At 47.2% G+C, this 144,179-nt stretch overlaps 1 protein-coding gene and 1 long non-coding RNA gene across 4 annotated transcripts; one reads left to right on the top strand and one right to left on the bottom strand.

Moving 5' to 3' along the window:
- The first annotated feature begins 8,024 nt into the window (after positions 1-8,024).
- LOC123403102 lies at positions 8,025-9,172 on the top strand. Its single transcript, XR_006611401.1, has 2 exons — positions 8,025-8,186; positions 8,938-9,172. It is a non-coding gene; the product is annotated as an uncharacterized LOC123403102 (long non-coding RNA).
- A 24,745-nt stretch (positions 9,173-33,917) lies between these two features.
- Positions 33,918-111,296, bottom strand: LOC123404263. Of its 3 annotated transcripts, XR_006611708.1 has the most exons (15): positions 110,939-111,296; positions 98,077-98,186; positions 83,525-83,587; positions 83,258-83,438; positions 83,053-83,157; positions 82,855-82,985; positions 82,165-82,726; positions 64,732-64,797; positions 51,137-51,213; positions 50,259-50,540; positions 47,512-47,824; positions 47,280-47,429; positions 35,051-35,350; positions 34,817-34,907; positions 34,265-34,340 (listed from the first exon to the last, which is right to left on the bottom strand). XR_006611708.1 is itself a non-coding variant. In XM_045098185.1 (14 exons), exons 1-14 carry the CDS (start codon positions 111,221-111,223, stop codon positions 34,152-34,154), a joined length of 3,048 nt encoding a protein of 1,015 aa, XP_044954120.1. In that variant the 5' UTR covers positions 111,224-111,296; the 3' UTR covers positions 33,918-34,151. The 3 variants fall into 3 exon arrangements, 2 of the variants coding, with proteins under 2 accessions (XP_044954120.1, XP_044954121.1); XM_045098185.1 differs by having other exon boundaries at positions 33,918-34,340; positions 34,817-35,350; XM_045098186.1 differs by having other exon boundaries at positions 33,918-34,340; positions 34,817-35,350; positions 83,258-83,406; positions 83,568-83,587.
- Between the last annotated feature and the right edge of the window lie 32,883 nt (positions 111,297-144,179).

The following is a 144,179-nucleotide window of genomic DNA, read 5'->3' as shown; positions in this document are numbered from 1 at the left end:
CAAGACCAGCACCTAAAGAGACCCTGATCTGGACTTTTTTGGCCCCTAATACAATTTATTTGATGCCTTTAACATTCTGTCAAACACATTGAGTGCATGGACAGAATTGGCTTGATTTTTAGTTTGCCTTATGGGATTGTTCCAACACCTAGACCAACATGTCCCTCAGCTCCCAATTGCCATCTAACCTAGACCTGTGTAGTCTCACAAGCGTTGCACGCCTCTAGCATGCACTGGCAATTTGTTGAACATCTATCGTGCATGTCTAGAACACATCCGAAGCGCGTGCTTTGCACGTGCTAGTCAGAGCATCGCCGCGCCCACCTGCCATGCACCCCTGACCCTCCCAAAGTGGCAGCCTCAGCCTTCATCACACTAGCACTGCTGGCCCTCTTTGTTGAACATCTGAACTGCCTTGTAGTTGTGTTAGACATAACGCGGACATCGTTTGCCTCGGCGATGGATGAACCGCCCAAACCATCATGGCTCACCAGCTCGCCCCTGCGACCAGTACCCATTCATCCTCTAGCTCAGCCTCTAGCCAGAACCCCTTCGACCGCCTTCTGCAATCATCGCGTCACCCTGTAGCATGAGAAGTATTTGGTCGGCGATCTTATCACCAGCCACCTCGGAACCGACCCTCTCGGCTATATAAGGGAACCCCCAAGCACTTCTAGCCATCACAACCACCTCTGCATAATCATAGGAAGCTCCCCTCTGCTCCAATTCGCTCGGAGCCGCCTCCTTCCCCACCTCTGGTAGCTTCGGCCGCCGCCGCCATTTGGCTAAATTCGAAGCTTTCAAGCCGTCCTGATGCCACCTTCTTCGTTAGCTACCTACCCGAGCCATGTCCATTCCATTCCACTGATCAATTCCATCTTAAACCCAATGGTGGTGCAGAACCCCTCTCCACTGAAACTCCCCTCCGCCATGGATGAAGGGGCTCGCCCTTGAGCTCCGTTGCACTCCTAACATCCTCAAATGGATGCAGCATCTCATCCCTAGCATGTGCATGTCCAGAGCGCACCGATTGGTGCCCTGTGTCACCTGGAATCATCGTCGTACTTGTGCCCTGCTCTCTGTCAATGCGCGCGCTTGCGGAGGGAGATGAACCCGGCAGGTGGTCCCCACCTGTTGGTGAGCTAGCCCACTCTGCTGTTGGCGCACAACGTCGAGTGTGTTTTCCCTTCAGAGCAGCGTATTGTACGAAGTGTACTTTCTTTGGCAGAAGGCTGCTTGTGCATCGGGTACATTTCCCCTTTGCTGAAAGCGTACTCTTAGCCGAAATGTTTTCCTTTTCTAATTTATTTATAAACAGAAGTTTGACCCAACCTTGACTGCGCATATCTTTTTAAATACAACCCCAAATGAGTTTATTCTTTCCAATACTTATTCAATTTTCCTCTAGTTTATTTTAAGACTTATTTCAAAAAAATCAAACAACCTTTTAGTATTGTTTTGAATTGTATATTGATTTGAGTATTTTTTAAATAGGAATTGGAGGGAAGATTAAAAACTTCCAAAAAGCTTTGAAGTGCACCCTACCTTTCTACATACTCAAGGCAAGCATTGTAAACTTTGGTATAATATTAGTTGTGTGTTGTTTGCTAGGACAAACAAACATTATCATTAGACTAAAGCGGAGTGACATTATTTCATGTGATGATATGACCATGCTTATAATTAAATGAGGAGGATTTACCCCTGTTGCAAGTGAGATGCATGTGACATTAGTCACTACCTCATGCCACATATGCCTACCGGATGGGATCTGGGAGAAGTGTGTGTCTTGGGAAGACACAACCTTGGAATTGAAATCTCGTGGGACGAGGATGATCAGTGAGGCATGATGGGGTATGATAGGTGGTGATCATGTCTGGTATTGTGAAACATACTTGTTGCCCTGATCATGGAGGAATAATATAAACCTCCTGAGTCGACCGTAGATCGAGTCTTGGTCGAGTAACCCCCCTTACTTGCTTCGTACTACCACTTGTCCCTGTCAATGGCAGGGTACGGTCAAGTAAGTCGTTAACCCCTTTCTTGGCACACACCATACAGGAGAGGCCATAGTGAAAGATACCACTGGCCCCTGGTAGGCATGTCACTTTGTCCGGGGGCATGGGAGTTTTTGGTCTGGGACCGAGAGGGGGGCACTCCCTTGTAGCGCGCGGTATGAAATTTGATCCCATGCTTTGAAGATTTGGAATTTTCTCCCACTAAGAGTCTTGCCTAGCGAATGCAATGGGGGATTCCCAGGCCTCCAGCGGCTGGTGTGTGCATGTTAGGTATGTTTGTTTTCAACTCAAAGACTGTAATCGGAGTTAGTTGACATCTCGGGTTGACTAAAGAAATCCGATACTCGTGGGTAAAGAGTACACCCTCTGTAGAGTTGTATATCTATTCGTATAGCCGTGTCCGCGGTTAAGGACTACACTCTAGGATAGGTCAAGTGTCGGTCTGAGTGTCGGTGTTTGGAGGAAGTTAACTTAAGCATGAGGATAATCATGAAACCAGGTGGATGATTATGATTATTATTTTTACCATGGATATATGAATGTTGAATATCCCTCGAACGGTTCTAACTCCTGAATATTCTTTGGTTACCATTTCTTATAAGCCCCGTATGTGGTGTCGTTTAGACGCCCGATTGTGACGAATGTTATTATTACTATATAAGCCCTTTATGTGGTGTCACTCAGACGCCCTACTGTGCCATGTATTTCATTAGTTCACATCAGCCCTTTCTACAGTGTCACCCAGACGCCCGACTGGGGCATGCATATTTAATTATCTCATATAAGCCCTTTCTACGGTGTCGCTCAAACGCCCGCATGAGGCATGCTTTACACCTTTATCCTTTCGAGGCGTTGCTCTAGACACCCGATCGAAGGATTACCAATCGATGTTCCATTTAATTTTCTTTCATTGATTGCTTATTAAATTCTCGATATGGATAAATTACCTGCTTATTTGCACTTAAGAATTTAATTTATGACTAACAGAATATCGTTGAATTATTTCAAGTGCATAATAATCACCTGCTAATTTATGTATGTTTTCATGATGTTTGCGAGTACATTCAAAGTACTCACTGGCTTGTCCCTGGCTATTGTCTTGGCCAGATTGCGTGTTCGGAGAGGAGCGTCCCGACGATAGCCCCAGAACCTAGGCCCCGAAGATAGGAACCATGTGAGATAGGAATTATCCAGGTCAGCTATTCCTATGGGATGGAGTCCCAGATGCTGGAGATCCCCGAATCGCTTCCGTCAGCAACCACTAGAAACCTTTTTGTTGTACTCCATAGGCCTTCATGGTCTTGTACTTCAAATCTTGTAATTGCTTGGATATTTGTATCAAGGAGTTCTGCACCAGCTAACATTATTCCTGGGGCTGGCTTGCACAAGGGTCATTTTGATGGGAAAATTAAAATCCCAAAAAATGGCCCTGGTCCTTGATGCACCGCTTAGTGGGCCACCCCCTCCATTGTCGTGTGTGGATGTTGGGAGTGTCTCGCACACATGTTCTGATGACTACTCGATAGTTTAGTATGCCATGCTTTACGGCTTGGAACAGGGGCTCCAAAATGTTTTAGCACCATGAAGCATATGATATGTTCCAAGAGCTGAAATTGGTATTTCAGGATCACGCCGTGTCGAGGGGTATGAGACCTCCGACAAGTTCTTTAGCTGCAATATGGATGAGAACATATGAGTCAGTAAGCATGTGCTCATAATGTGTGGGTGATACACAAAGTTGTCACAATCGTGACTCAAGTCTTAGAATCTTACGATCTTACGATCCGAACTAACCCCTCCGATTGTATGATTTTGCTCATAGAATCTAAGCTTCTATGATCCTAAAAGTTATGATTCTACAACTCGCAATCCTAGCAACGAAGCTCCGATCCGATTCAGAATCGCGATTCTAGCAACTTTGGTGCTACATTCACTTGAATCAAGTGAAATTTAATTCTCCACATAAAACGGTGATTGACAGAGTTCTCCAGTCATCGCCACCAAGCTACAAGAGCTTTGTGATGAACTATAATGTGCAAGGGATCGATAATACGACCCATGTGCTATTTGTGATGATTTACATTGTGGAGGTAGAAATCAAGAAGGAGCATCAAGTGTTCATGGTTAATAAGACCACCATATTTAAGAAGGGAAAGGGAAAGAAGGGAAACTTCAAGAATGGCAAGCCAGCTATCGCTCTAGTGAAGAAACTAAAGGTTGGACCAAAACTCGACACTGAGTGCTTCTAATGCAGGGGCAATTGGCACTCAAAGCGGAACTACCCCAAATACTTGGCATATAAGAAGTCTATCAACGTCAATAAAAGTATATTTGATATACATGTTATTGATGTATACCTCGCTAGTGCTCGTAGTAGTGCCTGGGTATTTGATACCAGTTAATTTGCTGATATTAGTAACTCAAAACAGGGGTTGCAGAATAAACGAGACTAACTAAGGATGAGGTGACGATGCGCGTTGGAAGTGTCTCAAAGGTTAATGTGATCACCATCGGCACTCTCTCTCTACCTAAATAAATGTTATTTGGTGCATGTGTTAAGCATGAAAAATATATGTGGATCTTGTCTATTGTGAGACTATTATTCATTTAAGAGAATAATGGTTGTTCTTTTTACCTGAATAATATCGTTTATCATCAGGCACCCAATGTGAATGGTTTATTATATCTCGATCGTAGTGATACAAATGTTCATAGTATTAATGCGAGAAGATGCAAAGTTAATTATGATATTACCACATGCTTGTGGCACTGCTTCGTAGGTCATATTGGTGTAAAATGCATGAAGAAACTCCATGCTAATGGATATTTGGACCCATTCATTTTGAATCGCTTGAGACATGTGAACCATGCTTCATGGGCAAGATGACTAAGACCCTGTTTTCTGGTATGATGGAGCGTGCAACTGACTTATTGGAAATAATACATATTGATGTATGCATCCCAATGAGTGTTGAAGCACGCGGTGGGTATCATTATTATCTTACCTTCACAGATGATTTGAGTAGATACGCATACATTTACACTACAAGAAAAGTGCTCGTTTATGACAAAAAATATTGACGGTGGTTCAATTGGTCACAGATCAATGACCATAATTCTGAATTTGGTCATGAAGACCGTGGGAGGGTGCAAACCCTATAACATTATAACTATTTGTGCCTACAAGGTCATTGTTCTATTGCGCAAATAGGTCATTAGCTATGTAGTCATGTTTATGATCTTATTCTAGCCCTTCACGGCCAAACTATACGGTCATAATCATATAGGTGGAGGAAACTGGACAACACCTCAACGATTTTGTCGAGGTGTCGTATCTACATGTCAATTTTGCCTATGTGTCAACCATACTTATAGGTGGGACCCATGTGTCATCCAAACCCACTTTTCTAGTTGATCAATGGACCTACTATCATGTGAGTCCTAAATGGTTGTGGAACCCATGTGTCATATGGACCTAGCATGCGTGTTAATCGGGCGATCCATTGTCGTGTGCATGTTAACATGTCAGACCCACAGGTGGGACGCATTGTAACATGTGGGTGCCAATATATTATTTTCATTTGTGAGTGCTAGAGAGCGGATTTTTTTACATCTATGAATGCAAACATATTATATAAATACATAACAATCAAAAAATGAAGATTACCATTTTCCTATCATAAATATCTAAAAATATAATAAAGTGCTAAAATAATAAATGCACGTGTCCATGTTAATTTCATAACTTTAAACCTTATTTAGATTTTGTAAAATAAAAAATCACTATTTTTAGAAACATTATTTAGGAAACAATATTTAATAAACATTAATTAAGAGACATTATTAGAAACAATCCACGTGCCTAAAAAGTAAGTTCTATTTTTAGAAACATTATTTAAGATACATGTAGTTCACATTTGAATTATGTCAAATAAATTGATAAACTTAATAAAACACGTGAAATAATATTTGGGTATGAAGTAGTCGAAGACACTGGCCTAAAGGGATCCTTTCCCTTCAATAATAGTATACGACAATGTAAAAATATCTAATTTTTACAAGAACATTATTATAATGTAGTGCCTTTTATGTAGAAAAATGAAGCACTTATAGAAAGAATGGCTTTTGCCTCTCGGAGCGTGTGCTCTTGCTTGAATAGTAAACAAAAAAGATAATAAATATTTTCAGAAACTGAAAAAACAAATTGTAGATGTCCGTGTTGTGTCACAATCATCCTTGATTTTTTTCATGCGAAACGGAGAAACGGTGTTTCGTCGGTGAAAAAAGCAAACTTACGTTGGCATTTTTGTGTAACATTTTGGTTTTTTTTCGTAGGCCAAAATATTTAACCTTTTTTCCTAAAAATTTGTATGTACCATTTGGACGTGAAAAAGAACACACTGAATTTCTGTTGGACTATTTTTATATTTCAAAAAAAATATTTTTTGCATGCAGGAGCACTCGCTCCTTGGAGCACCAACGGATTGCCGCATTTATAGTCAGGTACAATGATGGTTTCTTCTCTCGTTTAGCCACACGACCACCTACGGTAAAATCTTTTTGTTTGTTTTGAATATTATCAATGATACTGTATTCCACTTTATGTGATTGATATTTTTAATCTTGCCAACTTTTCTAAAAATGCCAAAATTTTAATTTAATAAAGTGTTTCAAACAACAACATTATATCAAAATAATGCTAAAAATATATATACAACTACACACAATCTTATGGACCAAAATTTTCTAAACACAAGATCTAGCCGCACTTGAGAAGCCTAGTAAGACCAATAGATATAAAAACCCTCTGTCAAATAAACCCTAGTTCCTAGCCCCGCCGCCAGCCTCCACCTCGCCCACCAGACCGACGCCCCTCCACGCCCACCAGATCGATGCCCCTCCACGCTCCCTCGTCGTCGTTCCTCGTCCTCTTCCGTTCGCCTCGGCTGGTCCCGACATCAGCGAGAAGGGCCGCAACATTGGCGGATCTGGCAACGGCGCCACGGTCGCTGCTCCCGTTCGATGTGGGAGGCATCGGCATCGGATTTTGCCCCTCCCCGCTTGTCAAAGCTAGTCGTTGGCATCCCGCTTCACGGTCGAAATCCCTTGTCTTGTCCCCTCCGTGCCCATGACACACATCATCCTCCCCGCCTCCGCCATGATGACCACCGACTACTTCGCCCCCATTGCTGCTATGAAGAGGGGCGCCTTCATCGTCTTCCTCGTCGTTCGATCCATCATCCAGGCCCTCAGGTTTGTCTCGTCTGCCCTTGCAGGCGAGAGCGCGTTCTTTTTCTGCTCAGGAGATCTTAGATCACGTCATGATCTTTTATTTGTTTCAGTATCGTAGGAACCTGGGGTAGCCATCGTACATGGAGACAGTGGACTGGAGAAACTTGCAGGACCATGTGTGTAGTAACTGCAAGATCGGCCCTTAATGGTATTCCCCACGAGTTCTTCCTGGGCCTATTCTTCTTTCTGCAACTTCGAGTTCTACCGGTTTAGGGCTTTACATCTTTCCTATGGTAATTTAGGGCATTTAGAAGTAATGGGCAGTTGTGGACGAATAATATTATGGAAATGCTTGGATTTCGTTTTTAGCTGACCATGTTAACTTTCGATAAATTTGGAGCTATAATTGAGTGTGTATCCATGCCTTTGGGGAGTATGAAATCATATGGCTTCTATCATGTAGTGCATTTCTATATTATCTTGTGCATAATACCTGGCTACACAAGATCATAGTTAAACTCCTGTTATTAATTTTCTGTATCATTAGCATGTACGGCATCATATCAAATAGGAGTATATGTTAGCTTAAGTTGGAAATCATCTACTCCCTCCGTTCCTAAATATAAGACCTTGTAGGGATTGCACTATGGACTACATACGGATGTATATAGACATATTTTAAAGTGTAGATTCATTCATTTTGCTCTGTATGTAGTCTATAGTAAAATCTCTACAAGGTCTTATATTTAGGAACGGAGGGAGTAGACTGTTGTACAAATAACATATCATTCTGACAAAATCTGGTCTTCATAATTTCAGTTATGTCACCTGGTACGTAATACACGAGGTGCACACATGTTGGTCTAGACTGGAACCTGACGACAGTGGTGAGGAGAACAAGCTCGCCGACGGTGTCTCCACCATCCAGTCAAAATTGTACGTTCCGGCCTTGCCCCTACACCTACATTCATGATTGCTTGTGGGTTGGTGAGTCCATTTGTCTCCCATGTTTTCTTCCTACTCTATGGTGCCCGTCGATTGTCCGTGGCTTTGTGATGAGTTTATTGTGATGGTCTATAGACATGCCCTTGTGTTGTCCTAGAAATTATACATCGAAGGGAAGTAGCCAGACTAGTAATTGTAGTGTCTACGCACTGGCACCAGCAAACTGTTTATGTACCTAATGCTCTTTCTGGCCATATGTTTATAGTAGATGACTTTAGCTAGTATGTAATGTTGTAGCATATGATTTGTTAAATATCTAAACAAATCATGCAAAATATAACAAGCCATTGGTAGTGCGAAACTAATATGTTGTCATCTTTAAGCTCTTACATATGTAAATTACGACCATGTAGAGATGTCCTAAATTCTTTGGCAACATATATCAACAAATGGATAGTGTTTAGGGGGTGAGCATTTAGAAATATTATCAGTTGTTATTCTTCTTTGCTTCTAGTCTAGAATGAATGGCTTTTTCTCACTACTTTACCTTCTTCATAGAACTTATTTCTTGTAATTAAAAAGTAACATGTATATGAAGCATTCCCATTGCCATAGAACACATCACTTGCTATTTTGTTTTGTGGAGTTAGTTTATTTTTGATAAGCAATCGAATTCTTTTATTTCCATTCCCTTTTGTTCTATTGTCTTCTCAATTCTCATGTGTGATCCTTTCAACTCTAGGTTGATATGTTGATGGGAAGAAGTTGGAAACAGAAGACTATGAAGCCATCAATTATGCTTTGTAGATTCTTTCAGCTCCAGGTTGATATGTTGCATGGAGGAAGTTGGAAGCACAAGACTATGAAGCCATCAATTATGCTTTGTTTTCCTGATTACGTGTTTCTCTTACTCTTTGTGTATATCATGTTACTGTTTTAGTTTTGTTTGTTTAATGAAAATTAGAAAAGTATTTGAACTTTTTTGTTGTGCACTTGATTAGTGCAGATTTTTCTATGCACTTGGCCTGGAATGTGGCGTGTAGGCTATCAAATGTTTTTATGTGATATTATTGAAATGAAAACCACGCTTGCCAAAGCCTCATACGAGATAAAACTATGTAACTTTGGTATATAAACGAGGATAATAACTAATTAGTAGAAAAAAATATATAATAATACTAGAAGGCCCATGGCCTGATAAATAACTGAACACCGGCCCAATACAACTTTGGCCGAGTAATTTGTACAAAACAATACTGGGTTGAACTAATGGGCTTGACCCATTTATCCTATGTGGTGTCCACGTCACCGGTTTGCCATGTCACACCAGCCCAGTCATTTCATGTCCTGCGTGGATCAAATAAATTGCTAATGACCATAATTTTGGTCACTGCATGTTGCTGACCAATTTAAAAGAAGGTCAAGTTTTTCCGTTCTTGACGGCCAACTGTTGACGTATTGAATTTGGTCAAAAAATGTCATAACTTGAAAGTAATGACCATTCTACGACCAAAATAGGGGGTCAAGAATCAATGTTTTTCTTGTAGTGTTACTTGATGAAACATATATCAAAAAATTTGATAAGTTTAAACAATTTTAGAGTGAAGTTAAAGATCATCGTGACAAGAAGATAAAATTTCTACGATATGATCATGGAGGTGAACATTTGAGTTATGAGTTTGATATGCAAGACAATGTGGAAAAAATTTCACAACTCACACCACCTGGAACACCATAGTGTAATGGTGTGTCTGAATGTCGTAACCATACTCTATTGGATATGGTGCATTCTATGATGTCTCTTATCGATTTGCCACTATCGTTTTGGGGTTATGCATTAAGGACAGCCACATTCTCTTTAAATAGGGAACCATCTAAATCCGTTGAGATGACACCGCATGAATTATGATTTCGCGAGAAACCTAACTGTCGTTTCTTAGAGTTTGAAAATGCAACACTTATCTTTGATAATCTTGAACACAAAGCGGAAAAGTGCATCTTCATAAGATTCCCTAAAGAAATAATTGGGTATACCTTCTATCACATATCCGAACACAAGGTCTTTGTTGCCAAGAATGCATCCTTTCGAGAGAAGTAGGTTCTCTCGAAATAAGTGAGTGGGAGGAAAGTAGAACTTGATAAGGTTATCGAACATTCACTTGAATTGGAAAGTAGTGTAGCGCATAAAGGTGTTCATGTATTGCGTATACCAATTAAATAAGAAGCTAATGATGATGATCATGAAACTTTGGATCAAGTTACTACCGAACCTTGTAGGCCGATAAGGACACGTACTTCCCCAAGTGGTACTCTTGGAAGTCATGTTGTCACACAATGATGAATCTATGAACTATGAGGAAGCGGTGATGGGCCCGGATTCTGACAAATGGCTAGAGGCCATGTAGTTCGAGATAGGATCCATGCACGATAACCAAGTATGGACTTTGGTAGACTTGTCCGATGACCGGTAGGCCATTGAGGATAAACGGATCTTTAAGAAGACACAAGCTCGTAGTAATATCACTATATATAATGCTCCACTTCTCGTAAATATGTTTCCGGCAAGTTCAGGGAGTTGACTGTGATGAGACTTTCTCACCCATAATGATGATAAAGTTTGTTGGGGTTATGTTAGTAGTTATTGCATTTTATGATTATGAAATCTAGCAAACGGATGTCAAAACAGTGTTTCCTTGACGATTTCCTTAAGGAAAGGTTGTATTTGATACAACTGAAAAGTTTTGTCGATCATAAGGATGCTAAAAGGTATGTAAGATCTAGCGGTCCTTCTATGGAGTGGTTAAAGCATCTCAGAGTTGGAATATACGCTTTGATGAGGTGATCAAAGCTTTTTGGTTTATAAAAAGTTTATGAAGAAACTTGTATTTACAAGAAAGTGAGTGGGAGCACTATAGCATTTCCAATAAGTATATGTGGATGACATATTGTTGATTGGAAATGATGTATAATTTTGGGAAAGCATAAAGGGTTCTTTGAAAGCAATCTTTCAAATGAATGCCTGGATAAAGATGCTTGCATATTGAGCATAAAGATCTTCGAGATATATCAAGAAGCCTGATAAGTCTTTCGCAGAGCACATACCCTGACAAGATTTTGAAAGAGTTAAAAATGGATCAGTTCAAAAGGTATTCTTGCCTGTATTGTAAGGTATGAAGTTGAGTAAGACTCAAAGCTCGACCACGGCAGAAGAAAGAGAAAGGATGAAGGTCGTCCCCTATGCCTTAGATGTACGCTCTATAGTGTATGTCATGATGTGTACCCCACCTAATGTGTGCCTTGCCATGAGTCTGCCAATGGGGTACAAGAGTGATCCAGGAGTGGATCACTAGACAGCGGTCAAAATTATCCTTAGTAACTAGAGGACTAAGGATATGTTTCTCGATTATGGAGATGATACAGAGTTTGTGGTAAAGGGTTACGCCAATGCAAGCTTTGACGCCAATCCGTATGAATTTGAGTAGCAAACCAGATATGTATACTGGATTAGTCATTTGGAATAGCTCCAAGCGGAACGTGGTAGCATCATCTACAATATGACATATGGATTTGCAAATTCCACATGGATCTGAATGTTGCAGAACCGTTTACTAAAACCTCTCTCACAAGAAAAAACATGATCAAACCCGAGAACCCATTGGGTGTGAATAACATGGCGATGTGAACTAGATTACTGACTCTAGTGCAAGTGGGAGACTGTTGGAAATATGCCCTACGGGAAATAATAAAGTGGTTGTTATCATATTTCCTTGTTCATGATAATTTTTTATTATCCATGCTAGAATTGTATTGACCAGAAACTTAGATACATGTGTCGATACATAAACAACACCATGTCCATATTGAGCCTCTACTAGACTAGCTCGTTGATCAAAGATGGGTAAGGTTTCCTAACCATAGACATGAATTGTCATTTGATAATGGGATCACATCATTAGGAGAATGATGTGATGGACAAGACCCAATGGTAAGCACAACATTTGATCATATCACTTAGTTCGTTGCTATTGCTTTCTTTGTGTCAAGTACCTGTTCATAAGACCATGAGATCATGCAACTCCCTAACACTGGAGGAATGACTTTTGTGTATCAAACATCACTTTGTAACTGGGTGAGCATAAAGGTACTCTACAGGTATCTCTGAGGGTGATTATTGGTTGGCATGGATCAAGACTGGGATTTGTTACTTCGTTTGATGGAGAGGTATCTTTGTGCCCTCTTGATAATACAACATCACAAGAATCTTGCAAAAAATGTGACCAAGGAGTTACTCACGGAATCTTGAATTATAGAATGAGTAAAGAGACTTGTTGGTAATGAGATTGGACAAGGTATGGAGATATCGACGATCGTATCTCGGGCAAGTAACATACCAGTAGACAAAGGGAACTGCATACGAGATTGAAAGAATCCTTGACACTATGGTTCGATTGATAAAATCGTGGTATATGTACGAACCAATATGGGCATTTAGGTCCCACTATTGGTTATTAACTGGAGAGCTATCTCAGTCATGTCTACATGATTCTCGAACATGTAGGGTCTGCATGCTTAACATTCGGTGACGCTAGAGTAGTATTGGGATATTCATGTTGGTGACCGAATGTTGTTCAGAGTCCTGGATAAGATCCCAGACATCACGAGGATCTTTGGAATGGTCCGGAGGTAAATATTCAAATATGGGAAGTCCTATTTTGGTCATCGAGAAAGCTTCACGCATCACCGGTAATGTACCAGGGTGCCGAAAGGGTTCTGGAGGTACACCCGGGGTCCACTTCAAATAGTCTGGGATTAGGGGTCCTTGGGCCGTCTACCTATTCTCACGGGTCGGGCTCTCTAGGATGTTCAACCATCAGCAGAAGTGTTGGATTCGGGATGGACACTTCCGAAGACTTGGAGTGTAGTTCAAGAAGATGTAGCAATCGGCATATTCCTTGTGTGTTGTAACCGATCTTGTGTAAACCCATACACCCCTAGCGTCTATATAAGCCTGGGGGTCGTAGCTCATAAGACACATCAATCTCATTACGATTAGGGTTTAGACCACAACATCGATCTCGCGGTAGATCAACTCTGTACTCTGTACAACTCCACCAATAACAACAAGAGCAGGACGTAGGGTTTTACCTTCATTAACAGGTCCCGAACCTGGGTAAAACACTGTCTCCATCATCTCTTGTTACCCATCGACCTTAGATCCACAGTTCGGACGCCCTACTCGAGATTGGTCGGTTTTGACACTACCATTGTTGCTTTCATTGAGAGCTTCGCTGTGAGGTCGCAAAAAGGTTCGATGGCTCGCTTGGTCACCAGCCACAGCGTCAAGTCCGAAGATATCTTCGTCTCCGGCCAATCCTTTGTTTTCAACAGTACCACCTTGCACTTCAAGGCCACTCATCATCAGATCGATGGGGTCACCCCGGGTCAGGAATTTAAGTTCGGCGAATTGGAATTTGTTGCCAACACCCGGGGCGACCTGCTCCTTTCTGAGGTTCCGGCTATGGCCGAGAACCTTGAAAATCCGAAGCTTTAACTTTGGGCCCTATTCTAGACTTCGAGTCCAGAATAGATTTTAATCTTGATTCGGCCTCGAGCCAAGATACGGATATGGAATTCGGAGGTAGGAGGATCACCCTGTCCGAACTCACGTACTATCTCGAAACCACAAAATACAGTTCCGTCATGGCTCCAAGCGCTAGTCCGGCAAATCTCTCCTGGTCGAATGAGACAAAGACCCAAGCCCAAACCGATGACTATTCAGACGAGCAGGCCCCGACCCAGGACCTTTCTGGTCCTGGAACTAGGTGCAGGCAACTTTATTCCCCACCCACCACCCACTTCGTCGCCATCATCAAAGAGCTAACTGATTTTTTAGACTTCTCTTCTAAAGAAGTCGAAGATATGCGAGATCTAACTGAATTTTTTAGACTTATCTTCTGAAGAAGACGAAGATATGCGAGATCGATGTTATTCAGTAGCCTATGATGTCTACTCAATCTCCAGACCCTCCCATAACGGGATGATGGACCGCCACCTCCACATATGATGTCTACATGGTGGACACCCTGAGAGACGAAGGTGATATGGGTTAAAGCGATGAGGACACCCCAGTCGAAAACAACGGTGACGAACCCGTCAAACGCTGTCGCCAACCCTAAATCTCGTAAGGTCAAGGAAAGCAATGCATGCATAGGGGAAAACCCAAATCTCGAGGATACGAAAAATCTCATTGAATCCCCAAAGCCTTTAGACCCCACATACGACCCCGGCATACCAGGATACATGGATATAGATCAGCCTGAAGATCTCGGCGACTCCAAAGACAACAACTACGTCCCTTTGATCGAGGAGGATGAGAGCCTCGGAGCAAAAGATTTTATTGTCCCCAATGATCCATTGTATGAGGAAGTGTTCAGGCAAAAACTCATTGCCACTACTCGAAACCTGAAGCTAAGGCAGAGACAACTCAAAGCCAAACAAGACTCCATCAATGAAAGATGGACCAAAGTTTGGCTACTCAAGAAGGATACGAGCGGGAGCGACAGGGGCAAAACAAGAGTTACCCACGTCGACGCCTCTTACGAGAATTCGAAGATGAGGCCTTAGAGCCTGCCCCACCTAGATTCGCACAAGATGATCAACCAGGCCGTCATCCTCGAGGATCGGACAAGCAAAAGGAACCAGTTCAACCCAAAGGCCGATATAATCTGCGGCAGAAATGTAAGTCTAAAGCAGAGCAAACCAGATCCATTGACGGATTCAGAAGTCAAACTCCGGCAAGACAAAATAGATACCAAGATCGCCTTAACCAGAATGATGGAGTTCCGGATACGCATCGCAGTAGAACCTCGACCGATATCCAGCATGACACATCTTGGATAAGGGGAATCGCTGACCCAATGTGCTTCATAGATGAGGTAATGCAACATCAGTTCCCTGAAGGGTTTAAACTATAAATATTGAACAGTACGACGGGACGACAGATCTGGCTGTCTGGATTGAGCATTTCCTCCTTCATATTCACATGGACCACATAGATTATCTTCACGCCATCAAATACCTACCACTCAAACTCAAAGGCCCAGCTAGGCACTGGTCAACAACCTCCCAGGAAACTCCATCGGGAGTTCGGAGGATCTTGAAGATGCCTTTCGAGACAACTTTCATGGCACTTATGTTCGGCCTCCTCAGTCTGATGACTTAAGCCACATAATCCAGCAGCCCGATGAATCATCCCGACAATTCTAGAACATATTCCTCATGAAGAAAATTCAAATTGTTGACTGTTCAGATGTTGAGGCATTAGATTCCTTCCGCAAAAATATACGGGATGAATGGCTCGCCCGGACACTTGGATAGGAAAGGCCGAGGACGATGGACGCCCTCATAGGGGGCCTATGTAGCTTCTTCGAGGTAACGGGAGCTAGATCTCCCTCGGCATCTTCAGACGCGGCTATTTTTTTTTTTGGTTTGGGTGGAGTCACTTACCTCCAGGCGGGAGGGAGCCATTATTTCTTCACACTTAGTGTTCGGGGAACCCTTCAACCGAAGATCCTCCCGGATCTTTTTCTTCCCTTTCTTTTATTCCTTCTTCTCCCTCGAAGTCGTATACGGCTTCTCGGCCAGCATGGCTGTCAGCAGAGGGATCATGACATCCTCGGGTAAAGGTGTCGGACAGTTAACCCGCTCGGATTTATTCAGCCAGATCTGCTGGTATTCAGGGAGGAAGGGGTGAATGCCTTGTTAAAAAAGTAAGGGATAAAATGTAAGAACACAGTAAAAGCATTACCGGTCCCACGGGATTGAGGTGGGAAAGGCCTTTGTCTTAATTCTCGTCAAGCCCAGTCTTTTGCGACTTGAACAGTGCCTTCCACAGCTTCTTGGGTGTAGTATAGAAAAAGCTCTGCACAGGACCAACTACACTATCTGGATTCTCCGGATAATATTCCCACATCAGGACAGGGCGGTGCTGGCAGGGGAGAAGGCCGCGATGCAGCACGACCTGGACCACGTTGGTGAGGTTTATTTTCTTCATTAGATCGGAGATCCTCTTCGTGAGCTCCTTCGCCGCCACGGCCTCCCCCTAATATAAGGCATTTTTCGTCGAGGACACGAGACGTGTAGGGGGGCATATCTAAATGAAGGAGGAGATGCCTCGCCTGTATTATGTGGCTCGGTGATGTAGAACCACTCCTTCTACCATGACTTGATGGTGTCGATGAATGTACCCTTCGGCCATGTGGCCCCGCTGAGCTTGTCGATCATCGCCCCTCGGCAGTGAGCCTACTCGCCATTAACAACATTGGGCTTGACATTAAGAACCTTCAGCCACGGGCATAAGTGGAGTTGGACCCGCAAGAAGGCCTCCGGACCATCATGAAAGCGGAAAGATAGGTGATGGAGTTTGGGGGAGATTGTGGAAGTCAAGCCCATAGTAAAACATGATCCCCCGAAGAAATGGGTGAAGGGGAAAATGTAAGCCTCTAATGAAATGAGGGACGGCAACTACACTTTCCCCATCTCCAGGAGTGGGGATAACCTGGTCCTTCTCAGGGGCGTGGTGGGATATGTTCTTTGGAAGATAGCCGCAGCTCTTCAGCTCCAAAATGTCATTTTCAGTGATAGAGGAGACCTCCCACTTTCCCTTGGAACCGGTGCTGGCCATTGCCGGACTGGTAAGCGGATTCAAAAGCTCGGGAGGATAAGGAGAGATGAGGCCCTGGAGCTTTGGGAGCAAGGAATAGTGATGGTGAGTGAGATCTGAGGTGCGTGAGGAGGCCAAGGTGACAGTTTCTACCTTTTAAAACTCGCGAGAATATTGAAGGCCCCGTAGATGCACTATAAACTCCGCCACTTCCCAATAAAATCGTGATTATGGGTGTGTGGGATAAGCCCAAACCATAAACCATATCCCTGGAGAAGGGGCACTGTCTCCATGATGGAACGTAACAGTAAAACAATCTCGAACCGCTTGTTCGAAAAAAGGGTCCTCGCCAACCGCGGCCTTTCGAATTAGGAAAGATGTTGTTCATTGTTAAATGGTTGGACTCAGGATTATATATATATATATATATATGTGTGTGTGTGTGTGTGTGTGTGTGTGTGTGTGTGTGTGTGTGTGTGTGTGTGTTTATAGTAGAAGGAGTCATCGGTAGCCGAGCTATCTTCTCTTAAAGGAAAAAAGAGGAACTCGCCTTCTTGCTTGTGAAGGGAGGACTCCTCCTTCTCCTACTTCTCAAACAACAGCGCCAGAAATTGACACGTTGATGGAGACTTGCTTGCGTTGGTTTTTCCCTTCAAGAGGAAAGGGTGATGCAGCACAGGAGCACTAAGTATTTCCCTCAGTTTGAGAACCAAGGTATCAATCCAGTATGAGAATCTCGTCAAGTACAGAGTACCTACGCAAGCACAAAAGAGCTTGCACCCAACGCTATAAAGGGGTTGTCAATCCCTTCAAGATTGATTGCAAAATGAGATCTGAAGGCGGAAAGTGCAACGAAGTAAAAATGTAAGGATGAAAATATGGTGTCAAGTAGACCCGCGAGCCATAGTGTTCACTAGAGGCTTCTCTCAAAATAGCAAATATTACGGTGGGTGAACAAATTACTATCGAGCAATTGATAGAACCGCGCGAAGTCATGACGATATCTAAGGCAATGATCATACATATAGGCATCACGTCCAAGACGAGTAGATCGATACTTTCTGCATCTACTACTATTACTCCACACATCGACCGCTATCCAGCATGCATCTAGTGTATTGAGTTCATGACGAACACAGTAACGCCTTAAGCAAGATGACATGATGTAGAGGGATAAACTCAAACCAATGATGAAAACCCCATCTTTTTACCCTTGATGGCAACAACATGATGCGTGCCTCGCTACCCCTTCTGTCACTGGGTGAGGTCACCGCACGGTATGAACCCAAAACCAAGCACTTCTCCCATTGCAAGAATCATAGATCAAGTTGGCCAAACAAAACCCACAACTCGAAGAGAATTACAAGGATATGAAATCATGCATATAAGAGATCAGAAGAAACTCAAATAAGATTCATAGATAATCTGATCATAAGTCCACAATTCATCGGATCTCGACAAACACACCGCAAAAGAAGATTACATCGGATAGATCTCCATGAAGATCATGGAGAACTTTGTATTGAAGATCCAAGAGAGAGAAGAAGCCATCTAGCTACTAGCTATGGACCTATAGGTCTATGGTGAACTACTCACGCATCATCGGAGAGGTCATGGTGCTGATGAAGAAGCCCTTCATATCCGAATCCCCCCTCCGGCAGGGCACCAGAACGTGCCCCAGATGGGATCTTGCGGAGACAGAAGCTTGCGGCGGCGCAAAAGTGTTTTCGTAGCTCCCGTGATTTTTTCTCGGATTTTAGGGAATTTATAGGCGAAGGAGCTAGGGCAGGGGAGGCCCAGGGAGCCCACAAGCCTGGGAGGCGCGGCCCCCCTGGCCACGCCAAGGGGTCTTGTGGCCACCCCCGGGACTCCCTGCCTTGGTTCCCAAGCTTTCTGCATATCTTCTGTTCTGGAAAAAATCTTTTTGGAATTTTTATTCCGTTTGGAATCCGTTTAAAATCCTCCTCTGAAAAGGTCAAAACACAAAAAAAAAATAGGAACTCGCACTTGGCGCTGAGTTAATAAGTTAGTCCCAAAAAAGATATAAAAGGCATACAAAACATCCAAAGTTTGACAAGATAATAGCATGAAGCCACAAAAAATAATAGATGCGTTGGAGACGTATCAAGCATCCCCAAGCTTAACTCTTGCTCGTCCTCGAGTAGGGAAGTGATAAAGACTGAATTTTTGATGTGGAATGCTACCTTGAATAGTTGTCCTTTGTAACTTCTTTCATGTGACATGAATGTTCAGATCCGTAAGATTCAAAACAATAGTTTGCTATTGACATGAAAACAATAATACTTCAAGCAAACTAGCAAGGTAATCATGAACTTTCGAAATAACAAGGTCAAAGAGAGTTATCCCTACAAAATCATATAGTCTCGCTATGCTCCATAATCCCCACACAACTAATTTAAATCATGCACAACCCCGGTATTGGCCAAGTAATTGTTTTCGCACTCTTACTTTCTCAAACCTTTTTCAACTACCACGTAATACATGAGCGTGAGCCATGGATACAACATTATAGGTGGAATAGAGTGTGGTGGTGGTTCTGAGACAAAAAAGAAGGAGATGGTCACATTGACTCGGCGTATCAAAGGGTTATGTAGATGCCCATTAATAGATATCAATGTGAATGAGTAGGGATTTCCATACAAAGGATGCACTAGAGCTATAAGTATGTGAAAGCTCAAAAGGAGAACTAGTGGGTGTGCATCATTGGAATATACAAGCCAAGTCATATAATAAAGATTCCCACTAGCATATGGTGGTGACGAAACGAGAGGCTCTCAATCATGAAGAACATGGTGCTATTATGAAGCACAAGTGTGGAAAAAGATAGTAGCATTGTCCCTTCTCTCTTTTTCTCTCTTTTTTTTGTTTGGGCTCTTTGGCCTCTTTTTTCTCTTTTTTTGTTTGGGATCTTTGGCCTCTTTTTTTGATTTCCTCACATGGGACAATGCTCTAATAATGATGATCATCACACTTTTATTTACTCACAGCTCAAAGCTTAGAATGATGATGACTTTATAGGAAATGTCTCCGGCAGTGTACCGGGGTGTGCAACGATCTAGCTTGGCGTATGACATTGAAACATCTCGCTAGCTATCTTACGATCATGCAATGGCAATATGAGAATGACGGCACAAGTCATGAGATGTAACTGTGGGAGTTGCATGGCAATATATCTCGGAATGGCTATGCAAATGCCATAGTAGGTAGGTATGGTGGCTGTTTTGAGGAAGGCATATGGTGGGTTTGTGCACCGGCGAAAATTGCGCGGTACTAGAGAGGCTAGCAATGGTGGAAGGTGGAAGTGCATCTATACCATGGACTCACATTAGTCATGAAGAACTCACATACTTATTGCGAAATTTTTTATTAGTAATCGAAACAAAGTGCTAAACGCATACTCCTAGGGGAAGGGTTGGTAGTTGTAAACCATCGCGCAATCCCGACCGCAACACAAAGGATGACAATCAATAGATCAATTATGCTCCGACTTCCTAACATAGCGGTTCACTATACGTGCATGTTACGGGAATCACTAACTTCAACACAAGTATTTCTAGATTCACAACACCCTACTAACATAACTCTTAATATTACCAAATCCACGTCTCAAAACTAATTGAGAGGAATCAAATTTCTCTTTCTACTCAACGCACAAGAAGATGGAAGTTTTTGTGTCCTCTTTGGGTACCTATCACCTTTGGGACTACTTTCATAGCACAAACCAACTACCAAGTCACGCACCGCCGTGCTCTAAAAGATCTAAGTGAAGCACATAGAGCAAAATGGTCTAGCTCAAAAGATAGAAGTGAAGCACAATGAGCATTCTAGCAAAATAACGATGAGTGCATGTCTCTCTCAAAAGGTGTGCGGCAAGGATGATTGTGACACAACAAAAAGAAAAGACTCCTAAGATACAAGACGCTCCAAGCAAGACACATATCACGTGGTGAATAAAAATATAGCTCCACGTAATGTTACCGATGGATTGAAGACGAAAGAGGGGATGCCTTCCCGGGGCATCCCCGAGCTTAGGCTTTTTGGTATCCTTGAATTTGTCTTGGTATGCCTTGGGCATCCCCAAGCTTGAGCTCTTTCCACTCCTTATCCCTTTGTCCATGAGAACATCACCAAAACTTGAAAACTTCACAACACAAAACTTAAATAGAAACTCGTGATACCATTAGCACAAGAAAAAAAACTACCACCTCTTTAGGTACTGTAGCAATCTTGATTTCTATTTATATTGGTGTTAGATTACTGTATTCTCACTTTTCCATGGCTAGTACCCCCAATACTATCCATAGTTTCATCAAAACAAGCAACCAACTCAACAAAAACAGAATCTGTCAAAAACAGTACAGTCTATAGGAATCTCTATACTTCTTATACTTCTGGTACCTCAAAAATTCTGAAAACTTACGAATGCGTGGGAAAAAGGCATATCAACCAGCAGCAAAAAGAATCAACTCAGGATCTCTTTCAAAATAAAAATGAAAAATAATCTCGTGAGCGAATAGTTTCAGTCTTTTCCAGCAGGATCAAATAACCATCACCAAGACTAGTCATAAAGGTTTTGCTTGGCTCAAACACATGTCTTTTGTGTTTCTTTTCGTGTTTGAGCCAAGCAAAACCTTTATGACTAGTCTTGGTGATCGTTGTTTGATCCTCCTGGAAAAAGACAGAAAATTTTCGATCACGAGATTATTTTTCATTTTTATTCAGAAAGTGATTTTGAGTTGATTCTTTTTTCTTCTGGTTGATATGCCTTTTTCCCAGGCAGTGGTAAGTTTTCAGAATTTTTGAGGTACCAAAAGTATACGAAGTATACAAATTGCTACAGACTGGTCTGTTTTTGACAGATTCTGTTTTTGTTGAGTTGGTTGCTTGTTTTGATGAAACTATGGATAGTATCGGGGGGTACTAGCCATGGAAAAGTGAGAATACAGTAATCTAACACCAATATAAATAGAAATCAAGATTGCTACAGTACCTAATGAGGTGGTAGTTTGTTTTCTTGTGCTAATGATATCACGAGTTTCTATTTAAGTTTTGTGTTGTGAAGTTTTCAAGTTTTGGGTGATGTTCTCATGGACAAAGGGATAAAGAGTGGAAACAGCTCAAGCTTGGGGATGCCCAAGGCATCCCAAGCAAAATTCAAGGATACCAAAAAGTCTAAGCTTGGGGATGCCCCGGGAAGGCATCCCCTCTTTCGTCTTCAATCCATCGGTAACATTACTTGGAGCTATATTTTTATTCACCACATGATATGTGTCTTGCTTGGAGCGTCTTGTATCGTCGGAGTCTTTTATTTTTGTTGTGTCACAATCATCCTTGCTGCACACCTTTTGAGAGATACATGCACTCATCATGATTTTTGCTCGAATGCTCATCGTGCTTCACTTATATCTTTTGAGCTAGACCATTTTTCTATATGTGCTTCACTTAGATCTTTTAGAGCACGGCGGTGCGTGACTTGGTAGTTGGTTTGTGCTATGAAAGTAGTCCCAAAGGTGATAGGTACCCAAAGAGGATACAAAAACTTCCATCTTCTTGTGTGTTGAGTAGAAAGAGAAATTTGATTCCTCTCAATTAGTTTTGAGACTTGAATTTGGTAATATTAAGAGTTATGTTAGTAGGGTGTTGTGAATCTAGAAATACTTGTGTTGAAGTTAGTGATTCCCATAACATGCATGTATGGTGAACCGCTATGTTAGGAAGTCGGAGCATAATTGATCTATTGATTTTCATCCTTTGTGTTGCGGTCGGGATCACGCGATGGTTTACACCGACCAACCCTTCCCCTAGGAGTATGCGTTTAGCACTTGTTTCGATTACTAATAAAAACTTTCGCAATAAGTATGTGAGTTCTTCATGACTAATGTGAGTCCATGGTATAGATGCACTTCACCTTCCACCATTGCTAGCCTCTCTAGTACCGCACAATTTTCGCCGGTGCACAAACCCACCATATGCCTTCCTTAAAACAGCCACCATACCTACCTACTATGGCATTTTCATAGCCATTCCGAGATATATTGCCATGCAACTCCCACCGTTTCGTCTCATGACTTGTGTCGTCACTCTCATATTGCCATTGCATGATCGTAAGATAGCTAGCGAGATGTTTCAATGTCATACGCCAAGCTAGATCGTTGCACATCCCGGTACACATTCGAAGGCATTTCCTATAGAGTCATCATCATTCTAAGCTTTGAGTTGTGACTAAATAAAAGTGTGATGATCATCATTATTAGAGCATTGTCCCATGTGAGGAAATAAAATAAAAAGAGGCCAAAGAGCCCAAACAAAAAAAGGGGGAAAAAGGAGGCCAAAGAGCCCAAACAAAAAAGAGAGAGAAGGGACAATGCTACTATCTTTTTCCAAACTTGTGCTTCATAATAGCACCATGTTCTTCATGATTCAGAGCCTCTCGTTTTGTCACCAACATATGCTAGTGGGAATCTTTATTATATAACTTGGCTTGTATATTCCAGTGATGGGCTTCCCCAAATTGGCCTAGGTCTTTGTGAGCAAGCAAGTTGGATGCACACCCACTAGTTCTCCTTTTGAGCTTTCACATACTTATAGCTCTACTGCATCCTTTGTATGGCAATCACTACTCATTCACATTGATATCTCTTAATGGGCATCTCCATAACCATTTGATACGCCGAGTCAATGTGACCATCCCCTCCTTTTTTGTCTCACAACCACCACCACACTCTATTCCACCTATAGCGATATATCCATGGCTCGCGCTCATGTATTGCGTGATAGTTGAAAAAGGTTTGAGAAAGTAAGAGTGTGAAAACAATTACCTGGCCAATACTGGGATTGTGCATGATTTAAATTAGTTGTGTGGGGATGATGGAGCATAGCCAGACTATATGATTTTGTAGGGATAACTCTCTTTGGCCTTGTTATTTCGAAAGTTCATGATTGCCTTGCTAGTTTGCTTGAAGTATTACTGTTTTCATGTCAATAGAAAACTATTGTTTTGAATCTTACGGACCTGAACATTCATTTCACATGAAAGAAGTGCTTGGCCAACTTGATCTATGATTCTTGCAACGGGAGAAGTGCTTGGTTTTGGGTTCATACCGTGCGGTGACCTCACCCGGTGACAGAAGGGATAGTGAGGCACGCATCATGTTGTTGCCATCAAGGATAAAAAGATGGGGTTTTCATCATTGGTTTGAGTTTATCCCTCTACATCATGTCATCTTTCTTAAGGCGTTACTCTTTTTGTCATGAACTCAATACACTAGATGCATGTTGGATAGCGGTCGATGTGTGGAGTAATAGTAGTAGATGCAGAAAGTATCGGTCTACTTGTCTCGGACGTGATGCCTATATGTATGATCATTGCCTTAGATATCGTCATGACTTTGCGCGGTTCTATCAATTGCTCGACAGTAATTTTTTCACCCACCGTATTATTTGCTATTTTGAGAGAAGCCTCTAGTGAACACTATGGCCCCCGGGTCTACTTGAGACCTTATTTTCAGCCTTACACTTTTACTTCGTTGCACTTTCCGCCTTCAGTTCTCACTTTGCAATCAATCTTGAAGGAATTGACAACCCCTTTATAGCGTTGGGTGCAAGCTCTTTTGTGTTTGCGCAGGTACTCTGGACTTGACGAGATTCTCCTACTGGATTGATACCTTGGTTCTCAAACTGAGGGAAATACTTATTGCTCCTGTGCTGCATCGCCCTTTCCTTTTCAAGGGAAAAACCAACGCAAGCAAGTCTCCGTCAACGTGTCAATTTCTGGCGCTGTTGTTTGAGAAGTAGCACCCAACCCTTCCCCTTGCCTCCTATATATAGTAGAGGTGAGGCAAGGGTTGTACACAATCATTCCTATGCCCTGGCGGCAACCCTCTCCCTCCCGTTACTCCATTTTCTCCTCACATCGTATCTACGGTAGCGCTTGATGAAAACCTGTCGGGATTTCTCCACCACCATCGCCACCATGCCATCGTCCTGGTTAAGATCCCATCTACTTCTCCTCCCTCGCTTGCTGGATCAATAAGGAGGAGACGTCATCGAGCCGCACGTGTGCTGAAGGTGGAGGCGTCGTCCGTTTGCCACTAGATGAGATTAGATTATGATTGGATTGTGAAGAGTATGACTACATCAACCGTGTTATATACGCTTCCACTTAATGGTATACGAGGGTACGTAGACACACTTTCTCCTCTCGTTGCTATGCATCTTCATATATGGATCTTGGGTGTTCGTAGAAATTTTTTCGTGTCCCATGCAATGTTCCCCAACAAAAAGTGCCCATGTACTTCACTTATATCTTTTGAGAATAACGATACATACATTTTATAGAAGCAAATTGCACTATGTTTCTTAACTTATATATTTTTGAGAGCTGAATAGGTAGTGGTAATTTGCATGAGTTATATGTTTGGTCAAAGAACAATAGTTATACAAGAGTGGTATAATAAAAACTTTCATGCCGATCACTAAATAGGTTGTGTCTGATAAACGATATTAAGGTTATAATATTAAGGCTTACTATTTAAAAATCTTGGTCTAGTAAAAATATTGATCTTAAGGTTTATGATGTCTCATTCAATAAACTGCTCATCATGATATGGCCGAATCAGGGGCGCGCGATGGTTAACTCCTCCCAACCTCCCTCATTGGGGCATGCGAGTAATACTTTGCTTCAAGGGCTTCTTAATAAATACTTGAGTTCTTTATGACTAATGTGAGTTTGTGGACTATAAGCACTTCCACCTATCCATAGTTTGCTTTCCTCTTCGGTACCGTCCATTGCCCGTTGTTGCCTCGAGACTTGGTGCAAACTTCACACGTGCATCTAAACCCCGTGATATGATACACTCTATCACACATAAGCCTTATTATACCCTTCCTCAAAATAGCCACCATACCTACCTATTATGGCATTTTCATAGCCATTCGAGATATATCGACATGCAACTTCAGTTGTTGTTGTTCCTTACATGACTTGAGCATTCATTGTCATTTTGCTTTGCATGACATATAGAGATGACATGATATTTTGTGGCAAAGCAATTGTTCTTCATTTTTATACATGTTATGCTAGATCATTGCACATTTTGGTACATGAGAGAAGCATTCATGTGTAGTCATCACATTGTTCATATACCGAGTTGCAAGTAAAATCAAGTGTGATTCATTATTATGGTGGGCCCCTACCTGTGAGCATAAAAAAGAGGCCAAAAATAGCCCAACATAAAAAACAGATAACAAAATGAAAAGATCAAAAAGAAAAAATGCGGAAAATGAGAGGGGGCACAATACTATCCTTTTCCACACTTGTGCTTCAAAGTTGCACCATGTGAGTTTGCATATACTTCATGGTTGTGCTAGTGGGATCTTTACATTACATAACTTGGCTTCTATATTCTCGTAACGAGCTTCCTTAAATGCTCGAGGCCTTCATGAGAAAGCAACTTGAATGCACACCCACTTAGTTGCATTTGAAGAGATTTAATACACTTATAGATCTAGTGCATTTGTTGCATGGAAACCACTACTACTCACATTGACATAAACCGTAAGGCCTCTCGGTTGCCTAACTATCAGTCGTGTTGATTTGAGACGTTCTACACTTTTTGTTTTCTTATAAACACCAATCATCATTCTCTTTTCCATTTAAAGTTTTAAGTCCATGGCTCACAGTCATGTATTGTAACGCCCCGGACACACCCGCCGACGGCCGTTACTCCTGGCAGGATCTAGACTGGCCCCACATATCAATACTAGTCTTTTCTGTGCACTTTGCCCTCGCTCATGCGCACCCGGGATCAATTTCCCGGTCGGTCACCCATCCTAGAACTACTCCAAGACGAGCATGCTTAACCTAGGAGTTCTGTTCGAATGGGCTCCTGAAAAAGAAGAAAATCCTTATTGATATGAGTAGTCTATCATCGAGGCTATCACATACACCACCACTCATAGGAACTGATGTCCTCGTCGGGCCACAAGAATGTTCCCTCTTGGCACAAACGTCTATGCGTCCAGTACAGTACATGTGTCATGACGTGTGCCATGACGGGTCACAAACGTCATGAACAACATGACTGCACATCTGTCCGCAAACATCCGTGTAACCACGGGGGTCGGCTCTGATACCAACTTGTAACGCCCCGGACACACCCGACAGCGGTCGTTACTCCTAGCGGGATCTAGACTGGTCCCACATATTAATACTAGTCTTTTCTGCGCACTTTGTCCTCACTCATGTGCACCCAGGATCAACTTCCTGGTCGGTCACCCATCCTAGAACTACTCCAAGCCGAGCACACTTAACGTGGGAGTTCTGTTCAAATGGGCTCCCAGAAAAGAAGGAATTCCTTATTGATATGAGTAGTCTATCATCCATGCTATCACATGTATTGAGTGAAGTTGAAAAGGTTGAATCGAGAAAAAGTATGATACAGTTGCTTGACTTGGCACCGGGGTGTTCATGATTTATACTCTATGTTAGGAAGACTAATCTATGCCATCCTTACATGCTTAAATGTTTAGGAATAACATTCTTTAGCTTCATTTATTTTGAAAAGAGATTGATTAATTTCCAGAATTCTTGCATATTATCATTTTGATATTTAACAATTCATTTGCTTACCTATATTCATAGCATAAAGAATTATATGATTAATACATGTTAGGTAGAATTTCACATCAAAAATTATGTTTTATCATTTGCCTACTCGAGGACAAGTAGGAATTATTAAACTTCGGGATGTCGATAGGTCTGCAATGTATGTATAATTTTTGATTATTTTATGCTATTATATTATCAATTGAAAGGATGTGGATGTCGCCTAGAGGGGGGTGAATAGGCGCTTTAAAATAATTATGGTTTAGGCTTGAACAAATGCGGAATAAAACTAACGATTAATTTGTCAAGCACAAAACCTAAAACAACTAGGCTCAACTATGTGCACCAACAACTTATGCTAAGCAAGATAAACAACTAAGTGATAGCAAGATGTATGACAAGAAACAATATGGCTATCACAAAGTAAAGTGCATAAGTAAAGGGTTCGGGTAAGAGATAACCGAGGCATGCGGAGACGATGATGTATCCCGAAGTTAACACCCTTGCGGATGCTAATCTCCGTTGGAGCGGTGTGGAGGCACAATGCTCCCCAAGATGCCACTAAGGCCACCGTAATCTCCTCACGCCCTCGAACAATGCAAGATGTCGTGATTTCACTAAGGGACCCTTAAGGGCGGTCACCGAACTCGTACAAACAAGGTTGGGGCTATCTCCACAACTTAATTGGAGGCTCCCAACAACACCACGAAGCTTCACCACAATGGCATATGGCTTCGAGGTGACCACAAATGCTCGGGGCAATCTCCACAACTTAATTGGAGACCCCACTGCTTGCCCGGAGCTTTCACCACAATGATTGAACTCCGAGGCACCACCAAGCTTCTAGGGGTACCAAGTACCCAAGGGTAATAAGCTTCTCAACTTCTCACTTCCACATATCATCGTGGAGAACTCAAACCGATGCACCAAATGCAATGGCAAGGGCACACGGAGTGCCCAAGTCCTTCTCTCCCAAATCCCACCAAAGCAACTAATGCTAGGGAGGAAAATGAGAGGAAGAACGAAGAAGAACACAAAGAACTCCAAGATCTAGACCCAAGGGGTTCCCCTCACTTAGAGGAGAAAGTGATTGGTGGAAATGTGGATCTCGATCTCCTCTCTCTTTTCCCTCAAGAACTAGCAAGAATCATTGAAGGGATTGAGAGTTAGCAAGTTCTAAGAAGGTCAACAATGGGGGGCAAACTCGAGCTTCACGGATAAGGTTCAATGGGGAAGAAAACCCCCATTTATAGGTAGGGAAATCCAACCGTTATGCTTCACAGCCCGCACAGAGCGGTACTACCGCTCATGGGAGCGGTACTACCGGTCGATAGGTTCACTAGCCATGCTGAGGCAAAAAGGATGAGCAAATAAAGTCCGATGGAGCGGTACTGCCGCTCGGTAGTTTTACCAACCATGCTGAGGCAAAAAGGATGCACAAATAAAGTCCGACGGAGCGGTACTACCGCTCGCCACAGAATCTGCTTAACTTTCGCATACGGACTCCGAATTCAACGAAACCAAGTTTGTTAGAAAGCTAAAGACATGGGATAACACAATCTTGATACAAATATAAATAAGAAGCAAGTGAGAAAAGGCCCATATGAAAATGGTGAGAACCCTTCCTCGAATAAGACCGGCAAAAACTCCCAACATCGAAAACATCATAGAAGATGCATATGGACTCCGTTTTCAATGAACTCGAGCTTGTCATGACGATGAACATAAGATCTAAAACTAACAAAGAGAAACACCAAACAAGAACCAAGAAGTATGATGCAAGGATGCAAATGGTTTGAGGTCTCAATGAACGATATGATCAAGCTACTCACTTGAGAGCCCCCTTGACAGTACGACAATCTATCCTAAAACAGAAAACCTATCAAGGGCAAACCTATACCTTGCACCTCGTCCTCTTGAGCTGGAAGACGATGATCTTGGCTTCCTCAAGATTGACCACCTTTCTTGATTGCGTTGGCTTGATGAAGGCTAGTTGATTGCTCCCCCATACACACTATGGGTGAGCCACTCTGCAGCATATCTTCACAAGTCCATTACCACCACAATGGACGGCAAGCTTCAAGCATGATATCTTTGTGATGATCCACTTGAACTTGCACACCGCAATCTTGATGACGATCACCACTTGACGTCATCCTCCATGGGTTGTATGAGATCTTCCTCTTGACGCAAGCCATGGAAACACACCTAACCCCACATAGAACTCTCAAGAAGACCACGGGTTAGTACACAAACACGTAATGGACAATGCTTACCATACCATGGGATCACTTGATCCCTCTCGGTGCATCTTGTACGCTTTGTGTGTTGATCATCTTTGATTTACTCTTTGTCTGACGATCTTGATCAACCTTGTGTCTCTACGACCATTCTTTGGATAATACCTTGAATACCACCTTGGTCAACATATAAACTCCTTGAACCCAACAGATGGACTTCAAGAAGTGCATATGGACAAATCCTATAAATATAACTAAGGCAACCATTAGTCCATAGGGATTGTCATAAATTACCAAAACCACATATGGAGAAATAAGCTCTAACATCAATCTTGTATGCTTTATATATAATTTTATATTGTTTTCATGGACTAACTTATTAATTTAGTTCCTAGTGTGAGTTCTTGTTTTCTGCGTATTTTTGGTTTTCTAGGAAATCCATACCAACGAAGTCCAAATGCAATGAAACTTTTTGACGTTTTTCCTCAATAAAAAGAGACCATGTGAGCTTTGGGGGAAGACCATACGAGCCACGAGGTAGCCACATGGCAGGGGGCATGCCCTGGTCCTTGTAGACCCCGTCGAGCTACATTTGACCTAAAACCAACGTTATAAATTCCCATATATCTAGAAACTCTCAGAGGGAGACCCGAAACAATTTTATCACCACCACAATCCTATGTTCTTCCAAGGCCCCGTTTGGAGCCCTGTTCTAGCAACCTACCATACGGACAATCATCGAGGAGGCTATTTTCATCAACCTTGTTGCGTCCATAATGGTGTGTGAGTAGTTCCTACAGGACCTTTGGGTCCATAGAAATAGCTTGATGGATCTCTCTCTCTCGCTCCCTCCCTCCCTCCCTCCTTCTCTCTCCATCTCCATCTCTCTCTATCTCTCTCTCCCTCCCTCCCCTCCCTCCCTCCCTCCCTCCATCTCTCTCTCCCTCCCTCCATCCCTCTCCCCCTCTCCCTCTCCCTCTCCCTCCCTATCCCTCCCTCTCCCCCTCTCTCCCTCTCTCTCTCTCCCTCTCTCTACCCCTCTCCCCCCTCTACCCTCTCCCCCTCTCTCTCCCTCTCTCCCCCACTCCCTTCCTCTCTCCCACCCTCTCTCCCTCCCCATCCCTCCCTCCCCCTCCCTCCGTCCTCTCTCTCTCTCTTTTGATCTTCAATACAATGATCTCTTCACAGACCTATTCTTGTGGTGCATCTGTTGGGATCCGATGAATTGTTGGTTTATGATCAAATTGTTCATTGAAAGTAATACAATCTTTTAAGTCTATTATGTGTAATTTGATAGATATATATACGTTCTGATCTGTGTGATTTTTTTGGCCAAGTTAATGAGTAGATCATGAGAGGGAGTGGTGCCTAATAGTGGGTTCAATATTGCGGCGTCCTTACTCTATGACAGGAGGCGTTGCAAGGCACATATTGTATTGTTGCTACTAAGGATAAAACGACGGGGTTAAAACATATTATTTGATCTTAATTTGTCTACATTATGTCGTCATGATTAAAGTGTTGCTTTGTTTATTATGGTATTAATACTTCAAGATGCATGTTTGATAGCGGTCTTGGGTGGATTAATAGTAGTAGATGCAGTTGGACGGCGGTCTTGGGTGGATTAATACCCACCATTATTATGCTTATGAGAGATGCTCTAGTGAACACTATGGCCCATGGGTCCAATTTTCCTATTAAATACCAAAAATACAAATTGCTTGCTATTTTCATTTAGCTTTTATTTATATACCTATCACTAGCAGATTTAATCCTTGCAATACGAGGGAACAAAGGTATTGGCAACCTTCTTTCCTTCATCGGGTGCGAGCATTTGCTATATGTGTGTGTGCAGGTAATATTAATGTTATGTGTGTCGTGTATCCTATTCGTTCGATAACCTTGGTTCGTAACTTAGAGAAATACTATACTTCTACATCATTCCCTCTTAGGGGGAAACCTAATACCTACACCAAGTAGCAACAAGGTATTGAAGATCCAAAGACAAAGAGAGAGGGAGAGAGAGAGAGAGAGAGAGATTTAGCTACTACTATGGACCCTTAGGTCCTTAAGGAACTACTCACACATTGTCATGGAGACGGCAAGGTTGATGAAGAGACCTTCGACAATGGCTTCCCCTTCGATAGAACTCTGAAATATTGATTTAAATTGGATCTCTTCATAATAGAGGTTTCCGACGACGATAAAATTCTTCTCGAACCATGACATATAGTTTCCCTACTTATAGTTATTTATGACGGTGGAATTGGACTAAGGCGATTCCCGTGGGCCCCACATGGAAAGGTGGTGTGGGCATCCCCTGGGCGTGCCACGTATCCATCTCATTGCCTCGTGGCCCGTCTCAATGTCTCCGAAAGCTTCAAGTGTTTATTGTTAGCCGAAAAAATCATGTTAAACCGGCAACGTATTTTGACCTCCATAGATATAGATTTCCTACAAAACCAAAAACAAGCAGAAAACATAAACTAAATCGATAGGTTAGTCCATGAAAATAATATAAGTTGACATAAAAATTATATAAAAATGATAATATAGTATCATGAAATTTAAAAAAATAGATACATTTGAAACGTATCAGGTATGCATGCCACTTTGTTTACGTTGTCGTTGCACACCTCTCATTTGTCTGCTGCCTAGGTACAATCTCCCTTGCGGATGTCACCCATGGGGGTCACCTCGCCCGACAAGTGTTTGATGAAATGTATGTTGTAATCTTTTTATAGTTTTCATCCCTTCTTTAAAACAATGGATACCAACATGGAGTACATGTACAAGCACTACACTGATTCATCCATCGAGCAGGGTCGTGCAGATGAAATGATGATGATGCAGATGCTCCTTGCAGAGGCGGAGCATGTGGAAAAGCATCTTTGGAAGAGCATGTTTTCAATTTCAAGGGAACGATTAAGTGTCAACGAGTGCTGAAATGGAACAAGGTGCGAGGACTTTCAACACTTATGGGCGACTACTTTGTCCTTGTTGCCCTATTCACTCAAAAAAAATATGGCGCTTCACATGCGAAAAATGTGTTCTATTGCCTCTACAGTGTCATCTGGTCCTACGATGACTACCTCATCTTGACGAAGGATCTCGTAGTAAGAATTGGATTCTCTGATTGCCAAAAGTACACTAATACATTATGTTTGCATATGGCGCGAACGATACCTTCGGATGTTTGAGAGCATATGCAGAGACGCCATGATCATATTTGCTACTCGGGTGGTCGAGAAGTTTGGACCTCACTACTTGAGAGAACCAACTATCACAGACATCGAAAGGCCCATGGCACTCTCGAAAGCATGAGGGTAGCTAGGGATGCTCAGATCTCTTACTTGCATGCACTCGAGATGCAAGAACAACCCAAAAGCTCTACAAGGTATCAGGGTCATGTTAAGAAGCCCACCATCATGCTTGAAGAAGTTGCATCACATAACATCGGGATTTGACACACTTTCTTTGGCATGTTCGGGTCTCACAATGACATCAATGTGTTGCAGCGATCTCCATTCGCTACTAGGTTGACTGAAGGTTAAGCTCCTCCGTGTAACTATATTGTCAATGGTTATGAGTACAATATAAGCTACTATATGATTGATCATATCTATCCTCTATGGACAGCCTTTGTCAAGACCATTTTTTGAGAGTGATGATCAAAAAATGCCCACTTTGCCCAAAAGGAACTATGAAGGACACTAAGAGAATGTTTGGAGTGCCCCAAGCTTATTTGTGGACCTACCTTTGTCAAGCTTCTTTTTTCTTCCCCTCTTCATCTCCATCAATCACATGTATTTGACCGTACAACTCGGGAAAGATTGTAGGTGGTATGGTTCTGTGTATGCATAAATGGTGGCCCAAACTGGACACGCACGATAATTGTTTGAAATCAAAATTTTCCAATCCTGGTTGTATTTGCTCTTACACTAGAGTACGGATTTCTCGAGGCTCAGCTCAAGCTCAATATTTTGAAGATATCAAAAATCATATCTAGAAGTTCCAAAAAAATTGAAAAAAAATCCATGAAAACATATATGTATTCTGTAGGAACGTGTGGAATTTCGTCGGAAAATGTTGTGATTGATAGGTTATAGAAAAAAGACAAAATTCTGGCCCAATAACAAAAATTAAAGGCCCGATTAAAAATGTGTATTTGTATTTTTTCTGTACGCCACATATAAAGGTATGTTGCTATGAAATTTTGCACATAGATAGTATACATGTGCATGTGTGTTCACAAATAAATTTGGAATTTTTCGTGCTCCGGAAAATAAGAATTTGAAAACAAGCTCACTTGAGCTCGGGCTCTGTTGGCATTTTCCGCATACACTGGTGTTATCTGTTAGGCGTTGTTCAATAACAAGTGCATGAAATACAGACTATACGTTAATAAAACAACCGAATTAAATGCATCACGGCTTCCGTAGGGTTGATGCAGCTCCCATTATTATAGCCATTACAAACCCCAGGCCTGCACCAAGTGATGCACCTACCGCAGCAGCTGTGACAGATCCATCTCTTTTTCGTGGGTTCTGCTTTGCTTGACGAGACACCGCCTTTTCTCTTGCAAGATCCAGAGACAATTTCTCACGAGCAAACTCCTATTCAAGCATGCAACGTTCAGAGTTACAACCAGTAAGATATATACATAATGCACTCCATAATGAGGCGATGATCCTTGCTGCATATGAACACATATCGTCGAAAGCTACTCTCATATTGGATTTTCATCCTATGGCATGGTGGAAATGCTTCATGTGGTCAAATCAGGCCAATGTGCTATTGGATTTTAAAGGAACAGCTTATTTGCTGCCAGATAAATTTAAAAAGCTCGAACCTTGAGACACGTAAGATTCATTTGGTACTCCCCTGATTCATGCTACTTGTCTTAAATTTGTCTAGATACGGATGTATACGAATACATCCGTATCTAGACAAATTTAAGACAAGTAATATGGATCGGAGGAGTATTGCACTCACCTCACTATCAAGCCTGATAATTTCTGCCTTGTTCATATGGAATTATGTTTGTTCCCCCATTTCGCCTAAACATAAATATGCAACAAAAGAGACGTACCTCAAAAGCTGGTTCTTCATTACTCGCAATTACTTGATGTAGATGCTGTTGAAGGGCATCAACACCCTCCACGTGCATAACAATGTCCTTCCTATGAAATGGTGACAGCGCAAAGTTTACTGGGTGAAAAGCGGCTCCGCCCAAAGAATCCTCCTCCAAATCGCCACTGGTAGAACTGATGGGACACAGACTATTTGTAGCACTTGGCATTAGAAATGGAGAAGAGTTGATAACCTTAGTGTTATCGGGAGAAGCTTTATATGCTTCCATAGCTGAACTGATTAATGTGTTCTGTTCATGCGCGCTGACAGCAAATTTGTTGGTTATGGCAAGAATCCAGGGAACACCAAGAACCTTGGCTTCATCCAAAAGAAGTGAAAGAGCTGGCTGAGGTTCAGAAGAGTTGGACTGGTAATACTGCGGAATACGATGTGCTAGGTTATGCACAACAATGATTAGATCAGTCTTCCTGCTGAGATCATGTATTCCTAACTGCAATTCTTTTTTGAAGCGCCTAACTTCTAAAGGTAGGTCCTGTTAGAACAAAAATTCATAATGGTTTAATTATGTACACTCTGGGGTTCAATAATCACGTCGTAGAAGACATAAAACCACTAGGATACCTACTACAACTCTCCATATATCAATCATGATAGAACTCACTGGCTAAGAGCTAGAGAGAAATTTCAACAAGATGATCCTATTTACATGAAAGTTGATTTGGTGATTGCTCTTACAAAACATAAACCAGAGGCCGCGAAGAGAGAAATTTCAACAAGATGGAACACAACTACAACAAATCTGTCAAGTGGTAGAAATTAGTACAACATGGAACAATTGTTTTACATAGGATAGAATAATGTACTTTTCCCTTGCATAATACAACCAAATTTTCTTTTTATGATAATAATCCCAACCAGTTGCATGTTTCACTGTTTCAGAACCAAGTATTACACGTAAAGCAAAATAGTTCTAACTTCAAAACAATTACTGATGTGTTAAGCTTCATGCACTAGCCAACGCAACCAAAAGTTAACCCCCCCCCCCCCCCCCAGACTATACTAAAAAATGCTACAAGTGGTATCAAAGTCCTCCATTAATGAATCCTTGGTAAGCTGACACATTACTGCCCAAGGAGGGTATGGATGGGCCCCTATTTCACCGGTTAGCCTCATGGGCTAGTCCACACCTGCGTGAGAAAATCCCATGGCCCCGCTGCCGCGTCACCACACAGTCACACACTGTTGGCCCCAGATGGCAGTATCTGCGGCTAGCCTCTAGGTCTGCGTAAATTGTTTCAGGAATTATGATTCAAATAGTATTGAAGTATAAATTCCAGAAAGTCATATAAACTTCTCTATAAGTCATATTTAATTCTCTTTAAATCAGAATATGGCAAATAATATGTCTATTTTGATAAATAACTGTGTAGAATTCAAATATGCCATCTGCATTCATGTTTGAGCATTTTAAATTCATATATTCATTTAAATAACATCAATGAATATTTTACATTGATCAACAAGACCCTCAAGTATGGAGTGGTAGACGTCGAGACGTGGGGACCGGATTATTCTGGTCAAGCTGGTAGTTATAGAGGACATGATTAGAAGTGTACCGACTGGTGAGAGGCTCTTCATAGGAGGAAATCTCAATAGCCATGTGGGCTAATCTAACACGGGTTTTGAAGGGATGCATGGCAGCTTTGGCTATGGCATCACGAATCAAGGAGAAGATGTCTTAAGCTTTGCGCTAGCCTACGACATGATCGTAGCTAACACCCTCTTTAAGGAGAGAGAATCACATCTAGTGACTTTTAGATGTGCCATCTTCGGCCTTCTTCCACGGCGACGGTGACGATATGGTTGAGCATGGGATTTTCCCTTCGACCACGGCGGCATTTGGAGAAGAGTTGAGCGACTTATGCCACCATATTGAGAGTGAGAGTGAGTTTACCACCAGCCCCATGTATGATGTTGTTAGGAAAGCAACTTGTATTCCCATGAGGCCATAGGCCGATATATATACATGTACAGGTGATGGACTATATGCAGGAAAACCCCTTATATATTGGGATAAATACAAAAGGGTACATGACTTGTATTATAACTCTAACCCCCCCCCCCCCCCCTCAAACTCATGGTGGATGAACAACATTGAGTTTGGAGAGATAAAAGCCATGTTGTGCTCTAGTCTGGGCCTTCGTCAGGAAATCCGCCAAGTGTAACTCGGAAGGCACATACTGAAGAGCAACAACCTGATCCTGCACAGCAGCGCGCACATAGAAAGCATCAACACCAATATGCTTGGTGAGCTCATGCTTCACAGGATCACGCGCAATGCTAATAGCACCTGTACTGTCAGATAAGAGCAGAGTCGGTGTAGTGACAGAAACACCAAAATCCTTAAGTAACCACCGTAACCAAGTCACCTCTGCCGTCAAAAGAGCCATCGCTCGCAACTCAGCCTCTGCACTCGAACGGGAAACTGCAATCTGTTTCTTCGTCTTCCAGGCAATGAGAGAACCACCAAGAAAAACACAGTAAGCAGAAAGTGAACGGCGATCTGAAGGATCACTAGCCCACGTAGCATCCTAATAGGCATGAAGCTGTAAAGAACTGGAGCGAGGAAAGAATAAACGGTGAGAGATTGTGCCCCGAAGATATCGGAGAACACGGAGGAGATGACTATAGTGAACCGATGTGGGAGTAGAGACAAACTGACTCAGAATATGAACCGGATAAGAAATATCCGGACGAGTGACAGCTAGATAAACAAGACTGCCAACAAGATGACGATAGCGCGTCGGGTCAGGCAGGGGATCACCATCAGTAGCAGAGAGGTGAACATTGAGCTCCATAGGAGTCTCAACAATGCGCTCATCAGTAAGAGCAGCACGAGCAAGAAGATCCTGGATATACTTTTCCTGGGATATAAAAAAGCCATCAGAGGTAGAAGAGACTTCAATCCCAAGAAAGTAGCGAAGAGGTCCAAGATCAGACATAAGGAACTGCTCACTAAGACGAGCCTTGACAAAGGCAATATACTCAGGGTCATCCCCAGTGATGACCATGTCATCAACATAAAGAAGAAGAAGAGTCCGACCACGAGGAGAAAGGTGAATAAACAATGTTGGATCATGAACACTGGGTGAAAAACCAGCGGCAGTCACCACAGAGGCAAAACGCTCAAACCAGGCTCGGGGGGCTTGCTTAAGGCCATAGAGAGAGCGACGAAGACGGCATACCATGCCATCAGGAACAGAATACCCAGGTGGAGGCTGCATGTACACCTCCTCACGCAGCTCACCATTAAGAAAAGCATTCTTAACATCAAGCTGAGAGATAGACCAGTGGCGTGTAGAGGCCACGGCAAGAAGTGTACGAACAGTGGTCATATGAGCCACAGGAGCAAAAGTCTCGTCATAATCACGACCATGCTCCTGCTGAAAACCACGAGCCACAAGACGAGCTTTGTGACGCTCAAGAGAATCATCGGAGCGAGTCTTTACCTTGTAGACCCACTTACAAGTGATGGGACGGACTCCAGGAGGAAGGGAAACAAGATCCCACGTACCTGTGCGTTCAAGAGCAGCAATCTCCTCAGCCATCGCAAACTGCCATTCAGGATGAACAACAGCCCGATGATAAGTAGTCGGCTCAAGAACAGCAGCTCCAGCGGTGGAAAATCCTAAGCGATCAACAGGCGGACGAGGACGAGAACGCAAGCCATAAGTAGGCTGAGACGAGGATGACGACACATCCAGAGAGGCATCCACAGAACGTGAACGACGAGTGTAACACTGAGGAAAAGATGGAACAATGGAAGGAGGAATCGCTAAAGTAGAATCGGAGAGTGGCGACGAAGAAGTCACCGGAGATGAAGATGTAGAATCCGGTGACATGCTAGACGAGGAGACCGTGGAAGCTGGTGGCGACAAATCGACTGGAGGTGGAGAAGCAGACGGAGCGGAATGAGTAGGCAAAGGCTCGACGAGTGTGATAGGCGTGTCAGGAAAAGTGAGAAAAGAGATATCCTCCACTGAAAAAGTCGAGGAAGATGGGCGTGGGTAGAAGGGACGAGACTCATCAAAAGTCACATCCCGAGAGATACGTATCCGACGACCGATAGGATCCCAACAACGATAGCCCTTATGCTCATCACTATAGCCTAAGAAGACACACTCAACAGACTGAGCGGTCAGTTTGGTGCGTTCGCGGGGGGCAAGAAGAACATAGCAAACACAACCAAACAAGCGAAGCGTCGAATAATCGGGAGACCGATCAAAAAGACGCTCGAAAGGAACACCACCCTGTAGAGCAGCGGAAGGCTGGAAATTGATGAGATAGGTGGAGGTGGAGACGGCCTCAGCCCAAAAATGAGGCGGGAGAGAGGCAGCAATCATCAATGCACGAGCCGTCTCAAGAAGATGACGATGCTTGCGCTCAGCCACACCATTCTGAGCGTGAGCACCAGGACAAGAGAATTGAGAAAGAGTCCCTTGCTCAGTAAGAACACAACGCAACATCTTAGAGATATACTCGCCAGCGGAGTCAGCACGGAACACACGAATGGGAGAAGAGAACTGAGTATGAACCATGGCAGCAAAACGCTTATAAATGGACAACACCTCACTACGAGAAGTCATGAAATAAAGCCATGTGTAACGAGAGAAGTCATCTATGAAAATAATATAGTATTTATGACCCCCTTTCGAAGCGAAGGGAGCCGGACCCCATACATCGGAATGAACTAAATCAAAAGGACGCTTAGACACTGACTCACTATGTGGATATGGTAACTGAATCTGCTTGACAAGACGACAACCCTGACACTCTAAAGAGGCATCTCCTGAGACAGACCCCAGAAGACCTCGACGAACTAACGACGACAAACGAGAACCACACAGATGACCAAGTCGATGATGCCACTGCTGGAAGGAACCAGTAGCCGATGCGACCAAAGCGGAAGAACTGGCGATAGAGTGTGCAGCGGAAGGAACATGAAGCCAGTCCAACTCCCAAAGACCCTCAGAATCACGGCGGCGAGGACCAGCCCCAACCAGAGTGTGCGTGCGATGGTCCTGGACAGAACAAGAGTCAGGGTCAAGGATGACACGACAACCAGAATCAGCAAGTTGACCAGCGGAAAACAAATTCATGGTGAGTCGGGGAACATGAGCAACATTAGGAACAGAATAAGGAGTGGTAAGAGTGCCTCTACTAACGACAGGAAGGGGAGTACCATCAGCGGTGAGGACATGAACAGGAGAATCAAGTGATCGAAGAGAGGACAGAGTGGAAGAATTAGAAGTCATATGGAAGGAAGCTCCAGAGTCCAGAACCCATGGGGATGTACCTGACTGTGTAGAAGGTGGTTGCTCAGTGCGGGAAGCCTCAGTCACAGAACCAGCAGTACCCGTCGAGGAAGAACCCGAAGCAGCGAGCAGACGCTTAAGTCTCAGAATATCCTGCTCAGTCAAAGCGATGGCTGAAGTTGTCGAGGTCTCTGTAGATGATGAGCGCGCCTTGCGCAAGTGTTTCTTCTTCGTGTAGCAGTTGGACTCAATATGACCATCATTGTTGCAGTAGCCACAATGTGGACGGGGGCGACCTGAGCCTCCAGAAGGTGTGGGCAAGAGCGGCGGAGCACTCGAGCGAGAAGGGGTCGGTGCAGCAGATGGCTTAGAAGGAGCCCGAGCAGCGAACACCGAAGGAACCTCTAGCAAACCAGCACCACGTAAACGAGTCTCCTCGGCACGAATCTCAGAAAGCGCCTCCATGAGAGAGATACGGCCACGAGCAAACAACTGAGCACGCCGGGGCTCAAACTCCTTACGAAGCCGAGACAGGAACTCGTAGACGCGATGGAACTCCAAATCGGCCTGGACAGCCTGGCAACAGGGGCAAGTACGACAACCAGCACTGCGGAGAGAATCAAGCTAGCGCCAGATGGCAGAACTCTGTGCATAGAAGTCATCAACAGTAGAGTCACCCTGCTGAAGAGCATGCTCCTGACGGACCATAGAGAGGTATAAGGCATCACCCGAGGGCTCATAGCGCTGACGAAGGCGAGTCCACATCTCAAACACAGTAGGAAGGCCCAAAAACTCAGAGGCAAACTGAGGCAGAACACTAGCAGTGAGAACAACTGCAGCACGAGCATCATCACCAAGCCACTGGGTGTAAGTAGACAGAGCACCATGATACGTCTGAAGAGCCTCCTCATAAGCCAAAGCCTTCTCATCATAAGCACGGAGATCGGCCTCATCAGCAAGCTTAGCCGCATCCTTTGCGGCCTGAGAAGCATCCGCAGGAAGAGCCGGTGGGGTCGGCGGAGTGGGAGCCACGGGAGGAACCGGACATGGCGGACAACAGACCTCGCCAGAAAGAAAACCCCATAGGCGGATGCCACGCATGTGAATGCGCATGAATCCAATGAACTCGGTGTAGTTAGTGCCATCAAAGATCACCGGACAACGAGGAACAGCAACGTAGCCGGATGTAGCAGACATTTTTTCTTCTTTTTTTTTTGAGAATCAGCAGTAGCAAGCGGAGCCGGATCCAATCGAGAGCAGCGTTGGCTGGCGCTGCAACTGAATCAGAGGATTGGAGCGGCGGCTTGTGAAGAAAACATAGCTGGCGGGCGCTGCAAGTAGAACAGCGCTGTGGATCGGTGGATTGGAACGGGATGGCTGCAGCGGCTGATGGGTGCATCGTCTACCTCGATCCGGCGGCTGGGGCAGGGCCCTGTCGATCTGGGAGAGCAGGAGCACGGCCTACGATGGGAGATCGATCTGGAGCGACGCGACGACCACGAACCCGGGATTCGAACGGGATTGGTGCGGCGGCTGACGGGCCTGTAACTGCCTCGATCTGGAAGAAGCACCTGTCGATCTGGAAGAAGCAGAACCGGATAGAACTCCTCCACAGCGACACGAGGCGAGCAGAACGAGAGGTGGGGGAGATGAGATCGGAAAGAGCACGAGTTGCGCGTGCGGAAAAAGAACCTAGGGCTCTAATACCATGTTAGGAATAAGCAACTTGTATTCCCATGAGGCCATAGGCCAGTATATATACATGTACAGGTGATGGACTATATGCAGGAAACCCCTTATATATTGGGATAAATACAAAAGGGTACATGACTTATATTATAACTCTAACAACTGGGAGGTTTTAAGGGTTTTATTTTGCCATAAAACCGGGTGGGATAATTGGCTGCGACAAAATAAGGCATGGATCAACAACAACAACAAAGCCTTTAGTCCCAAACAAGTTGGGGTAGGCTAGAGGTGAAACCCATAAGATCTCGCGACCAATTCATGCTTCTGGCACATGGATAGCAGGCTTCCACGCACCCCTGTCCATGGCTAGTTCATTGGTGATGCTCTAATCCTTTAGATCTCTCTTTACGGACTCTTCCCATGTCAAGTTCGGTCTACCCCGACCTCTCTTGCCATTATCAGCATGCTTTAGCCATCCGCTATGCACTGGGGCTTCTGGAGGCCTACGCTGAATATGCCCAAACCATCTCAGACGATGTTGGACAAGCTTCTCTTCAATTGGCGCTACCCCAACTCTATCTCGTATATCATCATTCCGGATTCGATCCTTCCTTGTGTGGCCACACATCCATCTCAACATGCGCATCTCCGCCACACCTAGCTGTTGCACATATCGCCTTTTAGTCGGCCAACACTCAGCGCCATACAACATAACAGGCCGAACTGCCGTCCTATAGAGCTTGCCTTTTAGCTTTTGTGGCACCCTCTTGTCACAGAGAATGCTAGAAGCTTGGGGCCACTTCATCCATCCGGCTTTAATTCGATGGTTCACATCTTCATCGATATCCCCATCCTTGTGCAACATTGACCCCAAATAATGGAAGGTGTCCTTCTGAGGTACCACCTGCCTATCAAGGCTAACATCCCCCTCGTCCTCGTGCTTAGTAGTACTGAAAGCGCACCTCATGTACTGAGTCTTAGTCCTACTAAGTGTAAAACCTTTCGATTCCAAGATTTGCCTCCATAACTCCAACTTCCTGTTGACCCCCGTCCGACTATCATCGACTAGAACCACATCGTCCGCAAAGAGCATACACCATGGGATATCTCCTTGTATATCCCTTGTGATCTGATCCATCACCAAGGCAAAAAGATAAGGGCTCAAAGCTGACCCCTGATGCAGTCCTATCTCAATCTGGAAGTCATCAGTGTCACCATTACTTGTCGAACACTTGTCACAACATTATCGTACATGTCCTTGATGAGGGTAATGTACTTTGCTGGGACTTTGTGTTTCTCCAAGGCCCACCACATAACATTCCGCGGTATCTTATCATAGGCCCTCTCCAAGTCAATGAACACCATATGCAAGTCCTTTTGCTCCCTATATCTCTCCATAAGTTGTCGTACCAAGAAAATGGCTTCCATGGTCGACCTCCTAGGCATGAAACCAAGCTGATTTTTGGTCATGCTTGTCATTCTTCTTAAGCGGTGCTCAATGACTCTCTCCCATAGCTTCATTGTATGGCTCATCAATTTAATTCCACGGTAATTAGTACAACTCTGAACATCCCCCTTGTTCTTGAAGATTGGTACTAATATACTCCGTCTCCATTCTTCTGGCATCTTGTTTGCCCGAAAAATGAGGTTGAAAAGTTTGGTTGGCCATACGATTGCTATGTCCCTGAGGCCTCTCCACACCTCAATGGGGATACAATCAAGGCCCATCGCCTTGCCTCCTTTCATCCTCTTTAAATCCTCCTTGACTTCCGACTCCTGGATTCACCGCACAAAACGCCTGCTAGTCTCATCAAAGGAGTTGTCCAAATTAATGGTATACTCTCACTCTCCCCATTGAACAGCTTGTCAAAATACTCCCGCCATCTATGCTTAATCTCCTCGTTCTTCACCAGGAGTTGCTCTGCTCCGTCCTTGATGCACTTGATTTGGTCAACATCCCTCGTCTTCCTCTCTCGAATCTTGGCCGTCTTATAGATGTCCCTTTCGCCTTCCTTCATTCTAACCGTTGGTAGAGGTCCTCATACGCCCAACCCCTTGCTTCACTCACAGCTCGCTTTGCGGCCTTCTTTGCCATCTTGTACTTCTCTGTGTTGTCTACACTCCTATCCAAATATAGGCATCTGAAACAATCTTTCTTCTCCTTAATTGCCTTCTGGACATCATCGTTCCACCACCAGGTATCTTTAGCTTCTCTTCTACTTCCCCTGGACACTCCAAACTCCTTTGAGGTCACCTTACGAATGCAAGTCATCATCTTCATCCACATGTTGTCTGCATCACCTTCTTCCTCCCAAGGGCCCTCCTTAATGACCCTCTCCTTAAACGCCTGAGCTACCTCCCCCTTGAGCTTCCACCACTTCGTTCTAGCGACTTTGGCACGCTTGTCCGGCTGGACACGAATCCGAAAGTGAAAGTCAGCAACCACAAGCTTATGCTAAGGGACAACACACTCTCCAGGTATCACCTTACAGTCTAGGCATGCGCGCATATCTTCTCTTCTCGAGAGGATGAAATCAATCTGGCTAGAGTGTTGCCCACTACTGTAAGTCACTAGATGTGATCCTCTCTTCTTAAAGAGGGTGTTAGCTATGATCATGTTGTAGGCTAGCGCAAAGCTTAAGACGTCTTCTCCTTCTTGATTCCTGATGCCATAGCTAAATCCCCCATGCACCCCTTCAAAACTTGTGTTACATGTGCCCACGTGGCTATTGAGGTCTCCGCCTATGAAGAGCCTCTCGCCAATCGGTACACTCCTAACCATGTCCTCCAAGCCTTCCTAGAACTCCCTCTTGGCGGAGAGGGGTGAGGGGTGAGATAAAAATCGCTCATGGGGAGAGGGGTGACGACGGAAGAGGGAACATTATTTTCTTTTTAAGTAGGAGAGAAGATTAAGTATGGAGATAGATTTACACATATGATTATCTTTTGAGAAAACGCAAGAGTTTGCGTTTCATTTCATTGAACAGGAAGAGAACAACAGTACATGTACGACCTCAAGGGAGGAGAGACACGCACACACCATCGTCCTCATCAAACAACCAGGTGAGGAGGTGTCACCAACTATAGACCGCAACGACGGAACGTCCAGTCGTGTCCAGCCTCTAACCATGAACGGCAAGGCAAGGTAGCTAGATTAATTCGGGTAATTCTAAGCATACATAAACTTTTGATATGAATAACTCGGATAGTATGGGTATTTTTGGTAATATCAGTATTTTAGTTAGTATGGGTAACAAGTTAGTGTAATAATAGCATGAAAATTTTGGACAGTATGAATAATTTGGGTAGTATGGGTATTTCGGGTTTTCCATATTAGAACCCGAACCCTAACCCGAAAACCGAATAGTCAAGAAATGAGAACCGAACCCTTACCCGATACCCGAATTACCCGACAATTCGGGTAATTCGGTTCGGTTCGGGTTCAAGTAGCGGGTTCGGGTACCCAAACACCCAGGGTGAGCTAGGTTCAGAGCCTCAGCCGCATCACAGCCGTTGCGAGGTGCCTCCGGAGAAGACCACATCTCCAGGGCTGTCCGGGATATCGTACCTTCGTGCATCACGTCTCAACTGGCCATTTGGCAGCTGCAGCTCGTCCCGAGTCTTCAGCTAGGACGTGTGCATTATCCTACTGATCATTCCGATTCTCCTGCCTCCAACGAGTGCCTTGCGCTTCGCTCGGCAAGACTTTTCATTGAAACCTTGCTCATTGGACTGCTTCCTGAAGAATCCCTATAAAGGGCGGTGATATCGGGAGAAAATAACAACACATCTCCATCTTCTTCCTCGTATATCAGAAGTGCCGAGCCGCCTTCTGAAAGAAGCTAGCCGTGCTGTCCGTCGTGCAACGGCAGTCTGGTGAGCGGTGTCTCCATGACTCCGGACGCATCCTTCGACCCTGCACGGGGGTGGTCTAGAGTTTTCTGGGCAGCGTTCGCGCGTCGACTCCTTCTTGACGTCCTCAACGAGATCGTCTCGGCAACCGCTGCTTCGTCGACGTCTTCGACGACATCGTCTCCGGTGTCCGCTGCTTCCTCGACGTCTTCGATGACATCGTCTCCGGCAAACTCCATCGACGAACACCAGTGCAACCATCTAGACTGTAAGGTGCATTTGGTCATTGCTAATACTAGATAAATCTGTGCCTGCTCTAGCTGATTCCCGATCAGGTCTATCTAGTGTTTATGGACTGTTTTCTGTTCCTGCTGTTAGTGGATTCAGCCATGTCCTGTGCCGTACGGTACTCTGTATCTTCATGTTAATCTGCCTGTAGATAGATAGCTCCAGCTTATCAAGTGATGTTTTCATTTGCATGCTAATCATACATGGATGGGTGCTATCAATCTGCTTATTTCTGAATCTGGGTTGCATGCTTCTCAAGAAAACCATGTGCATGTTTAACCTGCTCCTGTACGTATTAATTACAGGAATTAAATCAGTGACAAATTGTATATTGCTTGTAACAGGGTTTCCGCAGTGCCCGAGGAGAGGGTCCAGTCGGGGCCATGACAGCGCCCTCAGGTGTCACCGTTGTCAGCGCTGGCCATCACCGCACAGTGATTTCACCCAGGCCCAAGACCATAGACCCCCAAAGAATGCCGAAGCAGGGCAGACAGGAGACTGGGAAGCATATCGCCGGAGAGGACCACCAGCACCGAGAGGGAGACCATGTATCGTCACCGTCTATGTAGGGAAGCACGGCCCGCGCAGTGCAGCAGCCGCCGGATGGCTGCCAAACAAGTTCAGCCATCGCAGGGGGGCGCGTCGAGGCAGGCCTAATGGACCTGTCACCTGCACCTTACCGCCGCCGACCATGGCCGCCGCCGCGTCGGCCCGCAGCATCCGCCACCCGGATCCGCTGGGGCCCAGCCAAGCAGCCGCAGCCGCACCCCCACAGGGTCACGCCGCGCCGCTCGCGTGCTCGCCACACCAGGCCCAGAGGCCCAACCCTCTAGATCTAGGGTCGCCGTCGTGAAACCCTAGGTCCGGAGAAGCGCTGCTCTGTCAGCCTCGTCGAGCCCCACGCTCGAGGGGGGAGGCCGCCTCGGAGCGAAGTTCCGCCGCCGCCGGATCCGCCCGGGAATGGCCCGGTGGGGGGTACCAGCGGTGGCAGGGGGGGTGGAGGGGAGGGGGCGCTCGAGGGGGTCGCATTGCCTCCTGAGTCGCCCGTGGGGAGGGCAATTATCCAAGTACTAAATCTATATGTTTAAACATAACTTATGGTAGTCAAACTACTTATCTCCAAAACAATAGAACCAACAGTCAATTTAACTTTGGACACCATGAAAGATCAAGAATGTCAAGTAAACAAAACCAGAGGTAGTTATTATCAAATATATGGCTTTCACAATACTGTATAGAATTGCATTTTCCCCGCAAAAAAAAAGTTGAATTGCATTCTGAAACTGGTGAGCAAAGAGCAAAAAATAACTGCATTACCTGCAACTTGACTGTTGCCGAATCTAAGTAGCACAATCCATTTGATACTGCCTTGCCATGCAAGTCTATATGTATGCACTCAAGGACTGCATTGTTTCTTTCTTTAAGTTGCCCTAACATTGCTTTTATTAAGGAAGTTTTACCCGCGCCCTACATGCATAAATATGCGTTCAAGTTTAGTATTTCCATGGAACATAAGAAAATTATCACACACCCAGAGATATGGAAGTACCTCTAGTCCAAGCAATCGCACTCTCCGGGTCCTAACATAGACCTCTTTACATATTGTTACAAAATCACTTGTACCATATATAATAACTTCATTCAAACCCTTGCAACAACTTTTATCTTCAAAGGGCTCAACTCCATAATCTGGATTCATAGCATCTGTGACCACAGGAACCATAAAGTCCTCACTTGTGTAATTTGGAGGCTGCTTTAGTGGACGTCCAACTAAAATTCGCATCTTTTGCAATGTAGGTTGCACCTCCTGATCCGATGAATATGATGTTGCTGATGGTAGGGTTTCCACGGCTGTTGAATACCTGCATATGGATAGTTTCGATTAAACAAGGGAATACATGCAAACTACTAAGAAATTGGAACGCCCTAAAACCACAATCTGAAAGAACAAAACTTTTTTTCATATGGGAACTTATTGATCAAGTACAGCATGCAGACACAGAAAATGTTTCTCCAACAAAACATCATTGTTATGCAACCATAATGATATGATTGTTTTTGACAGGGCACAGCCCTCAATTGCTGCACTTCCGTCGAAAATCAAAGAGGAGGCTACCTTATGGGCAAGAGCTGGTGCTGCCGGGCTTCGGGTTATCCTACCGCAGACATGTGATGTACACTAAGTATCATTAGAATGCTTGTATTCTGCCTCCTAGGAGGACTGTAAAACAAACTCTATCTTTCCAATAAAATGAAACGCAAAGGTCCTTTGCGTTTTCTCAAAAATAATGATATGATTTGCAGTTAATGATTAGGAATAGGGTTCAGAATCCACAACAACAAACCATATTATTCTCGAATATATCCATATAGAAGATGTATTTGAAGATAGCATGTATAGTTTTACTAAGAGGCATTCTTATGCTGCAAATTATACCCAATTAAAATGTTGAAGATATTTGATACTCCATAGTTGAGGTTTTAGGCTTAGTAGAACTAAAACTGAATACATGAGGTGCAGTTTTAGTGCTACTAGGCACGAGGATGGAGAGGTTAGCCTTGGTGGGCAGGTGGTACCGAAGAGAGACACGTTTCGATATTTGGGGTCCATGTTGCAGAGGGATGGCGATATCGATGAAGACGTGGGCCACCGAATCAAGGCTGGGTGGATGAAGTGGTGCCATGCTTCTGGCGTACTCTGTGACAAGAGAGTGCCACAAAAGCTAAAAGGCAGGTTTTATAGGACAGCTATCCGACCTTCGATGTTGTATGGCGCGGAGTGTTGGCCAACCAAGAGACGACATATCCAACAGTTAGGTGTAGCAAAGATGCGCATGTTGAGATGGATATGTGGCCACACAAGGAAGGATCGGGTACGGAATGACGATATACGAGAGAGACTTGGGGTAGCACCGATTGAAGAGAAGCTGGTCCAGCATCGTCTCAGATGGTTTGGACATATTCAACGGAGGCCAACGGAAGCGCCGGTGCATAGCGGACGGATAAAGCGTGCTGAGAATGTTAAGAGGGGTCGTGGTAGACCAAACTTGACATGGGAGGAGTCCCTTAAGAGAGATGAAGGTTTGGAATATCGACAAAGACTTAGCCATGGACAGGGGTGCGTGGAAGTTAGCTATCCATGTTCCAGAGCCATGACTTGGTTTCGAGATCTTATGGGTTTCAACTCTAGCCTACCCCAACTTGTTTGGGACTGAAAGGCTTGGTTGTTGTTGTTGTTGTTGTTGTTGTTGTTGTTGTATAGTTGTTTTTCAGCTAAGAGATGAAGCAAAATATTAGCTATGTGATACTACTATCAGAGTTACAGTTTTTTTTCTTCTGATTTGGAGGTTACTTTTGGGTGCTAAATGTTACATGTCATGTTCCAACTTCTTAAAAAGGTATATAAAACAACAAGGATGCATTTAACGTTTGTTTAATGACTGGATTGGTCCCTTATTTCGCTCTTTTAGTTTAAAAGAGACATTTTGGTCTGTGAGTCAAAGACACCAACTCGGATTCGATTACAGAAAGTCGAACTAGAAGCGGATGAGTATCGAATGAATGGATACTCTAAGATAGAATGAGAAAAAGCAAGTTCGATTAAACTGGGGTGACATGTCAATGCTCTGTCAGCACCGTTTCTCTCTCAGATCCCTCCCCTGTCAACAGTTACACAGGAAAAGGCCAGTTTGCCCCTTTCTCTAGGCTCTACATCGCGACATTCTTGAAATGCATCATTAATTTTTTATCAGTGAATTTGAATGTTCCACGTATCAACTAAGGATCAAGCACAAAACAGCTCAACAAAACATCAAAAAAAGATACAGATCAAGCAATGAATCAACAACCTTAAGGAGAGCCTAACATGACATGAACACTCTGTGAGACATGCCATCAGATGGATGTCCTTCATCAGTTGTTAAGCCTCAAAGGACTAACATGCCCATTTTAAACTTCAGGGACCAAACTGGTATAATTTGGTGATTACCACTTTAATGTTTGACTGATTCCTTACCTTCCATTCTTTCTTATACAAATCATGCTGGTTTTGCCCCCATTCGATAGCGAGTTAGTTGGTTGCTAGTTTCCAATAACTTGCATTCAGAGTATTATGACGTTGACATTCTTTTGAGCTAAAAAATGGTGTATCATAAGATGCAAGGCAACACAGTTCTAGAAGAACATGTGAAAAAAGCATATAGGAAAATCTAACTGCAAGTCCACAAGATTGATCAAGTAAAATCGATTTTTCTGAGCTCATAAACTTGTAAAGATCTGGCCCAGACCAAAACATACCAGCTTCCATTTATCTGAGCCTGGAAAAGAGTGCACATATGCAGACCGTGTCCAATTATATCAACTTTTAGCGATTCGGCACTTTTGCCACCAGGAAAGCCAGTCCATCCAAGAGGAAGAATAGAAGTCGCTGTTCTAATGGCAGGAGGCTCCACAATATGACCAAGTTCAACAGAATCAGTAGCTGTCAGACCAAGTAGCTGTTGTAGATGCGAAAATTGTTGGAGTTGCTCGATGCCCGTAAAAAGGGGGGCATTTGCACACATGCACACATGATACATTCTGCATAGAGCCATACAGATAACAACTTTTAGTGCTGAGTGGTCTTTTTAGAGCAATAACTCTGACTGAAAATGCAGATAAACAAATGCTTCCCATGCTAAACAAGAAATCCTAACCAACGAAAGCTAAATTGTAAAAGGTGAACCCATTGTTACGAACATAATAATATCAGCTTTGAAATTTTATCTGACTAAATTAATGCAATGAATGAGTTTTGACCGCATGTGGTAAGCTAAACGTAGTTTCAGACTTAGTTGATACATGGAACGTTCAATGTTTACACTGACCATCAATCCTTTCGTCACTAGTCTTAGGCTCTTGGCATACCTACTTATCATTATTTTGCCTACAAACTGTGTGGAATAAAGAATACTTTATACAGCCCTTTATGAGAAACAAAGGCTTCCAACAAAAAGACAGGTATGAAATGATGCACATTTCCTTTGTTGTCTTCCAAAATATCAATCCCTTGACGAAAAAGAATGGTCCTCCTTTTTCCTTTTTCTTCTAAAAAACATGTAGGGCTTCGAGTTGGCTAATGATGCACAAAGGCTTCCAACAATTTGATACTTGTTGAACACAATCAGAAATCTTACTTTTGGAAGCGGGCTCTGTAGGATTTCATCGAGTGCGACTGAAGACGCTCTCTTAACTCCATTATAACAGACTGCACCTGCAAATGCCTTTGCCATAACAGAGCAAGAGAAATGAGTAGATCCAGGATGACAATATGTCAGATGATAAGATAAAATATACATGTTAGACAACGCGCGATCTAACCATCACCGTGTCTTTTGACTAGAATAAACACGGAGATGCATGTATAGTTATATTCCTTCCTAGCTAGGACTGTACACGGTCAATGATTTACCTAGACATGGCATGCTGATAAACCATGGCATGCTGCCTGCCATTTCTTCTTATTAATCCCAAGATTCCTAGAAGTGAGGGGTAGGTGTACGGATGAGGAATTGAGGATTAACACTTTGATCACATTCGAAAGGTGCTAGGATGAACACTTTGATCTAAAGGAAAATGAGCTCTACATCAACTAGAAGAATTGTGTTTTCCTGCAAACACAACTTCTTTTCCTAGGATTTGTCATAGCATGTGATGGCGTTTGTGTTGATGATTTTTGTTATCGATGCAACTTATCTCTATTACATAGCACATGGGACGTATATGTATTACATAAGACATGGGGTACAAGGAAAGGAAACATAGCCTAATAGGATTCCCAGACCTAATAATAATACTCCTTAACACCCCCTCAAATGCAAAGTGTATGCAGTAGCATTGCATTTGAAAGTGTAACACTGGGAAAAAAAGATAATCCAAAATCGGATTCTTGAGAATGTCGTTGTAGCATGAAGAGTCTTCAAAACCTGTCAAGTCAAGCCAAAGGAGAAAACGAAGAAGATGGTACATCAGAGGAAGACACCACAACAGTAGAAGATACAAGATAAGTATCAAAAGAAGGGTTGTCGAAAGAAGATAGCACTTCAAGAGAATGAAGCATTGTGCACAAAATCATAGCCCAAGAAAACCGGTGGCGAAAGAAGCTCGGTGGCAAGAGAATGGGTGCAGATCAACAATGCAAAAAGAGGCCACAAAAATCCTATATAAAGGACAAGGATCAAAAAAAGGCTAACGGGCAAAGGTATAGTGCACTCGCATGGCATGAGATAGAGACGTAGAAGCTAGGGAGGACACACAAGAAAGTGCAAGCCATCATGGATGCAAGAATGGAAGCCACTAGAGAAGGCGGTGTAGCATGACAAGAATCATCTGCAGAGGCAGATGGAGGAGACGAGGTTAACATGCAGACAAGCACCAAGCGCCAAGGGGAGGAGTGTGTGCGAGGCGTAGTCCATGAAAATCACGAGAGACGGTGTAGAGCAACGATCATCATGTACAGAGGTCACAAGAGGAGTCGCTGAGGTGTGACCTTCTATAGAAGTAGGTGTAGAGCGATCATCACCACCGACGAAAATCATGAGAGAAATCACTGGAGAGTGACCAACAGAGCCTGTGAAAGACACCGAAGGGAACAATGTCACAGGCGGACGAGCACTAAGAACCGAGAGACGATGCATGTGTGAGATTGGGTCAATGTAAGAAACACCATCAAGAGGCAGCAGGTATGAAGGGACGTGCGTACTCGACGAGAACATTTTTTTTCCTGTCTGTCTTTTTTGTACTCTCTTTTTTCTTTTACTCTTTTCTTTCAATGGAGTGTGGTGGTGGAACAAAGCAACCAAACCAAAATCCAGCAGCCACACGTAATAGTCCTTGACCTTGTAGCAGCAGGAATCAACCAGGAGCAGCCCAAGTGCTAAGCAGCAAGCGCCGGCACTAGGCCACGACGAGCAGGAACAAGCACATGGCAGGGCAAGCAGCAGCAGAAGAGAGGTGAGTGACTAAAGCAGGCAAGCAGGCAGAATCGTGTGCTAGCAGCAGCAACCGGGGTGACCGCACGACGAAACTGAAGGTGCATGGGGCGGCTGTCGGGGCAATGATCCTGACAATGAATACTAGGGATACGAATGAGGGGTGGAGCCTAGCTACGGCGCAAATGTATCACTCGGATTTAGCGAGAGCGGGCCTCTCTTGGAGAGATAAAGACTCTACGTCTCGTGCCCGAAGGCTTGTGTTTTCTCTAGGGGGAGGGGGTTAGATTACAGAGGGTGATGAACCCTTGTCCAGGAGCTCGAGGCCAGCTATATAGAGTACGCCTAAACCCATTGAGCATTATTACAAGGGTAAATGAGATTAACTACAGGGGTTACTAGAAACTGCAGCCGTTACTGGTAACGCTACCTATGACTGCACTTCATGTGTGGTGTTAAGTCCTTCGGCCATTGCAACTCCCACGTCGTCCACGCCTCCTCTCTGTCCGAGTGTTGGTGCCTGGCCGACTGGTGGGAAGAAGTCCGAGTGACTCCATGGATCCGAGTGGATCCGGTGTATGCGTCCGAATGCATCTATAGTCCTAAGACTTTAATGGCCGTGTGGGGCCCTAGGTGGGCTCTGGATGTCAGGTCCATGACCCTACTACTAGTAGGTGACCCCATCATTAGCCCTTGAATCTGTTAAGGACGAGTGGATGACACTTTAGAGTCGCTTCGGCGCCTCGGGGGCGTTCGGAACCCGCCTCAGGACCTTCTCCACTCGATTCCAGGACGGAACCACAACAGATTCAGGACTGAAAATTTCCGAAAGATCGGATTGGGTTGACTGCTACGAGCAATCTGATGGCACTCGCTTGTCTCTCGGCACGGATAGACTAGTGGCCCCATGCGGGCATGCCATGAATTCCGAGTGACCGGGTAGGAGTGAGTATTGGTCCTCTCCGGGTCCCTGGGGAACTCCTTCGATCACGTCTATGTGCATCCGAGTGCACGGGGACCCACGGGGGTATTCGGCGGACTGAAACACATCATTTTAGGCAAGCGGGCGCAAAGCCCATTTGGGCTGATTCGCGGCGGAATTCCCGCGGGTTTGAAATGTGGGCGACGCGCGCGGAAGCGGTTGCGTCGCATTAGTGGGGAAAATGGGCACGACGCCTCGATTTCCGCCCCGGGATTTCGCCATGTGCCTTGCCCATGCTGACCGCAGGATCTTGAGGATCTCGCCGCGCCCACTGATTGACGGCTGGAGATCCGCGGATATGTGGTATAAATTGCGACGAGACGAAGAGAGAGAAAGCCAGATCCCCTTTTTTCCTTACTTCTTCCTCCACGACTCTGTTGTGCTCCGCCACATCCGTCCATTCCGCGACTCGATTCCCAGTGCCAATCCGTCCAGGGAAGATGGCGAAGGGCTCGACTGCGAAGTCCAAGCGGACAAAGAAGGGATCGTGGGGGTCCTCATCGACCGTCGGCGCCTCGTCGGGCCTGCTCTAGGGCAACTGGACCACGTCGCGGGTCTCGCGGGGCCACCTGCTGGAGCTGGAGAACCAAGGGCTCCTGGTCCGGGAGCTGGAGGCTGCCAAAGGCGGGCGAGCTCGAGCCGTCGTCGCAGGGGGAAGAATGAGTCCTTCTGGTGACGCACGTCGAACAAGGTTTTTTACTGCCTTCACACCCTTTCTTCCGAGTGTTCCCCGATTCTTCGTAGCTCAACTCCACCATCTCCCCCCAAATGCCATCTCCTACCTAGCCGCTTTCGTGTCTCTCTGTGAGAACTTTATAGGTTGTCCTCCCCATTGGGGGCTCTTCAAGCATCTTTTCACTTGCCGCGCAATAATCGTGAAGAAGGCCACTCCAAGAGGAGAAAACCCATGTGAACCAGCAATGCGGGGGCTTACGTATCCAGCTTAGGGGAAAGGTAAGCTTTCCTGCCATGTCTTTCCCGATTCAGTGAAGGGATGGCAGATCACCTGGTTTTATTGCAAGGATGTCTCGGTCGCTGGCGGTCAGTCGGGCCTACCGCCGTACTCGACAGAACGGGTGTGGTCCCCTCCGTCCTTAACGGCCAAGGAGAAGACAGACATGGATATCATGGTGATGGCCGTCGTGGCCATCGTCGGGAAAGGTCTCAACGGGATGGACCTGCTGGAGGTTTTCCTTTAGCTGAGGATCCAGCCCTTGCAGGCAAGGGCTCACCCCATGTGGGAGTACGAGGGGTCGAGTGACCTCACGCGAGTTCACCCGGAGGAGTTCGACACGGAGACGCTGGAGGCAAAGCACATGGCCATCACCTCAGCGCATGATAATCCCCGAGGCACCAGAGTGATAGTTCCTTTCGACAAGGACCACCTACCGATTGAGGTAATTCCGAACTTTCCTGATCCGAGTGCTTTTGATGTTGTTATTTGATTGTTGCTAACTCCGTTGTTTTTCTCTTGCTCGACAGAGTTTCACAGAGATAATCAGTGAGATGTCAGTCGTTGACCGCACACCCGTGGATGTGGCGAGTGACACCGAGCACCAGGAGGGCGAGGGGGGTGATGACGACGATGATGGCGAGGATGACGACCCTGAGGACGTCGATGACAACTCCGAGGACAGAGACGAGACAGAGTCTTCCCCGTTAGAGGACGTTCCGATTGAGGGCCGCGCCAAGGCTCGTCACAAGCCGAGTGGGCGCGTCAACAGTGCCAAAGGGCCGGGTGATCCCGAGCCGACTGTCTCAGCTCCTCAAACCCGCAGCTCGAAGCACGGGCGAGCCAAATCCGCTCGGTCTCCTGAGAAGGCGGCCAAGTAGCCCAAGGTCTTTGTCGTCAAGCTCCGGAAGGCGGTCCTGCCGTGGATCAAGGTGGACGTGCCCGTGGCGTTACCGTAAGCCTCTTGGTTGCTTGTTTATTTCCTGCCGAGTGTTGTTTTTCTGCTTGATGTATGGATGACTCCTTTCCGAATGACTTCTCCGTTGTAGTGTTCACACTTCGACTGCCTCAGCCGACCCGAAGGCCGCAAGGAAGGGTCAAGCAGAGGCGAACGCTGCGAACTCTAAAGGTAATTTCCGCATTCGTCTTGGTTACATTCGAGTGACATGTCTTTACAATTTTCTAACACCCAAGTGATCGCAGGGCCGAACGAAGTGATCGAGCTCGATGGGAACGACAAGACCGATCCATCGAACCCTCCGATTGACACGAATGTCGTGATGTAGGACGCCCCTTCTGTCCGAGTACCCAGGGTCTCCCCGGTTAAGGCTCTCACCAAGACTGGTGGTCAGAGTGCTACTGCTAGGGCTGGAGCCGCACTCTGGGCCATCACGCCTCCGTCGCCGGTCCCGGAAGTGGCCAACCTCTTTGCATTGCACCACATCCCTGAGGACCAGGTGGGCGTGGGCAAGGAGGCCATGATCCAAGTGGAGCTGATGAACAACCGACTGGAGGAAGCGTACGATGCCAGCGACGCCTTGAAGAGAAACATCCAAGTACCATCGTAAGTACCAACGTCAGTCAGGGGTCTAGCCTTTTGCATATGTTTTATTTTTGTTCCCGAGTGGGTTTGTGTGGGACACGCCAATGGGTCTTTTTTGGTTTGAGTGGGTGCACGCGCCCACTGGGTGTAGTCCCCGAGACTGCCTTCGACTGAAGCAGTTGGCGGTAGTCTTAGGTCCTTGATGTGTTGTTGTGTCCTCGGCGTAGTAGTATGTCATGCTGAGGTTGTAGAAATGGCGCATAGCCACCTTGGCGAAGTATCTGACTGAACTTGTGGTAGTAACACATACCCACATTGTCGAAGTAGTCTACTGAGCTTGTGGAAGTAGCGGATAGCCACCTTGTCGAAGTAGCTGACTGAGCTTGTGGAAGTAGCGCATACCCACCTCGCCGAAGTAGCCGACTGAGCTTGTGGAAGTAACGCATACCCACCTTGCTGAAGTAGCCAGGGTGATACATGTACCTTAGCCATTTTACCTTCCAGTGGGGCCGCGCTGAGCACACCCACTGGGTATAGTCCTCAAGACTGTCGTCGACTGAAGCAGTCGGCGGTAGTCTTAGAGCCATTTGTTGTTTCACTTGACTGATCGAATGATTTCTTCCATTGGATCCCACGACAACGTTTGTCTATTTTTACTCTTTGTTGGCAGAGTGTATGCGAGGTCAGGACTCGGTACAATGCCATTGAGAAGGAGGTATTGGACCTTCGGATCAGCCTGGAGGCTGAGAAAGCTAAGAGCGCGCGCTTGGAGCAGGAGAAGCACTCATTAGGAGGTGAGAAAATTTCATCCAATTGTCCCTTGTACTTTGTTTTCCTTCCAATCCGACTAAACTCGCTTCGTCAGATGTTCGGAATGAAAACCTTCAACTTGTAAAGAAGCTACGGACTTCTAGTTCTTTAGAAACCATGAAGGAGACCTTGAGAAGGAAACGGAGATGGCGTCGGCGTGGAAGGATGCCAACCTTAAGTCCAAGGTGGCCGAGCATAAGCTCAAGACAGTCGGGAAGTTGAAGGAGGACAACAAAGCTCTCAAGGCTGCAACAAATAAGTCCATGGCAAAGATCGTCGAGCTGAAGAAGCACTATGCCAAGTGAGAGTCCAAGTACAACCTGCTCTCTGCCAAGAAGGCTGAGTTGGAGCAGTATATCGAGGACTTCGGCACAGAGATGAGTGAGAGGCTCAAAGGTACATCATCTGCCCGAGTGATTTATGTATTGTCCTTGGTATCTCGTTTGTTTTTTATTTTTGTTGTCCTTCAGTGGTCAGTTTTTTGCAACGACGTCGAATCGAAGACCGAGAGGATCGAGTGGGAGCTGGATCCGGCTAGGCAGCTCCTCAGGGACAGCTTAGCTTTAGCTGTTCTCCGACTGGACGAGCGCATAGAGCATGCCTTGGGCTACCTTGTTCGGCTCCGCTCAGCCGTCGCGAAGATCGACAAGGAGCTCTGTCCTGGCGAACAACTTTCGAGTGACCTGGAGTCGATCATGGACCAACTGAAAGAAGTCTCAAGCCGAGTGCAGTCGTAGAAGAAGTTGCCAGCCCGATGCGGCGCTGATATCGCCCTTTCCCTCGTCTGAGTCCATTGCAAGGACGTGGATGAAGAGAAGTTGAAGTCTCTCAAGGTCGCCAACAGGAAGAAGATCAAGTCCGAGGACTTCATGGAGACGTTCCTCGAAGCCGCCACTCGGATAGCAGACGGCATCGAGCTCGACACCATCGTTGACGTTGTCGCGCCTCCGTCCCCCGAGTGATTCTCGGAAAACTTTGGGTTTAAATTTGATTAGCCTCGGAATGCCGAGTGGTTAATGTGACCGTTGAGCCTTATGTGAGCTTGGGCCTCCCGCTACTTGAACTTTTGTTTCGATCAAATTGTGGTTTGCTTGCTTTACCCTCATACGGATGTTGAATGTCTTTTGCTCATGCCTTAAGTGATTTCTGGATCAAGGCTGAGTCCCCGAGCGTGGATGATGTCCTCGCTCGAGATGTTTTTGAACTTAGGCGATGGCTGGATCGCAGCCAAGCCTCCGGGTGTGGATGATGTCCACACTCGGAGTATTTTCAACTTAGACGAAGTGTGGTTCGCGGCTAAGGTTCCCGAGTGCGGAAATCTTCCACACTCGGAACGTTTAGAACATAGGCGAAACCTGGTTCACAGCAAAGTCCCCGAGTGTCGACATCTTCCACACTTGAAACGTTTTCAACTTAGACGAAGTCTGGTTCGCGGCTAAGGTTCCCGAGTGCGGAAATCTTCCACACTCGGAACGTTTAGAAATTAGGCGAAATTTGGTTTGCAGCAAAGCCCCCGAGTATGGAAATCTTCCACAGTCGGAACGTTTTTAGCTTAGACGATAGCTAGATTGCTAAGGTTCCCGAGTGCAGAAATCTTCCACACTCGAAACATTTAGAACTTAGACGAAATCTGGATCGCAACAAAGCCCCCGAGTATGGAAATCTTCCACACTCAGAACATTTTTAGCTTAGACGATTGCTGGATCGCCGCTAAGCCCCCGAGCATGGAAATATTCCACACTCGGGATTTTTAGGACTTAGACGAAGTCTGTTCGCAGCGAATTCACCAAGTGAGGAAATCTTCCGCACTCGGAAATGTTTAAAGCTCAGTCGAAATCTGGTTCGCGACAAAGCCACCAAGTGTGGAACACTCGGAACGTTTTCAACTTAGACGAAGTCTGGTTCGCGGCTAAGGTTCCCGAGTGCGGAAAACTACCACAGTCGGAACGTTTAGAACTTAGACGAAATCTTGTTCGCAGCAAAGCCCTCAAGTATGGAAATTTTCCACACTCGGAACGTTTTTAGCTTAGACGATTGCTGTTCGCAGCAAAGCCCTCGAGTATGGATTTTTCAAACTTAGGCAAAATCTGGTTCGCAGCTAAGTCGTTTCACCAAGTGGGGGCAATGCAATTTTTGGGACAAGGAAATCATCAAAGTGAATAAAATTTTGGACAGATTTTGACGAAATACAAGAAAAGTAAGACTCTTGTTCATCAATGTCACTCTAAAACTCATTAAAGAAATGAAAAAAAATCTAAGTAAAGAACTTGCGGAGCAGATCCACGTTCCAAGATCGGGGCTCTTCCGCGTTTTTCTCGAAGTTATAGAGCCGATAGGCTCCGTTGTTGAGAACTTTGGAGATTGCGAAACGCCCTTGCCACGGAGGCGCCAGCTTGTGAGGCTTCTGTTGATCCAGTCGGAGGATGAAGTCGCCTTCCTGAAAGGCACGCCCTCTGACCTGTCTAGCGTGATAACGCCTCAAATCTAGTTGATAAAGGGTTGATTTGATGAGGGCTAGCTCCCTTTCTTCTTCTAGGAGGTCTAGGTTGTCTTGTCGTGCTTCTTCAGGTTCAGCTTCTGAGTATAGCTCCACTCGGGGAGAACTGTGAAGTAAGTCACTCGGCAAGACAACTTCAGAGCCGTACACCATGAAGAAAGGGGTGCGATTGGTGGACCGATTTGGGGTCGTCCGTAGGCTGGTCCTTGTTAGCCCTGGTTCTGTGATGGGGGTGAACAGATCTTGCTCGTTCCTTTGCCTGAGCTCTTCCCGCTGCTCCCGAATGAGAGGTTTGGGAATGTAGGGGTCGCCGACATTGTCATCGTGGCCGTCCCCGTTGTGCCCAGGGGAAGTCCCTTCAAGGAAACCAGGAGGACCCTCGGTTGTGCCAGCCATCAGGATCTCTGCATCAGGCTCGCTGTTTTCGCACTCAGACTCGTCAGAAGAGTTGTTGTGCAAAGAGGAAAATAAGTCGATGGTAGGCTCGTCGGAATCGAGAACTGCCACCTGCTCGACCACGGACTAAAGGGCCAAGGCATTCTTGGTCCATCACTAAGTCGCGAGCGTCAGGAGCGCTTGCGACACCGTCCAGACGGCAGAAGCGCTGCCACGCGCCACGGAACCGACGGTTGCCGGAGAAGAACTCCGAACGAGGACGCGCGGAAGTGCGCCGTGCCGGACGGGCAACGCCTCCATGTCCTGCAGAGCCTCCTACAGCCACGCCAAATCATCAGCGATGAAGCTGAGCGAGCCAAACCGGATCTCTCCGCTGATGATCATGATGGTGATGAACAAATCTCCACTTGCGCCGGAAATCACTAGACGCGCAGCCCCACGGTGGGCGCCAACTGTCGGGGCAACGATCCTGACAATGAATACTAGGGGTACGAATGACGGGCGGAGCCTAGCAACGGCGCAAGGCTGTCACTCAGATTTAGCGAGTTATGGGCCCTCTCGGAGAGGTAAAGACCCTACGTCTCGTGGCCGGAGGCTTCTGTTTTCTCTGGGGGGGGGTCAGATTACAGAGGGTGCTGAACCCTTGTCCAGGAGCTCGAGGGCGGCTTATATAGAGTACGTCTGGACCCGTTGAGCATTATTACAAGGGCATTTAATGAGATTAATTACGGGAGTTACTAGAAATTGTAGCCCTATCTACGGCCATTACTAGTTGTTACGGTATATGTCGATTGCGCTAGCCCTTTCCATCAGTTCGGACTTTTGATTGCGTTGGCTAGTGCATGAAGCTTAACATGGTATCAAAGCTAAGGTCTTGACTTCAAGTCCTGGCTTTCACAATTTATTAAAAAATGCTAGTAGCCCCCCTTTGTGTCCACGTAGAGGCCTCTTGAGTCATACGTGAGTTTACGGGCCGTTGCTCTCTTCCGGTTGCACTTGTTGACTTGTCTTTCCCGTCACACGTGAGAGGGGGTGTTACAGTATATGTGGATTGCACTAGCCCTTTCCATCAGTTCGGACTATTGGTTGCGTTGGCTAGTGCATGAAGCTTAACACTGGTAACGCTAGCTATGACTGCACTTCATGTGTGTGTTAAGTCCTTCGGCCGTTGCAGCTCCCACGTCGTCCACGCCTCCTCTCTGACCGAGTGTTGGTGCCTGGCCAACTGGCTAGAAGACGTCCGAGTGACTCCATGGGACCGACTGGATCCGGTGTATGCATCCGAATGCATCTATAATCCTGAGACTTTAATGACCGTGTGGGTCCCTAGGTGGGCCCTGGATGTCTGGTCCATGACCTACCACTAGTAGGTGACCCCATCAGCGGCGCCATCCAGGAGGTGACGGGAGCTCTGACTAGGGGTGATGGAGAAATTGTCCAGGGGATGGCTCGTATTTTGGCGAAACACGCAAGCCACGTTGGCGGACGTTGGACAATGGCGGCCATGGAGCAAATCAAGATGGGCTGGGAATTGACCTGGAGGCCCGGTCTGATCAAGATCAAGGGCCAGAGCCGCTGGATTGGGGTGTTTGACCTTCAGGCTAGGCCCGGTCTAGATTGAGGTCATGATACCATGTTATGGATGCAACTTATCTCTATTGCATAGCCCATGGGGCGTATATGTATTACATAAGACTTGGGGTACAAGGAAAGGAACATAGCCTAATAGGATTCCTAGACCTAATACTAATACTCTTAACAATTCTAAGGTTGAGGCAATTCGAGAATGGCCAACTCTGAAGTCGGAGGTAAGAAGTTTTCATGGCCCTACAAGCTTTTATAGGCGATTTGTGAAGAATTTCAGCAATAATATCATGGCACTAATTACCGAGTGCTTTAAGAAAGGAAGGTTCCAATGGACAGAAGCAGCTGAAGCTAGTTTCAATGAGATCAAGCAAAAACTCTCACAAGCTCCTATTTTGGTGCTACCTGATTTCGACTAGACTTTTCATTTGGAGTGTGATGCAAGTGGAGTAAGCATTTTGGCTGTTTTATCTCAAGAAGGGACGCCCATTGCTTTCTTCAGTGAAAAGTTAAGCCAAGCAAGGCAGAAATGGAGCACTTGTCAGCAAGAATTGTATGTTGTTTTTCGAGCTTTAAAAACTTGGGAAGTCTATTTACTACCTAAAGAGTTCATTGTTTACACTGACCATCAAGCCTTAAAGCATTTTTAGAAATCAAAAGCATGCCGGTCGTATGCTTGCAAGATGGGCAGCATATTTGGAGAGGTTTAATTATCTGTGCATAAACGTGGAGCAACCAAGCGAGAATCGATGCTTTGAGTTGCCGTGCATGCCTCACTATGAGACTTCTTTTGAGCACCGGACATCTGGTACCTGCCTGCACTTAGAGACTAGGGTTTCAGCCCATGTATCCCATCTATCCCCTAGACCATATATACCATACCCCTTGGACGAATTAGGATTGAACTTCCAGTCATGGATCAAATAAAGGAGTTGTATGAGGACGATGAAGACTTTGGCCATGTTCAGGTACAACACAACAGTGGCCAGCCATTAGGTGATGACTACCTGGTGCAAGTTGCCTATCTCTTCAAAAATGATCGTTTGTGTATCCCACGGAGTTAGCTCCATTCAAGTGATCTTAGTGGCCATGTTGGACGTGACAAGACTATTGCTAACCTAGAGGCTCGTTATTATTGGACAAAACTAAAGAGAGATGCTGGAAAATTTGTTCAATGGTGCCCCGTATGTCAAACCTGCAAAGGCCAAGTCCTAAAGACAAAGTTATACATGCCTTTACATGTTTCTGTTGCTCCATGGGAGGATATTTCTATGGACTTCGCCTTCGGTTTGCCAAGTACCAGACGATGGAGTGATGTTGTGTTTGTGGTCGTTGACAAATTCTCTAAATGGCTCATTTCATTCCATGCCGCAAGACAACAGATGCTCATCATGTGGCAAATCTTTTCTTTCGTGAAGTAGTCAGACTTCATGGAGTTCCAAAATCCATTGTCTCAGACCGTGGTAGCAAGTTTCTTGCTGCATTTTGCCTCACTTTGTGGAAGCAATTCAACACTGAATTAAAAATTTCTAGCATTGTCAATCAAGTGATCCACAAACAAATGGAAAAAGGGAGTGGTGAAGAAAATATTGGGTAATCTGATTTGTTGCATTTGTGGAGAAAGGAAGGGCCAATGGGATTTGGCTTCATCTCTCGCGGAGTTCTCCTACAACAACTCTAAGCATAGGTCCACAGGAAGGAGTCATTTTTCTATTATTTACATTAAAGTTTCAACACATGTTGTAGACTTGGTGATGCTACCATCAAGGGGAAACTCAAAATCAGCATTGTCCTTTGCAGATAACTACACTAAATAATTTGAAGAACTGTGTGGTGTTTTGGAAGCACAAAATCAGAAATATAAACCACTCACTGAGTGCAAAAGGAGGCGGAGAACATTCCATGTTGGTGATGTTTGAAATGTATATGTGGACTGCCTAGCCCTTTCTATCAGTCCAGACTTTTGGTTGTGTTTGCTAGTGCATGAAGCTTAACAAGGTATTAGAGTCTAAGGTCTTGAGTTCAAATCCTAACTTTCGCAGTTTATATAAATTTGTTGCCCCCCCCCCCCTCTTTGTATCCATGTATAGGCCTCTCAAGCCATACCTCGGAGTCTATTCACGTGTTGACAACATGTGACAAGGTGATGGTGTACCTCTCAAAAGAAAGACTGACTTTAGGTGTTAAAGTGAAGATTAGGTAGTGAAGGTATGGGCCCCTCTCTATTCTGAGAAAGATAAAGAATAATTCTTATGTGATAGATCTTCCAAGCGGAAGTTCACTCATGTATGAAGGTCCTATTCTCGTGTACCAGTTGGTTGCAGTCATCGGCGTTCTTACAAAAGGAGTTGTGCAAGGAGCTGATGGAGCTTGGCGCCAAGCAGCTCGAATTGATTACCAGGAGATTTATGTCTTGATTTTGGATGTAGTCTTGCTTGGTGGTCCAAATCTTTTGGTAGTGATTGGTCTGGATATTTTGGTCTCTTCTTTTTAGTCCCTACGTCTAGGTTTAAAGGGCCAGCCAACAAAACTGAAAGGATTTAGGCGCCATTAATTACCCCATCACTAATTGGCGCTAATAAATCCAGGCCGGCGAATCAGAAGGAGTTTCACCAACAGCTACGTTCACCCGCTCATGAGGCCTTGTGTGCGCATGCAAAACCCATGTCTGGCCAATGAAGGCGCCAGCCTTTTCGTTATTCGAAGCGAAGCATACGGCTCCCAGTTAATTCTATCAGAAAATTAAACGAAGCAAAAGAACATTGAGGCAACAGCCTAGTAAAGCCGGACTTGGTATCGTGGCTCTCCGGCCCAATAAAAGTGAATGGAGGTACTGGTCGAGATCATTTTTTCTTGATGATGTAATAAACTCTCTAATAAGTGTGACTGCATGCATCTATGATGCAGACGCCAGGGGTAATAAAAGCTTCCATTATCTTAAAAAACTATATATGTTTCTTGCGATAAAAAGAACATATGTTTATTAGCTTTACATTTTATTTCAAAAGGTGACGGGATAGAAACTAAAAGTTCATACCGACGTCATCTTGGAGTATTCTGAATCTGAAAGTGTAGTAACTGATGAATCCCCCAACAGGTAAAGCTGGAAAACATAAAACAATAATCATTGTCATTAATAGAAGTGGAAGCTCATGATAACCTGACAAGAATTTTTGTTTGCCAAATACTTCATACCCCTAATTTTGGTAGTACGGACAAAATATGAATAGAAGTCGAATCTTTATATTGTGTGACTATTCAAGATATAATGAAATATAACAAATAAGCAAACGGCAGGAATGATAGCATTAGTATGGAACAGTAAGTGTATTACTGAAGTCATATTCTAAAACTCAAAGATTCCTATGCAGAATATGGATATGACAGGGGCGCAGCTGTTACCCTATGAAATTGCCAGTTGTTTAGCAAAAGAAGTATTTTACACTGAGCAAATTGAGATGATATCTCTCATAGTCAAAATATATATATACACTTGCCAAGCAAGAAAAAGTGTGGCACTGTATACTAAAATGTCATCAATCAAGTAACTGTTAATGTCATTCAGCTAGGTCCATCACCCTACTTCATGTGTTACTTCTTTAATGTTATCATCCTTATGTGTCATGTGATGTGTATCTCAAATTCTAATTCTAAAGGCCTGTTTGGATGCCCTCCGCTCCGCGTCTCCACTCCCGGAGTTGGAGGAGCAACAGCTAAAAAACGCAGAGAGGGGAAGAGGTACTCCGCAGATTCTCAGATTTGACGCAGCTGGAGGCTTGCCGAACAGCTCCTAACATATGATGTATTTTGCAAGTACCACAAGTGTTAGATTTAATACGAGGTACGCAGAGATTCACCGAGGAATAAGAAATCACATCATGATAACGACACCGAGATTTGTTAACGAGGTTCAGCGAACACGCCTAGTCCCCAGGGCAATGACTACAGGCGCTCCTCCCCGAGATACCGTAACACCAGCCATACGGGCGTCGGCACAAGCCACAGGCTCCCCGTTGCGTGTCTGTCGCTATCTAGCCGTCATGCGTTACAACGTGTGGTGCCTCCTCATATATGAGAGGTCAAGGGTACAACGTGTACGACTCCGACACTACATCTATCCTACCCCACACTACAACACCAAGTCCAAACGTAACCCGACTCGTACACAATATTCGACACAGACTCAACCTTGGCAAATATTCTCCACCACCTTGAATTTGTCCATGCGTCAAAACTTCCATGTATCGGACTTGGGTTGTCTTCTTCGTAGCTTACCAAGAGCTATTCGACGAGTCTGCCCAGACCCACCGCCACCGTGGGACACCGCTGCTATTCCCGCAACTACGGTCTCCGTGACTCCAACAGCGATGGTGCTCCCTGGCAACTTGTAAAGATGTGAAGCCGTCCTCCCTTCAATCATCACGGTCACCTCATCTTCCATGATTTTCATAGTCTTCCTATCCCGACCACAACGGAATACCATACCACCATTATGAAGAATTCCAATCGAAATTAGATTCCTCCTTAGCCCCAGCACATGTCTGCCTCCCCGAAGCATCCGTTCAGCTCCATCAAACATCTTGATTTTGATGTCACCTACTCCAGCAACACGATAACATGTGTCATCGCCCACATAGGCTAAACCAAACTCACCAAACTTGTACGAAGAGAACCACTCCCTATTCGGTGTCGCATGAAAAGAGCAAGCTGGATCCAACATCCACGCTTCACCTCTGATTGACCGCTTGTCTGATACTACAAGGGCATCATTGTTGTTGTCTGAGTCATCACCATGAGTAGCATATTAGCACTTGCCCCACCATTGAGATCTGGACAGTCCTTTCTCATATGTCCCCACTGTTAACACTTCTGACACTGTACTTTCTTTTTCTTGTCCTTGTTCTTCCATGCCTCACATCCCTTCCGCCACTCTTCACCCTTGACTAGCAAACCTTCACCATGAGAGATTCCACCACGTTCTTCTTTCTCATGTTATAAGATAGCAATGCCGCAATAATATGCTCATTCTTGACGGTCTCCTTGTCGTGCGTCAAAGTAGTGATCAAATGGCCATAGGACGATGGCAATGAACTAAGCAAAATTGTCATATCCTTGTCATCAACCGTCGAACCCAAGCGTGCTAGATCTGTCGGACTTGATTAAAGGCATACATGTACTCCACAAGATTTTACCCCTCCTGCATCTTCCACTCATACAATTTTTGCTTTAAATACACCTTGGTCGTCGCAGTCTTGGATATAAATTGAGTCTCCAGCTTCTCCCAGATCTTCTTCGGCGAATTCGCATCCATCACATGATAAATAACCTGGTCCGACAGACACAACCGTATAGTCCCGGTTGCTTTCATCTCTAACTCCTCCCAGTCCCCAGCCTCCATCTTAGGTGGCTTGGCTTCCTATAACGACGCCTTCAAGCACCCATGTTGTGCCAATAAATCTTTCACCCTTATCTACCATAACCCAAAGCTTCCAGTCCCGTCAAACTTCTCCACCTCAAACCTGGTATCACCATGGTTCTTCGTACAACTGACTGTGTGGAAAAATACCCGAGCTATCTCGGCGATGCGGAAGTACAGGAGCAAAACCCAACATGGTCTTGCCTCCGAACACTAGTAGCAATCCACCAAAAATATGGCCTTCACGCTCCTCTGGCTCAACTCCGATGCTAGCGAATACTTGGCTGCCAAAGCTCCTGCTATTTCCGATGTGCGTGTACCATGATGGTTTCTTTTTCTGATGATCTGATATGTTTGTTCACCTCATCCCTTGTCGGCTGCCTGCTTTTGTACTGTGCATACACGGCTCCAGCAGTCCGGCTCGGTGATGAGTTCTCTCGGGACTTGATCCCATTTTGATTCCAAACAAACTCGGTTTTGATTGCTCCCACAATACGCAACCTGATCCGTCGCTTCGTCCGTACGTGACTCACCCTATGCTCGCCCGATTGATCCACAATCATCGCAATTCTAGCATGCCCACACATACCTCCCTCTAAATCAACAATCCAGGGCCTGCGAAGAGCCTAGCTCTAATACCACTAGTTAGAGTTAATCTGAGGTACCCAGTCAATTCATAGAGGAATAAGCAATCACAATATGATGACAACACCGAGATTTGTTAACGAAGGTTCAGCAAACTTGCCTACTCCCCGGGGCAATGACTACGGCGCTCCTCCCCAAGATACTGCAACACCGGCCATCCGGGCGCCGGCACAAGCCGCCGGTTCCCCCTTACGTGCATGTCGCTATTAGCCGTCATAGGTTACAACGTGGAGTGCCTCCTCATATATTATAGGCCAAAAGGGTAAACACCAAGTCCAAACGTAATTTGCCTATGTTCGACACAAACTCAACGAGGATTGACCAATTGAGCACTTGAACAAAGGCATGAAGGCAACAAATGGGGTGGTATTTTGATACATCTCAAGCATTCAATTATCCTTTCTCTTTATTACATGACATTTCATTAATTATTTACAAATACTTGCCGTACCGGCATACGGCTATTTCTTGCAATTGTCGTATCCCATATCCATATCGTCGTATCTATGTTATTGTGTCGAATCTTCGTAGATTATGTGAGCCATCCCATGAAACATGGAGTTGTATCCATCAGTTAGAGTCCTAGTTGATTAAACAAGTTTGTTATGAAAGAGTGGAGTCAGGTTAGCAGACGTATTAGAGTTGGAATAGACCTACCACAAGAGCAGGCTCATCCTCCAGCCTTGGCTCCGGGTTCTTAGCAGATTCGTTTTGTGCCTGCGGGAAAACCTCTTAAGAACCCGGTTCGAACACTGGGAAGTTGGGCGCACCCTACAACCTAGCCACGACTACGACGAAGTCACCCACACGGGGCACGAAAGGGACACGGGAGTTTACCTAGGTTCGGGCCACCTTGCGGTGTAAAACCCTACTCCTGCTTTGTGGTTTTCTTCTCTCTTGGGTCGCACAAGTGTTACAACCAACAAGGAGGAAGACAGGTTCTCCGGAGAGAATGGGGAATCAATCATCTGTCCTCTCTATCATGGCCGCTTGCCCCACTTATCCTTGCCATGGGCCTCTGTTCCCAAAATATCGGCGGGAGAAGAGCGACCACAAGGCGCCAATTCGAAAGGGAACAAGTGTGCAGTCTTTGATGGCAAGGTTGATCTTCATCTTGCCAAAGGTGCCGTCCATGACGCGCTCGTGGGATCGTCGGTGACGTCCAGTGTCACATTGGTCTCCTTGCACCAAACGGGTAATGTTGGAAATCCCCTTCCGGGGGGACAGCTGCTCGATGCCCTTTTATCAAAAAGGTGGAAGATTCCTCTGCGACGCCCGCCAGCGTCACCCACGTGGCGGGCAAACTGTTGTGTGGCCAGCATTGATCCGTCCCTCCGAGCAGAGGGCTTCACAGGAAGCAACCTCGCGAGGGAGACCCCATGAGACCTCTCGTTGTTGCCGGACAAGCGTCCCATGGGCCCCTCTCCAAGAGAGAGGAATCCTCGCGGAGCCGGACCATGGCGGGGTGGTCTCCTGAATCTTCCAGTGAGCTGGATGTCACACAAGGCCTTCTCAACACAACCGACTGGGCCGGCAGTAGATGGGCCATGGGACCCTGGTTCCACTGGACCGACAGTAGCCCTCGGGCCCACGGTGCGCACGTTTCGCTCGTTGATCGCGAAACGGCGCGGGTCGAAACGCCGCGGGGCCTGACGAACTGTCGGGCCCAAAGGTGACGCATGGCAGCACCGATTGAACGGGACGCATCCACTTCTCCCACGACGCCTTGGTAACCGCACACCTACGTTAAGACCGCCACACGCGCCTGGAAAACACCATCATTGCTTGCCTTCCTCCAGACACCTCCCCTGCGCACTGCTCCTCCTTCCTTGCGCACACATCACCCACTGCTCTCCCTCTCCGCCTCCTTCTCCATCTGCCGCCCCATCGCCGTCGCCATGGCACCAAAAAAGAGGAGCACCGCCACCACCAGAGTGCAGGTGGAGCCGACCTTGCTACCCTCCACCATCAAGAACCAAGAGGGGCTAGACAAGCTCATCCTCTGACGACCAACGCTCACAACAAGCACGAGGCCACCAAGATCTGGTCGAGCTCGAAGCCAGCTAACGAACTGTCGGGACGACGTTCCCGTTCTTCTTTCATAGCATCTTCGGAGGTTTGCTACCTCCCTTCTCTGATTTCTTCAGCGTCGTGCTGGAGCACTATCAGATCCATGCACTCCACCTCCACCCCAACTCCATCTTCCTCCTTGCCACCTTCGCCTTCTATGACGTCGTCGTCGATGAGTGTCTTGGTGACGCCGACTTTGTTGATGGTGGGAGTGCACAGCATGGGGATGGTTCCCACGGCTCTTGTGGACTTGGGGTGGCCCTTGGAGTCGAAGGTGACCGCGTACTATGACCACTTGAGGGGCCTTGAGGCCTCGGGGCCCGAAAGGGCGGCGTTCACCTCGCAGGAGAACTTCTTGAGGTGGTGGTTTGAGGCGGGAGCCTGAAATCTACCAAGGATGCATGCTATCCCGCGAGGCTCCTGGTAGCCCCCGGCATCTTCATCAGGCAGGTTGTCGTTGTTGGTGTTGGGGCGTGAAGGTACGCCGTTGGCCTGAGGGTTGGCGCGGCGAGGCTGGTCCCGACAGCCTTGGCGGTTGTTGCTGCGGTCGTTACCATTGTCATTGTTGTTGCGGCCTCCCCAACGATCGCCACTGCGGCATGACCTGTGCCACGGCTGTTGCGGCTGGGGCGGAGGCTCTGCCCCTGCTCACGGAGCAGCCTGAGCTCATGGCAGTCCTCGGTGTTGTGGGAGTTCATGTTGTGGTAGGCGCAGAAAGGCTTCTTGGAAGCTTCGTTGCGGTCACACCCGCGCTTTTGCTCAGGCTCCGCCGCAAGCACAGCGGGACCATTGCGTTTGATGTCCTTCCTCTTGGCCTTGGCGGCGTCGGTGACGGCGTCAGGGACTTGTGGAAGAGGCGGCCCTCTTCAGCCTTGGCGCACTTGTCGGCGAGATCGAACAACGTGGCCACGGTGTCGAGCTCGTCGTTGACGGCGAGCTTCTCGCGCATCCTGGCGCCCGTGGAGAACACAGAGATGATGGCAGCATCGGATGCCTGCGGGATCTTGTTGAGAGTGAAGGAGCACTCGAACGTGCCCTTGAAGTTGGAGACGCGCACACAGCTCGAACCACGAAAAGATGGAGCCCTCGGGGAGGTTCATCAGCCACGATCGTGCCGCATCCTTGAGAACCATGGGGAACCAGTTCGCCATGACCTTGTTGTCGCCATCGACGGACTCGATGATGATGGCGTAGAGCTGCAGGAACTCTGTGGGGTTGGGGTGTCGGCAGAGCGTGGAGGCGGCACCGTTTTCAATGGAGTGGGCCACACCACGCGGCGCAACTCACGGGTGAAGGCGTAGCATCCTCGCTGCCAGAGGGAATGCCACCGACGAGGGTTGTGCAGTTTCGACGCCCTGCGACCGTGACGTCCTGGAGAGTGCAGTTCTAGCGCTCGTGACGCCTCTCGAGTAGCACGTGTGCTTCGGGCTCCGCACACTGGACAATCCTGCAGCTAGGATCCTCATGGGGTGGTGATGACGCTTCGTGGGACGACACCAATGCACGCGCACCGGGGCGCCGACCATCGTCCTCGTCGAGCGGAGGAGGCATGCCATGGCCTACCTGTTGGAAATATGTCCTAGAGGCAATAATAAAATAGTTATTATTATATTTCCTGTTTGAAGATAATCGTTTATTATCCATTCTATAATTGTATTGAATGGAAACATAAATGCATGTGTGGATATATAGACAATACAATGTCCCTAGTGAGCCTCTAGTTGACTAGCCTGTTGGTCAAGGATGGTTAAGGTTTCCTAGCCATAGACAAGTGTTTGTCACTTGATGACGGGATCACATCATTAGGAGAATGATGTGATGGACAAGACCTAAAACTATAAACGTAGCATATGATCGTGTCATTTTGTTGCTATTGTTTTCTGCATGTCGAGTATACATTCCTATGACCATGAGATCATGTAACTCACTAACACCGGAGAAATGCCTTATGTGTATCAAACATCGCAACCTTACTGGGTGACTATAAAGGTACTCTACATGCATCTCCGAATATGTCCGTTGAGTTAGCATGGATCAAGACTGGGATTTGTCACTCCGTATGACGGTGAGGTATCTCGGGGCCCACTCGTTAATACAACATCACAAACAAGCCTTGCAAGCAATGTGACTAAAGAGTTAGCCACAGGATTTGTATTACGGAACGAGTAAAGAGACTTGCCGGTAATGAGATTGAAATAGGTATGACGATACCGACGATCGAATCTCGGGCAAGTAACATATCGAAGGACAAAGGGAATGATATACAGAGGATTGTGTGAATCCTTGACATAGAGGTTCAACCGATAAGATCTTCGTAGAATATGTAGGATCCAATAAGGACGTCCAGGTCCCGCTATTGGATATTGACCGGAGAGTGTCTCGCTTATGTCTACATAGTCCTCGAACTCGCAGGGGCTCGAACCCACAGGGGCTGCGCACTTAAGGTTCGGTGACGTTTTCGGTATAGTTGAATTATTGATGTTGGTAACCGAATGTTGTCCGGATGAGATCCCGGACGTCACGAGTGTCTCCGGAATGGTCCGGAAACGAAGATTGATATATAGGATTGTTGCATTTGGCTTCCGGAAAGATTTCGGGCATTACCGGTAAAGTACCGGGAGTGACAAATGTGTTCCGGAGTTTTAAAGGGAGGGGCCACCATCCGGGAGAAAACCAAATAGGCCATGGGTGGCGCACCAGCCCTTAGTGGGCTGGTGAGGCCAGCCCAATAAGGCTATTTCGGCCAAGGCAATAATAAAGAAGGAAAAAAAAGGGAGGTGGACAAGATAGGATGGAGTCCTCCACCAAACCGAATTGGAGGACTCCTCCCTCCTTGCCTCGGCCGGAGGCTCCTCCTTGTAGTAGGAGGCAAGCCAACCACCCCTTGGTTCCTCCTATATATAGTGGAGGGTTTTAGGGTTTTTGCACCTCAAGCCTTTGTGCACCCTCTCTCCCTCCACTACTTCGTGACACCTCGTAGCTAGAACGGTACGGCATGGCGAAGCCCTGCCGGAGTAGCTCCACCATCATCACCGCCACGCCATCATGCTGCCGGAGAATTTAGCTACCTCTTCGTCTCTCTTGCTGGATCAAAAAGGCGGAGATCGTCATCGAGTTGTACGTGTGCTGAACGCGTAGGTGTCGTCCGTTCGGCGCTAGATCGTGACGGATCGTGGGCAGCGATTTGGATCGGGAAGACGTTTCACTACATCACTACAAGGGTATGTCGATCCGATCTCCCTCTCGTAGATGATCATCACCATGATAGGTCTTCGTGTGCGTACGAAAATTTTTGTTTCCCATGCAACGTTTCCCAACACTACCCTCGCGTTGTGCGAGGATGATCCGGAGCATCTCTGGCAGTGTTGACCTGCTCGGTGATGCGCGCCAGCCATGCATCATGGCCGGCCTCAGTGAAGCGGTAGCGCAGCAGCTCATGCGCCATGAGGCGCGCGGCCTGTGGAGCTGGTTGGTCGCGTCGGCCGGGGGAGGATTCCGTTGCAGTGTGCGCGGGCGGAGGAGGCGCCTGCATGGACGGGTGGGCGGAGGAGGCCTGAACCTCCCCGGCTAGGGGCTCGGTGGCGGCGCCAGCGCGCCTGTGACGGCCGGCGTTGACGACGGGCTCAGTGCGGACCATCTCAGCCTGGCGCGCGTACCTCTCGTGACGCTCGGCCATGTCGATGGAAAGTGAAGCAGAGGATGACGATGCGCATGCAGCCCCCCTACCTGGCGCGCCAAATGTCGAAGATTGGTTTTGTGTCTGCGGGAAAACCTCTCAAGACCCCTTTTCAAACACTAGGAGCTGAGTGCACCCTACAACCTAGCCTCGACTACAACAAAGTCACGCACATGGAGCACGAAAGGGACGCCGGAGTTTACCCAGGTTCGGACCACCTTGCGGTGTAAAACCCTACTCCTGCTTTGTGGTTTTCTTCTCTCTTGGGTCGCACAAGTGTTACAACCTATAAGGAGGAAGAAAGGTTATGTGGAGAGAATGGGGAATCAATCATTTGTCCTTTCTACTGTGGCCTCTTGCCCCTCTTATCCTTGTCATGGGCCTCTCTTAAAATATTGGCGGGAAAAGGGCGACCACAGGGCGGCAATTCAAAGGGGGACAAGTGCGCAGTCTTCGCTGGCAAAGTCGGTCTTCATCTTGCCAAAGGCGCCATCCATGACGCGCTCGTGGGCTCGCCGGTGTCACGATGGTCTCCTTGCACCAAACAGGTAGGTGTTGGCTCGCCTTTTGAGACAGCTGCTCGCTGCCCTTTTATCACAAAGGGGGAAGATTCCTCTGCAACGCCAGCCAGCGTCATCCTTACATCCTCTGCTGGCGCTGCACGTCACCCACGTGGCGGGTAGACCGTTGTGTGGCCAGCATTGATCCGTCCCTCCGAGCAGAGGGCTTCGCAGGAAGCAACCTCGCGGGAGAGACCCCGTGAGGCCTCTCGCTGCTGCTGGACAGGCGTCCAGTGGGCCCCTCTCCATGAGAGGAATCCTCGCGGAGCTGGAGCTTCGCAGGGTGGTCTCCTGAATCTTCCAGTGGGTTGGATGTCACACAGGGCCTTCTCAACACAACCGACTGAGCAAGCAGTAGATGGGTCATGGGACCCTGGTTCCACTGGACCGACAACACCGAAAATAATGAATGAAAACTAAAATCGACTTACTGTCGCCCTACATATCAATGTCGAAACCCGGCGACAACCTTCCTTCAGTGGAGCTAGTCAAAACAAACAATGTCCTCCACCACAAAGGAAGGGACAAACCTCCCTACCCAGCTTGGTGAAGCACCGAGCCACCAACACCACCCGGTCCGAGTAGGCGGGCGTTGCTCACCAGCTTATGGAAGGACAGGCAGCAACACTGTGGAACGGAGGCAATGATGCGTCAGAGGATGCAATGAAGCACTACCCTGCATGGGAGCGTCGAGAAAGATTCCCGGGGCATCGTGGCACGGAAGGAACGAGCAACCTCAAGGCACGTTGTCCCACCCAACTTGCGCAACTCAAATGGCTACAAAATACGACGAGATGTTATGTTGGCCAGCCAATCAAACATGGAGTGTTATCCCTTAATTAGTCATAGCGGATTAAGCAACTTTATTGGGAAACAGTCTAGTCTGGTTAGAGCTCATATAAGAGTTGGGTATAGACTTACTGGATTGTCACTCAAGTCTTGTCTACTATATAAAGGGGTGGATCCCTCTCAACGAAGCAAAGAAGATTATTATTGTTCACTTTTTATGTACTTCACAGTAAATAGGAAAATAAGGTTATGTCAGTAGTAGATCCTTCTGTTAGGAAATATGCAACTTGTATTTCCAGGAGGCCATAGGCGATAGGCCAGTATATATACATGTACAGGTGTGTAATATGCAGAAAACCCCTTATACAGTAGGGTAAATACGAAAGGTTACATAGCTACATATATAGTACTCTAACCCCCCGCGCCCCTCAAACTCATGGTGGATTAACAACACTGAGTTTGAAGAGATAGAAGCCATGTTGTGCTCTAGTCTGGGCCTTCGTCAGAAAATCTACCAACTGTAACTCGAAAGGCACATACTGAAGAGCAATAACCTGATCCTGCACACTAGCGCGCACATAGAAAGCATCAACACCAATATGCTTGGTGAGCTCATGCTTCACAGGATCGCGTGCAATGCTAATAGTACTTGTACTGTCAGATAAGAGCAGAGTAGGTGTAGTGACAGAAACACCAAAATCCTGAAGTAACCACCCTAACCAAGTCACCTCTGCCGTCAAAAGAGCCATAGCTCGCAACTCAGCCTCTGCACTCGAACGGGAAACTGCGGTCTGTTTCTTCGTCTTCCAGGCAATGAGAGAACCACCCAAAAAAACACAGTAAGCAGAAAATGAACGGCGATCTGAAGGATCACTAGCCCACGTAGCATCCGAATAGGCCTGAAGTTGTAAAGAACTGGATCGAGGAAAGAATAGACGGTGAGAGATCGTGCCTCGAAGATATCGGAGAACACCAAGGAGGTGACTATAGTGAACCGAGGTGGGAGCGGAGACAAACTGACTCGGAATATGAAACGGATAAGAGATATTCGGACGAGTGACAGCTTCAACACCCCCTCTCACGTGTAACGCGAAAAGTCAACACGTGGACAAACTCAGAGGTATGGCTCAAGAGGCCTATACGTGGACAGATAGGGGGCGGCAGTAATTTTTAATAAACTGTGAAAGCCAGGACTTGAACTCAAGACTTTAGGCTCTGATACCATGTTAGGAAATATGCAACTTATATTTCCAGGAGGCCATAGGTCAGTATATATACATGTACAGGTGTGTAATATGCCGAAAACCCCTTATATAGTAGGGTAAATACGAAAGGTTACATGGCTACATATATAGTACACTAACACCTTCCATAATTGTTGATATACCAGGATAGTCAATAAACAAGAATGTTTCGATCAAAACAAGCATCATCATTCATTCAACTTTAAGCATTGTGCAAGTCTAAGACTACACATGTTTTGCTAGGTAAATAATAACAAATAACAAATGCAAAAAATTCAAATGTGGAAGGAAAAGCAAATAATAATCAGGGAACATGTATTGTGGCAAAGTTTAGAACTAGAGACGGAGCTAACATACACAAGAAGCTGGAATATTCTTCTGTTATGACCGGTACAACGTACCAACGAAGGAGGCCCAATGGGCAGGGTTAGTTACGGGCTTAGCCCAAGTTATCTTAGCTATCTTAGAGTCCAAGTTATCTAGGGTTTAGAGGAGGTTGTCCTCCTATATAAACACATGTACCCCTCCGATATTAATCAGACAATAAACAGTATTCTGTTGTCGTCTCCCTCAGGAGACGGGAGCCCCAAACCCTAGCCGCCTCTCTCTCTCTCTTTCACGCCGCGACGGCGCCCAACCGCCGGCGCCGACGTCCCCAGCCTCGCCGCCCGCACTTCCACCCCTACAACCTACGTCCGAGACCTGGTAGAACCATAGCCTCTACCAACTTGGTATCAGGTAGCTTGGGTTCGATGAGTTTGTCGGACCTTCCCACCACCACCGTCGCCGCCACCACCGCCTTCCCCGCCACCTCGCAACAGCCGCCGCCGCACAAGTCGCCGCCGGCGGCCACCTCAGGGCCGGCCGCCTCCGGTACTGCGGCCCTGGGGGCCGAAGCCGCCCCCGTCCTCTCCCAGACGGAGATGTCCTCGGCGATCCGCGACCTCACCCTGGCGGTCTCGAACCTCCGGACCTTCCTCCAGGCTCCATACGCGACCCAGCCACCACCGCCTCCGCCGGCGGCGCCCTTCGCGCCACCGCCCCCGGCCACCGCCGCGCCCCAAGGCCTGCCGATCACCAAGGTCAGGTGGCGGCCGTCGCCGTCCCCGTTGCCGACGTGATTCGACACGCCGACCTATACGACGGCGCCGCTACAGCCAACGGTGTTGCAGCCGCCCGCCACCACCTTTGGGGGGTTCGGCGGGTATACTGACCCGTACGCTGGGAGCTCCGTGGTGCCGCAGCACCCTCCTTCCGCCACGTTGGGTCGCCACGAGGGCGCCTACGCGGCCTCGCCGCACGTGCAGCAGCCGCCCCGCTTCACCAAGCTGGAGTTCGCCACCTACGACGGCACCATCGACCCCCTGAACTGGCTCAATCAGTGCGACCAGTTTTTCAGGGGGCAGCGGACCATGGTGTCCGACCGCACGTGGATCGCCTCCTACCACCTCCGTGGCCCCGCACAGACATGGTACTACGCCCTCGAGCAGGACGAGGGCGGGATGCCTCCGTGGGAGCGCTTTCGCGACCTGTGTCTCGTCCGGTTCGGCCCGTCCATGCGTGGGAGCCGCCTGGCCCAGCTCGGTCGCCTTCCCTTCACCACCTCGGTGCAGGACTTCGCCGACCGCTTCCAGACGTTGGCCTGCCATGCGCCTGACGTCACGGCTCGCCAACGCGCCGAGCTCTTCGTCGGCGGTCTTCCCGACCACATCCGCATCGACGTCGAGATGCGCGACCCCCAGGACCTGCAGACGGCCATGTACTACGCGCGCGCGTACGAGCAGCGCGCCAACGCCCTGCAGCGGGTGTTCCCAGGCTGCGACACGCGCCCCCCGACCCGCCCCGCCCCGGCGGCCGCCACCCCGACACGCCCCGCCCTGCCGGCCACTACTGCGGCTGCCCCCGCGCCGACACGCACCTTCCGGCGCTTGACGTCGACCGAGCAGCTCGAGCGGCGCCGCAAGGGCGTGTGCTTCAACTGCGACGAGCCGTATGGGTCGGGTCATACGTGCGCCCACCTGTTCTACTTGGAGACCGTCGACGACGCGGAGGTGGAGGCCCTCACCGCGGAGCTCGACGCCACCACACTACCCGAGGCCGGCGTCAGGACCTACGGGCCGGTCAATGCGACCGCCTTCGTCGTCTCCCTTCATGACATGGCTGGCATCAAGACGGCAAAGACGATGCTGCTTCCGGTGACGGTCAACGGGGAGGGTCTCACCGTGCTCGTGGACACGGGTTCGACGCACAACTTCCTGTCCGTGGATGCCATGCGCCGCCTCGCACTCCAACCGGCGGGCTCGGAGAAGTTCAGCGTCACCGTCCCCAACGGGGACCGCCTTGCTTGCCACGGCGTGGCGCGGCAGGTTCCCGTCCTCATCGGCGACGAGCCATTCTCCATCGACTGCGTCGGCATCGACCTAGGCTGCTACCACTCATCCTCGGCATCGACTTCCAGTCCACTCTCGGCCCCATCCTTTGGGACCTCGATGTGTTGTCCCTCATCTTCTGGCGCGAGGGCGGCCGTCGCGTTCAGTGGACGGGCATCGGCGGCTCCGGCGCCGCGACCCCGCAGCTCCAGTTGATGGCGGCCGCACTGGACGAGGCGCATCCCCTCCTGGCCGACCTCCTGCAGCAGCACAGCGACATCTTCGACGAGCCACAGGGCCTCCCTCCCGCGCGGCCCTGTGACCACCGCATCCACCTGCTGCCAGACACGGCGCCTGTCGCCATGCGCCCGTACCGGTACCCTCAGCTGCAGAAAGACGAGCTCGAGCGTCAGGTGGAGGTCATGCTCGCGCAGGGCATCATCCGGATTTCGACATCGCCGTTCTCCGTCCCGATGCTCCTTGGGCGCAAGGCCGACGGCACATGGCGCTTCTGCATCGACTGCCGCGCCCTCAACGCCCTGACGTCCAAGGACAAGTTCCCCATCCCCGTCGTGGATGAGCTCTTGGACGAGCTCCACGGAGCGCGCTTCTTCACCAAGCTCGACCTTCGCTCGGGCTACCATCAGGTGCACATGCACCCTGACGACATCGAGAAGACGGCGTTTCGCACTCACCATGGACACTTCGAGTTCCTGGTGATGCCGTTCGGCCTCTCCAACGCGGCGGCGACCTTCCAGGCCCTGATGAACGACGTGCTCAGTCCATACTTGCGCCGCTTTGTGCTTGTGTTTCTTTGATGACATTCTGATCTACAGTGCATCTTGGGCGGAGCACCTACAACACGTGGCCATCATCTTCAACGAGCTTCGAGCGCATCGTGTTCACCTCAAGCGCTCGAAGTGCTCGTTCGGCACGACCTCCGTCGTGTACCTGGGGCACGTCATCTTGGCCGACGGGGTAGCGATGGACGCGGACAAGGTCGCCGTCGTCGCCGCGTGGCCGACTCTGCGGTCACCGCGGGCGCTCCGCGGCTTCTTGGGCCTCGCCGGCTACTACCGGAAGTACATCCGGGACTTCGGCCTCATCGCCGCGCCACTGACGCGTCTCCTTCGACGCGACGCCTTCTCCTGGGACGAGGAGGCGACTACAGCATTCGAGGCTCTCCAGCGGGCGCTCACGACAGGACCCATCCTCCAGATGCCGGACTTCGATATGCCGTTCGTGGTGGACTGCGACGCCTCGGGCATCGGCTTCGACGCCGTCCTCCACCAGGGCGAGGGACCGCTCGCCTTCTTCAGCCGCCCCTTCGCTGCTCGCCATCACAAGCTCGCGGCCTACGAGCGCGAGCTTATTGGGCTGGTTCAGGCGGTGCGCCACTGGCGGCCTTATCTTTGGGGCAGGTCATTTCGTGTGCGCACGGACCACTACAGCCTCAAGTTCTTGCTGGACCAGCGCCTCTCCACCGTTCCGCAGCACCAGTGGATCAGCAAGCTCTTCGGCTTCGACTTTACCGTTGAACACCGCCCCGACCGTCTCAACACGGTCGCCGATGCCTTGTCCCGCCGTGACACTGAGGATGTCGCGGACGACGTCGCCATGGCTGGCACTATCATGTGCATCCATTCCGGGCCATCTTTCGCCTTCATCGACGACATTCGCCGGGCAACTTCGACGACCGCGGATGCGCAGGGCCTACGCCAGCGCCTTGACGCCGGCGAGCTGGCAGCGCCCTGGCGCCTGGACGAGGGGCTGCTCCTCCATGGCCGCCGCATCTTCGTGCCCGACCATGGCGACCTGCGCCACTAGGTCCTGACCTTGGCGCATTCTGCAGGACACGAGGGCGTGCAGAAGACTCTCCATCGTCTCCGGGCTGATTTTTACATCCCCGGTGATGGCGCGATGGTCCGCGAATGGTGCGGTCGTGCGTGACGTGCCAGCGGAACAAGACGGAGACACTACGACCCGCGGGTCTACTACAGCCGCTGGACGTACCCTCCCAGGTGTGGGCGGATATTTCCATGGACTTCATCGAGGGCCTTCCCAAGGTGGGCGGCAAGTCCGTCATCCTCACGGTGGTTGACCGCTTCTCCATGTACGCGCACTTCATCGCCCTGGGTCATCCATATACAGCCGCCTCCGTGGCGCAGGCCTTCTTCCACGGCATCGTCCGCCTCCACGGTTTTCCTTCGTCCATCGTCAGCGGTCGTGATCCCGTGTTCACGGGACATGTCTGGCGGGATCTCTTTCGACTAGCGGGCGTGAAGCTCCGCATGAGCACGGCGTTCCACCCTCAGACAGACGGCCAATCCAAGGTGGTCAACAAGGTGATCGCCATGTACCTGCGCTGTGTTACTGGTGATTGTCCACGAGCTTGGGTGGACTGGTTGGCGTGGGCAGAGTACTGCTACAACACCTCATATCACTCCGCCATGCGCACCACGCCTTTCGAGGTGGTCTACGGGCGCCCACCTCCAGCGATGCTCCCTTACGAGCCTGGGACGGCTCGGTCCGAGACGGCGGGCGACTTACTTCGCACCCGCAACGACATTCTGGCTGAGACGCGCCAACGTCTTCTCCAAGCACAGCAGCTGGCCCGGAAGCACTACGATGCTCATCATCGCGAGGCGGAGTTCGCGGTGGGCGATTGGGTGTGGCTGCGCCTCCTCCACAGGACCACGCAGACTCTGGACCCACGCTCCAAGCGCAAATTGGGACCTCGCTACGCCGGTCCCTTTCATGTGCTGGAGCATGTCGGCACACTCGCATACCGCTTGGAGCTGCCAGCTGGTTCTCACCTCCACGACGTCTTCCATGTCGGCTTACTGAAGGCCTACCACGGGGACCCTCCTGCAGCGACGCCGACCCTTCCTCCTACTTCGGATGGCCACCTCCTTCCAGCTTCCGCACAGGCGGCGAAGGTGCTGCAGGCGCAGCAGCGTCGCGGCGTCTGGCATGTCTTGGTACAGTGGACCGGCCTGCCAGAGGAGGAAGCGACTTGGGAGAAGCTCGACGATTTCCGCCAGCAGTTTCCAGATGTTCAGCTCGAGGACGAGCTGTTTGAGAAGGCGGGGAGAGATGTTATGACCGGTACAACGTACCAACGAAGGAGGCCCAATGGGCAGGGTTAGTTACGGGCTTAGCCCAAGTTATCTTAGCTATCTTAGAGTTCAAGTTATATTAGAGTCCAAGTTATCTAGGGTTTAGAGGAGGTTGTCCTCCTATATAAACACATGTACCCCTTCGATATTAATCAAACAATAAACAATATTCTGTTGTCGTCTCCCTCAGAAGACGGGAGCCCCAAACCCTAGCCGCCTCTCTCTCTCTCTCTCTCACGCCGCGACGGCGCCCAACCGTCGGCGACGGCGTCCCCAGGCTCGCCGCCCGCACTTCCACCCCTACAACCTATGTCCGAGACCTGGTAGAACCCTAGCCTCTACCATCTTCTAAACAAGTTGTAGTTGTTTAGCAATGGCCTGATAGGTTAAGAACAGTTTGAGAAAATATGCTGGTAAAGATTACGGTGTAACAAAAGATTTGTCATGTACAGGCGTGATATGCATAAAAGAGTGTCGCGGTAACCATACCATGTGACATAAAGGGGCACTGGATATGCTGCCAATAGTAGCTACAAATAAGAGCCACGCACTGGAGTAATAAATCAGAAGGATAATACTGACCTCACCAAATGGTATATATGAAGGCAAAGAAGGCACTCTACTCCACCGCTTGGAACATCCAACTTTAGATGAATTAATTTTTTCAGTCATATTGTTTTCTTCAGTGGTCCCTCCATGATTGTCAGATAAAGGAGTAAGAGCAATCCCTTCTGAACCTTCCTGAATTTCAAGAGACCACGGCTCTTCTTCCGATTCTTCAACCTTCGATTGCAAATAACAATCCAACTGTGTGGATGCCTTTTCAAAAATACTTGCTTGTTTTCGAAGTACACTTAAACTCTTCCGCACTCCTTCCACGGGAACAAGCTTTGAAAGTCTCCAAAGAGACTTTTGAACAGGGCCAACACCAAGAACAAGTTGTTCCCTATTGTTATCTACGGGACCTTCAGTGCTTGTTTTCTTATTTTCTTCAGATCTTACATCCGCTCTATTTGCAAAAGATGCTTCGGGTGTTTGGGCATTGTAGTGATGAAAGTACGCAGGTGACAGAATACGGGGCACCACATCCTCTGGAATACAGTATGATTTGAAGTAGTATTGCCACCCTCTTCGATGAACATAACTAATGCATGAAAATAGGAGCAATTAAGAATTGGTTCACAATAATTAAAATAAAATAAAGTAAAATATATTTATGATATTACAGCACCCTGTCAAGTAGCACATTCTGCCCATTCTAACCAAACTTACTCTCTCAATGCAGCATTCCCAACAGGTGGCTGAGAAAATGTGATACACTTCACCTGAAGCCTGTTAGCCTCTTTAGTTGGAGACGACAAGGATAGTACTCTTAATATTGCAAGAGTAGCCAAAGCAGCTACCTGCAATACAGTTTGTGACACATGAGTAATAAAAAGGATAAGATAATGCAAGTTAGGCATTGCCTACCGCTCCGCCAAGCGAATGACCACAAAGAACAAGTTTTCTGTTCTTTTTCTGTGCAAGTTTGTATAGCTCCAATGCTGGGATTCCCTTAGCACGAGCTAAAAAACCCTGCATGAATTATTTAAGTTATAAAAGTCATGATAGCGCTGAATCAGTTCCTAGAGAAGACAAGAATTGTTTTCAAACAAGAATGGCAGCTAACGCATACTCGGTGTGCAGCAGGTTTTGATTTCCCGAACTGTTTCGATTTTTCTCGACAGGATACCCCAATGTTTTCTTCACCAAATTGGTTGTTGTTCTGCTCAGAGTCAATAGCATCAGCTACATCCTGAGCTGTATCCTCATGAAATATGGTTCCTTGGAGTATATTCACATCAGCAATAATATCTCTAGAAACAAAAACATGGGAAAATTTGATGCAATTGTAAACGCAGCAAACTTTTCATGCTTTCAAGTTCCCAAAAAATAAGCTTACTTGTATTGGTTTGTGCCGATAAACGTAGCAAATAGAGTCTCACCAGCCTCCGCTAAAAGATATCTACATGATTTCACCAATAAATAGATCAAAAAAGCAGCAATAGCATGAGAAGATTTATTTTTTCCTTGTTTGAACTACAGAAAACATCAAATGTTGTGAATGCTAACTGTTGGGCTTAGTGTGTGGATGTGTTTGGCCGAAAGGCCCACACTAGTGCATATGTATTCATATATGTAGCTAGTAAGGAGTTAACTGCAAGAAACCACCATATTTGGGGTTAGGGTTGCAGAAAAGTACCTGGGCACTATCTTTTTGCAAAGGTCACCACGTTTCTAGTAAACTTTTTGCAGAAAACACTTATTTGGCGATTATAGCCCGTTTGATCACTTTCTGGCAGTGGGGCCGTATTGTAAGGAACTGACTTGACAAAAATTACCATATGCAATGTCTTCTAATAAATAACAGAAATATGAAGGACAAAAATATAAAAACTTCAAAGAGATAAGCTTCTCCTCCCAGATGCAGGGAGTGAGCGTTGCGCATCGGCAGCGCCATAGTCACGGCCGCCACTGTAGGAGCGCCAGGGCTCTGCAGCCGCCGGGCACCTCCTCCTAATCCTCCGCCGCGGCCATAGCCATATCCGCTGCCACCGAGACGGCAGGGCCAGGACGTAGTCGTATCCACCCTTGCCAGGAATGGTCGTGGCGTTGTGTCGCCGACGCACCAAGCAGGAGGACGTGACGTTGTGATGCGGGCTTGCCGACTAGGGGACGCGCATGCCGCGCTAGCTCGTGTCCATCTCCTCTTCACAACACCTCCTCCTCGTCTCCGCGTCCGCCCAACCGGGGCTCACGCTTCCCGCCACGGCCAAAAGCATCAACCACGCCGACCTGCTCGTGGTCATCGTCCACCACCACGACGCGCTAGGGGACGCACACGCCGCGCTAGTCGGCTCGCTCCTGTCCATCTCTTCCTTTATCAACCTCCTGCACGTCTCTGCGTCCGCCCGGCTGGGGGTCACACTCCCGGCTGTTAGGAAAGCAACTTATCTGTATTGAAGGCCCAAGGGGCATATATATATTACACATGACTTGAGGTGCAAGGAAAGTAAACATAGACTAATAAGGACTCCTAGACTAATACTAATAGACTAATAAGGACTCCTAGACTAATACTAATACTTCCTAACACCACCCCCCCCCCCCCCCCCCTCAAATGCAAAGCGTATGCAATAGCATTGCATTTGAAGAAGTGTAATACTGAAAAAAATGATAATCCAAATCCGCGTCTTGAGAGTGTCGTCTTAGCATGAAGAGTCTTCAAAACTTGTTGAGTCGCCGAAGGAGATAACGAAGAGATGGCACATCAGAGGTAGACACCGCATCACTTGAAGATACAAGATAAGTATCAAGAGAAGATGGGTTGTCAAAAGAAGATGGCACATCAAGAGGAAGACACCGAAGAGATGGCACATCAGAGGTAGACACCGCATCACTTGAAGATACAAGATAAGTATCAAGAGAAGATGGGTTGTCAAAAAAAGATGGCACATCAAGAGAATAAAACATTGTGCAGAAAATCATAGTCCACGACAACCGTCGGCAAAAGAAGCTCGGCGGATAAGACACGATGGACGTAGATCGACAATGCAAAAGAAGTCTAGAAAATCCTATAGAAAACAACAAGGGCAAATAGGCCACAAAAGTTGCATAGAAAGGATCAGGACCAAAGAAAGGCTGACGGACAAAGGTATGATGGACTCTCATGACGTGATAACACAAAACATCGACGGATTTGGTGGACGCGGCAGAAAAATATAGAAAGCTAGAAGCATAGACTAAACTCAAGACTAGATGCAATAGCAGAGTAAAAAAATCAGAGACCAAAAACAGAGTAGCAGCAGGCCAAGCGATGGTAAACGCCATGGGGAGCACGAGATGCAGCACACAGACGGCCATGTAGAAAGGCAGCAGCTAATCGAACGCAGCACCACGCAGCAAGATTGCAAACAGCACATGCAAGAAGCAGCAGCGGACAAGCATGCAGGAATAGAGCAGCAGCCAGCCAGGAGGAGCACATGCGGGTGGGGCAGCACCACGTAGCAGCAGGAACTGCTGCCCATGCCGAAGGCAGATGCATGAGCAGTCACGAGAGCCGGATGAGGCGGACAGAGAGGCAGCCACTCGGCCCGTTCTAGAGACATGGAGGTCGACGTTGACCATCGACAAGATCCAAGCCGCCTCGAGCTGGAGCCCGATCTGGTGGCGGACAGCAACAAGATTGGCGGCCCCGTGGTGCGCGAAAGTCGCGGGCTCGCACGGGAGCGCGAGCAGTAGGACGCCGATGAGGGGGATTGCAGAGCCGGCGCTTGTAGAAGTTAATCATGTTGTTCCTGTAGGATTAGGAAAGAAAGCCAAACCTAGTCCTAGTAGTATTAGGATACCTAGTCCTAGTCTATTTCCATAGTCCCTTGTGGACGTGTATAAAAGACACCCTAGGGGTGTTGATTGTACCACCAGAAAAACAAAAAGCAATACAAAGTTTGACAGGCTCGACACGAGCCTGTGGCCATACATCGATTCGTGCCTTCGTGTTCGTTCCGCCGAAATCGTGTCGTGTCGATCGTAGCCGGTTGAAGAAACGATCCGGCTGCACACACACACATACGTGGTTGGATATCCATCCAGCTACCTGCTTGCTAGCTTGCTAGCTTTGCACGTACGTATGTGTGTTGCTGTTCTCGTCTTTTGATCTACGGATTAAAAGCCAACATTTGGTATCTAGAGCCTTGACGATCTACGATCTACGATGACAGACAGCGACGCTGAGTCGGTCAAGTCCGGCAAAGGCGGTCCCAAGGCGAACAAGAACGGCGACAAGGTGAAGAAGGGCGGCAAGTCAGCGATCAGTGGGGGGGGGGAACGGGCGGCGCCAACGTCCAGGCGCATCGCAACATCCCCATCCAGTACCCGATGCTCACCGACGCCAACTACGGCGTGTGGGCGGTGAAGATGAAGATTATTCTCCGAACCCTCCGAGTGTGGCAGGCAATCACGGACGATGACGTCGATGACGAGTCCGACGAAGGTGCCATGGCCGCCATAGCCCAGTCCGTGCCGGATTCCGTGCTAATGACATTGGCGGAGTTCGAGACGGCAGAGAGGCGTGGAACGCACTCAAGGAGATGAGGATCGGAGAAGATCGCGTCACCAGGGCTCGGGCACAAGTGCTGAAGCGCCAATTTCACAAGTTGCGGATGGAGGAAACTGAATCGATGAACGACTACGCCATGCGTCTTACTACTTTGGTGGGAGAGATCCGCGCGCTTGGTGCAAAGCTCGATGAGACCGAGATTGTGGAGAAATTTTTCAGTTCGGTGACTGACAAATTCACTTACATCATCGGCACGCCCAAGCAGCTTTACGACATCGACGACATGACCATAACGGAGGCGATCGGACGCCTGCAGACATGGGAAGAGAATGCTCGTGGCTGTCGGAAAGGCAAAGGAGGAGGTAGTGACCAACTCATGTACTCGCGCGCAGATTGGGAGGCCCCAAGTAGCAAAGGAAGGCGTGATGGTGGCGAAAGCTCAAGCAACACGAAGGGCGATGGACAAACCGGAAAAGGCAAAGGAAAAGGCAAACCACAAGGTCGTGGTAAGGCGGGCCAATCTGAAGAGCAGAAGCCACGGAACTTGGACTTGTCCGAGGTCAAGTGCTATAACTGTAATAAGATGGGTCACTTTGCGAAGGATTGTCCGAAGCCTAACAAGCGAGAGATCAAGGCAAATTTGGCAAAGCAGGAAAGCGAAGGTCCAGGTCTTCTGATGGCCGAAGTTTGTGATCTCGCTGAAACGGTGGTTGTGAAACCAAGCCGGAAGGTGCTACTTCATGAGAAGAAAGTGACGCCGAAGTTATCCGGTGATCAGAACGTGTCGTGGTATCTCGACACGGGTGCCAGTAACCACATGACAGGGTGCAAGGAGAAATTCCTCGAGCTGGAATTCAATGTTGAAGGATCGGTCAAGTTCGATGATGGTTCAGCTGTGGAGATTTGCTGGCAAGGATCTGTCCTCTTCGAGGGTCTCACAAGCGAACATCGCATACTCACCGGAGTATACTACATCCCACGGCTTCGCAACAACATCATCTCTATTGGGAAGCTTGACGAGAATGGATGAAAGGTGAATATCGAGAACGGAGTGATGACGATCTTCGACAACCTCCGAAACGTGCTAGCTCGTGTTAATCGCACACGTAATAGGCTCTATATCCTCAACCTTGATCAATCTCAACCAGAGTGTTGGCTCGCCAAGAGTGATGATGATTCGTGGTTATGGCATGCTAGATTTGGACACGTTAATTTCTACGCCTTCAAGAAGATGTCAAAGATGGAGATGGTATCCGGGAAGCCATTTATCGACCATGTTGATCGAGTATGTGACGGGTGCTTGGTTGGAAAACAGCACTGCAGGCCGTTCCCTGCTCAGTCTACCTATCGTGCAAGTGATGCACTCGAGCTGCTCCATGGTGATCTATGTGGCCCTATCACCCCAGCAACTCACGCGGGAAAGAAGTATTTCTTCCTTGTGGTAGACGACTACTCGAGATATATGTGGGTCGTTCTCCTACGATCTAAAGATAGGCGTTTGAAGCGTTCAAGAAGCTGAAGGCTGCAACGGAGATGGAACACAAGCTGAAGGTTTGCGCACTACGGACAGATCGCGGCGGAGAGTTTACGTCGAACGAATTCAACGACTACTGCGAGAAGATTGGCATAAAAAGGTTCATCACGGCACCTTACACGCCGCAGCAGAACGGGGTCGTTGAAAGGCGCAATCGAACCGTCGTTGACATGGCAAGGAGTTTACTCAAGAGCAAGAACCTACCGGGGACTTTTTGGGGAGAAGTTGTCTCGACCGCGGTCTATCTTCTCAACCGGGGTCCAACGAAGGCGGTGATCGGCAAGACTCCGTATGAAGCAATTTACGGACGTAAGCCGAATGTGTCTCATGTACGGGCGTTCGGGTGCGTGGCACATGTGAAGGCAGCGGAGCCGCACCTCTCAAAGCTTGCCGACCGTAGCACCAAGATGGTGTTCGTCGGATACGAGAGGAGTTCCGGCACCAAGGCATACCGCTTCTACGATCCACAAACCAAGCATCTACGGATTTCACGCGACGTCATGTTTGAAGAAACCAAGCGTGGAATTGGAGTGCCGCAGCCAACGATGCTCCAAACGGTAACATATTCATGGTTGAATTTCCAACTGATGATGATGCAGGGGAGGATGTCCAGGTGGTTGGCAAGACGCCCAACCAAGGTGACCACAATGGTAGTGATCATCATGGTGCCGACACCGACGACGACGCGCATAGGTCGCAAGGAGATAGCGACAACGCTGCGCACGGGACAAGCGGAGATCTCGACGACAACATCGACAACGAGGCACATAGTGACGACGACAATCAAGATGATGGTCATGGTCAGGACGACTACGCCGACGACGCAGATGTCGATGACACGCCAGGGATTCAGCCATCTTCCTCAAGTGCATCAACACCGACACAATTTGTGTCGCCTCCTTCGCAAGTCACAATGGACTCCTCGGGGCCTCCTCGCTACAAGACCCTCAAGAAAGTCTACAAGTACACAAGCCAGTTACGCTCGAATACTCCGGACTATGTCTTTTCGGAGTTGAGGAGCCGGCGAACTTCGTAGAGGCGAGCAAAAGTCCTAGCTGGACGCACGCCATGGATGAGGAGATGAAGGCGATTGAGAGCAATGGCACGTGGACTTTGGTAACCCGACCTCCAAACCAAAAGGCGATAGGTTTGAAGTGGGTTTACAAGCTCAAGAAGGACACGGAGGGTGCCATTGTGAAGTACAAGGCAAGACTCGTTGCAAACGGCTACGTACAACGTCGAGGAGTTGACTATGATGAGGTGTTTGCACCAGTTGCTCGAATCGAGACGGTGAGAGTGCTCCTAGCTTTGGCAGCAAAAGAGGATTGGAAGGTTCATCATATGAATGTTATATCCACTTTCCTCAACGGTGATCTCACAGAAGAAGTGTACGTGGAACAACCCCTCGGCTACGAGAAGAAAGGCGAAGGGAAAGTTTACAAGCTCAAGAAGGCACTTTACGGGTTGAAGCAAGCGCCAAGAGCTTGGAACTCAAAGTTAGACCGAAGTTTGGTCTCGCTCGGGTTCAAAAGATGTCCCCTCGAGCACGCAGTCTATACAAAGAACTCCAAAGGCTCAAACCTGCTAGTTGGAGTTTATGTCAACGATCTGATTATCACCGGAGATAGCGTACAAGAAATTGAACGTTTCAAGGCGGAAATGAAGAACAAGTTCAGCATGAGCGATCTGGGATTACTCAGCTATTACTTGGGCATCGAAGTGAAGCAAAGCTCCGGAAAGATTTCCCTATGTCAATCGGCTTATGCGGTCAAGTTATTGGAAAAGTGTGGCATGTCAGATTGCTACGAGACACAAGTTCCAATGGACCAACGTCACAAGTTGAGCAAGCGTAGCTCAAATCCGCCGTTGGACACCACAATGTATCGAAGCGTTGTGGGCAGCCTAAGATATTTGGTGCATACCCGACCTGACTTGGCTTATTCAGTCGGGGGTCGTGAGTCGTTTCATGAAGAATCCGACAACCGAGCACATGAGCGCGGTCAATCAAATCTTGCGCTATGTGAAAGGCACCATTAATCTTGGTTGCACGTACAGAAAGGGAAAGAAAGGATTGATCATTCGTGGATATTCAGATAGTGACATGGCAGGTGATGTTGATGAGCGAAAGAGCACAACGGGCATGGTTTTCTACCTTGGCCCGAATCCGATTAGCTGGAATTCTCAGAAGCAAAAGGTGGTGGCACTGTCTTCATGCGAGGCAGAATACATAACGGCAAGCACAGCGGCTTGTCAAGCAGTGTGGCTGAGAAGACTCCTAGCTATTCTTGCAAAGCGGGAGGTGCAGAAGCTGTCACTGAAGATCAATAACCAAGCTGCAATCTCGTTGTGCAAAAATTTGGTTCATCACGAAAGGAGCAAGCACATAGATACCCGGTTCCACCATATCCGGGAGTGCATTGAAGAAGGGTTCAACATGTGAACACGAAAGACCAACTTGCCGATATTGTCACCAAGTCCCTCGGTCGACAGAAGTTCATCGAGATGAGGAAGAAAGTCGGAGTGCAAGAAGTGAAGTCAAGCAACAAGATTAAGGAGGTGAATGTAGAAGTTAATCATGTTGTTCTTGTAGGATTAGGAAAGAAAGCCAAACTTAGTCCTAGTAGTATTAGGATACCTAGTCCTAGTCTATCTCCATAGTCCCTTGTGGACGTGTATAAAAGGCACCCTAGGGGTGTTGATTGTACCACCAGAAAAACGAAAAGCAATACAAAGTTTGACAGGCTCGACACGAGCCTGTGGCCATACATCGATTCGTGCCTTCGTGTTCGTTCCGCCGAAATCGTGTCGTGTCGATCGTAGCCGGTTGAAGAAATGATCCGGCTGCACACACACATACGTGGCTGGATATCCATCCAGCTACCTGCTTGCTAGCTTGCTAGCTTTGCACGTACGTATGTGTGATGTTGTTCTCGTCTTTTGATCTACGGATTAAAAGCCAACAGCGTTGATCTGCGCGAGGATGATGCGGCCCGAGTTCCTGAGCCTCCTGGCGAGGACGTCCCCCATCTTGCCGCCGAAGAGCCCGCCCAGCGACGTGGCGACCTTGAACAGCGCGGACCAGGGGAACGAGCCCGTGAGTCCCTGCGCGACGATCACCTGAAACGACGGGATACGTAGCACGGCCTTCGCCTCCCTCGCGAAGTCCTGCAGCTCTTGCCGCACGGCCTTGGCCGCCCGGACTGGGGGCTTGCCGGCGGCCGCGAACGCGCGGATAGGCGCGACGGCGGCTGGGACTGCAGCAAATCCAGCAGTGATCGCCGGCGGGAGAGGACCTAGCACCAGGAGAGGAGATCGAGCGGGGAGGCCCGCGGGGATCGATCGGGATGGAGATCGATCGAGATGGAGAGATTGGATCGGGAGGGCGAGTTGCGGCGCCCGAAAAAAATAACCTAAGCTCTAATACCATGTTAGGGAAGCAACTTATCTGTATTGAAGGCCCAAGGGGCATATATATATTACACATGACTTGAGGTGCAAGGAAAGTAAACATAGACTAATAAGGACTCCTAGACTAATACTAATAGACTAATAAGGACTCCTAGACTAATACTAATACTTCCTAACACCCGCCACGGCCAAAAGCGTTGGCTTCGCGCCATCCTCCGGATCCGAGTCGGAGGAGTGTGTGCCCGCGTTGCAGCGCGTCTATTTCGACACCTCCAAACCGACGGGTGGGATCGCAACAGTGCATCGCCGAGGCATGGCCACGGCATCCCGGCGGACGACAGGGCCAGGGCCCGCCGTGCCGGCCGAACTTGCGTCGCAGTGCTGCTCCACGCGCGAAGGGGGGGAGGGAGTTGATTGCATTTTTGTTTTACATCCAGGGGGATGTATGTTAAATTTTTGCCAAGTCAGCTCCTGACGGACGGGCCCAACCTGTTGGAAACGCGGTCAAACAGGGCTAAGCGGGCGATCCGTGCTTTCTGCAAGATGTTTACTAAAAACGCGGTGGACTTTGCAAAAAAAAAAGGCGACTAGGTTGTTTTCTGCAAACCTAGCCGCAAATGTGGTGGTTTTCTGCTTTAAACTCGCAATTGTCAATGTGAGAAGGAGGAGAAATACTATTTTCTCTCTTAGCTTTGGGGAGACATTGATTGAAGGAACTAAAAATATGTTGGAACATGCCACGGAATTTTATAAAACTCTGTTTGGTCCTGCAGATGGCTATGTTAGGAAGTATTAGAGTCTAGGAGTCCTTATTAGTCTATTAGTATTAGTCTAGGAGTCCTTATTAGTCTATGTTTACTTTCCTTGCACCTCAAGTCTTGTGTAATATATATGCCCCTTGGGCCTTCAATAAACATAAGTTGCTTATTCCTAACATGGTATTAGAGCCTAGGTTTAGGTCTCCGGACGCCGCAACTCGTCCTTACGATTCAACTTTTTTTTCTTCCTCTCGATCGATCTGTTCTGGGTCGATCTCGTCCTCAGCCGTCCTGCCGTTCCGGCCGTCGTCGCGCCGCCCTCGCCAGTCTGCCGCCGCCGCCACCACCCTCGCCAGTCCGTCGCCTCCAGCCGCCGCGTGCGCGCGATCCAGCCGGATCCGTCCGTTCCGGTCGTCATCTCTCTGCTAGGCCTCGATCTAGACCCCAACGAAAAGGCTGAGATGGACGGCGTCGAGAGCCAGATGCCCGATCCTGATGGACATCAAGAGATGAATAATGGTGCCAGAAGGTGCCCGCTTTGGCCGCACGTCCGTTACTCTATCGCGGTGGATTCTATCTCCGGCGCCGACCCCAAGGCAAGCCTCACCTTCAACATCATCCTTGGCGTCGCCTCGGGGAGCTACGGATCGGAGGCGTGCATCTACTCCAGCACGTCCATGGAGGTGTCCTATGGTGGCGTCTAGCTTGCTGTCGCTAGCGCGGCCGACACAGGGTGGCTCTGCGCTAGGCCACGGAAGGCAGCGGAGCAACACGTCCTGGCAATGTCCACTGCGGTTCCCATGGGGAACGTGTTGAAGGATCTCACGGGGGACATGAAAAAGAGGGCACGATGTTCTGGATATTTTTCCTTCTTCCGGTGCCATCATCTCTAATCTAGTATATGCTTTTCAGTTTTTTGTTTTCCGCTGCGTCCATCAAATCCGTTCATATTTTGTGTTTTCTCATGCCATGCGAGTCCATCATACCTTAGTCCGTCGGCCTTTCTCCGGTCCTGATCCTTTTTATGCAACTTTTGTGGCCTATTTGCCCTTGTTGTTTTCTATAGGATTTTCTAGACTTCTTTTGCATTGTCGATCTACGTCCATCGTGCCTTATCCGCCGAGCTTCTTTTGCCGACGGTTGTCGAGGACTATGATTTTCTGCGCAATGCTTTATTCTCTTGATGTGCCATCTTCTTTTGACAACCCATCTTCTCTTGATACTTTTCTACTATCTTCAAGTGATGCGGTGTCTTCCCTGATGTGCCATCTCTTCGGTGTCTTCCTCTTGATGTGCCATCTTCTTTTGACAACCCATCTTCTCTTGATACTTATCTTGTATCTTCAAGTGATGCGGTGTCTACCTCTGATGTGCCATCTCTTCGTTATCTCCTTCGGCGACTCGACAAGTTTTGAAGACTCTTCATGCTACGACGACACTCTCAAGACGCGGATTTGGATTATCATTTTTTTTAGTATTACACTTCTTCAAATGCAATGCTATTGCATACGCTTTGCATTTGAGGGGGGTGTTACGAAGTATTAGAGTCTAGGAGTCCTTATTAGTCTATTAGTATTAGTCTAGGAGTCCTTATTAGTCTATGTTTACTTTCCTTGCACCTCAAGTCTTGTGTAATATATATATGCCCCTTGGGCCTTCAATAAACATAAGTTGCTTATTCCTAACAGGCTATAGCTACAAGATAAAAGAGCATATGTGGGAACCATGTGACAAATTGGAAGATATTGATAACTTCATCCTGACTAGACCTTTCTCTGATACTGAGATTAAAAATTATCTCTTCTCCATGAGACCTAATAAAGCTGCTGGTCCAGATAATATTCCTATAGAATTTTTTCAACATTGTTGGGGGATTGTGAAAAAAGAGGTGATGCTACTCTTTGAGTGGTTCCATGAAAACAAACTAGATGTCCAACGTCTGAATTATGGTAATTATTACCCTCCTGCCTAAGATTACTGGTGCTAGTAAGATCCAGCAATTTCGTCCCATATGTCTGCTTCGTTGCATTTACAAGCTGATTACTAAGGTGCTTACTATTAGATTGGAACCGTTCGTATACATCTTATTTAGTAGGCACCAAAATGCTTATATAAAAAAAAAGATATTATGGATGGGATCATGTCCTTACATGAAATCCTCCATCATTCCTATGCTAATAAGAAAACTGGCATTGTTCTTAAATTAGACTTTGAGAAGGCTTACGATAAAGTGAACTGGGAATTTCTTCTTGATTGTCACAAAATGAGGGATTTCGATCCTAAATGGATTGCCTGGGTGAAGAAAATTTTGGTAGGTGGCACGGTTAGTGTGAAACTCAATGATGAGGTGGGTCCTTACTTCCAAAGCTCGAGGGGGGGAGATCCCTTCTCCCCCTTCTTCTTTAACCTTGTTGCGGACTGCTTAACAAAAATGGTGTTGAAAGCACAAAAAGCTGGCCTATTCCGTGATCTTGCGACCGATTTGATCTCGGATGGGATAGCCATTCTTCAGTACGCAGATGATACGATCCTATGCTTTGAGGATAATCCTAAAAATGCTATAGACATTAAGTTGCTGCTTTATCTGTTTGAAATTATGTCTGGTTTGAAGATAAATTTCCTGAAAAGTGAGATGTTTTCTGTTTGTGCGGATGATGATACTATGAAGCTATATGCGGATATGTTTAACTGCCAAATTGGCTCCTTCCCTATCAAGTACTTAGGGATGCCTGTTAGTTATGCAGAGTGATTGGGTGTTTGTTGATGAAAAAATTGAGAATAGCAGAGTCCTGGATAAGTGAGGCGCTTTCCTCCGGAGGGAGGCTTATCAAAGTAAATGCAGTGTTATCCCATATCCCAACTTTTTATATGTCCATGTTTTTCCTGAATAAAACCACTCTGGAAAAGTGGAATAAGCCCAGAAGAAAAATCTTTTGGCATAGGAATGGCAAAAAGAAAAGTTACCATATGGTGAAATAGAACAGGGTGTGTAGATCTAAAAGCAAAGGGGGGCTAGGACCTAAGGAAGCAGAACATAAGCTTGCTAGTCAAATGGTGGTGGAAGCTTGATAAAAAGGAAGGTCTTTGGCAACATATAGTTAGAGCCAAATACTTAAAAAAACTGATGTGGCTTCAGTTAAATTGAAAGCTAGTGATTCACCCTGTTGGAAATCCTTACTGAAAGTGAAAGATTTTTATATGGCCGGGAGAGGGGTTCAAGTGAATAGAGGGAATATTGCTAGGTTGTGGCTAGATGAGATTGAGAATGGAATGACTTCTAAAGAAAAATTCCCTAATCTATTTGATATTTGCGCTGATCCGCACTGCTATCTAAATAAGATTGGGATATGGATCAGGTATCTTCTTTCAGAAGAAGATTATCTCCTGAATTGATGCAGCAGTGGAAAGATTTGAAAAATGCTGTTATGGAAAATATGAAGAATGATGTCTCGGATGAAATTTACTGGAAACTTGATAAGTCGAGAACTTTCTCTGCTAAATCAATGTATAGGTGGCTGGAAAAAGGCCTAGCAGGATTTGAGTTCAAATGGATATGAAAGTCCAATATCCCTGTTAAAATTCATTTTTTTATGTGGCAAGCTTGTCAGAATGCTATACCTACTAGAGACAACATGAAAAAAAGGCAGTGGCCAGGCGACCCCTATGCACTTTCTGTGATGAAATAGAAACCCAGCATCTTCTTTTTTTATGCCCTGTTTCTAGGATTATTTGGAGAGTTGCTGGCTCGATGCTTGGGACTGAGTGCTGCCCAAACTCTATTTGGCAATATTATGTTTGGATGGCATTCTTACCAGGTTTTGATAAACTATATACGGTTGGTCTGGCTGCAATTTGCTGAGCAATTTGGCTGGCTCGCAATCGAGCAACCTTTGAACCCAAATGGATTAATTCCCATTTTGAGGTGGTGTTTACAGCATGTACTTTCCTGATCTATTGGGCAGGTTTGCAGAAACCTGATATGGTGCAGGTGGTGAGGAAGGGAGCGGAGCTGCTGAAGATGAAAGCATCACAGATGATGTTGCTGTGCAGACCTCCACAGACTGACACGATGAAGCTGGAGAACTCTGATGATCTCCCAGAAGTTGCTGAATTTTGGAGGGTTCGATGGGCTTTCTTTCTTATGATGATCAAGACCTGGTGTCTCTCTTTATTTTTAGCTGGTCTGGTGGTCTATGTTGATACTTTGAGGTGCTGCAGTTTCACTTCCAGTTTTATGTGGGTCTCTTTTGTGTTGGATTCCTGTAATATTGCGGTACTGTGGTGGGTGTTCAGTTAGGCGATCTTAGGTGATATTGGGTTTTCGCCCCATAGTCTGGTGTTCCTGATGACAGGCACAGACAGTGGGTTTCCTGATATTGCGTCGGACTCGCTCTTCCTCTTTCCATAGTCTTTTAGTCTTTCATCCCTGTTCAAAAACTATGTATTTCCGTTATGAAAGTAATGGAAAGGGGGAGAAGCCCGGTTCGAAGAAACTCAGCTAGTGAGTAAGAATTCCAGAATGGTCCAGCAGTCCTACATCAGGAACACATCAACTGGTGTAGGGGGATCCATCGTTTCCACGAGTACTATGCAGGGCTGGGAAGCAGGGCATGGCCTTGTCACAGGGGACGTGTTAGCAAGATGGACGACCAACTCTAGTGATCCAAGGCGTAAATGGATTGTGATCCAACAGGGCAACAGGTGGCCAATAGATGCAATCTATCGCCCAGCCGACGCGTAGCGCTGCCCTAAAGATTTTGCTCAGTGGTGCCAGACAGAAAAAAATCTTAAAAGCATTTGTTTCTGGTTTCTGATATATCGGGAGTCATATGCAATGTATCTGGATAATTTGCTGATTAAACATGAGTGAAATTCTACCTCAGATGGTTCTCTTCTGAAGTGAATTTATCTTAGGCCATGTCACCATAGCAATATATAGGGTGCCATGCAAATACTCTAACAACGCAGAGAAGTCGTAAAGATCAGCACCAAACTGTGTTAATCAAGAACGAATTCCAGCCTGGTAATGTTGGAATTAATCCTATTTCACATGGCTGGTCCACTCCATATTCAGAGCAAAGGGGGAACCGGCACTAAAATTGGAATTCTGAGAACATTACTATAGCATTGTCAAGACTGTACCACAATCCCCATTATTCCAGGGAAGGCTCATTCTCCGTGAAATGTGAATAGCATGAAAAGAGGTTACGCAAAGCTAAAACAGCACATCTCCATACAGGACTGGTGGATGAGGGCGAGAGATGCCACACCACCATCGCTCCGCAAGGCGCTGAGGTCCGCCACGCTACTGGTGCCCTGGATGATTTGGAAACATAGGAATGCGTGTGCATTTGATCACATTGCTCCGTCGCTCTCCGAGCTCTCGGATAGGATCAAAGATGAGATGAGGTGTTGGGCTAGAGCCGGGGACAAGGGGCTTAGGGTAGTCTTGCCCCCATCCTGGGATGTCCATTAAACTCCTTGTAAACCTGCTGTAATCACCTCTTAGGAGGCTGTAATTCCCCTTCTTTTCAATACAAAGAAACGCAACTCTTTGCGTTTTCTCGAGAAAAAAAAAAACTTACTCAAGCATTAGTTGCATCATATTTTAGCTTAATGCTTGATTAGAAAGGTTTATCAAGAAGGAAAACCCATAATGTTGGCAAAAAAAATGTGAAGTTTAGCTTACAGCTTACCGATGTGGTACATGGTCCAAGGATGGCTGAACACGCTCAAGAGAAATAATGTTTCCGCCAAAATCAGATTTGAACTTATTGATATACCTCATCATCTCAGAAACAGGCCTCTGCCATGCACAAAAAGGTGACAGAGTAACATAAGAAAATGAACTGAACTTCATCCCAAAAAAAGTAACAGTTATTGATGTTACTACTGAGCTGAGCAACATCGACCCCTTCGTCAGCTTTTACAAGTACAAGAAATGAAGATGTCAAACGGGAGAAGGTGATACATATTATGAATAGATCAAATAGCGGCGAGGGGATTGGCATGAGTCGTCTTAGTTGGTTCGTGTTTTTGACTTTGCCCTCTTTTGGCAAGATCAAGTTTCTTTTCTTTGTAATAAACAATGTAATAAGGTAGGCTATATGCATCTAAGGATGCAGAGGCCAGGGGTAATAAAGCTTCCATTTTCTAAAATAAAAAGAGGTGAGGGGATTAACATAATCATGATGGGCAAATGTGCTAGGCGCCCCAGGAGGCCAGGACTAATGCTCTGTCATCCAATGCAGGTCCTTTTTCACCTCACCAAACTATTGCTGCAGAGACACTGAGAATATCTGGAGCAAATGCTCTACAGAATTACATAAGGCATTAAGGCCATAGAGAATAGCATGTTGTGTACTTTATGGGTGAGACTAACTAGAACAGCTTTCCTCCGGAAGTGGAGTCTTCAGTTCTTAGCAGCTCATCAAGCAATAACCAATTTAAGAAGGCCAAATCAGGTACTTATGCTTAACCTCACAAGTTCTACAACAAACAAGATATTTCTGCAGTAGATTTTCTATGAAGAAATATTATAAATGTATGTTCCTCATGCTGCTAGAATAGTAAAGGTATGTATTGGTGGACAGATCATAGATGTACTTAGGCAATTAGATCCTTTTAGAGGTATTGGAGAAACAAACTTTGGCGATGAGTCTTCTATTATTGTTTAGAAGGATTCTATACTCCAATGGGCTATTCCAAAACACATCAAAGTATACAGATATTTAAACTAGCTGGAAATGGAAAGTGCATTCTTGCTTCCTTTGTCTAGATTGGCTTGGATCAGTTTCAAGAATTATATGGTAAGGTGTCTGGAACAAAGTATTTAGAGTAAAGATAACTTCATATAAATTTGGTAATCGCCTGAAATCCAACGGGCGAAGTGTATAATTTTTTATCAGATTCTGAGGAGAATTGGCATTTCCTTTTTGGAAAGGGAGAATGTCCTTTTGCATATGGATATGGATGAACTGCACACTTAAACATGTGGTATTCATTTCCATCAATTATGTTGCATGATAACTCAACATGAAACTTACAATGAGGAAGCACTTCGTGGAATCTTAACTATGAGCCCTTTGTCCCTCAGGTCATTTAGATGATTAACAGCACTTGTTATTTCTTATTTGGCAGCTCTTTAGTCAAAGTTGATGCAGGCTTGGAGCTTTCTTGGTCTCATATGGGACATGTGACTGGAAAAAAATTCACATGTTGGAATTTGCTAAAAGTTAGGCTACATAATAGTGTAATACACATAATCTTTCAGGGATCGTTAACTTTGGGCTGCTAGCATGTTTGATTCAATGGAACTGGAATAAACTCTAATTACCCTAGGCCTAACAGAAACTACTATGAACTATGATGCTTTGTTGAGAAGCCCAACATATAGAGGGATAGCTTGGCTGACAAGCCGACTCAAAGGAAATACAATCTGACTCTGAAACGAATTCTAATCTGGACTCTGCACGTAATACAACTCTGAACCTAAAGAAATAACTTGTAGCAGCAAGGGAATCCTGGCCACTTTGGGCGGGATCAGGAGGTGGTGTGGCCAGGGCTGGGACCCTCCGACCATATGTGGTTCCCCACATACATCTCTCCCTCCCTCCACAAACAGCTCGTCCTCGAGCTGAAACAAGGGAAAACGAGCAATGAACTCGTCCAAAGGCTCCCATGTTGCATCATCTTCAGAAGCCACAACCCACTGCACAAGGATATGCTTCACTCCATGGCGAAGGCTGGACTGAAGAACCTTGGCTGGTGCATGCACCGAACGACATTCTCAATGGCGGGCAGTACAGCAGGAGTGGCCTGCAGGTCACCATCAAACTTTTTGAGGAGACTGACATTGAACGTATCATGGAGCCGAGTACCAGCAGGATCCAATGACTCATATGGGTACAACTTGCCCACTGCATGCTTGGCACGCCATAGAAGTGAGGAGACAAGTTGACATGCTTGCGGCCTGGTAACGATGCGGCCACACAATGGTGAAGGCGGAGCCATGCCCATCTGTCAGCTGCCCAGCCCATTAGCATTCATCTTCAACCTTCCGCCGGAAGGAAAAAGCTGAGGTGCGCGTGCAGAGAGGCCGTCACCTCCGGCCTGCCTGGATCCCAAGCCTCATTCCCTTTGCCACTGATGCTGCAGAAACCCGCTCCGCCGATCCCCGTCGCTCACGGCCTCCCTCTCACGGTCTCTCTCCTGCTCGCATCCCCATCTGAGTCCAGAGTATGTCGTCGACATCTTCCTTCGCCCACGCGACTACTAGCCTCCCCTCGGAGAACTGAGAAGCCAAAAGGCTCGGCCGCGAGTCCCTGAGCATCACCCACCAGAGGATTTCGATCGAGGCATCCTGTAGCAAGCGCACGTCGTCATGGTGCTCGCCTCTGACCGTCGGTCCCCTGCTCCGATTCATCGACGTTGCTAATCCCCGACGCCTCTTCTAGCTGTCACAGACACCGCGTTGGCCTTGCGAAGCCTCTGACGTCGTGCCCAACAAGCCTCGCAACCCCATGCTTTGTCCCCAACACCGTCCGCTCCGGCCACCGCCGTCAACATCGAAGACGACACTCCCAGGCATCCCCGGCTGGCCCGACTAGACGTACGTGCTCAGGGTGAGCAGTTGATTCTTCCCTCTCTACTTCCTTCCCCATTTGCACCCTCCGAAGAGCCTCCGACGACGATCGGGCCTCGGCCGCCACTCTGCTCCGCCGCGAGCTCGATGTCGGCGAGATCCGGCTACCCCCACGACATCAAACACTACCCATGGAGGGCAGGCGGCGACCTACAGAGTTCCAGGACCTAGCCTGCGGCCGTCGGCTGATGGATAAGTCTATGTACTAGGGTCTTTGTGGGGCTGCAGCACATAGTCCTTTGTGGGGCTGCAGCACATAGTCCTTTGTGGGGCTGCAGCACATGGTCCTTGTGGCTGTTAGGATAGAATCCTTGACCATCAAGGACTGGCAGTTAGGATAGCATCTTAGACTAGCATCTTAGCATATGCTTGGCTGGCTAGCAGCCTATAAATATGTATCCCCAACCCCTCATGTTGGCATGGCATTGTGTGAGAAATAAACCAACGAAAATTGTCCCAACTCTCCTAGTGTCATCCACAACTATCAATGCTCAGGCTGAAAGGTCTAACAAGTGGTATCAGAGCCTCGTTATCTTGTACCCTGAGCATTTCCTGCTCACCTCTCTCACGGGAGCTGAGCAGCCTAAGCCGGTAGCAGCAGCTGCTCCGACTGCCCCTAGTTACCTCCCTCCCTCCGGACTGTCGAGCAGCAGCTTGTCAGCAACAGCCTCCTCTTCACGCAACAGCCCCCCTGCAGCGAGCCATGTCTGCAGGTCGCTCTCAGCACACGGCTACCTCGAGCATACGGCGCCGGCAGGAGGCCGAGCGCGCCGTGGCAGAGGAGCGTGAGCGAGCAGCTATAGCAGCAGCTGCTGCGGCAGCAAGGGTGTCGAGGTTGGCTGCAGCGGAGCTGGCAGCAGCCAGAGCGGAGGTAGAAGCAGCCAGGGCGGAGGTAGAAGCAGCAGCAGCAGAGGCAGCACGTGAGGCTACGGCGGATGCCAAGGCACTCCGCGGCGGCTCCGGCAGCTCCAACGGCTCCGCGCCTGCGGACGACGGCGCCGACGCAGACCGCGCCAAAGTGGCGCAAGAGCGGACGGCGCAGTGGGCAGCCGAGCACGCCCGCACTCCAGGTGGAGGTGCGCACGGCGACGGCGGCTGCAACGACCAGGACCGCGGCCTCTACGAGGTCCGGACTGTGGTCAGGGATGTTGGTCCCAGTGTTGGGTGGCCTACCCTCACTAAAACCAACTACGTCGACTGGGCCGCGATCATGAAGATCAGGCTCCAGGTGCGGCGCCTGTGGGAGGCAGTCCAGGACAGCAACATCGACCACCAAGAAGATCGACGGGCGCGGGCGCTGGACGCCCTCATCGCCGCAGTCCCGCCCGAGATGCAGTTCTCGCTTTCCAACAAGCGGACTGCCAAGGAGGCTTGGGACGCCATCGCCGCGGCACGCATCGGCGGCGACCGTGCTCGCAAGTCCACACTGCAGGCACTTCGTAAGGAGTGGGAGAGCCTGGCTTTCAAGCCAGGTGAGGACGTTGATGACTTTGCTCTCCGTCTCAACACTCTGCTGCAGAAGATGGTGAAGTTCGGCGATGCCACCTACACCGAGGAGAGAGCTGTCGAGAAGCTTTTCCGGTGCATTCCCGAGAAGTACAAGCAGATGGCTCGCTCGATCGAGTCTTTGCTCGACCTCTCCACGATGACGATCGAGGAGGCGATAGGTCGCCTCAAGGTCGTCGACACCGACGAGCCACAGCTTCCCTCGGGGCCCATCACCACCGGCGGGAAGCTGCTCCTAACTCGGGAGCAGTGGGATGCCAACCTTGGTGACAAGAAGAAGGGGGAGCCTTCTTCCACGACGAGCGGCCGCAAGCGCGGCAAGCAGCGCAAGGCGCGAAGGGGCGGCAAGGCACAAGGACGTGCCGAAGGTGACGCCCGCAGAGGCACCAAGGACGGCGTCGCTGGCAAGCCCAAGCCGGCACAGGACAACAACTGTCACAACTGTGGCCGGCTTGGCCATTGGGCCAATGAGTGTCGACAACCACGACAAGGCCAGGCTCACGTCGCACAGGCGGAGGAGGAGGAGACGGCTCTGTTCATGGTGCATGCAAGCATTGAGCTACCTTCAGCGACACCAATCGCAAAGGCTCTCCTCCACCTCGACGAGCCAAAAGCACACGCTCTTCTCGGCGATGGCTCCGGGAAGGACAAGACTGCGGGGTGGTGCCTCGATACCAACGCCACCCACCACATGACCGATCGAAGGGAATTCTTCGCCGAGCTCGACTCCGATGCGCGAGGCTCCATCAAGTTTGGGGATGCCTCAGCTGTGGAAATTAAGGGCGTCGGCTCCGCCATCTTCACCACCAAGACGGGAGAGCACCGGCTGCTCACCGGTGTCTACTACATCCCTGCGCTAAGGAACTCCATCATCAGCTTAGGACAGCTGGATGAGAACGGCTCACGCGTGCTGATTGAGCATGGGGTCCTACGCATCTGGGATCGCCAGCGACGCCTTCTCGCCAAGGTACCCAGAGGTGAAAATCGACTCTACGTCCTTGATGTGCAGGTGGCACAACCGGTCTGTCTCGCTGTCCGTCGGGACGACGAGGCGTGGCAATGGCATGAGCGCTTTGGGCACCTTCATTTTGAGGCCCTGAAGCGTCTAAGTGCCAAGGAGATGGTGCGAGGCCTGCCATGCCTCGACCATGTGGAGCAGTTCTGCGACATCTGTGTGCTGACGAAGCAGAGACGACTCCCCTTTCCCCAGCAGGCGAGTTTTCGGGCCAAGGAGAGGCTGGAGCTCGTGCACGGAGATCTGTGCGGCCCGGTGACGCCAACCACACCAGGAGGTCGACGCTACTTCCTACTGCTCGTCGACGACCTCTCTCGCTACATGTGGGTGATGGTCCTCGGCAGTAACGGAGAGGCGGCGGACGCCATCAGGCGCGCGCAGGTTGCTGTGGAGGCGGAGAGCGGCCGCAAACTGCGGGTGTTGCGCACTGACAACGGCGGCGAATTCACGGCGGCTGAATTCGCGTCGTACTGCGATGATGAGGGCATCCAGCGCCACTACTCCGCGCCGTACAGTCCGCAGCAAAACAGCATCGTCGAGCGGCGCAACCAGACAGTTGTGGGGATGGCTCGGGCTCTCCTCAAGCAGAGAGGGATGCCGGCTGTTTTCTGGGGAGAGGCGGTGCTAACGGCCGTCTACGTCCTCAACCGCTCGCCCACTAAGGCACTCGACGGCAGGACGCCGTACGAGGCCTGGCATGGGCGGAAGCCGGCGGTCTCCCACTTGCGGGTCTTTGGCTGCCTTGCGTTCGCCAAAGTGCTCGGCCACATCGGCAAGCTCGACGACAGGAGTACTCCGGGAGTCTTCATCGGCTATGCGGAGGGCTCAAAGGCCTACCGCATCCTCGACCCAGAGACACAGCGTGTGCGCACGGCGCGAGACGTCGTGTTCAACGAAGGGCGAGGGTGGAAATGGGACAAGGCGGTGGACGACGGCTCGACGCCGACGTATGACGACTTCATTGTCGAGTACGTCCACTTCAAGGAAGTTGGCGGAGCAAGCAGCTCCTCTTCGCCGAGCACGTCTACCCCAGCCCCCAAAACTACATCGACTCCGGTGCCTGCTACGCCGACGGCACCACAACCGGTGACGCCGCATACTCCAGCCCCGGCAGTCACCACTCCGGGCTCGTCTTCATCAGCACCAGCTCACGCAGAGCACAACCCGATGAAGTTCGCTTCCCCGCTCACTCACGACGAGGAGCGCATCGACGCGTATCATAGCGGCGAATCGCTGCGGTATCGTACGATGGATAATCTACTCGGCGACCAGCCGGTGCCGGGACTGGTGCCACGCGACCTGGAGGCGCAGCTACAACTCAGGTGTGAGGACGGCGAACCTCGGTCCTTTGCAGAGGCCGAGAGAGACGCGGCATGGCGCGCCGCGATGCAGTTGGAGATGGATGGGGTCGAGCAGAACCGCACCTGGGAGCTCGCTGACCTCCCTCGTGGTCACCGCGCAATCACCCTTAAGTGGGTGTTCAAGCTGAAGAGGGATGGAGCCGGCGCCATCATCAAGCACAAGGCTCGCTTGATGGCCCGAGGCTTCTTGCAGCAGGAAGGAGTCGACTTCGACGACGCTTTCGCTCTCGTGGCACGGATGGAGTCCGTACGACTTCTCCTTGCGCTAGCTGCCCAGGAGGGCTGGCGTGTCCATCACATGGATGTCAAGTCGGCATTCCTCAACGGCGACTTGAAGGAGGAAGTCTATGTGCATCAGCCACCGGGATTTGCGATCCCCGGCCAGGAGGGCAAGGTACTCGGCCTGCGTAAGGCTCTCTACGGCCTACGGCAGGCACCTAGGGCGTGGAACGCCAAGCTGGACTCCACGTTAAAGAAGATGGGCTTCGAGCAAAGCCCGCATGAGGCGGCCGTCTACCGACGGGGCAGTGGAGGAAATGCCCTGCTGGTGGGCGTCTATGTTGACGACTTGGTGATCACCGGCATCAAAGATGCAGAGGTGGCGGCGTTCAAGGAAGACATGAAGGCCACCTTCCAGATGAGTGATCTGGGGCTCCTCTCCTTCTATCTAGGGATCGAGGTGCACCAGGATCACTCCGGGATCGCGCTTCGACAGTCCGCCTACGCCAAGCGCATCGTTGAGCTAGCTGGGCTCACCGACTGCCACCCAGCTCTCACTCCGATGGAGGAGAGGCTGAAACTGAGCCGCGACAGCACGACGGAGGAAGTGGACGCTACGCAGTACCGACGCCTTGTGGGGAGCCTTCGCTACCTCGCCCACACACGGCCGGACTTGGCATTCTCCGTGGGCTATGTTAGACGGTTCATGGAGCGACCGACGTCGGAGCACCAGCAGGCAGTGAAGAGGATCGTCCGCTACGTGGCAGGGACACTCGACCACGGCCTCCACTACCCTAGGTGTCCGGGGGCGGCACACTTCGTCGGGTACAGCGACAGCGACCACGCCGGCGACATCGACACCAGCAAGAGCACGAGCGGGATCCTCTTCTTCCTCGGCAAGTGTCTCGTGAGCTGGCAATCGGTCAAGCAGCAGGTGGTGGCCCTGTCCAGCTGTGAGGCCGAATACATAGCGGCCTCCACCGCCTGCACTCAGGCGCTCTGGCTCGCTCGACTGCTTGGTGATCTCCTCGTCCGAGACACCAGAACGGTGCAGCTCCTGGTGGACAGCAAGTCCGCCCTGGCCCTGGCAAAGAACCCCGTTTTCCACGAACGGAGCAAGCACATCCGACTGAGGTATCACTTCATCCGCAGCTGTTTGGAAGAAGGGAGCATCGAGGCGAGCTACATCAACACCACGGACCAGCTCGCAGACCTGCTCACCAAGCCTCTTGGGAGGATCAAGTTCCTCGAACTCTGCTCCAGGATCGGGATGATTCGACTCTCCCACAAGACGACGTACAAGACTTAGGGGGAGAATGATGGATAAGTCTATGTACTAGGGTCTTTGTGGGGCTGCAGCACATAGTCCTTTGTGGGGCTGCAGCACATAGTCCTTTGTGGGGCTGCAGCACATGGTCCTTGTGGATGTTAGGATAGAATCCTTGACCATCAAGGACTGGCAGTTAGGATAGCATCTTAGACTAGCATCTTAGCAACACCTTACACTAGCATCTTAGCATATGCTTGGCTGGCTAGCAGCCTATAAATATGTATCCCCAACCCCTCAGGTTGGCATGGCATTGTGTGAGAAATAAACCAACGAAAATTGTCCCAACTCTCCTAGTGTCATCCACAACTATCAATGCTCAGGCTGAAAGGTCTAACAGCGGCGTGGCCTCGCCTCGATCAACGAACCCGACGGCGAGGCATGGGCAGACATCGACGTAGAAAGCGATGGGTCAACGGTGCCATCTACAACTGCCTACGCGGACTGTTTGACTCTGCCACATTGGCACTGCCACAGGGTCCTGTTTGTCAGGTTTCTTGTCAAAATGCGATCAACCGACTATTTCTAACCACCACTACCTTCTGCTACTGCACCGGCAACGGCATTGCTCGCCAAAGAACAGTCAGCCCCTAAGCACCTCCAGGCCACAGGGTTGCCCTCAGATCCAGGGGTTGTTCCAATTTGGTATCAGATTCCATGTCTGGTGCCGACACTGACACCGAGCATCAGTTCACGCTTCCTTATGCCAAAATATCTGCATCAAGAGCAACTTGCAATCCTCCCGAAACAACTCCTTGATATGTCAACAAGGATGGCGGCTTACGAGACCCGTCCACCGACTAGTGTTTCCACTGGCTGCCGGCATCAGCATCATGGGTCCTCCACCTACCTCCATCACCGACCCATCGCATCCTCCAATGTAGCAGCAGCTGTCTCCAGCAGCGTCTCACCTTCAGCCACCACCGCCGCCAATTCACCATCGCTAGTAAGTACCTCCTTCCCCACCCTTGCCTCCCCTTCCCATACCATGTCGCCTATGCAACCACCCTACCAGCCCTACTCGCCATGCTACTTCCCACCCACCGGTACCCTTTAGCCAACCTTGCAACTTCCTACCAAATCCAGCAAAGCACACCAATTATCTATATCCCTCCGAACCAAGCAAAACAACAGCCACCCAACTACCCGCCTCCACCATATAGTTCTGCCCACTTCCACACATCATCATCCATCCCAAACCAACACTCGGTTGACATCCTTGACCCAGGTGCTTCTTCCAAGCTGGAGTTTCCACTATTTGATGGCAAGGAAGACCCTTGTGGCCCTTCCCACCGCTTCATCGACTTGCGACCTGCAGCTATGTACCCCCAGGAGTCGTAGCGCCGCCGCACGCAATCCACTTTGCCATCCCCGCGTGTTGATGTCTATCGTAGCACCTGCTGCGCCACTTCCCTTGGTGTAGGATCAGTACCGTCCATGCATGGTCTTCGTCATGTTGTTGTATTCTTCCTCGCCTACTTCGAGCACCGCCGCCGCGTTTTACATGCAACTGATGCGGCCCCCATCGGGCTACATCTGGTTTCGCCAACCACACCTTCTTCTTCGTCCAGCACACGCTCGTCGCCAACATCACCTTCTCTTCCTCAACCACTTCGTATACTTCGACAACCGTGGGCAATATAGACACCTACCTCATGTGTTTTGTGCCGCACCTTTTCGGGAGGCCTCCTTTGTTGGCCCCTCTGACATGGCGTACAATTCGTGTTGGCCCCAACTACGCATGCCCGGCGCTGGCAACAATAACGTGTGCCTTCGTTCCCGACGTGTCCCCAGGCTTGGCAAACATGGTGTGGTGCCTCGTCTACGACGGCTTCGACAACATCGTCTTCGGCATCCACACCTTCCTTAACGACGGGCTCAATCGCGTCCCGATTTCCTTCTTGGTGCTTCCCTGCGTCCCCAACTACATGGCGCTTCCTTGCGCTCGCAGATCCACATGCATCTACCTCGACACCGGCAACGCCGACCTCAACATTGACCACGGCGTCCCTCGCACAACTACCTTGACCACGGCTACACCGCCATGTGCTCTTGGCTACCTCGACATCGACACAAAAAGCTACCACCTTGCTTGACCAACGGTTTTCACTCCATTCACAACATCTACAACACATTGATCGTTCTGACTGACCTTCGGCTTCTTATCCAGTCTCAGCGTATGCGTTGCTACCGTTGTGACTGCGAGGGGGGTATTAGAGTATAGGTTATGGTAGTCTAGGATTTGTTAAGATTGATTGTAATCTCTCCTATATGTTCCTACCTTAGCTCTAGAAGAGGCTTCTTGCCCTCCAAGTCTTGTAATCAACATATACTAGCCCTCGAGTCTCAGCAAAACAACAAGCGGTTCCACCAATTCTCTCCTCCCTAATCTCTAATCCTCTTACACCAGTGCACTCCAGATGCAAATCAGGTTTCGTTGGCATCGTTCCATCTCACTGGCGATGCCCACTTGTGGTATCACAAGTATGCTAAAGCAAAGGGCCGTCCATCTTGGGATCCCTTTAAGCACTTGTGTGCCAAAAAAATTGGACCACACGCACACACCAATAAGCTTGGGGCTGTAGCACTTTGGCTGGATCAGGGGTGGTGCGGCCAAGGCTGGGGGCCTCCAACCGTATGTGGTTCCCCACATAACATGAACGTATGTATGTTTTGACAGAGTTCTCAAAAATAAATACAGATGGAGGAAGCTTCTGGTCACTGACATCGATATTTCAAAGAGGGCATTCAATAAATTATCATAGCGCCTCAAAGAAAAGAAGGGGGAAATGGTAATGTCGACTTGGTTGCAATAATTTTCATAAGGCGTGTGGCCTCCTTACTGGTATATTCTGGATCCTTTTGTACATTGTTTTACATATATTAATATATAATACTCATTGGCATATCGGCACTTGTGACCAACCCAAATACACGTGGGCGTGCACACACACACGCGCGACTAAACTAGGACAACAATGACCCCTTGGAGCAAAGATGTCAGACTGACTCGGACAAAACTGTGGAAAATCACAGAAGTTCCTCTTAGTCCAGGCATTCTCTTTTCTTTTTCCGCGTTTATACCGTATATATAAAATTTATAAAATTTCTAAGGAGCAGACAGACAGTCAACTATGCACGGGTACAAATGAAAATATAATAAAATCCGAAAGTTGTACACGGATAGGTTATACTAAGGGTAGTGCTACGCGTCCGCCGGATAATAAACCTATTAGAACGGCCGCCTCAGCAGCCGTCGCCTGCCTCCCGAAACAGCCATCCGGTCTACCGTCCCAGACAACTGAGGACTTTTGCAACAGCTAGCTTGTTGCGCTCGGGGGCTTTGCAACAAGGACCTTGTTGCAAAGGTCCATCGAGACAGCAATGTTGCCCCGCCATGGCTTGAGCGCCTCAGCCATGGAGCGTCGGCAGCCGATGAAGTTGTCGCGCCTCCTCCGACTCAGCACCCCGAGCAGCTGGCTCTACTCCAGCACAACTACGACGAGCTCTCACGCCGGGCACTCCTATGGCGATTTCTACAACCGAAACTATATGTTTCTGAAACATGCGTCCTGTTGCAATGCTTGGCCTTGTACGCTCCTACGTCGGGCGCTCCTCCGGCACTTTCTGCAATCGGGGTTATGTTTCTGAAATAAGGCCCCTGTTACAGAAGAAAAATATATTCATTGTTGAACCATTTTTCTTCTTTTTGAAACAAGACCTCTGTTGCAGAAATCTTCTAAAACTAGACCCCATTGCTGAACAAAACTTCACAACCGAACCTTTTTTTTTCTAAAACAATACCTTGGTTGCAGAAACCTTCTAGGTCATGGGGCATGCGTGTAGTTCTAGGTCGTTAATTTAACTACTTAATTATGTATTATATGTAATAAATAATACACCATTAGATTCATGCGGGGATGTAGTTTCTGAATATGTATTTTTTATCGTATATAATATATATTTAGCTAGTTAAATTGACAACCTAGAACTACGCGCATGCCCTATACATTTGGACGGAGGTAGTACAAAGGTTTCTGCAACCTCATCTATGTTGCAAAATTATTCTGCAATGAAGCGCTTGTTTCTGCTGCAACTTGACCGTTGTTTCAGGAATTAATGGGTCAGGAAAGCGACCGATGTTGCAAAGTTATTCTGCAGCAAAACGCTTGTTTCTCCAACTCGATCGTTGTTTCAGGAATTAATGAGTCGGGGAGGCGACCGAGCCGCATACCAGAAGTAGATCGGACGGCTACGTGCACAACGAACGGTCATCGAGGTGACGGATGTTTCGCACGGATCATCGGATGGAGGCGTAGCCGTCCAAAAAAAAAGTTCAAACTTCTAACATTGTTGAAAAATAACTGGTTTCATCTTCCCACTTGCACCACGTCATTCGTACGCACCAGCGTTCTGGATCTATCTAACCACCGGAACCATATCACACAAACGCAAGGCGACTAGAGAAGGTGGGAGGTTAGGGAACCTTGTAGACGCACTCGGCGAGGACCATGGCGCAGAGCAGCTCCTGCAGCTCGGCGATGGTGTCGACGCGAACGGCGCGGCAGAGCTCGCGAAGCTGGATGCGGCGGCGCTCAAACTCCTCGCGGAACATGCGCTCCCTCTGGCGCTGGCGGTCGCCCGGCCACGCGGGCGCCCACGGCGGGGGCCAGGGGCACCGCGGCACGGCGATAGGTGGCGCCCAGGGTGGCAGCCGCGACCCCTGGTCCCGCACCCACGACTCCACACGTCTCACCAGGGTCGTCGCCATTGGCGAACGCGCGGGTGAGGAAGAGGGAGGGAAGGAGGGTGGTCCGTCGAGCGGAAGAAGGGAGTATGCAAGATTAGTATATGCCGCGGTATATCTCAGGCGGGTAAGAGCATCTCCAACAGAGCTTGGCGCCGCGCCTAAAAAAACGAGTTTGCCACCCGCTGGTCGTCTGGTTTTGAGCGTCGCGCAGCGCTGGCTCCAACAGCCGCGTTATAATGCAGCACGCGCACGCCGCTCCAGTATTGCCAAAAAATGCAGCGCGTACAAAATTTTTTAATAATTAGATTGCATTTAAAAAACATACAAAGTTATTTTACATAGATAGCAACTAGATAGGTAGTTCGAAAACATAGATAGATAGTTCGGTGCTAGATAGTTCGATAAAAAAAATATTAATCCTAGTCGCTCCAGTCATCTGCACCACCATCGTCGTCGGTGTCGTCGGAGGTTGACAGCCAAATGTCAAACCATCGTTCATCTTCTTCAGTGAAGAAGGAACTCCCGCCTGCATTGACGAGGTCGGCCTGCGCACACGCCAAAGCCTTCCGACGACGTCTATCCAACCGCTCCTCGCGGCGCCGGCGCGTGTCCTCCTCGCGGCGCCGTTCCCAGTACTCCTGCTCGTAGGCGACGTCTTCCAGGTGGCGCCGGCGCCACTCCGCCATGACCCGCTCGTCCTCCTGGGCGACGAGGAGGAGGCGGCGCTGCAGCGCAGTGTGCTCCACACGGTCTTGTGCGGAGTTTAGACGAGGCGGCGGGGCCAGGTCTAATGCCTGCTGGAGCGTGCGGACGTCGGGGAAGTTCATCTGCAGTCGCGGCCTGCCTAGGCGCCACGCCGCCGCGTCGAACGCGCGGGCGGCCTCGTGCGCCGTGTCGTACGTGCCGAGGCTCAGCCGGAGATCGCCGGAGCGTATCTCGGCGTAGAACCCGCCGTTGGGGCGCTGGCGAACGCCGCGGTAGCCCGACGCAGACCGGCAGCGCGGTAGCATGGTGGCTCGTCGGCGGCGGCGGCGGCGCGAGAAGGGAGAGAGAGCGCGGCGCGAGAGGCAGGGAGAACGCGGCGGCGGCGCGAGCGGCAGAGGAAGAGAGAAGAGAGAACGCGGCGCGAGAGGCAGGGCAGCGCGCTGCTTTTTATGGCGCGCGCGGGACGCGGCGCCGCAAAAATGGCGCGCAGGCTGCCGCCGTTTCGCGCGCGCGCTAGCGGTTCCCGCGCGCGCGCTAGCGGTTCCCGCGCGCGCGGTTTTCCCACCGCCGCTGGAGCGCGCATTTCAGTCCCGCGCGTGGTAAACTGCCGTTTTTTAGCGCGCGCGCGCCTTTTTGCGCGCCTGTTGGAGATGCTCTAAGAGCATCTCCACCCGCCCTGTGAAAAAATTACGGGTAGTCGCTTCGGGCATTCGATCAAAGACCTAACAAACGCAGGTGAAAAAAAAGTTTCAGCCCATAAGACGAAACGGCTTTGCGGGTCTCATATTTCATACGCCTGCTATCGCATGCTGGACAACGACGACTCTAACACGTCGTCTATCCATTATTGAATCCACTCTAACGCGTCATCTATCCATCATTGGATCCAGACGCTGGCACCGCTGCCCTCGCCACTCCATTTGCTCCGGCGACCCAACGGCGCTTTCCGGGCCTATGCATGCGTCATCTCTGTTTTCTCCATCTCCCTTTAATCGCTGCCACCACTCGCGCACCCCATCCTCCGACGAAGAGCGCTCGGCCGTCCACTGTCGCTTGGTGCCCACAAGGTGTTCGACAAACGCTTGCAAGGTATGTATTGCTTCAACTTGACATTTTTTACATGAATTTGGTGCATGTTTTTTATAGTTTTTATAGACTAATTTAAATTTAATATTGTAGATAAGTTCGTCATATGGTTCTTCCAAAGAAGAATTTGATACTGAAGAGGAGGAGGACCTTGCAATGATCCTAGCTATGCATATCAATAACCGAAACACGATGGTTCGGTTATGGATTGGCAGAAAATTTGGAGGGATAAGATTGATGCCGACAACAGATTGATGAGGCACTATTTTGTGGATAGTCCTGGTTACCCCGAGTCATACTTTCGGCGCCGGTTTAGGATGAGCACCGAGTTGTTCAGGTGCATTGCAGAGAAACTGGCGAGCCATGATCGGTTTTTTCAGAGAGGAGGAATGCCGCCGGAGAACTCGGACATATCATCTTTCAAAATGTGACAACCGCTTTGCGTATGTTGGCATATGGTATTCCGGCTGATCTAGTTGATGACCACTTGGCCATGGGTGAGAGTCAGGCCATCATATGTGTCAAACGCTTCGTAGTCGGAATTGTGCAAATGTTTGGCCCAGAGTATTTGAGATCTTCTAATGTTGAAGACGTTGCAAGGCTATTGGAGATGAACAAAGCTCGTGGGTTCTCGGGTATGCTTGGCTCAATAGATTGCATGCACTGGAGTTGAAAGAACTGTCCTAAGGCATGACATGGGTAATTCCATGGCCAGAAAAAAGGTTTCACTATAATCCTTGAAGCGATGGCCGATCAAGAGACTTGGATTTCACATGCTTTTTTGGAATGCCTGGATCTTTGAATGACATCAACGTTGTTAATCGGTCACCACTCATGAATAAGATTGCAAATGGTGAACTACCACCGATGGAGTTTGTAGCAAACGGTCATACATACAACTATGGCTACTATATTGTGGATGGCATCTACCCAAAGTGGCAAACATTTGTGGAGAGGTTGAAAAAACAAAAGGTAAGAAAAAACTAGATTTCCACAATGCTCAGGTGGCGGCTCAGAAAGATGCGGAGAGAGTTTTTGGGATTTTGTAAGCCCAATTTGCTATTGTGAGAGGACCGGCTAATTTTGGGATCAAAAGATGCTTTGATACATCATGCACGCTCGTGTGATCATGCATAACATGGTCATCGAGAATGAGCGTGGCCAAGATTTAGACTACTCTCACTATGATCTCTTGGGACATCCCGTGCGAGTGCGTCGTCGGGCTGGGAGGGTGGCCCGATTTGTTGCCTCCTATCATGTCATTCAACGTGCCAAAACGCATGACGATCTTCAGAAGGATCTAATCGAGGAGTGGTGGACATGAAATGGCCAACAAAATGAGAATGATGTTTTGTATGTTTGATGTTGTGGTGTCGAACTATTTATTGTCGGTAGAAGCAAAAAAAATGATGCCTCGCAGCAGAGGAAAGGGGTCCCTTGCACGACCCACGCATGCGACCGGCTCAAAGGTTCGGCCAGCGTGCCGTCGGGAAATGTTTCCCTTCTCACAAACGTGAGCACAGTGCAACTAACGCCGACAGTGAAAAACAATGAGTACAATGCACTCGCAATCAGTGAACTTGGTGCAACTAACGCCGACAGTGAAAAACAATGAGTACAATGCACTCGCAATCAGTGAACTTGGGAAGAAAGTTCGCTTTGGTCACTGAAATTAGAATACGGCCAATACAATCATCAAATACAACAAGACATTTTACAAAGAGGGGTGCTACGCGTTGATCATCCGTCGCCTTGAGCCGTCGGATATGAAAAAAATCAAAAGTTGAACATCTTTCTTTTCTTTGCAACAATGATCTTGTTGTGGAAACAATTTAAAAAAGATTGTGTTGTGAAATTTTTTGTAGCATAAATTGTGTTGCGGGGTATATATTTTGTAACATAAGTTGTCTTGCAGATTTTTTGTCTTGTATTAAAAAAATTTCAACGAAGTTATTGTTGCAGAAAAAACTACAACTCAGGTGATGTTGCAGATTTCTTTTCTCCGTCTTCACCTCTATATGGTGTTACACAATGAGTTTTTGCAACATGACTGATGTTACAGATGTGTTCTTGCAACAAATGTTGCAAAACAAAACACCACCATCGTTTGTCGTGAGCCCGTCGAATGGTAGTGAGAGAGGAGTGGTGCTGCCCGCTCCTGCAATCGCATCGTCGTCGACGAGCGTTGGACCTTCTGAAAACACATATGCCTTCTGAAAAGCACATATGCCTTCTGAAAGCACATATGCTCCCTTGGTGGTTTTGATAATTCATGATAACATACATTATCTTTTGTACTAACACCATTACCTAGTATATTTCAGATATAGTCCACAAAAAGGATTGGCTAAGGATTGTGAGGAGAAGCCCCAAGGAAGGAAATGAATAAGATTGTCAAGCTTCAAGCTACAAGACTCTATATTTTATATCTCTGAGAAATCACATTTGAGTCCATAGAAAAGTCAATACTATTAAAAGGGGGTGAGGTGTCTATGATGAATTGGTTGCTCAAGTGCTCAGAGATAGTCACCAAAAATACTCAGCCACTCTGTTAGCGCATATTTCTCCCTAAGTGGTTTTAGTGATTGTCAACAATGACTGTGCGGACTAATCGTGTGCATTGAGCATTTCATATAATTCATGTCTAGGCACAAGACAATTCAATGCCCCTCGGAGTCTCCTGAAGACGATTGCTTTCTATGTTTCTCTTTGGTGGATTTGAGTAGTAGGAAAGCCGTACTATTGAGAGGGAGTCCGCGTCGAAAAGGTTTGGGTGAAATCATCACGTACACATTTATAGTGCACCACCTTTCCCTTGCTACAATGGAGCTCCAGCCTTGTCTTTCATGCATATGCAAAAGGGGCAGCGGTAGTACCGCTCTAGGAGCGATAGTAATTTTTTACTACCGCTCCATGAGTGGTACTACCGCCCTCGGGGCGGTAGTACTTTTTTTACTACCGCTCTGTCGGACTTTTTATGCATCCATACCCCCCCCCCAAAAAAATAGTAGGCACGGTAGTATTTTCTTACTACCGTGGTTGGTGAACTGCAAGGCGGTACTACCGCTCCTAGCAGCGGTAGTATCGCTCCTAGAGCGGTAGTGTCGCTTGGCTATTGCAGTTGGTGGGGGCTAACGGTTGGATTGCCCCGCCCCCACTATATATAGGTGTCTTCTTTCTTGAGAAGCTCACCTCTTACCTCCCCAAGCTCCATTGTTGCTCCAAAAGCTTGTTCTTATCCGATCTCTCTCCCTAGCCAATCAAGCTTGTTGATTTCCTAGGGATTGCTTGAGAGGGACTTGATCTACACTTCCACAAAGAGATATTTGATTGCCACACTAATCCCTTGCGAATCTTGTTATTCTTGGGTGTTTGAGCACCCTAGACGATTGAGGTCACCTCGGAGTCACATCCCATTTTGGTGAAGCTTCGTGGTCTTGTTGAGAGCCTCCAAGATTTGTGTGGAGATAGCCCCAACCTTGTTTGTAAAGGTCCGATCACCGCCTTCAAGGGCACCAATAGTGGAATCACGGCATCTCGCATTGTGTGAGGGCGTGAGGAGAATACGGTGGCCCTAGTGGCTTCTTAGGGAGCATTGTGCCTCCACACCGCTCCAACGGAGACGTACTTCCTGTCAAAGGAGAGGAACTTCGGTAACACATCCTCGTCTTCACCGGTTCCACTTGCGGTTATCTCTTACCTTTACTTTGTACTTATTATTGTTGTGGTGTATTCCTTGCTTGTGCTTGTTATCCTTGTGGTTAGCACCATATAGGTTGCTCACCTAGTTGTTCACATAGAGAACCTTTTGTTGCTAACGTTAATTTGTTAAGACAAGCTAAAATTGGTAGTTGCCTATTCCCCCCCCTCTAATCAACCATATCAATCCTTTCAATTGGTATCACAACCACGTCTCTTTATTAAGGGTTTCACCACCCGAAGAGTATGGTTGATGATGGTGAGGTTCGGCTTGAAGGGTCCGAGGCCGTGGAGTTTGTTTCGGTCACACGGGACGACTTGAATGCGGCCATGGCTTCACTCAAGACGTCCATGATGACCGAAGTCAAATCCATGCTTAAAGAATTACTTGCGGGGATGAAGAATTCTCCCGACCCGTTGCTTGTGGTTAAACCCACCTCATCGGGGTCGGAGGCCCGAAGTATCAGTTTCTTATTTATGAAGACGTCATCAAAACAAAAAAGAATATATATGTTCCTGTGTAGTGGATTGATATGAGCCATGTGAAGAAAGACCCTGCGTACTTTGGTGATGTTGTGGCCATGGTGGAACAACTTCAAATTGAGGAGTTCATCACTTTTCAGCTTGATTTTGATCCTGAGGTAGCGGGCCCATTTCTTTGCTACTGTCCACTTTCACACTGATGACGCGCGCGCAATGACCTGGATGACAAATGGGGAGCTATTGTCTGCTAAATGGAAGGAGTTCATGGACCTTCTGCATGTTTAGGATGAAGGGCTTGAGCACCCAGTTGGCTTGCGCCCACACGCTTAGTCTACTGCTCTAGCTAAGGAGAAGTTGCGTACTATATTGGGAAGGAATCCCCATCTCGTGAGGTCTCCCATGTTATGAACTCTTTTTTGGACGTCATGCACCGCATATTTCGCAACACACTGTTTCCACGAGTTGGCAACAAGGACAAGGTCCACTCGTACCTGGTAGATAGGCTTATTATGTGTCAGAAGGGGCGGACTCGCTCCTCTGGACCTCTGGATATCTCCCACATCATGTGGAGCGAACTTCACTCAGCAGTCTTCAACCCTAAGGTCCCAATCTATGGACCCTATTTGTTTTACCTAATCAACACACAGTGGGCTAAGGCCTTTCCGGCGCCTTGTTCAAGTTCTTCTCTCAGGTGGCTCATGATCTCTTCATTCTCATGTGTCTCCATTCTTTCATGGTGGCCTCATTATTTCTATTCTTACCAGTGCTTCCTGCAATTTTGCCTCAAGTGGTGCTTATATCTCTATCTCTTCAAGATTCTTTCAAGAGAAATAAGTTGTATGCTAAATCCGTTGCTTGTCATCAATTAAACTTGATGAAGGATAAGCATAACATAATTCTTATTCTTGTTCATAGTAATCTGAATTCTTCTTCCAGAGTGGCTCGTGATATCAATTCTTTTTTCTCAAAGTGTTCTTCAAGATTCTTGTTGGAGTACCTCAAGTATTATTTCTCGTGCATTTCCAATGTGTTGTTCTTCCTTTATCCTTGGAGGTGGTATTATAGCTTTCTTGTAGTGTAGGAGCCTCGAAGAGTTTTCCTTTCAAGAATGAGATAATTAAACCCACCAATTCTATGATCATGAGATATTTTCAACCCATGATTTCTTCATTGAGCTATCTTGGTTTGAATTTCACCTAAAGCTTTTCCTATGGATTGTTGCTATCATGGTGCTTGTCATTAATCCAAGTTCTCAATGTATCCTCTTGGTGTAAGAAATTCTTCATATCTTGTTCTCCCAATCAATCCTCGTTTCTGTAGTTGTTGGTTGTCACTTCATTAGTTTGAAAAGGTTTCCATAAGCCCACTACTATCTTGTTCTTTTCGTTGTTGTTTTTCCAACAACTCATCCAATTCTTCTTGCAAGGATGCTTGCCAAACTCATTGGAGTTAGTAGTTGTCATTCTTTTCTTCATTCTCTTCTTCCGTATGAGCTAGTCATATTCTCTTGTTCCGGAGGCTTTGTCATGTTGGTCTTTTGGGTCTATCATGTTGTTCTATCAAGATCATGGTGTTCCCTTGTTCTATTTAGTTGTTGGTTGTGAATATTGTCTATTTCTTCCATCTTATCGAATTTTTTGTCCCATTTTCCTACCGAAGTGCTGCCGAAATTTTCCGTGAATTCTTGGTTCTTTCTCATATCATTCCTCATCTCTTTGCAACCTTCAAGGATCGTTGGTTTCACTCGTTTGTCAAAGAAGTGACTAAATTTTTACCTCTTGTTCTTCTCATCCTCTCCCCCTTTCATTCTTGGATCTCGGGGCGAGATCCTTTGTGACAGCCCGATGCCGACGTTCCAGAAGATTCCCCTTTTCTTTCCGTTTTTGTCGTGTGTCTATTTTCTTTTGTCACATCATCACCGCATCATGCGCATCATCAGCATTGCATCGGCATCCCGTTGCCGCCGGTTTTCGAAACTTGCATCCGTTGTTAGTTGCCGGTTCGCGTGGTTGTCCGTTCTGAGCCCGACCGCACACACACGCATTCGCGGCATCGTCAAAACCCTGTTTTAAAAGTGTGTTGAAAACTTTCTCTGATCGAGGTGAAACTTGGCACGCGGTCGTGATTAGATATAGGTAGGCCGCCTGCCAAATTTCGTCGCAATCGGAGTCCGTCTGGTACCCGAACGGTCGACCGTAGCGGCACCGTATTCGGTCTATCGTTGGACGTTTGTCAGTGTTTTTAAAATACGTTGCGAGGTGCCCATTTTCCCTCTCATCTCTGGCTAACCTACTCTACACGGCCACTTAGCCCATCGCCGCTTCGAGATCGTTCGATTCCGAGCGCGCAGTTGAAACCGGGGCGAAATTCTGCTAACCCTAGCCCCCTTTCCCTATATAAACACCCCTTCCCTACCTATTTGGGCGCCCCCTAATCCTCCTCGGGATCCGCGCCCCACCTAACCCCAAAAGCCGCCACCTCCAGCCTCCCTCCTCCCCTCCTCCCGTGGGCCCGCCAGGCCCAGATCGGGCTCGGCCGAGCCCATCCGCTGCCGCCGCTCGCGAGCGTCTCCCGCAGCTACCCGAGGCTGGCTCCCCCAAGCTCCAGGAGCAGCAGTGGCTGCCCTAGTCGGATCCACCCCATGCGCTGTGCCCCATGCCGCTCCGGCGAGCCGCCGCTTGCCGCCGGCCGGAGCGCTGCCCCTCGGTCCCGCGCGTTGCAGCTCCCCCGTGCCTTGCTTGCCCGAGTCGTCGGAGGACAGCCCCGCTGGATCCAAGGCCAGGCAACGCCCACGCCGCCCCTGCCGGAGGAGCCAGCCCAACCCTGCCTCAGCAGGTGCTGCCGAACCCGCCGCAGATCCCCGCCTCGTCGCCGAGTCCTGCTGCATCCGCCGCCATGACTCCCGCTCGAGAGGACGAGCAGAGCGCAACCGCTCGCGCTGGCCATGGTGGGCCTCACCCCCACACGGCCCAAGAGTCGGCCCAGGCGAGCCACACCGGCTAGCTGCATTGCCCAGGCCCAGGAGCACCCCGACCCAGCGGCCCACCTCCAGATCTGGCTCGATGGCTAGGTGAGCAGCACCTCTCCCATGCTATACAGCGCCCCGTGCACCATGTTGCTATATTGCGCCCACGAGTTTGGCCCGTTTAGTTTATTTAGGATTTTTGGAATTAATTTAATTCGAGGAAATTGTCGGATATTAAAACGAGCGTAGATATTTAACCGAGTGTCGAATCGCGATGAATTAGATATGGTTTTGTGGTAGTTTTGCGCGTAGAATACGAATTTAAAACATGCATAATTGTTTGACGTTGTTTAGCATGCCTAACGCCTAGTTTAGCGTGCTGTCTCAATAGGAAAGTGCCCGCATTTATTTTTCGCGCGTGTTCGAATTGCTCAAATGCCGTAGTAGAAATGTTCATGTTTTAGGAACCTCCTTTCCATGTATTTTAGAGCGGTCATTGGTATTTTTGCGTGTATGGATTGCCGCTAGTTTATTTTCCGTGTTTAGGTCTTTATCTCGCATTTACGTGTGGTATTATTTTTGTTGTGCAACCCCACATATTTTATATGTTTTCGGGGTAGAAAAATTCATAGGATTTTTCTGTGCAATTAGTTTTAGCTTTTGAGCAAGTTAGTTCGCGCGATATTTTGCCGTGATGCCCTTTTGTTTATTTCGTAGGAATTGTTCCGTGCTTCGTTTGATTAAGTTGTCAACTAGGGAGTTAATCTTTGATGTTTAGTCTAGCCCCTCGTATTTTTGTTTGCAATAGAAATGCATGCTTAGGTGTGGTTTTCTTACTCTCAAGTTGCTAGAAATAGTGCTGATTTGGAGGTGCTGAAATATTTCTAAGTCTGGACTCTGTTATATTTTGTTGCTGTTTTGTTTTGCTTCTATCTTGTGATCTATAGCTCTTTTGAGGTTGGTGCAATGGAGTTAGTCGTAGCCCTTGTGTTTCTCTAGCATGATGTGAATTGTCATGCCATTTGGAGTCCTGTAGCTTATGGTTTTGCTGTTGTCAATATGGCTTCAGATCGAAAACTGCAATGGAGTTAGTCGTAATTTTCACTAAGTGTGAAATAGTGTGTGGGATGCCATTTTGTGACTTCTTTCCCTAGTGATCCATGATGCCATTCTAGTTGTTGTTAGTTGTTTTTTGTAGTGCTTCTTGCCCTCTTTCGTGTCATGCCTTGCTCGAGTTTATCGGAGTTGAGTAGCTCGTAGTTGTGGGGTGTAGAAAATGCTATGTGGCTGATTTTGGCCGATCGTAGTGTTTTCTTGTTTTGCTCGTAGATGTTGAACCGTAGCTCCGTTTTGATCGTGTCCTATATGAAACTTGCTTACAATCTCATGTAGTTTCATTTTCTCTTGCTGGTTGTATGTTTTGAAGTGCTCGTAGCCGTCGTTGCACACATATTGCATTCATGCCATCATATCTTGCGGTGTCCGTATCTTTTGAATCGTAGCTCCGTTGGAGATGATCTCTATGTGTAAATTGCTTGTATCAACACGTAGAATCATGTGAAGCTATTTGTTTTGCTGTTTAACAACCAATTAAATGTGTTAGTTCAGATCTGAACAAAATTGTAAATTAACATGTGAGGTCGTTTTGGAGATGCTATATGTCATTTCCGACCTCATTTAAAATGCCTAGATAGGTAGATTAATTACGCTTCACCTCTTGCCACGTGTAACCACATTTAATATTGTCGTGTACCTAATGGGGATAGAACTAAATAACTAACGTGGAGTTTTGTCAATATGCAATTCGTTGCATATTGAACTTCACTTAATGTGTAGTGTCTGTTTGTGTGAATTGTCATGCCGTGACTTGCATGTATTCAGCTGATCATGCATCATACGTGTTGTGCATCGTGTGGTGAATTCCGTGTGTTGATTTGTGTTTCTGGTTTCCTCCGTCTCGATAGAGTTCCGCAAGCGTGTCGGAAAGTGAGGACCCGTTCGTCTACATCGGTTCGTCTGCTTCACGGAGGCATTCTTCTTCCAAGCGGGATCTCAGGCATGATGACCATTTCCCCAGATACCATTACTATCATTGCCATGCTAGTTTTACCGTTGCTACCGTCTATGTGTCGTTGCCTACCACATGTTAAATATCAGCCTCTCAACAATGCCATGAAAACCTTCAACTGTTCAACCTAGCAAGCCACTGATTGGCTATGTTACTGCTTGCTTAACCCTGTTGATAGCGTTGCTAGTTGCAGGTGCAGTTGCTTCCATGTGATAACATGGGTTCCTTGTTATATCACCCTATTAATGCTATTTAATTTAATGCACCTATATACTTGGTAAAAGGTGGAAGGCTCGACCTTTCTAGCCTGGTGTTTTGTTCCACCTTTGCCCCCTTAGTTTTGGCTACCGGTGTTATGTTCCATAATTGAGCGCTCCTAACACGATTGGGGTTGTTATGGGACCCCCTTGATAACTCGTTTTAGATTAAAGCTGGTCTGGCAAGGCCCAACTTTGGTACTACATTTGCCTAATCACCTAATAAAATTGCATAGGAACTTTTCGGACCCCCAGGATAATTTAATCAACCCCCGGGCCAGTGCTCCTCATGAGTGTTGGTTCAAACTGGACAGACTGCGGGGCCACCATGGGGCAACTTGAGGTTTGGCACCTGTAGGCTTTTCCATCCGTCGTGTCCTGAGAACGAGATACGCGGCTCCTATCGGGTTCGTCGACACGTCGGGCGGCCTTGCTGGATTAGTTTTACCTTTGACGAAATATCTTGTGCATCGGGATTCCGGTGATCCTTTGGGTAATCTCAGAGTTGAGGTTTTCCACTAAGGAATCCGATGAGATCGCGAGTGCCGTGATCGAGGATTTCTATGCGGCTTGTGGTAATTTGTGATGGACTAGTTGGAGCACCCCTGCAGGGTTAAATCTTTCGGAAAGCCGTGCCCGCGGTTATGTGGCAACGTGGAAACTTTGTTTAACACTGGTTCTAGATAACTTGAAGTTAACTTAATTAAAACTTGCCAACGTGTGCGTAACCGTGACTGTCTCTTTCGTGAGTTCCTTCTCCGATCGAGTACACGGTGGGGTTATGTCTGACGTAGGTAGGTGTTCAGGATCATTAATTTGATCATCAGTAGTCACGTTCGTTAAGCGTAGATCTTCCCCTCTTATTTCTTGTACTCGTAAGTTTAGCCACCAAATATATGCTTAGCCGCTGCTGCAACCTCACCACTTAACCATACCTCACCCATTAAGCTTTTCTAGTCTTGATACCTTTGGAAATGAGATTGCTGAGTCCCATGTGGCTCACAGATTACTACAACACCAGTTGCAGGTAAAGGTTACTTGACGCGAGCCTCTTGATTGATCATTTGGAGTTGCTTCTTCTTCTTCTTCTTCTTCTTTGATCTAGGGTGGGTTCCAGGCCGGCAGCCTGGGATAGCAAGGATGGATGTCGTTCTTCTTTTGTCGTTTGTTTTCGTCCGTAGTCGGACCCTGCTCTTACTCTTGATGTATATGTAATGTACTACTGTGACTCTGATGTAGCTTGTGGCGAGTGTAAGCCAATTCTATATATATATCTTCTTTTCAGTACATGTACTTGTAACGATATCCATTCTTGCGACACGACGAGATGCGCTTCTATCCCTGACGAGGCCTTCGTGCCAAATTGAGGATAGGGTCGCATCTTGGGCGTGACATGCTGCCACCAGGGATTCTGGTGAGGATTAGGCCATTCCAAAGTCATGTGTGCCTTCCTCTACCGAGACATCGTGGGCCAAGAATCTCACAGGCAGGATGAAGACCTTATTCTGCATGGAGGCGAAGGGGCGGTACAGGACACATGTCGCTCAGAAGGAGAGCCATCAGCGTGACAAGCTAATTATGAGTAAGCTCGACGTGCACATCTCCAGTGGGTCTGAGCGAGAGATCACCCCTGAGGCTGAGTGGATGCAAAAGAACAATCTAAAGTGGGCTGCATCTGACAAGGGCTCTCACGAGGAGACCGAAGACGAGACAGATGAGGAGTATGTTCAGGAGTATGATGGTTGGGTTCTCTCCAGTTCAAGCTACCACATGTGTCGTAGGTGTCCTCTCTGCCTTTTTGGTATCCCGATGCCAAAGGGGGAGAGAGTGTAGGATTTGCGAGTTTTCTCGTTTTCGTTTTCGTGGTTGCCTTATTTGTTGAACTTTAGTTGCTTCGCTGGTTGTCTTTGCTTTATGGGTGAAACTATGAGACGTCATACTTTATCATATGGTGTGAGACATATGCTATCTATTCCCTATCTTTTATCTCATTATTATATAGTTTATTAGTAGCTTCCGAGTCTTATTATCTTGTGCCCTTATCTTCATGCTCACATGTTATGCCTTTCTTCCATGCATAATGTTCATTCTATTATGTTGCAAGGATTGACTCGTCTATAAAATCTAGGGGGAGTGTTTTTCTTTGGTTATGTGTAGGTATGCACACATCCAGGGGGAGATTGTCTTTAGTTTGTATATTTTGGGTTTGCATATGCTTTCTCTATATCCTTTTTTTGTGCAAATCATGTATTGTCATCAATCCACCAAAAAGGGGGAGATTGTTAGGGCATATTTCTCCCAAAGTGGTTTTAGTGATTGAGGACAATGACTGTGCGGACTAATCGTGTGCATTGAGCATTTGAGATAATTCATGTCTAGGCACAAGACGATTCGATGCCCCTCGGAGTCTTTCGAAGACGGTTGCTTTCTACGTTTCTCTTTCGTGGATTTGAGTCATAGGAAAGCCGTACTATTAAGATGGGGTCCGCGTCGGAAAGGTTTGGGTGGAATCATCATGTACACATTTATACTGAACCATCTTTCCCTTGCTACAATGGAGCTCCAGCCTTGTCATTCATGCATATGCAAAAGGGCGAGCGGTAGTACCGCTGGCAGAGCAGTAGTACCGCTCTAGGAGCGGTAGTAAAAAACTACTACCACCCTGAGGGCGGTAGTAGTTTTTTACTACCGCTCCGTCGGACTTTTCGCGCATCCTCCCCCCCCCCCCACAGTAGTAGGCATGGTAGTATTTTATTACTACCATGGTTGGTGAGTTGCAGGGCGGTAGTACCGCTCTTAGGAGCGGTAGTGCCGCTTGGCTATTGTAGTTGGTGGGGGGGGTAATGGTTGTATTGCCCCCCTATATATAGGTGTCTTCTTCCTTGAGAAGCTCACCTCTTACCTCCCCAAGCTCCATTGTTGCTCCAAAAGCTTATTCTTGCCCGATCTCTCTCCCTAGCCAATCAAACTTGTTGATTTCCTAGGGATTGCTTGAGAGGGCCTTGATCTACACTTCCCCCAAGAGATATTTGATTCCCCCACTAATCCCTTGCGGATCTAGTTATTCTTGGGTGTTTGAGCACCCTAGACGGTTGAGGTCACCTCGGAGCCACATCCATTGTGATGAAGCTTTGTGGTCTTGTTGAGAGCCCCCAAGCTTTGTGTGGAGATATCCCCAACCTTGTTTGTAAAGGTTCGATCACCGCCTTCAAGGGCACCAATAGTGGAATCACGGCATCTCGCATTGTGTGAGGGCGTGAGGAGAATACGGTGGGCCCTAGTGGCTTATTGGGGGAGCATTGTGCCTCCACACTACTCCAACGGAGACGTACTTATTGTCAAAGGGGAGGAACTTAGGTAACACATCCTCCTCTTCACCGGTTCCACTTGCGGTTATCTCTTACATTTACTTTATACTTATTATTGTTGTGGTGTATTCCTTGCTTGTGCTTGTTATCCTTGTGGTTAGCATCATATAGGTTGCTCACCTAGTTGTTCACATAGAGAACCTTTTGTTGCTAACGCAAATTTGTTAAAACAAGCTAAAAATTGGTACTTGCCTATTCCCCCCCCTCTAATCAACCATATCGATCCTTTCAATTGGTATCAGAGCCACGTCTCTTTATTAAGGGTTTCACCACCCGAATTGTATGGTTGACGATGTTGAGGTTCGGGCCGAAGGGTCCGAGGCCGTTGAGTTGGTTTCGGTCACAAGGGACGACTTGAATGTGGCCATGGCTTCACTCAAGACGCCCATGACGATAAAAGTCAAATCCATGCTTAAAGAATTACTTGAGGGGATGAAGGATTCTTCCCACCCGTTGCTTGTGGTTAAACCCACCTCATCGGAGTCGGAGGCCAATTCCGACAAGGAAGCAACTAAAGGTACTCGAACTTCCTCCCCCTTGACAAGAATGGGGCGAGGACTTTTACCTTGGTTCCTCCTCCCTCGGTCTATGGAGGACCGGTCTTTACACCGCATATTAATAACCTAGGACCTCCTCCTAAACTTGTTAAAGGTGATTTCACTAATTGGTTTTTTTCCATCAAGTCTCATTTGAATCACAACTCAACAAATCTTTGGAGAATCGTAGAACAAGGCTACTACCCTCATGATCCAAGGAACCTTACTTCAAGAGAAGAGGCGTACAACCAATACAATCATTCCGCGTTGTTCATCCTTCAATCCGCGGTTCCTCCAGAAGATCTTCCTCACATGTGCCCCTTCACTCGTGCAAAGGACTGTTGGGAGCACATCATGGTGTTGTACGAGGGGATCTCTAGCATTCAATGGTCTAACTTTGAAGTGGTCCTTGATCAGGTCGATGAGTTTGTGATGCTAGAAGATGAGGACCCCCGTGATCCCTATCGAATGGTGACTGCCCTCGTTGTGGCTCTCCAAGACCATGGGAGCAAAGATACCGATGACACTTGGATCAAGCGCAAGTTTCTCAAGGCCATCTTGCCTTTCAACAAAGCCATGTCTTTCGTCATTCGGCAAAGACCGGATTTCCACTACTTGACCTCGGGCGAAGTGTTGGATGAGTTCATTGCTATGGATATTATGAACAAGACCGCCTACAATGCTCTTGCTCGTGTCCAGTCAAAGACAACATCACCCAACCTTGCCTTAAGAACCAAGGCCATTGTTGATGAAGAAGAAGAGGATGAAGATGGCTGCCCCGAAGACACAAAGTACGCTTATCATGAGCACATGGCTCTTGCTTCAAGGCAGTTTTGGGGAAACAAGAGAAACTCAAGGCCCAACTTATCCAAGGACCACCCAAGTGGGTCCAAGAACAAGCAACGAGTATGGACATGCTACAACTGCGGCAATGTGGGTCACTTTGTGGCAGATTGTCCTTATGAGACGAGGGAAGACAACGGGGGCAAGCTCATTCGCAAGGACAGACCCAAGTCTTTCCCTAGCAAGAACACCTTCACCAAGAAGACTCATCCAAGGGGCTTGGTGGCCCATGAAGAGTACACCTCCAATGATGACGAAGACGATACATGCCGTGAGGTGATGGCAACGGCTACCGTGGCCATTGACACTTCCTCCCCCAAGGTATCTCTCTTCGGCGCCACCGACGAGAACCGTATCGCCAAGTGCCTCATGGGCAAAGGTATCAATAAGGTAACCCCAGCATTAAGACCACTCCCACTACCTCTCCTTCTTTGTTAGACTGTGTTATTAATAGTGAGGTAGTGGAGCTTGATGAAAATGAATTTGATAAATTCCTGTGTAAGACCAAAGGTGAAACCAAAAGACACTTTGTTGCTATTTTGGAACAACTTGGTGAAGCCAGTGATCTCATTGAGACTCATGAGGATACTATCTCCAAGTTGCAAGAACATATTCGTGATTACGCAAATGAGATAGGAGAACTATACATTGTTCTATAAGAAGAGTGTGGTCTTCGTTTGGCTCTTGAGGAGTCAGACAACATTGATCATGCTAAATTACAAAAATATCTTGATCATGCTAGTGCTCTTACTCGTGTGCTTAAATCTGAGAAGGTTGCACTTGGGGTTGGCCATGATAGACTCAAGGAATAATTTGACACACTTGACAAGGCCCACAAGGTCTTGAAGAGTGCTCATTTCTCTCTTAAGTAGTCTCATGATCAACTCCAAGTAAAAATAACCAAGGAGATTTCTACTTGCCCTCCTTTTGTATAATGCTTGTGCAACTAACCCTTGTTCTGAGCATGTGCATCTTGTGGATGAGAATGCCAAGTTGAAAGAACAACTTGAAAAGGGCCTTGTGACGTGCATCCAAGGCGAGAAGAATCTAAATGACCTTTTGAGTAATCAAAAGGAAGTTGCAAGAAAGAAAGGACTTGGGTTTGCACCCAAGTCTAAGAAGAAAAAGAAAAACAAGACCAAGCTATCTTCCCCTCTCAAGAACATCTTTGTTGAAGAGGGTGAGAGTGCTCATAAGAAGATGAAGAACAAGGAAGGGGTGACAATGCCAAGAAGGGCAAAACCACCTCCACCGACACTACCGACGATTTTAACCCCTCTTATGTTTTACGACGTGCTAGTGATGGGAATGTTTATGCCAAATTTGTTGGTTCCTATTATGAGTACATTGAGTGGTCTATTGGGGTTCCTAAGACCCTTGTTCCTAACATCAAAGGACCCATTCAAAAATGGGTACCTAAATCCAAGCATTGATCTCTTGCAGGAGTTTGCTTCTGGTGGAGTGTCATGGTTGCTCGATAGTGGAGCAACAAATCATATGACCGGGATCAAGGACTTGGTGGTGGATGTGCATCCAACACCATCTATGCCCACCCACGCCCAGTTTGCTAATGCTTCAACATCTAAGTTAATGGGATTTGGTAAGGTGGTCATCTCTCAAGATTTATCTATAGAGAAGGCCGTGGTTGTTGAGTCCCTTGCATACAATTTACTTTCCGTTCGTCAGCTTGCAATTATGGGCTTTGTCACATTCTTTAATCTTGATACCGTGGCCCTTTTGTGGAGCAAGACTCTTAAAGTAGCCTCTGTTGGACATGCCGAACGGTCTATATGTAGTGAACTTTTCGGAGCGACCTACTAAGATCGCGACTTGCCTAATGGCCAAGGTTGATGTGGGTTGGCTATAGCATCGCTGACTAGCTCATGTCAATATGAGATCTTTACAAAGAATCCTCAAAGGGGACCATGTTCATGGACTAACAAATGTGAGTTTTGCGAGAGACCGTGCTTGAAGTGCTTGTATTGAAGGAAAGCTTCATGAAACAACTCACCGTCCCACAACTATCATTTACTCTAAAAGGCCTTTTGGAGCTCCTTAACATGGATCTCTTTGGCCTCCTTCTTTTAATAGTATTGGGGGAAGAAAGTATTGCTTGGTGATTGTGGATTACTACTCAAGATACACTTGGGTATATTTCTTCAAGAGGAAGAGTGAGACTCAACAAACTGTCATCGACTTTGCTAATGAAGCTCAACGTCAACATGAAGCAAATATATTGATGATTTGAAGTGGCAACGACACTGAGTTCAAGAACTACACCTTAAATGAGTTCCTTAGTGACGAGGGGATCAAGCATCAATATTGAGCACCTTATACCCCCAACAGAACGGTGTGGAGGAAAGGAAGAACCAGACGTTGATGGACGCGACAAGAACCATGATGGCGGAATTCAAATCTCTGTACAACTTTTGGGCCGAAGCCATTAGCACCGCATCTCATGCATCCAATCGGCTCTACCTCCGCAAAGGCTTGAACAAGACTCCATATGAGATTCTTACCGGGAACAAGCCCAATCTCAAGTACTTCTGGGTTATCGGTTGTAAGTGTTTTATACTCAAGAAAAGTGTTTGTTTGTCTAAATTTGAAGCTAGAGCTCAAGAGGGCATATTTGTTGGTTATCCTACAAACTCTCATGCTTACCGTGTTCTCAACAAGTCCACCAGACTCATTGAGGAGATGTGTAACGTGGAGTTTGATGAAAATAATGGCTCCCAAGTGGAGCAAAGTGGCCTTTGTGATGTAGGTGATGAAATTCCTCCTTGAGCCATAAGAAGAATGTGGATTAGTCAAATACTCCCCATTGAGGAACCCCTTGTGGCCGAAGGAGAAGGACAATGCTCTACTCAAGTGGATCCATCACCCTCGCTAGACCAACACGCTTCCAAAGAACAAAGAGAAGGCCCTCAACCCGACAAACCTGATCAAGGACAAGATTAACCTGATGAAGATGGTGTCGCACCAAATGATGTCCAAGATCATGCTCCATATTCCGAGCTTGCCCAAGATCAAGTGCAACCACAAGATCAAGGGAAATCTAGCGAGCAAGCTCAGGACGGTGCTCAAAGTGTTCAAGTAGAAACCCCTAAATTATCAAGTAGGGAAGTCTTGAAGCGTCGCGCTGCCAGGATAGCCAACAGGCTGTGAGTTCGACAACATATCTTCAAGAATGTGCTTGATAGCTTCAATAGAGGGGTAACCACTCGTCAACAGTTATCAAACTTTTGTATGCATCACCCGTTTGTTTCGTGTGTTGAACCCTAAAAGGTACATGATGCGCTCGATGATGAGGATTGGCTTGAAGCTATGCAATCAAGTTTGGGAATTAGTGCCAAGGCCAACAGAGGAACATAATGTCATTGGAACCAAATGGATCTTCAAGAACAAGCAGGATGTAAACGGTGTTGTCATTCCAAACAAGACAAGACTAGTGGCGCAAGGCTACTCCCAAGTCGAGGGTACCAACTACGGTGAAACCTTTGCTGCTATCGCTCGTCTTGAATCTATTCGCATGTTTCTTGCTTTTGCTTCTCATCATGACTTTAAATTGCAACAAATAGATGTGAAGATTGCTTTTCTTAATGGTTCGTTAAATGAGTTGGTATATGTTAAACAACCCACGGGATTCGAGGATCCCAAGTTCCCCACTCATGTATACAAGCTCAAGAAGGCACTCTACGGTCTTAAACAAGCCCCTCGTGCGTGGTATGAGTACCTTACTGAGCTGTTGCAAGATCGTGGGTTTGAGATTGGGAAAATTGATCCCACTCTTTTTACCAAGAAGGTCAAAGGGGATTTGTTCATATACCAACTATATGTTGATGATATTATATTTGGTTCTCCTAACGAATCTTTCAATGAAGAGTTTGCTGCACTAATGACTGAGAAGTTTGAGGTATCGATGATGGGAGAGTTGAAGTTCTTTCTTGGGTTTGAAATGAAACAAGGAAGAGAAGGAACCTTCATCAAACAAGCCAAGTACACTCAAGACATGCTCAAGAGGTTCAAGCTCGAGGATGTCAAGCCAGTCAAATTTCCCATGCAAACCAAATGCAAGCTCGACAGTGATCCCAATGGTAAAGCCGTGGATCAAAAGTTATATCGCTCCATGATTGGATACTTGCTTTACCTTTGTGCATCTAGACTCGATATCATGATGGGTGTGAGAATTTTGCATGATTTCAACCCACACCAAAGGAAAGCCACTATGCGGCAATCAAACGAATCTTTCGATATTTGGCGCATACCCCAAACTTTGGCTTATGGTACCCCAAAGTAGCAAGCTTTAATTTAGTAGGTTACTCTGATTCAGATTGGGTTGGAGACTGTGTCGGAAGGAAGTCAACCTCTGGAGGATGCCAATTCCTTGGTTGTTCTTTGGTAACTTGTTCCACCGAGGCTGAGTATGTAGCTGCCGCAAGTTGTTGTGCTCAACTATTGTGGATGAGGAAAACTTTAAAGGATTACAATGTCGCTTGTGACAAAGTGCCTCTTCTATGTGACAGTGAGAGTGCCATCAAGATATCTCTAAATCCGGTGCAACATAGCAAGACCAAGCATATTGATATACGTCATCATTTCATTCGAGATCATATCAAGCAAGGAGATATTGATGTCCTCTTCATCAGCACTCAAGAGCAACTTGCAGATATTTTCACCAAACCTCTAGATGAAGCAAGGTTTCGCGAGTTAAGGCATGAGCTAAATATCATTGATTCAAGTAATGTAGATTGAAACTAGGCACACCACACCTCACTCATCATTATATTTGGCTCTAGGTGTAGGCATGTATATAGGGGGAGTGTTGCTCTCTCAATGAACTTTACCTCCACCCATTATGCATAAATTGATCAAGTCTTTCACATTAGCCATTATTGATGGCACCTGTGCTTCAAAGATGAGCTGTGGTCATGAACCCAAGGATAATTCTTTGCGGTGTCATACCATTTATCTCAAACATTGGTGGCTTCGGCCACCGCCCTCTCTTCATTAGAAGATTCGGCTCTATGTTCCAGTGCGTACATGTCTCTTCTTATCTTCTTTTGGGTTTTCTGTGTTTTTCCTTGTTCACTGGCAAAGTTCAAAGTCTTTTTATTGTCGAGGAGAGTGGAGCAATGTTTCCAACTTTTTTTTGTCAACAGGGGCACGATACTACCGCCCCGAGCACGGCAATAAATTTTTACTACCGCTGGGTGAGCGGTACTACCGCGATGGCTATGGTACTACCGCGCCGCTAGGACCGCAGGGGGTTATTTTAGGGAACGGGGGAGTTCTTTTCCCCCCTACCCATTCATCTCGTGGCCTCCTTCTTCTCCTCTCTCTCCTCTCAAAAGTTGCTTCCCAAGGGACTCGTCGGATCTCCTTCTCCGGCCACCCTTCTCCGATTCCGTTTGGTGGGATCCTCTCCCTCGTGCCATGGACCTCGGTATTGCCCCTCGTACCCTTCATTTTTGCTTCGTTTTTGTTGAATCTAGGGTTAGGGTCATGCGTGTTCGTTCTTTATATCATGGCATCATATCCTCATACTAGGAGGATTGGGGAGTTCTTGGTTGGTAGATCTTTCATGTGTAGGGTGACATATGTGTGTTTGGGTCTCCGGTAGTACCGGATCTGACACTTCCATGGTTAGATCTGGCACCGTGTCCCCCGTGTGGTACTACCGCTCCTTCCGTTGTGGATCGGTACTATCACGGTTAGAGCGGTAGTAAAATTTTACTACCGCTCAAGCAGCGGTATTACCACCGTCAGAGCGGTAGTAAAATTTTACTACCGCTCATATAGCGGTACTACCGCCGTCCCATGAGCACTCATGTCTTACCCTTCCAGCTATCTTTTTTTGGGATTTTCTGTTGCGTGTTGATCTTTGCCTTGACTTCTTGTGTCTTTGTGTTGTGTTTGCTTTTGCGTGTCATAGGTGGTGGCTCCAGGCGCTCTAACCAACCTTGGGATACCAGTTCCAAGCGACCACACTCTTCCGATGTCCCCGAGGGTTCTCAAGCTCCAAAGCGCAATTTTAAGAAGACTCCTAAGAATAACAAGACCAGTGTTGATTGGGATGCCATGCCACTTGCAGAGTTTCAGCTTTGCCGAAGGGTCAACCCCTATGTTAGCAATAGGGTTCAGTTCCTCGGAGGTGACATGTTCTGGACTAAGGATCAATTTCTTATTTATGAAGACGTCATCAAAACGAAGAAGAATATATATGTTCTTGTGCACTGGATTGATATGAGCCATCTGAAGAAAGATCGTGCATACTTTAGTGATGCTCTCGCCATGATGGAACAACTTCACATTGAGGAGCTCATCACTTTTGAGCTTGATTTTGATCCTGAGGTAGTGTCCTATTTCTTTGCTATTGTCCACTTTCACACTGATGACGCCCGCAGGATGACCTGGATGACAAATGGGGAGCTATTGTCTACTACGTGGAAGGATTTCATGGACCTTCTACATGTTCAGGATGAAGGGCTTGAGCACCCAGCTGGCTTATGCCCACACGCTCAGTCTGCTGCTCTAGCTAAGGAGAAGTTGTTGCCGTACTATATGAAGGAATCCCCATCTTGTGAGGTCTCCCATGTTATGAACCCTTTTCTGGATGTCATGCACTGCATATTTTGCAACACACTGTTTCCACGAGTTGGCAACAAGGACCAGGTGATACGTCTCAAATGTATCGACTTTTCCAAACACTTTTAATATTGTTTTGGCCTCATTCTTGCATGATTTGAACGTAACTAACCCAGAGTGACGCTGTTTTCAGCACAACTGCGTGTATGTTTTTCTTGTGTGGAGGAAAAGGGATTTTTAGGTGCCCGGAAAATTCCAATAAAAAATAGGGAAAATACACGCACCGGAGGAACCCTTGAGCAGAAGATGGGCCATAGGGGGCCACCAGGCCTCCACGCGACCTGTTGTCGTGGCCTGCCCCCTGGACACACAGGAAGGCCGCCTGGGTGGGCCCCACCTCCTCTGGTGCCCTACCTTGGCTCTTATTTGAACACGAGACATAGAAATTCTAGAACAAAGGTCGTTTTGCTAGTTCTCGATGCGGAGCCGCCACCACCCTCGGTTCTTCTCTGGGAGAGCTAATCTGGAGGCTGCTTTGGTCTCCGGAGAGGGGAAATCATCGCCATCGTCTTAACCATCACCACTCCATCACCCTTCCATGGCTTCCCCTTCATGTCTGAGTAATTCCCTAATGTAGGTGAAGGAGATGGTAGGGATTGGATGAGTTAGATCATGTAATAGTTCGTCAGATTGTTGGGGCATGTTTCCTATCATCTACTATGGTGTTTATCATCTTTGCTACTACTTGTTACTATTAATGCTTGTCACTTTGGGCCCGAGTGACATGATTTCAGATCTGAATACCTTATGTTTTCATGAATATATTTGTGTTCTAGGTCCTATCTCTGAGTAGTATGCACCTATTATAGTCTGCACCTATTATAGTCCGGAACAGGCGATCCCAATGGTTACAGCTTGGGACACCAAAGGGGATATACTATAATTTGAGGATTCCATGTATCCATTGATTGTTAATGCTTTGTTCCGGTGCTCTTTGACAGAAGCACCTTAATCTCCATAAGTTCCTTTTGGCCCCGTTGGTAGCGGGATGGTAGGACAAAAGATGTTGTGCAAGTTCTTATTGCAAGCATGCACGACTACCTTGGGATACATGCCTAATGTTTGATATTTGCCTAGATGATCATTACTTTTCTGTGTGCCTTGCCCCAAGTTAAATACATAAAATCTCTCATCCATGACCAACCATCCATCTCCCTAGCTTATAGTGTTTTAATCGTGCTGGTTACAAGTTGCTTTACTTTTGCTGTTTTACTTTCGTTGCATTGCCACTATTATTTCCGTTGCCATCAACACTTCCATATCACTGTTGCTTAATATTTCGTTTCCAAGCAAGTATCTTTCAGGGGCGGTTGAATTGACAACTCAACTGTTAATGCTTATAAATATTCTTTGGCTCCCCTTGTGTCGAATCAATAAATTGGGTTATCTTACCCACGAAGACTGTTGCGATCCCCTACACTTGTGGGTTATCAAGACTATTTTGTGGCGCCGTTGCCGAGGAGCATAGCTTTATTTACAAGTATACTTGGAGTTATTTTGCTTGCTGCGATTTATCCGCTATGGGTAAGAAAGGAGACCCCAAGGTTCCGATTTTACCATCCACTACAAGAAAAGGTACTGTTCTTAGCACTAGTGCTACGCTTGATTCTCCTTCCGTTATGAGTAAGTTTGCTTCATCACCACCACATGCTGCTTCTACGGAGTCCGTCACCATGTCTGATACTTTTGATGATGCTTGTACTACTATTCATGAGACTAGTTTACTTGGTTATTTTATTGAGTCTCGGATTGCTAAGGTTGCGAAGCAGTCTAGAATTGAAATTCCTGTTACACGCTACCCATTGGTAGATTCTTTGGTTACCCAGACTTGAGTGGTCTTAAGGAAAGAATTCTTGATGATGATTATATTGAACTTGATGATGATTTATGCAGGGAGCTTACAGAGTGTGCTGACTCTGACCCTGCCGCTGTTAAGAAGCTGGTTGAAAAGCATTCTATGAAGAACAAATTTACTCCTGATCCTGAATTAGCTTCATCTCCTATTTGCATTAAGGATGCTGATTTTGATTTCTCTGTCGATCTTTCACTTATATCCACAGTTGAAGCTGACCCCTTTTATGGCAGAGAAAATGACGACGGTATTGCACACCTTACCAAACTCACCGAGTTGGGTGGCTTATTCACTACAGAGGACAAGAAGAGAAATTATTATGTTACTAAGCTACTTCCTTTCTCTTTGAAGGGAGATGCTAAAGCATGGTATGATGCACTACCATGTGGTTCCATTAAGAGTCCTCAAGATTTAGCTCAACCTTTTGTCGCTAAATATTTTCCTGCTCATAAGCAACATGCTGCTTTACAAAGAATATGTAACTTTAAACAGTTGCAGGATGAGCACCTCCCTAAAGCTTGGGGGAGGTATTGCACTTTACTCAAGGCTAGACCGGGACATGGAGTCCCTAAGAATGAATTGCTTGATATATTTTATGTTGGTCTAACTCATGAATCTAGAACCTATCTAGATAGTTGTGCTGGTTGTGTTTTTAGGGAAAGAACACCGGACGATGCTGAAGAACTAATGGGAAGATAGCTAAGAATCATGATGATTGGTCCGTTCCTGAACCACCTTGACCACCAAAGAAGAGGGGTATGCTTTTCTTGAGCCCCGAAGTTGTGCAAGAAGTCAAGAAGTCTATTAAAGAGAGAGGTATTAAAGCTAAAGATGTGAATAATCTACCTCCTATTGAGAAATTATATGAGCCTACCACTCCCCCACTTATGGTAGAGGTACACTCTCTTTTAGAATTCAATGCAAGTGACATCCCTCATGGTAAGCCCCCTGATCAATGTTTAGATGAGCTTGACAATTTCATTGTCAAGCAAAGTCACTTTAATGCCTTGCTATCAAAAGTTTGCTTGATGTTTTAAGTAGGACTCTTAATGATGTTAAAGGTCTTGTTAAGCATTTTCATATGGTTCAAACTGAGCTTGAACAAATTTCTAATGTGCAAAAAGATTTGCTTGCTAACAATGCCAAACAACTTGATACACAACATATGGTATAAAGACCCGAGGTGGTACACACACCCAGGACCCCCTCTATCCGGAGGGGCATCCAAAGAGGATCGAGCAAGATTCTCAATTGCAGGAAGAAGACGTTGTCAGCTCCCCGAAGAAGAAGAAACACAAGGAAGCTGATAACTCCAACGATCCCATAATTGATGAAGAACCTATTGTTGATCCTAATAGTATATCTACTTTCGATGCTGAAACTGAAGATGGTGTTGAACCTGATAAAGGTAATGAGAAGAATGATCCTCCTAAAGTACAAGAATAAGAAGCACCAGACAAGTGCAAGAGATATACTAGAGAAGACTTTGTTGCAAGAAGACATGGGAAGGAAAGAGACCATGGGTACAGAAATCAATGCCCTTCCCAGGTAAGTCTTTCAAAACCAAAGAAGAAGAGCATTACAATAAATTTTGTGAATGGATGAAACCTCCTTTTCTTCAAATTCCTTGGACTGATGCTATTAAGTTGCCTCCGTACTCGAGGTATATGAAAGATATTGTTACTAATAAAAGAAAAGTTTATAATGAGGCAATATCTACTATGCTTGCTAATTACTCTTTCAGTGGTAAGATTCTTGAGAAGCTTGGTGATCCAGGTATACCCACCTTCTTTGCTCCATAAAAAAATAATTATGTGAGAACTGCTTTATGTGATCTTAGTGCATGAGTGAGTGTTATGCCTTTCTATCTTCACAAAAGGCTTTGTCTAGATAAAATAATCCCTACAGATATCTCTCTTAAAATGGCTGATAAGTCAACAACCGTTTCTGTTGGTATTTGTGAGGATGTTCCTGTTGAAGTTGCCAATTGCTTGATCCTTACTGACTTTGTTGTGCTTGACATGCCCGAGGATGGGAGCATGTCTATTATTCTTGTTAGACCTTTTCTTAACACCGTAGGTGCTATTATTGATTGCAATAAAGGAAAGGTGACTTTCAATGTTAATGATAAGGAGCACACAAGATTGATAAAAGGCATGACCTTAATTCGATTGAGAATATCGAGACCGTGAAGGTTGGAGAGTGGGATTGTCCTCTACATGTGCACGACAAATACAAAAACATTATGGTGGGGACAATATCCATTAAAATAAAGGTACCATGATTGCTTTATAAGAAGTGAAACTTTTTGCTTGATATAACACATGTTTGGTAGTAAGACTTGATCAACCTTGCTAACAAACATGTTTTATATGAGTAAAAAGTGAAGCTTGTCATATTTTCATTTCCTCTATCTTTCATCCTCCTTGTTGTACCAAAGCTTTATGTTTTTGAAGTTTCATATGTTTAACCATTGCTTCGAGCTTTCCGGAAGTTTTGCAGCTTTCGGTACTTCGATTTTTTTTTGAAAGTGAAGTTGTTAGAAAAAATCCAGAAAAATTATAATAAAAATTTCCATAAAAAAAGAGACACATGGGCACCTGGGGCTGACCAGGGGGCCCACTCCTGGTCCAGGTGGCCAGGTAGTGCGGCCTGGCCCTTGGCCACGCCCACAGGGTGCCTGGGCCCACCTGGGCCCCTTTCCAGGTATTTTTTCTTCCCTTCTCTCTCTCACTCCAAAAATCCCGAATTTTCTCCTGGAGCTCGAGTTCTTGCTGCTCTTGGTGGCAAATTTCGATCTCTCTCTATAACCCATCATTTGCATTGAGAATCTGAGCATTTGCTCTTTGGAGTTGACTCCTTCAATCCTCCAATTAGAATTTTGATTGGTAGTCTTATTTGTGAGTATTTAGGAGTCCTTGGTGCTGTTCATATGAGCTTGCATGCATGTTTAGAAATTTATTTATGAAGTTTTGAGGCAAGTTTATGCATCAGGGAAGCGAGTAGAATAGTTTGCTCCAACTCATTTTGCTTAAACCTTCATTTTTGTGATGTACTAAAAATTTCAGAAATGAGTTTGTTTGGAAAAGCAAAAGGATGGCTTGGGAAGAAGAGACCCGAGCCTACCGATAGACTAACTAGAGCTGCAGCTTCACCTTCTACTGTGAGGACAAGTTACAATGATGATATCGTGCCACCGGAGTTGCTCCACGAGACGGACACGACACGTGCCATGACATACCCGTGTTCAGAATTTCTTGCGGCGACAGGTATTAATGATGAGTTTGATAACCTCTATGCAGCTGCAGGTTTGACACGTCTCGTAACACGACGTGTGCCACAATAGCCAAAACTCACCTATTATTTTGTCAACTGGTTGAGATATAATGATAAAACTTCCATGATTGAATTCAGATTATACGAGGATGTCTTTACCATGTCTTTGGTAGAATTTTGTGATGTTATACGTGTGCGGAATGTCGGGATGACGACCAAAATGAAAGTTCAACCCTACAAGTTGAAATCCCTATTGGCCTCCCTTTGTAGCAAGGATCCGCAAGACATTCACCGGGGGAAGATTTCCATCATCTTGTTTCCCCACATCAGGTATTTCGCATACTATATTGCTCGAGGGGTGTTAGCTCATGACAACACGAGCAACATTTCGGCTCCGGATCTTGCTATCTTGGTAGTCGCCCTCTTAGGAGATAACACATATAATATTGGTGCTTTGATTGCTTGTCGCCTCGTCGCTAATAGCGGCAAAGGGCCTCACTTTGGTGGCATTTATGCCACTCTTATCCTCGAGCATCTCAAGCGCACTGTACGCGCGGATGATGCACCTTTTCCATTCATAAGCTTTGATCTTACCGCTATGAAGAGGCTTGAGTTTGTTACTAGGACTTCCAAGTTTGGTGACCTTGTTTATATTATGAGGTTTGGCGAGTTTACTACTCACGAGATCCATCTACGTGCACCACTTTTGTTTGATTATACTAGCAAGAACAGATGGTCCTTCACCATGATTGAGTTGGAAGAGTTCGTGATCCGGCAGCAGTTCCACAACCCCATGGAGGGGGTTGTTCCCGAGGAAGAGGAGCCTTCTTCTTGGGAGGACAGCAGGACATCAGTTTATGCGCTCGAGGCCCCGTACGATTCTTGGAGCTACCAGTACCACCCCGGAGGCGAAGGTAGCTCCTGGAGCCCACAGTAGCCAAGCCCAACTTAGGCCAAAAGCCTAAGCTTGGGGGAGTACGTACCCTTCTCCCCTTTCATTGTATCATCCATGGTTTCCTTTTTAGTCTTTTCGGAGTTTTTACCTGTTCTTCTTTGTTCTTTCTTTGCAAAAAGAACAAAAAGATTTCTCTTTTCTTTTGCTTTCGTTTAACCTTGGGAAAACCCAAAAAGATTTCCTTTCTCTCTTTAGTTTGCTTTGTTTGCAGAGTTCAACTCACGTCCATGGTTGCAATTGCACTTGATTATATCTTTCTACGTTCGATCGTGCAAGTGATGTTGCAATAATGATGAAGATCGATGGAAGGGATGCAACAAGGAAAGCCGGTACGAACTCTATTTGTTTCTACTTTTGTGCATATGCGTGTACTTATGATCTAGAGACCAGCTTGTAGCAACACAGTGCTATGTTTACAATGCTTTCCCAGTAGTTTATGCTTTCTTTGTGACTTGTCTCAAATAGCTGGAGTGTGTAATGTGTTATTGAAATGATTTGCATGCATTGCATTGTTCATGGTTTAGCATATTGAAGTGGTATTTTCCTTCAGATAGTTTTTGGATTGACTTGGCACATGCTTGCACATGTTCATGACTAGAAGTCTATCAAGCCTTGATGATCTTTTTATTTCAGAATAGTTATATCACTTTCATGCCCAATTCAATGTTGCTTTGTCGCTCTGCATGATTATGACCATTATTGCTCTCTAGTTGGTCGCTTCCCCGTCTTTCGCTAGCCTTCGCCTGTACTAAGCGGACTGACTGCTTATGCATCCAAAATCCTTGAAACTAGTTGCACCACATGAGTCCACCATACCTACCTATCTGCGGTATTTATGTGTCGTCCTAAGTAAATTTGCATGTGCCATACTCGAAATCTTCAAATAAATATTATGTTTTGTATTCCCGAATCACTCATGTAGTGACTAGGGGCTATCACTATCTTCCATGCTAGGTGGGTTATTCTCAAGATATGTGTTTATTCACTATCATTCACGAGAAAGTGGCTGGTAACCGGGATGCCCAGTTCCATGCTCAAAAGTCAAATTAAATTTAATGAAACAAAACTCCCCTAGGATTGTTGTTTGTATGGACGGTACCCGTGGATTCGGCCCGCCGTGGAGTGTGATCGATTGGTGGAGGGGGAGTAAAAACTTTACTTTCCTATTTGGGAACCGCCTATAATGTATTTAACATGGAAGATATTGAGATCTCTTAGTTGTTACATTGACAATGAAAGCATACCACCCAAAATTTTGATTCAACCCTGTTTTAAAAGCTCAAGCTCTCGCACCTCTGCAAATCAATGCTTCCCTCTGCGAAGGGCCTGCCTATTTTACTTTACTATCGAGTCATCCTCTTCTTATAAAAAAGCATCAACTACTGAGAGCATAATTGTCATTCTGAGTGTAATGTGCATTGTCCCAAAGTACCACATTGTCTTCTGCATGACTGTGATATTACTCATTCTGAAATATTTATTTCTAGTCTCCTTTAAGACTCCGGAGGAGCGTGTGCATTTATGTTTTGCTTCACTCATGGGGGATAGCGAGATACCACTCTAGTATGTCCAAGTCATGTGCGTTGTGATCTCGTCACGATTTTCAGTTGCATATTATTCAATTTAGTTGTTTGAAACTCTTCACATGATTGAAGGATTGCTTCGTGCATTGTCTTTGTAGCATTGCTTCAATACTTGTTGGACTTGTTCGTAGTGCATGCTTATATACATCTAATGAAGCAAAAGAGTTTGTCAAAGTTTTCTTTGTCACGTCCAGTTCGTTGAACCGAATTGCTTGAGGACAAGAAATATGCTAAGCTTGGGGGAGTTGATACGTCTCAAACCTATCGAATTTTCCAAACACTTTTGCTATTGTTTTGGCATCGTTCTTGCATGATTTGAACGAAACTAACCCGGACTGACGCTGTTTTCAACAGAGTTGCGTGTATGGTTTTCTTGTGTGCAGGAAAATGGATTTTTAGGTGTCCCAAAAAATTCCGATAAAAATAGAGAAAATACACGCACCGGGAGGAACCCTTGACAGAAGATAGGCCAGAGGGGGGCCACGAGGACTCCAGGTGACCTGGTGGTGCGGCCTGCCCCCTGGCCGTGTAGGGAGGCCGCCTGGGTGGGCCCCACCTCCTCTGGTGCCCTACCTTGGCTCCTATTTTTACCCAAGACAGAGAAATTCTAGAACAAAAGTCGTTTTGCCAGTTCTCGACGCGGAGCCGCCGCCACCCTCAGTTCTTTTCTAGGAGAGCTAATCTGGAGGCTGCTTTTGCCTCCGGAGAGGGGAAATCATCGCCATCGTCATGACCATCGCTACTACATCACCCTTTCATGGCTTCCCTTTCCTGTGTGAGTAATTCCCTGTTGTAGGTGAAGGGGATGGTAGGGATTGGATGAGTTAGATCTGTAATAGTTCCTCAGGTTGTTGGGGGCATGTTGCCTATCATCTACTATGGTGTTTATCATCTTTGCTACTACTTGTTACTCTTAATGCTTGTCACTTTGGTCCTGAGTGCCATGATTTCAGATCTGAATACCTTATGTTTTCATGAATATATTTGTGTTCTAGATCCTATCTATGAGTAGTATGCACCTATTATAGTCCGGAACCGACGATCCCAATGGTGACAGCTTGGGACACCAAAGGGGATGTACTATAATTTGAGGATTCCATGTATCCATTGATTGTTAATGTTTTATTCCGGTGCTCTTTGACAGGAGCACCTTAATCTCCATAAGTTCCTTTTGGCCCCGTTGGTAGCGGGATGGTAGGACAAAATATGTTGTGCAAGTTCTTATTGCAAGCACACATGACTATCTTGGGATACATGCCTAATGTTTGATATTTGCCTAGATGATCATTACTTTTCTGTGTGCCTTGCCCCAAGTTAAATACATGATATCTCTCATCCATGACCAACCATCCATCTCCCTAGCCTACAGTGTTTTAATCCTGCTGGTTACAAGTAGCTTTACTTTTGTTGTTTTACTTTCCTTGCTTTGCCACTATTATTTCCATTGCCATCATCACTTCCATATCACCGTTGCTACTAATATTTCATTGCCAAGCAAGTATCTTTCAGGTGCAATTGAATTGACAACTCAACTGATAAAGCTTATAAATATTCTTTGGCTCCCCTTGTGTCGATTCAATAAATTGGGCTATCTTACCCGCGAAGACTGTTGCGATCCCCTACACTTGTGGGTTATCACGAGGTCCACTCATACCTGGTAGATATGCTTATTATGTGTCAGAAGGAGCGGACTCTCTCCTCTGGACCTCTCGATATCTCCCACGTCATGTGGAGCGAGCTTCACTCTGCAGTCTTCAACTGTAAGGTCCCAATCTACGACCCCTACCCGTTTTACCTAATCAAGATGCAGTGGGCTAAGGCCTTTCCAACTATTGAGTTACATGATCCTATGTGAATTCGCTATGAGCCGATCAAGCTAAGACAGAAGAACAAATGGGCCAACACCACAACTACGCGTGGTGCTTCCACCAGGGATTCTAATGAGGATGAGGCTGCTGCTGAGGATGAGGCCGTTCCAGAGTCACGTGTGCCTTCCTCTGCCGAGCCATCATGGGCCAAGAAGCTCACAGACAGGATGAAGACCTTATTTTGCATGCAGGCGAAGGGGTAGTACATGACGCATGTCACTCAGAAGGAGAGTCGTCAGCGCGACAAGCTGATTGTGAGGAAGCTCAACGTGCACATCTCCAGTGGGTCTGAGCGAGACATCACCCCTGAGGCTGAGTGGATGAAAAGAACAATCTGCATTGGGCTGCGTCTGACTAGGACTCTGAGGAGGAGACCGAAGACGAGATAGATGAGGAGTATGTTCAGGAGTCTGATGGTTGAGTTCTCTCCAGTTCAAGCTACCACCTGTGTCGTAGGTGTCCTCTCTGCCTTTTTGGCGTCCCGATGAAAAAGGGGGAGATAGTGTAGGATTTGCGAGTTTTCTCGTTTTCGATCTCGTGGTTGTTGTATTATTTGAACTTTAGTTGCTTCGCTGGTTGTCTTTTCTTTATGGGTGAAACTATGAGACTTCATACTTTATCATATGATGTGAGACATATGCTATCTCTTCCCTATCTTTTATCTCATTACTATCTAGTTTATTTGTAGCTTGTGAGTCTTATTATCTTGTGCCCTTATCTTCATGCTCACATGCTATGCCTTGCTCCCATGCATAATGTTTATTTTATTATGTTGCAAGGATTGACTC

The sequence above is a fragment of the Hordeum vulgare genome, chromosome 6H, assembly GCF_904849725.1.
Source record: "Hordeum vulgare subsp. vulgare chromosome 6H, MorexV3_pseudomolecules_assembly, whole genome shotgun sequence".
Classification (NCBI taxonomy): Eukaryota; Viridiplantae; Streptophyta; class Magnoliopsida; order Poales; family Poaceae; genus Hordeum; species Hordeum vulgare.
The sequence above is the reverse complement of the archived record's forward strand: the minus strand, read 5'-3'. Positions and strand labels throughout refer to the sequence as shown.

What these genes read in the sequence shown, in the direction of transcription:
- LOC123404263 (XM_045098185.1), bottom strand. Translation starts at nt 111,223, where the DNA reads ATGGCGACGACCCTGGTGAGACGTGTGGAGTCGTGGGTGCGGGACCAG. An exon ending in CAAAACCTGCTGCACACCGA is followed by an intron (nt 83,158 to 83,257) that starts GTATGCGTTAGC and finishes TAATTCATGCAG; the next exon opens with GGTTTTTTAGCTCGTGCTAA. An exon ending in GTCATTCGCTTGGCGGAGCG is followed by an intron (nt 82,986 to 83,052) that starts GTAGGCAATGCC and finishes ACTGTATTGCAG; the next exon opens with GTAGCTGCTTTGGCTACTCT.